General features: G+C 51.2%; 1 protein-coding gene across 1 annotated transcript; it reads left to right on the forward strand.

Moving 5' to 3' along the window:
- The first annotated feature begins 765 nt into the window (after window positions 1-765).
- On the forward strand, window positions 766-94728 carry LOC148218045 (uncharacterized). Its single transcript, XM_088158039.1, has 8 exons — window positions 766-844; window positions 3616-4795; window positions 21628-22129; window positions 28893-29392; window positions 30440-30448; window positions 36129-36623; window positions 65228-65236; window positions 94139-94728. Exons 2-8 carry the CDS (start codon window positions 3643-3645, stop codon window positions 94726-94728), a joined length of 3258 nt encoding a protein of 1085 aa, XP_088014165.1. The 5' UTR covers window positions 766-844; window positions 3616-3642.
- The last annotated feature ends 48094 nt before the right edge of the window (window positions 94729-142822 follow it).

Raw genomic sequence — 142822 nt, forward strand, 5'->3', positions numbered from 1 at the left:
TGTGTCAATGACACTGCACGTATTCGTGTGCACGAGCTCTCTAAGGACAACAGGTCTTGTGCTTGTGGGCAGGTGAGCATTAGTGGAGACTGTGCCTGGGTGGGTGTGTGTCTGTGTGTCTGTGTGTCTGTGTGTGTCTGTGTGTCTGTGTGTGCCCGTCTGTAAGAGCCAAAACGAGCTATGTGGGGCTCCAGACGGCTCTTTAAAATGCTGTTTTTTGTATCCAGATGATACCGCAATTCACAGGTCGTGGAGCCTTTTCAGCCACAGCTGTAGGTTCGTCTGAAGCTTCTCTAGTTCTGGTTACACTGCATTCTATACTTTCCATTACAGAGCATCCTTTACTGTTACCTATAGCCAATCCTTACTACTAACATTACCATATTCATGTTACTATTGTCCAATCACCAAAGGTTAGTATGACACACTTTAAGCTCGAAGTACTTTTTCAGTTTTCTTGCATTGGAAAATTCTGAGATCTTTTCTCTACTTGCCACGCCAGCTTTCTTGTTTGTCTGTGAAAACCTTTTTGCTTGTTAAGAACATCTTTTGTTTGAGATGGATTTATCCTTTGCTCCAAGTCATACAAGCCCCGTCCCCCTCGCTCGCTCTTTGTCTCCTGGTGGCGGCGGCCCCGGGGCCGGGCTCTCCCCGGCTGTGCCCAATCAGCGCGCGAATTCGAGGAGTGACAGCGGAACCAGCCAATCGCCGCGAGGGGCGGGCTCTGCACGCGGCACGGACTCTGCTCCCTTTGCCCGAGCTCCGCCATTTCTCGGAAACCTCGCTTGAGGAGCGGGCAGGAGGCCAAGGAACCGCTGCTGCCCTGAACCGCCGGGAGCTCGGGGTGAGCGGGAGCTGAGGGCGCTGGGAGCTGGGGGTGAGTCCGGGATGGAGCCCAGACCCACCTGCAGCCTCGGCAGGAGCCGGTGCCGGAGCAGCGCTGGCTCGTCCCGGTTGCTGTGGGTAGCACAGAGGTAGCTGCCCTTGTCTCTGGGGCTCTACGGGATAATTCACGTGGCGAGAGGTTTGTGTGCACAAAAGAGACAGAGGAGTCCTGTAAAAGTCACTTTATTCATGAACAAGGGGAGAGGCCATGCGGCATTTGCCATGCGGTCTCTAAAACGCAGCCGCCTTTTTATCCTCATTTTCCCGGCCGGATCTCCCTCTCCCTTTCCCCACTGCCTGAGGTACTTGGAGGGTTCAGACTTCGCGATCCGCCTACTTCATGCCCTCGTTAATATGCACCCCTCCTTTTGTATAACATCCGATATTCCCGGCTCTGTTAAGTGTTTCTCCTTCTCGAAGTTCAGGAATTGAGAAGGATCTTGGCTGAGCAGTTGTCCGTGCCAATTAATTTTCTGAAAATGATGGTTTGTCTTGTTACTTCCTTTTGTACAAATTCCTGGCCCTGTCTCCAGGCACATTCATCTTACTCTGTTCAAACCCTCTTCTCATTTTCTCAATAATTATCTTTACTAACTTTATTACCATTGACTTAGTCTCGTTTCCTGGATCCTCTTTGATTTTGGGATTATTCTGAGTGACCTCATTCCCTGTCCTTTTGTAGCCGTTTCTGGATCAGGAGGCCTGGCTGCCACCTGCGTCCCCTTGCTCACCTGCTGAATGAGCTGCACTCAGTGCATGGTAAAAAGATGAGAGTTGCTGCAGCACATCAGAGGAGGAACAGCATTCGTTTAACCCATGGTCTGCCAGGGAACCACGAAAACGTGTCCCGTTCCCATCCTTTCTACATTTGGATTGGAATATGAGCTGTTTTCTTCTTTCCTTTGTTATCTGTTTCACCACTTTTTGGTTATCATCTGTTTGCAAATAGCAGTTTCAATCATTTAATTTTCCACAAACTCCTCTCCTTCTTTTAATAGATAATCTGATTCTATCCCATGGTGACATGTCTCATTCTTCATTTCCTTGGATTGGTGGGCAGTAAAGTCAGGAGCTGGAGCTGTCTGTTTAGTTATTATTTCGAGGACAGTTTTTAACCTAATTATGCCACTCAAATTATGGATGGATTTTTTTTGTCTCCTGGTACGAAATCATTAGGGCTTGCAGGGGCTGGTCCGTGGTGTTGTAGGATTTGTTCTGGTGGCCGTTCATCTTTTTCCCATTTTTGGGTGCTCCCTCCAGCCAGGGCTGCATCAATTGACCACTTTTCTCTAAATAATCATCAAATACTTGGATTCCCAACTGATTTCTCTGAACAGTGACAGCATATGTTGGACTGGGGAGAGGGATTATTCCCCCCTCCCACATTTTTCATGAAGTTTTCACAACGTTTTCCTTTGCTGTTTCTCTTTGCGGCTTAACCAATTTCTGTTGCAGTCAGATATCCTCACTATGGGCTCTGCCTTTAGTTGTGCAAATTCCATCTGTGCAAGCAGGCAGAGCTTGGGGTGAGGGGCAGAGGAAATCAGCGAAATTCCTCTCCCAGGGAACAAGACCCTGGTACATGGTGCACAATTTCCCCTATCAGTGTTAATTTGCATTTCTAAAGCTCCTCTCCTGGCTGTGCCTGGATCCAATGCTTCTATTCCAGAGCAGTCATTGGGTGATCCACAAGTGCACCCCCCACAATCTGCATTATTTTTTGCCATTTTTTTTTCCTTTTTAACAATATTTCTTAAATGTTTATGCATTGAAGCATCACCTTTAAAGCTTTTCTGGTATTGCAAAATCCACCCTAAACATGAACATGGAAAAACCCATATGGAAATGTTGCCATCATTAAGAGCCATTCAAAAATATACACAAAAATTTCCAATGCAATCAAGATTTTCCTACTTCTTCTCCAAGGAGTAAAAATTGCTTGTCACATCCTTGGCCCAAACCTAACTGACAACACAAAAGTAGGATTATTCTCCACTAGATGGAGAATTACCAGGGTAAAAAATTTCACACACCAATTCCAAGGGAGATAATGGAATATCTGCCCTGGATCTGGCACTTTTTCTGGCCAAAGCCAATGGCAAAAGCCGTAGCCATGGCATCTTGGCTTCTATCACCAGCTTCCAAAGGTGTTTCTTTATTTCCTGTTTGTTCTTTCAACCTGACCTGAGCTCTGGGGGTGCAAGGGCTTGTGAAGGTCCCATTGTATTCCTAAAGCAGCCATGGATGCACGTGGGAGGAGCAGGTGGGATTGTGCAGGAGAAAGAGGAATAATAGGAGGAAGAGTAGGGACACAGGAGTAGGAAGAGAAGAAACAGGGAGGAGCACAGGGTTCCCCCCTCCCTGTATCTGCAGCCTCTCCCCAGGCCTCAGGAGCGTTGTCCCCATCGCATGCAGCAGGTGACCGGAGAGGGGGATCCATGATTTTCACATGGGTTAATCTTGGTATTTCTGAGCTTTATTTGGCTAAATGTTGGTGCTTTGGTTTTTTGCAGCAGTTGAATCTTTCTATTTTGGAGAGGGTTTTGGCTAAATCTTGGTGTTTGTGGGGGTTTTGATCTGCGTCATGATGTTTGGAGGATTTTTGGTTTGAATCTTGGTGTTTTGGAGGTTCTTACAGACACAAGATGCCCAATGAGTTCCTGAGTTGCACTTGGACAAGGAGGAACACCCAGCCCAACACACTCTTCTCTTGTTTTTTCCCCAAACCAGGATTTGTCATTCCCAAGGCATTGGCAGATGGAGGAGGAAAAGCCCCGGAGATCCCTCTTGAGGAGGGGCTGCAAACCCAGCCCAGGGAGCTGTGAGGAGGAAAGACCCTCCCTGAGCCAGGAAGGCGGCCGGAGATCCAGGCAGAGCTCAGAGCTGGTGGAGAAGCCTCCTGGAGGGGAGAAGCCTCACGAGTGCTCTGAATGTGGGAAGGGTTTCAGGTACAGCTCCCAGCTGATCCAGCACCAGAGGATCCACACTGGCGAAAAGCCCTATGAGTGTGGGGAATGTGGGAAGGGATTCATCAACAGCTCCAGCCTGATCCGGCACCAGAGAGTCCACACTGGGGAAAAGCCCTATGAGTGTGGGGATTGTGGGAAGAGCTTCAGGAACAGCTCCAACCTGCGCCAGCACCAGATGATCCACACTGGGGAAAAGCCTTACGAGTGTGGGGAATGTGGGAAGGGATTCAGAGACAGCTTCTGCCTGATCCGGCACCAGATGATCCACACAGAGGAAGGGCCCTACGAGTGTGGGGAATGTGGGAAGAGCTTCACCGACAGCTCCAGCCTGATCCGGCACCAGGTGATCCACACTGGGGAAAAGCCCTACCAGTGTGGGCAATGTGGGAAGAGTTTCAACTACAGCTCCAGCCTGATCCGGCACCAGGTGATCCACACAGGGGAAGGGCCCTACAGCTGCTTGGAATGTGGGAAGAGCTTTGGGTGGAGCTCCAGCCTGATAAACCACCGGCGCACCCACACTGGGGAGAGGCCCTACGAGTGTCTCAAGTGTGGGAAGAGGTTTCAGAGAAGCTCCACTCTCGTCAGACATGAGCGGATTCACACAGATGAGAGGCCCTTCCGCTGCCCCGACTGCGGAAAGAGATTCAACCGCAACTCCACCCTCACTCTCCACCGGCGCATCCACACTGGGGAGAGGCCCTACAAGTGTCCCAAGTGTGGGAAGAGGTTTCAGACCACCTTTAATCTCCTCGTACATGAGCGGATTCACACAGAGGAGAGGCCATTCTCCTGCCCTGACTGCGGGAAGGGATTCAAGCAGAACTCCACCCTCACTGTCCACCGGCGCATCCACACTGGGGAGAGGCCCTACGAGTGTCCTGAGTGTGGGAAAAGCTTCTCCAGGAGCTCAACCTTGACCCAACACCAACGGAGTCACCACTAAGGGAAGCCCTGTGAGTGCCCCGAGTGTGGGAAGAGCTTCGTGCTCTGCTCCAGCTCCATCCCCCATGGGAGGATCGGTGTTGGATGATCCCCAGTGACCCCCGTTGGGCAGAGCTCTGGTGATCCCTGTTGGATAGGGGAAAGGGGTTGGAGAGATTTCTTTCCCTTCTCCTTGTGCTGCTGTGATTTGGTTATAATAAATTCCCTCGCTGTGCCCAGGCTGGCTCTGTTGTTCCCCTGCCGGTGCTCGGGGCGGGATCTCTCCTGTTCCTTCTCTCAACTCCCGGGGCTGTCCTCAGCCAATCAGAGAATGCGATGAAGAAGATTCAGCCAATGAGAGAGAGCAGCTGTGATGACTCACCGGTTGCCGGGCAGACTCACAGCACCCAGTGTTCCCCACCTGGGCAGGTGTAAGGGTCGGTCCGAAATTCCCCTCGATTTTGCCTCCCGACCGTCGCAAGGAGACCTCGAGGACCCCACCCAGGCTGACTCCCAACAATGGTTTACTGGCCGGGCCAGGTGGATGCTCATGACTGTGTGCTGGTGTATTGTGTTCACTGGACTGTGCTGTTGTGGCACCAACCAGAGACTGTGTTGTACCAACTGAGGACTGCTTGTCCGTACTTGTCTCCTGCAGCACCACACAATGGTCCATAAAACTTCCCACCTCTTGGCCAGAGGCCACTCGCTTTGGAGAAGGACTATAAAAGAGCGACCCTCTGGGAAAGACCCTTTGAGATCTCTCCACTGATGAAGACCCCCTGGAGAAGACCCCTGAGATCTCCCCACGGACGAAGACTCGTCTATCGGATGACCCGTGAGGACGCCCGTCTCATCTGTTGGTAGCTATTCTCCCATCCCTTCCTTTCCTTCCCCTTTCCCTATACTTTGTTTCCTATACCTCTCCCCTTTACCGTAACTGAATTGTTGGCATTTGATGAAATGCATTGCTGTTGTTGAATAAACTGATTTTCTGCTGTTGAATAAACTGATTTTGTCCCCTGCATTTTGCCTGTTTGCACCTTTGAGATCAAAAGAACCATCACGACCCCCACTCTGCATTAATAGCGGATGGTGACAGCAGGGTCTGCAGCGGCTGCTGGGACAGGAGCTTTGTGGGCAGAGAAAAGGGGGTAACACTGAGCCAGGGTTCCCCAGGGGGAGCACACAGGCTCTGGAGGAGGGGGCCCACGACTCGTTAGGACCCCCTCTCACCTTCTTGCACAGGTAGAAGCCGAACTCCAGTGCCAGGAAGATGAAGCCCACCACGGAGTCCCCAATCCCAATCAGCACCTTGGTGTCGACGGTGTCTGGCAACATCTCTGGGGGTTCACAAGGGTCAGAACCCCCCCAGACCTGTCACAGATACCCGAAACCCCTCTAAGCACCCTCCCAATTGCCTCCAGCCCACGTAGGACCCCTTAAAATCTCCTCCCAGTCTCTTTCCAGCACGACCAACCTCATTCCAACCCCTGCTTTTCCATTCCTGATCTTCCATCCCCTCCAGGCTCACTCAAATCCCTCCCAGTTACACCCAGCATCCCCAGACTCCCTCCCAGTGCCCACCAGGACCCCCGGAACCCCATCCCACCCTCCCCAACATCCTTCAGACTCCTCAGCCATTCTAGAACCCCCAGCCTTACTCCCAGTTTAAACCAGGCTATCTTAAACTCTCTCCCAGTTACTCCCAGCACACCTCAATTCCCCTACCAGTCCCCCCAATACCTCCCTCACTCCCCCCCGCTGTGGGGTCCGGGCCGTGCCCCAGTGCCGGCTCAGGGGGTGCTCCAGGCTGACGTGCTCCACCTGGAGCTGGAGCTGACCCCGTGCCGGGGGGGGTTTCCAGCAGCACCAGGAGCTGGTAGAAATCCAGTCTCTGTTGGGGACCAGGTCGGTGGCCACCACGTGTCCCGAGAGCTCCTGCTGGTCCTGGAACCAGCTCAGCTGGATGTCGGCAGGGTAGAAATCCATCAGGGAGCAGAGCAGGCAGCCGGGGCCAGCGACCCCATCCCCAACAAAGCTCCCACTCCAGCTCTGTCCCTGCCTGGGACTTGCCCACAGCTCCCCAAGGCCCTTGTCCCCATACAGGGTCTCTGCAATGCCCTGGCCTTTGCCCAAGCCAGCACTGGCCCTGAGCAGGATGTGCCCATCCCAAGGAATATGGGGAAGTTGGCACTTCTCCTAGAGCAGCCATTGGGATCTAATTGGACAAACAGAGGTGCCCAGTCAGGGGAGGGATGTTGGTCCTGTCAGAATCTCTGATAAGCCCTGTTTACCCAGGGCCTGAAGCACCAGGAAGACATTCAGACATCTTGGGCATCCAAGAAGTGAAAATCCCCTGAGAAGTGGTTCCTGAGAGCTGTCCATGGCTGTGATTCCCCCGCTGCCTGTTTTCTCCCAGAGCTTTCCCCGTGGGACAGCCCAGAGCTGTGGAAATAATGGGTGGTGTGGATGTGGGAAGTGCCACACCTGAGCAATTCCTCAAGCTTCAGCCTTGTCTTGAGGTGATCATTTCCCAGTTCTCTCCAGTGTCTCCAGTGCCTGGAGATTCAAATCACCTGGCTATTTCCCAGGTTCATGACACCTCTGTCCTATCATATCCCAATTTTCCAATATTCCGGAGTCTCGTTGTCCCAAGAAGAGGGGGTCAGTCCATCTCCTGTTTCTCCGTGGGGCAGGAGGATGAACAGTGGCAATTCTGCTCAGACCCACTGGGTGAGTGGCTGGGGTCAGCTCTGGGGTGTCTGGAAGGAAAAACCCTTGGAGGGGAGGGGTACCGGGAGATGGGGGGTGTGGGGCTGGGGGCTGTTGGAGGATGGATTGTGTTGGAGTGGGGGTGTCTCCACAGGGTCCCCAGCTGCCTTTGGATCCCTGCCTGCCCCCCTCGGCCCCCCGGGTGCCCGGTCCCCTCCAGGGGCAGCTGCCCCGTGCAGGAAGCTGCAGGGATGCGGGGAGCGGGGCTGGATCCGTGCCACAGCCGGGATGGACTCTGTGCCAGGGCTGGGCTTGTGGCCAGGGCTGGGGGCTGTGCCAAGCCGGGCTTTGGCCTGGGGGCTGTCAGGGAGGGCGCAGGGAGGAGTCCCGGCAGGGATAAAGGTGCTCCTGCCCTGCTGCAGCCTCAGCCAGCGCTGCCCAGTGCGAGAGGAAGATGAAGGTGGCTGTGCTCAGCGTGGCCCTGCTCTTCTCCATCCTGCTGTGCCCCCCGGCACAGGCCAAGGTGAGGCACCAGACAAACGCTGTCCCCACACCCTGCCCTTTGTCCCCTCCCATCCCACCCTTTCGGTTTCTTCAGGAATTCCGTCCCTGCTTCCTCCTCTGTGTCCTCTCCAGGGTCCCCAAACGCCTCCCACTGACCATTCCCGAGGCCTTTCCTTCCATGTCTCCTCCCGTGAATCCTTTGCCTTTCTTCCTGCTCACTGCAGCGGGGTCCCCTTCAACAGTTCCCCGAGTCACCCCCCACCCTTCCCAAATCCTCACTCGGTCCTGTCGCTTTTGTCCCCACCCATCCTCGTTCTTCTGTCCCCACCCAGCCCCTCCCTTGCATTCCCATGTCCCTACCCTGCAATTCCTTTCTCCTCCCCTGTACCTCACACCGAGCCCCTTCCCCAGACCCAGCCCAGTCCCTTGATCCCTCCATTGACCCCAGTTCAGTGTCTTTGGGTCTCCCCCCACCTCAAACAGATCTCCTTGGAGGCCCTGAATTCCCACCCCATCACCTCCACCCTGCTCCCTGTCCCCCCACAGCCCCACTGGATCTAATCCAGGTTAAACTTTTGTTCTTGATTCCCAGGCGCTCCTGGAAGGAACCCAAGATGATCTGCGGGAGGTGAGTGGGGTGCTGGGATTGGAGGGCATTCCCTCTGGGAATTTGGGGACAGTTGTGTCCCCCCATCCTTTGCTGGCACCGGGTCCATCCCAGTGCCCAGCGAGGTCTCCTGGTCTCTCTGCAGATTGATGTAGACGATGTCGCGATCCTGGAGACGCCTCTGGTGGGTACCACGAGTTCTGGCAGTATCAGACCCTCCCCTTGCATGGCCACCACACCCCAGACCATCCCAGTTTGTCCCAGCACAGCCCAGTGAACCCCTACTGACATCCCAGACAACTCCCCTGCTCCACAGATCCCCCCCAGAGCGCCCCTTTCCCAGGCCCCCATTGCATTCCCATCCCTGTTCCCCCAGCACCCCCCTGGGTGACCCAGGACGCAGCCCCTGCCCCAGCTGTGCCTCTTGCAGGACCCCAGGGCTTCTGGGCAGGAGCACAGCAGCTCCTGCCCCCCATTTCCCCCCACAGGCCCCTTCCCCAATGACCCCTGTTCTTTTCCCCACCTCCCAGTGCAGCCCAGTGTCCCCAGTGTGTCTCTAATGCTGTGTTTGTCCCCAGCCCCCTCTTGTTGAGAAGCTGGAGGCTGTTCTGCGGCAGAAGCGCCTGGCTGCCTCTCTGGGTGTCTAGGTGAGCCGTGCCTGCAGGGAGAGGGGTGGGGACAGGGCCCCTCTCATTTCCCAGTGGGCACCAGAGGTCACCTTCTGGGTTTTGATTTTTAGGACTGCAAGCTGTGGGGACACCATTGTTCTGATCCCCTCTGGTGGCATGAGGAGATGATCATCCCTGGAGGAACCCCCTGACCCCTTTGAGCCCTGGGCCATTTCCCCTGAATAATCAATAAACCCTTTGAGCAAAGCTTTGCTCTGTGTCCGTGTGTATTTTACAAACAAAAACCGCCCAAATCTCCAAGAGGTTTCCCCCAGAGGTGTTGTCTTGTCCCTGTGTCCATCTGCACATCCTGTCACTCTGTCACTGTCACCTCCCCACATCTCTGACCCTGCTGGCACCTCCCAGATTGGCACTGAACTCCTCCCTCCCACTCCCCACCATCAGGAATGACCATGGGAGGGAGCTCAGACCAGGAGCACCCAGGCCAGGCATGGATAAGGAGCACCTGGCAGAGGCAGGGAGAATCCCCCATTCCAGGGGGTTGTGGGGTGCAAGGGGGGCACCTGTGTCCCCTCCCAGCCCCAGGGCTACAAACCAGGGAGGAGATGCCTCTGCTGCCTCAGCTCAATCACTTCCCTCTGGCCAAGTCTCCAGCTGCAGCACAACCTCTAGAGGAGACTTTCCACAAGGAAGACAGAAGGAAGGAATTGTTTCTTCCCTCTCCCTCATCCCTCCCCCTCGTGCTGATTTTCTTGTCATCTCTTATCAAACCCAACAGAAAAACGTCTGCAATGAGGTGTTTCTGAAGGTTGGTTCATAAACAAGGCCAAAGGAAGGATTTCAGCCAGGGCAAAAGCGAGAAATGTAGGATTTGGTCAGGTAATTTCTAAACACTGGAAATCCAGAGGCTGCTAATGCAGAATATGCAGTAGGAATGGTCCATTATCCATTATCCTCCCTCTTTCCACTGCTCATTTGTCACATCCCAACTCCCGAGGAGCAGATTATGGAAAGCAGACCTGCAGGGAGTGGTGGAGGCTAAAACCTAGAGAGAGAGTGAAACCCGGAGAGAAAATAATTCCAGTTGTTTTCTTGATCATAACTGTTGGAACCCTGGACACCGAGAGTTTTAGACTTTCTGTGCTGACAGATACTGACCCACAAGAAAATACAGTTTTGACCTGAGGCTGTGGAGAAGGATTCCAAAATTGAATGATAGAACTGGGATCACTGGTGTGTAGTTTGAATAGAAGTGTGTAATATCACATGGTGGAAATTTTGGAATTTAGGGTTTTAGAATATAGTCATATGTAGAAGGCAAGAGGGAGGTTTTAGGGAGGAGGTTTCTTTCTTCTTCACCTTCTTTTTCATGGGTCTAGGTGGGATCTTGTTTAATTGGATAGGAAATTCCGCATTGCAGGTCACAGGTGATTGGTTATTGGGTTAAAAGTAAAAATAATTTAGATGTTTGTTCTTAATTGGACAGTTAGGCCTTGAAAGACCTTGTAATGACTGATACATCACCATTTTTAGCTTGTTAGCTAGACGTGCTGTAGAACTCGCTGTAATTTAGACAAGAATTAATAAACATTTCAGTCCAAACACAACATACCGTCTCTTGAGCTTTTAATTCTAACTCTGGTAGAGGAGAAAAAAGAAGACGAAACCTAATATTAACAACCACAAATAGCTCTGTACTCTGTGTGCAATATCCAGATGATGAGGCACGTTGCTAATTTTTAATGCCAAATGTCAGTACTTAGGAATTTTTTCCTGCATTAGAACAAACCACAGACCAATAGCTAACCCAGTTTGGCTCCTATATCAGAAATCATTAAACCAAGATGTGTTTCCCTGCAGTAGAGAAGGCCGTTTGATTCCTTTTTTTCTCAGTTTGTCCTGAGTTCATGACTTCAGATGAACTGGAAGGGTCCTGGCACCACAGAATGTGGCTGCAGTGACAAGACTCAAACCCCCAAGTCACCATTAAATGCACTCGATCCGCACCTCCCATGGCCCAGCAGCAATTCCTGCCTCTGCCCCCTGCTCTGGGTCAGCCTGACGGGCTCGGCTCTGGTGTGCAGGGCTGGCTCCTGCAGGACACAGCGCTCGGAGCCGCTCTGTGTCCCGCAGCTTCGGCATCTCCGGCGCCGCTCCATTCCCGCTCCGCCGCCGTTCCCTTCGGCATCTCCAGCACTGCTCCCAGAACAGCTGCCAGGCCTGTTCCACTCTTTATCCACCCATTTGCCATTGATGCTCCATTGAATCACGGAATCACACAATTGGGGTTGGAAAAGACCTTTGAGATCATCCAGTCCAACCAATGACCCAACACCACCTTGTCACCAGCCCATGGCACTGAGTGCCACATCCAGTCTTTCCTTAAACACTTCCAGGGATGGTGACTGTTGGATCCCAGAGACCTGGGACTTTTGAACTTTCTGTGCTTTCTGATACTGACCCTCAGGAGAACACTGCTTTTGACTTGAGGCCTTGGAGAAGGCTTCCAAATTTGAATAATAGAGTTGGAGTCACGAGTTTGTTATTGGGATTAAAGTGTGGTGTTTCACATGGTGAAGGGTTTGGAATTTGAGATTTTTAGAATATAGTAAGAAGTATGGAACAAAGATGGAAGATTTTAAGTGTTGTCTCTGTCTTCTTCATCCTTCTTCTTCATGGTTTCAGGTAGTAGTTTCTGGTTGGACAGTTAATGCTGCACAGTGGGTCACAGGAGGTTGGTTATTTAATGAAAAGCATAAATAATACAGGTGTTAGTTCTTTATTGAACTTTTTAACTTTAAAAAACCTTGTAACTAGCTCTGTACGCCTCCATTTTGCTGGCTTTTAGCTGGTGGCTAGACTTGTTGCAGAACTCTCTGTACTTTAATTAAGATTTATTAAACTACCAAGACCAAACTCGAGAAAATTCACCTCCTTTGTGTTTTTAATGCTGTCTTTGACTAAAAACAAAAGAAAATGAAGACAAGGCACTAATTAGGTGGTGCAGTTACCCCATTTACAAGTGACTCCATCACTTCCCTGGGCAGCCCATTCCAATGCCCAATCACTCTGTGAATAAATTTTTTCTAATGTTCAGGATAAACCTTCCTTTGGTGCAGTTAAGGCTGTGTCCTCTTGTCCTGTCCCTGTTCCCTAAGAGAAGAGCTCAACCCCCACCAGGCTGCACCCTCCTGTCAGGGAGTTGTAGAGAGTGATGAGGTCTCCCCTGAGCCTCCTCTTCCCCAGGATAAACATTCCCAGCTCCCTCAGCTGCTCCTCACAGGACTTGTGTTCCACAGCTTCTCCCCTGTTGTTCCACAGCCACTGCTCCTGTTCCAGTGCAGCTGCAACCCCTCCAGTGGTGCTGCTCCCACTCCAGTGCTGCTTGTCTGTGACAATGAGGGGACAGATGGAACTGTGGGGCCATTGTGACACTGAGGGGACAAATGGAACCCTGGGGCCATTGTGACACTGAGGGCACACATGACACTTTGGGGCCATTGTGACATTGAGGGGACATATGGAGCCCTGATGCCATTGTGACATGAGGGGACATGGAACACTGAGGCCACTGTGCCACTGCAGAGCCTCCTGGAAGCGTGGGGCCATTGTGACACTGAGGGGACATGTGGAACTGTGTGGATATTGTGTCACTGTGGGGACACATGAAAGCCTGGGACCATTGTGACATGAGGGGAAACATGGAACCGTTGGGCCATTGTGACATGGCAGGGTCTCTTGGAGCCATGGGACCATGGTGACACTGAGAGGACACATGGAACTGTGGGGACACTGTAATGCTGAGGGGATTCACGGAACCCTGGGGCCATTGTGACATTGAGGAGACACATAGAACTGTGGGAACATTGTGACATTGGGGGGACGCAGGAAACTCTGGGGCCATTGTGACACAGAGGGGGCACATGGAACAATGAGACAATTGTGACATTGAGGGGACTCATGGATCCCTGGGGCCACTGTGACACTTTAAGGGATGCATGGAACCATGGGGCCATTGTGACATTGAGGGGACATATGGGACTGTGGGGCCATTGTGACACTCAGGGGTCCCATGGAACCGTAGGGCCATGGTGACACTCCAGTGTCCTGTGGAATCCAGAGGCCCCTGTGATTCTGCAGGGCCTCATGGAACCAAGGATCCATTGTGATCTCACAAGACCTTGTCATTCTCCGCAACTTCATGGAACTGAGGGGACACTGTGACACTGTGGGGTCTCTTGAATCCAAGAATTGTGACACTTTTGAGATTTGGGGAAAGAAAGTGACTCTGTGACACTTTGGAGTCTTGTGGAATCCAGAGGCCCCTATGGTTCTGCGGGGATTTTTGGAACCAAGGGGCCATTGTGATGCCTCAGGGCCTTATGGTGTCCAGAGATCATTATGACATTGTGGGGGCTCCTGGAATGAGGCATCCATTTTGACTTTTCAGGGTCGCATGGAGCCAAGAGTGACAACATGAGACCTCACAACAGAAAGGGGGGACCCTCTGTGCTGGTTTTGCACATTTGACATTTTGTGAGGAGGGAAGAAGTCACCGCAGAAATGACTTTTTTTGACAGAAGCTGCTAAGAGCTTCCTCCATGTCTGACAGAATCTAATCAGTGATTAGTTTTGAGAACTGACAACCTGTTAAATCACTGAAAAAGCTGTGCAGCCAGAGCAGCCACACTGTCCTGGCTGGGCCCCTTAAAAATTCTGGCACAGCCCTTCAGAATTCTCCACTGTAAACAGCTCTGGCCACCACCAGCAGGGATCATATGATTATCTGCAGGCCTTGGAACAAGATATCATCTCTTTCACTGTACAGATGAGACTTGGAGACCTTCAATTCTCTCTCGAGTGAGAGAACAGGACAGAGTGAAGACATCTGGAGGAACAACATGTGGACCCCAAGGTTAGAGAAGTAGAATTCAGGTCCCAGATGGGAGGGATTGAGGAGATGCCTCACTCTTGGGCTGAAATCCTCTTGTAAGTCTATGGGAAAGATAAAGTTGATATGTCAGACTCTATTTCCCTGTAACTTTTTGAAAAGCACGTGGAGGATGAAGTGTTCAAACTGTAGACATGAGCAAAAGCATCCATGCTGAACAAGCAGATATTGAAGTAGCTTGAACAGAGAGAGATGAGAGTGATGAAGACCCTTTACCCCAGGGAAGAAGAAGAGAATCTCTGTTCCCAGAGATGAAGATGATCTCAGAGACAGATGAAGAGAACCTTTGCTTCTGAACAGCTCATCCTTAAAAGTGTACCCCATTAGCCAAAGATTGAGCCCTCAAAAACAATTGTGGGGAAAGCTGTAGGTCGAGGGGAGGGACTTTTACACAGTGATGAGATTTCCATTCTCCTGGGCAGCTGATGCACTGTGACTTTGAAGCCACGAGAGAATTGTCTCTCGTGGAGAAGTCTCCATAGCATGACAAGAGAGACTCCTCTCCCTAAGTGAACTGGAAAAAAAATATTTTAGAGATGGTAAACTGGCTGAATTGTTCCTGTACGTTGTCAGTGGGAAAGAAAAGAAGGTGTGGGGGGGAGGAGAAGTGTTCTGAAGGTTTTATTCTGATTCTTATAATTCTTTTAGTTCTGTTAATAAAGTTCTTTTATTATACCCTTTAAGGTTTGAGCCGGCTTTGCCTTCCTCCTAATCCTATCTCACAGCAGGAAATGAGTAAATAATTCTAGTGGAAGATTTGGCCAGCACTAAACCTGTAGTAGCTAACAGCTGGCCTGGAGGCCTTACAGTTATAACTAATCCCAATTGTAATTTTATAATGTAAATAATTCTGTAACTACTGTAATGATATAACTTGAGCAGTCTGGGCTGTTGGGGAGCAGGTCTAGGCCATCTGGGACATGGGCAGCCATTGGCCAGTTAGCCAGGTGGCAACTAATTTAGCCAAGCAGAGCTAACCCTGCAGACTTCAAAGGCTGCATAGGGAGAACAGCCCTCAATAAAAGTTGGTTTTTGTTGCAGGAACATGGAGTTTTTTGTCATCACTTCTGTCTCAACTGCAATGAGTGGTGACCCCGATGTGATAGGCAATAGCCCGGCTGTGGGGATAGTGGTGGAGTTGGAACCCCAGTGGGGGAAGGTGACTGGGAAGAGCTGCCAGCAGTCGAGAGCTGTGGAGGTCCAGACCTTGTAAATAGAAGAACCTGCTGGGGACCCTTGTAAATAGAAGATTCTTACAAAAAGAAGAAGGAGATGGAGATACAGGAATGTGATTTTCCAGAGAAGAAAGAGAAGGGGCTCAGAGCCATGGACTGGACACAGCTGCAAGAGCTGCAGCAGAGATGCCATGGGCAACGCCCACTGGGGAAGTGGTAGGTTATAACTGGGTGTTTCTGCCATTCCTTCCCAGTCAGGCTCACCTCAGCCTCCAGCAGAGTCAATTCCTGCAATCCTCCCATCACCCCAGCAATGGAAACAGGATCTGTCCCTACATATCCCAATGGCATTAGGGTACATTTTGAACCAGGATCAACTAACACTCTATATTTCTGTGGCTCTGATGTTCCAGGTCATCAGATCCACACCATCCAAAAGACCCAGTTTTCCTGTGCCTCTCCCTGGCTAGAGGTAAGGCCTCTCTAGCCCTGGTTATTTTTTCCTTCCTGGGCATACATACCAGAGGTTCCATCAAGTAGATCTGACAGATCATCCTCCCTTCTGTAATACCCAACAGCTCGGTCATGGGAGGTTGAAGCATCCTTCACTTTAGTGGAGCTCCCTCAGTTAGTGTTTCCCTCCTTGAGTTGACACACCCGTGCTGCCAGGACAGAAGTGGGTTTCCCATCCCACCTTCTCATGTCTTCCCCATGGCCACGCAGAGAGAACCACAGGCAGCTTGTGGGGTGTACCCTCTCTCTAGCTGGGGGATGTTGGGTTCTGACTTTGGGGTCTGTGACTTACACAAATGCCATTTGGGAAACTGTTCCTCCTCACCTCTTCCCTCATCTCCTCTTGGAGGCTCTTAATCACAGCAGAGACATGAGCCTGCATCAGGCCATTGATCATACTCTTGTAGTTCCTAAGCTTGTTGGTGACAGAATCCACTGTTTCTCGGCTGTTACCAGCATTAATTGTTGCAATGAAGGTGCTATATTGAAATGGCTCTAGGCTTGCCAGATTCCACAACATCTGCCCTGTGCACCTGGCCTTGTCAGGGTCATTGTCATGCTGTCCATCCCTCCCAAAGAGCATCTCCAGCACTGCCACTTCTCTCAGCTGTTGGATCCCTTCCTCAAGGGTGCTCCTGCATTCTCTCTCTGTGGAAAAACATCTCTCTTACGCTCATTAAAAGTCGCTCCCAGAGGGAAAGAGATCTGAGTCCTGGGTCAAAGGTCCCAAATTCCTTGCCTCAGTACCATCCAGTTGCACACCTGCACCCATAGGGCCTCAGACCCAAAGTAACCAGGTTGTATAAGCCTCCCAACCTTCCCCTGTTCAGTTGTGTAGACTGTTAGTAGCAAGTTCTCAGATCTCGTTGTTCCTATTGCTTACTTTTCGCTGCAGGAATTATAATATTGCTAACTGCTCTTTCCCATTGGATCTCTCCCTCAGACCCTGCCTTAATCCCTCCCTGCACCCCAGTGTATAAATATCCCTACCCTACCCTGGACCCTGCTTTTTTCCAGTTCATTCCCAGTACAGTGCACGCCTTCCTGTTTGTTGTTTTCACCTCATTAAAATTCTTTTTCCAAACAATTGGATCAAAACTGTCTCTCTCCATAAAAGTCGTTAGATCCATTTCCCGGGGAAACCACCGGTCAGACTATCCAGGCTTGGACCGGGGGGTTTCGAGCCGAGCAAAAACCCACGGTGCACGGAGAGAGCCGCAGAAAACCCGAGCAGCGAGGCTTCAAAACGCCCGCGGAATGAACAAGGAGCCTCTCCCCGCCCTGGCCCCGCACACATCCCCTCCCGGGCTGCCGGGGTTTAGATACAATAACCATTCTTTGGGCACAAAGCAGAGGATCATGGAATTACCATCACAATAACTCACTGCAAGAGAATCGTGTACGCACTAATCACATGTAAATATCTATCTATAAAAGCATGTACTGAACTCTGGATCCAGCAATGTGCTCTAGGACAGGAGTGGAGAGGCTGAACGGAAACCAGGAGAGATGGGGAATATACGGACACAGCAAACCCTCCAAGGGCTTTAAACTCATTCCCAGCTTTTCCATGTTTCAAGGGCATTGATTGCTGGATTTGAATAAACTGAGATGTCACTGTGAAAAGCAGAGCAGTCTGGAACCAGACACTGCTGCTGGAGTCAAAGTCTGGTCTTGTCACATCTCAGATTTGAAACGATATTGAATAAAAAATTCCATTTCCCACGACCTTTCCCTGCACATACCTCTTCGCACATTACAAAATACAACGGAATTATTTCTATAGGGTAAAAAATAAAGTAAAATGAGCATTGAAAATATTCCCTGATAAAAAGTGACGTTGAGAAAATACAAAATAATGAAGTGTGTCTAGAAAAGCCGGCTGTGATTTCTCAGGTATTTGGCTCAGTGTCAGCCCAGAGCCGGGCTCTGTCTCCCAGGTGCCCAAGTGCCCGGGCCAGCTCTGAGCAGCCTCTCCCGGCTCTCCAGCCCGGCTTTGCCCCGGCTCTGCCCCGGGCAGGCACTCGGTGTTTCCGTGGTGCCCCTGCCCCGCTCAGCTCCCCGTGCCCTGCAAAGGCGCCGAGGCTGCGCTCGGTGCCCCTGGGTGTCACTGAGCGAGGCACTGACGAGCCCCGGTGCCCGGGCACAGCCCTGAGGGACACCCCTCGTCCCCGGCCTCCCGCGGGACACGGAGCCACTGCCCACAAGGCCCTGGCACGTCCGGCCCGGCCAATTCCTCCTGCCCCGGCCAGCCCGGGCTGCAGCCCCAGGGCTCTGCAGGCCGGGGCTGGGGCTGCCGGCTCCCACCGTGGCCAAAGCCTCCCAGGGCTCTGGCCACGCCAGGGGCTACAAGGCCACGAGGCCGGGGCTGCTCCGGGCCGCTTCCAGGCTGTCCCTCTGCTCTTGGGTGCCGGGGGTGGCCCTTTGTGACACGGGCGTGTGTCAGGGCCCTCGGTGATGCGGGACATTGTGGTGCTGTCATGAATGAGATTGAAATCCATTGAAATCCATTTATCCACTCATCATCAATGAGAGTATTTAAGATTGCTTAAAAATTGGTGACAAGGGCATGAACAAAAGTCAGATTTAATATTAAGCGACAAAACACAAATTTGTTGGCAAGATTCACTCTACTGCCTACAGGACAGCTGAGGCACAACAAGGGAAAGCAAGCAACAACAAAACCAAAAAAATCCAGGTAATCAAAACAGAAATGAACTGAGAACTCCCTAGGGGAGTGTGAGTGGGTGTGTGCTGTGTTCAGGTGCATGGGACAAAAGAGAGTGCAGGCAAGGATTAAAAGGAACATGGCCTAAAAACTAATCAATGCTAAGCAGTACTTTAACTGCTTCCTTAATTTGTCACTTAACTTATAGCTTAGCCCCAGCAATTCAACAGAGGTACAACAATGAACTAATACCTAACTTAACTTATAACTTAACAATTCAACAGAGCAGTAACACTTAACAGCATTTAACCAAAGGTATAGCTATAACTTCCATGTTGTACTTAGTAATTTAATGGAAAATCAACACGTAGCTTATGACTTCGATTTAAAAACTTAGCAAAACATTTAACACTTAAGCATTTAAGTAAGTTCATAACTATAACTGAACCTTGCTAAGAGGCCTAACTTAGATATCCACAGTACTTCCACATCTAGGAAAGGTGTATTTCTCCCAGATTTGCTATAGCATATGTGCAGGGGCACACACAAAGACAGAACAGTCAGTGTAGGCAAGGTACCTGTGAAAAATTCCCCTCAGAGCTCAGTGAAATCCTCCCTTCAGATGTTTTTGCATCTCCCACTGGCCGAAGGATGGGGCCTTGAGCAGCGAGGGTATGGGCCCAGGACACGTCGTGTTTCAGTGATCCTCCAGGCACAGCAAAGCCGAGGGTTTGCTGGCTCTGAGAGGCCCCTCAGACAAGTAAGGCTTGTGAACGAGTGAGCGCTTCCACTAAATTAAAAACCTGATGTGCTTGAACGCCGACCTTCTGTTCTCTCAGGCTTCCTCACCTCTGTAGATGAGGTGACTTCCAGGTGTTGGTGTGTGGGTGTTAAGACGTCTGTGTTAGAGATGAGTAAGTGTTCAACTCGTTCAAACGAGCTGCCCAAAGCAGTGATTTTGGTCTCTCTTTGCCTGGGGAGCAGGACTGGCGTTGTTGAACGCAGGCAGCAGCACGAGCAGGGCTCCTCCAGCAGCAGGGACACGCCAGGAGCCAGAGGGGACCGTGGCACCAGAGGGGACCGTGGCACCAGAGGGGACCGTGGCACCAGCCGTGTCCGAGGCCTGAACAGGCTGCCAAAGTCAGGTGGTGCTGACAGGCTGCGTTAACAGCCCAGGTAAGGCGTGGTGAGGAGCCAGGGCTGGGGGCCACCCAAGGAGTCCTGTCAAGAGCAAATCGTTCTAATATTCTCTCTAGGATAAAAAAGGAGCAAACCAGTCCAGCTGATATGAGCGGAAAAAGAATTCAAGTTCATTTAAAACGCTGCTTAATACAGAGTTGGGTTTCTTTTGGGTGAACTGATGCTAATAAATATTTGCTCCCATATGATGGGGTTTCTCTGCAAATAGGCCTTGATGGGAAATTTCTGACCACCTTTGGTTTTGCTCTTTCTTAAGTTGAGCACCTGAGTAGCTTTGTTGAGGAATGGAGAATTGTTTGTAGCTCAGTATTTTCTCAGGAGGAGCCTTAAATTTTATCACAGGAGGAAGGACAGGCAAAGGTTTGAAAGCCTTCCCGTGCTGAAGTGACACACTTTGAGAGGAGTCTGTGAGGAGAAGTCCCCTCAGGCACTGCCAGGGCTGTTTGCCTCCTCTGCAGGCTCAGTATTCTGGGAGTTCCAGAAGCCTCAGCTGCCACTGTATTTTCCTCTGAATATTTCTTGTGCAGTACACAGGGAGATTGATAGTAAGGAAAAGGCAAGAGGTACCATGGAATATTAATTGTTCAAAATGTGAGTGGCCAACCACACAAAAATTAAGTCTGAACTGAATAATATTATTTTCTTCTAGATACATAGGGTAAAACAAGCAGTGTTAAAAATGTTCTTTGAAGAGATTCAGCCAGCACCCAGGTGTATGAAAATCAAAAGAGCAAAGGATGAGACAGGGCATGGGAAGAATCTTCAGCCCTTCCTGTTGAAGGCACAACAGTATGAAAACTGCCTCTGGATGTTATCCATAGATACCATGTGTTATTTGTAGAAAAAAGCAGATGCCCCAAGCTGTTGGTGGCCCTGACGAGCAGGGGATGTGTCTTAGGTCACAGGATGTGACCAAAAGTACAAATTCTATCACCATCTGTGGGACAGTGATCCTTATCTCTGTGGGAGATATCCTCTGCTAATGGGCCATCTGTTAAAACCAGGTGGGGCAGTGTTCTTTATCTTTTCCACAACCCATCCTTCCTCCAGGAAGATATCTTCTGTTAATGGGCCATTGAGTCCCATTGCATGATTGATAAAATTCCATCATTCCATTGGGAGATGCTCCAGCCAGGGGGAGGAGCCAAGCCTTGCCAACCTAGATAAAATCTGAGATTTGGAACACCAAGGCACCTTTTTCCACTGGATTTCTGCATCATCACTGAACCTTTGGAGCAAAACTTCACCCGTCTACAGGAGCACTGCTTCACCTGAACCACATCTGTCACTCCAGGAGGACTGCAGCCACCATTTAATGGGACTGCTACCAACACCCTGACTGACAGAGTGTCAGGTTGTATTCTGACTCAGTCAGTGTTTTGGGTTTGTTCTTTGTAATTCTGTAGTTCCATTTTAATTTTTCCTCGTAAAGAACTGTAATTTCTATTCCCATATCTTTCCCTGAGAGCCCCTTAATTTCAAAATTAAAATAACTTGGAGGGAGGGGGTTTACATTCACCATTGTAAAGAGAGGTTCCTTAACCTTTCTTAACAGACCCCTATCTTTCAAACAAAGACAGGAGGTTTTTGGTTCTGAATCCTGGTGCTTGGGAGGTTCTTACAGACATGACATGCCCAGTCCTCCTGAATTCTGGAGATGAACTTGGGCAAGGAGTTTATGGAGCTCTCTTCCTGTTTTTTCCCCAAACCAAGATTTTTCATTCCCAAGGCGTGGGGGGATGGAGGATGGTGAAAAGCCCAATAGATCCCTCATGAGGAGGGGCTGCAAACCCAGCCCAGGGAGCTGCGAGGAGGAAAGACCCTCCCTGAGCCGGGAAGGTGGCCAGAGATCCAGACAGAGCTCAGAGCTGGTGGAGAAGCCTCCTGGAGGGGAGAAGCCCCACGAGTGCTCGGAATGTGGGATGGGTTTCAGCTACAAGTGCAGGCTGATCCAGCATCAGATGATCCACACTGGGGAAAAGCCCTATGAGTGTGGGGAATGCAGGAAGAGCTTCAGCAACAGCTCCACCCTGATCCAGCACCAGGTGATCCACACAGGGGAACGGCCCTACACCTGCTTGGAATGTGGGAAGAGTTTTGGGTGGATGTCCTCCCTGAGATACCACCAGCGCATCCACAGTGGGGAGAGGCCCTACGAGTGTCCCAAGTGTGGGAAGAGGTTTCAGAGAAGCTCCAATCTCCTCCTACACGAGTGGATTCACACAGAGGAGAGGCCCTTCCGCTGCCCTGACTGCGGGAAGGGCTTCAAGCAACATGGCAACCTCACTGTCCACCGGCGCATCCACACTGGGGAGAGGCCCTACGAGTGTCCTGAGTGTGGGAAGAGCTTCTCACAGAGCTCTAACTTGACCCGACACCAACGGAGTCACCACTAAGGGAAGCCCTGTGAGTGCCCCGAGTGTGGGAAGAGCTTCGTGCTCTGCTCCAGCTCCATCCCCCATGGGAGGATCGGTGTTGGATGATCCCCAGTGACCCCCGTTGGGCAGAGCCCTGGTGATCTGTGGTCCTGGTGAACCCCATTGGGTGGGGGGAAGTTGTTGGAGAGATTTCTCTCACTTTTCCTTCTGTTGCTATGATTTGATTGGTAATAAATTCCCTCGCTGTGCCCAGGCTGTGTCTGTGACGCCCGTTTTGCTGTTTTGTGTGTTTGCTCGTCCTGTCTTAATCTGATCCTGGAGTTCCTGGTTAAACTTTCTCTTCCCTTGCAGCTGGAGGAGCAGGATCAGAGTGGCTTTGGTGGGTGCCTGGCATCGGGCCAGCGTCACCCAGGCCATGGGCACCCCTGAGATCCCAGTGTGGGGATGCATTCCCCCACTCCTAGAGAAACTCCCACCCAAACTGAGGCCAGGATGAAACATTGTTATGACTGGATCCCACTCTCTATCAACAGAAATCCAAAAGGAGACCTTTGAGCTCTCCTGGGCCACCGTGGGCTGTGACCAGCAGTCTCCCTCTGAGGGGCCTCTCAGAGCCAGCAAACCCTCGGCTTTGCTGTGCCTGGAGGATTGCTGAAACACGACGTGTCCTGGGCCCATACCCTCACTGCTCAAGGCCCCATCCTTCGGCCAGTGGGAGATGCAAAAACATCTGAAGGGAGGATTTCACTGAGCTCTGAGGTGAATTGCCTACATTGACTATTCCTGTCTGTGTGTGCCCCTGCACATATGCTATAGCAAATCTGGGAGAAATACAGCTTTCCTAGATGTGGAAGTACCTTGGATATCTAAGTTAGGCCTGTAAGCAAGGTTCAGTTATAGTTATGAACATACTTAAATGCTGTTAAATGCTAAATGTTTTGCTACGTTCTTAAATGTAAGTCATAAGTGGGTTTTTTGTATTAAGTTGCTAAGTACAACTTGGAAGTTATAGCTGTAAGTTAGGTTAAATGCTACTAAGTGTTATTGCTCTGTGGAATTGTTAAGTTATAAGTTAAGCTAGGTATTAGTTCAGTGTTGTACCTCTGTTGGATTGCTGGGGCTAAGGTATAAGTTAAGTGACAAATTAAGGGAGAAGTTAAAGTGTTGTTTAGAGTTGTAAAATTTTTAAGCCGTGTTCCTTTTAATCCCTGCATGCACCTAAACACAGCACACACCCACCCACACTCCCCTAGAGAGTTCCCAGTTAATTTCTGTTCTGATTGCATGGATTTTATTTGGTGTTGTTCTTGCCTTCTTGTGCCTCACCTGTCCTGTAGGCAGTGGAGTGAATCTTGCCAACAAACTTATTGTAATTTGTTGCTTAATATTAAATCTCACTTTTGCTCATGCATTTGTCACCGATTTTTAAGCGATCTCAAACGCTCTCATTCATGACAGCACCACAATGTCCTGCATCACCGAGGGCCCTGACACACGCCCGTGTCACAAAGGGCCACCCCCGGCACCCAAGAGCAGAGGGACAGCCTGGAAGCGGCCCGGAGCAGCCCCGGCCTCGTGGCCTTGTAGCCCCTGGCGTGGCCAGAGCTCGGGGAGGCTTTGGGGCCCCCACTTTGGTGTCCCAGGGGTTCCCCGTCTCCAGGCTCATCCCTTCTCCAGGCTCCCCTCACTCCCGGCTCTCGGGGTCCCCCCTCTCCAGGCCCCCATTTCAGGCTCCGGCACTCCCGGGGCTCTCCCCTTTTCGCTTTCCCCCCTCAAGGCTGCTCCCCTCGCCCTGCCAGTCCCGGGCGATCGCCACGGGGCTCCGGGGACCTCCATCCCCCACCCACCGCCGGGGCTCTGTCTGCAGCCACCACCCAGACATCCCCAAAAAAACCACCCGGGGACCCAAAAGGGGATTTCGGGACAGCTTTGGAGCCCTGCAAGATGCAAACATCGCTCCGCCCGCCGCCTCCCGAAAAAAAGAAACAGGGAGACCCAAAGATACTTCGGGTGAGCTCCAAATATCCCTCCCCCTTTCAAAAAAACCCTGCCAGGACCGCCCAAGATATTCGGGGCGAGATCCCCCTCCCCGGTCACCTACACAATACGGGGGGGCCGATACTGCGGGCGCGAAGGGGCTGCAGATCCAGAGAGGGATGGACGCACGGGCTGCCTCCTCTCGCTGCTCCTCCTCCTCTTCTTGCTCCTCCTCTACCCCTCCTCTTCCTCCTGATCCTCCTTCTCCTGCTCCTTCTCCTCCATCTCTCGGCTGCCGGCGAGGAGCTCTCTCGGGTGAGCGGGGCGGGAACGGGAGCGGTGGGAAAGGGGTGGGAGAGGGGGTATAAAGGGAGATGGGAGAGCGGGAAGAGGGTTCCCAGGGAGGGTGTCCACGTTAAGCCCAGGACCCCCAATCCCCTCCGTGTCCTGCCAGCCCCTCCCGGCGCTGTGGGGTCCGGGCCGTGCCCCAGTGCCGGCTCAGGGGGTGCTCCAGGCTGACGTGCTCCACCTGGAGCTGGAGCTGGCCCCGTGCCGGGGGGGTTTCCAGCAGCACCAGGAGCTGGTAGAAATCCAGTCCCCATTGGGGACCAGGTCGGTGGCCAGCACGTGTCCCGAGAGCTCCTGCTGGCCCTGGAACCAGCTCAGCTGGATGTGGGCAGGGTAGAAATCCATCAGGGAGCAGAGCAGGCAGCCGGGGCCGGGCTGGGAGCTCGAGGGAAGCAGCGAGATGGACACACTGGGATGGGCAGGGGGCCCCTCCAGTGCGGATCTGCCCCCCCATCCAAGCCGCAGATAATCGCTCCAGGGATCGAGTGCTAAGGGACAGGGAACCACCTTTCTTCCATCCCAACTCCACCTTTCCCTCCCCTCTCCCCCCCTTTCTCATCATTCCCCAAATCTACTGACCCCTCACGACTCAATGTGGGTTTCCCAGCCCCCTCCCCCAATCTTTGGGCGTCCCAGCTCCCTCTTTTCCCCCATTCTTTGGCCCATTCCCAATCATCACTCCAACATCAAACTCCCTGCCCCGTGCTTGCTTTTGGGGGTTCCAGGCCTCTCCTGCTCAATTTCGGGTTCCCAACCCCCGCTTTCACTCCTTTTGGACAGCTCCTGGCAGCTTTTTCCTGGGAGGAATCCCTGATTTTCAGTATTTTTGGGGTGTAGCTTCAAAGAGGACAGCTCCAGGTCCCTCCTGCTACCTCTGGGGATCCAACCCCCTTTTCCCCAATTCAAGCACCTCTTGAAAGCCCATCAGGTGACTCACATATTCTCTCCTTCCTCTCTCTCCTCCCCGCTCCCGCTGCTTTTCTTTTTTATTCTCTTTTTAAAACAATATTCTATTAAATTATACAGGGCTTTTGGTTTTGCCAAATGCAGCCTAAAGGTGAACAGTGAACATTACAAATTCCATACCAAAATTTTGCCATCACTAACAGCCACTCATAAACATACCCAAAAAATCCCCAAAGGAATAAAGATTTTTTCTGCTTATTCCCCTAACACTGAAATGTGGTTCTCACAACCTTGGCCCAATCTTAATGGAAAATATAAAAGTATGATTATTAAGAAAAAAACATTCTAATGATGTAATCTTGTCACCAAAACTGCGGGAGGACCCAAAACTCTTCAACACCATTTCTACTGTTAGAGAATCAAGGCATTACTTGATTCTGGCCAGGATGTGCAACAGAAATAATTTCGGCCATACATAGGCCGGGTGTGCAGAGAAAATCATTCCATGATATGTGAGTTTTACTAGATTTTCCCTTAACTTTTTACAGTCCAAAACCTATAGAAATCCATTGGTTTTGTGTTCATTGCTTCCAAGTTGTACAATTTTAAGTATTCAATTTCCTATCGCCCCGGATTTCTTCCCCTCTATATTAATTAAGTCCGCACTTCTGGATTTCCTTCTCAGCCTTTTGCAGACCAGGCATCTCCAACTATGCCAGGGGCAGTGTCTGGGGTGGGTGTTCCTTGATGTTTGCTGATGGGCCTTAATGGTCGTTATCTTTGTGAGTATCTTTTGGGCTATTCCCAGTCTATTGAGATGTTAAACTCATCTCTGTTGAGTGCAGGAATATTCCTTAGAAATCTCTTTCAAATTCCTTTCCCCAATGCAAAGGCACATGAAGCCTGAGTAGAGAAAAGAGATTTTTTAATAATTTTAACTTGCTATATTTTCCGACCATGGAATCCCCGTCAGCCCAGTGTGTGAGTGTAACTGAGGGGCAGAGTGGAATTGTGCCGTTGTCTTCCCCAGCAGCTGTGGCAGTGCAGGCACAGAAAGCAGCGAAGCTCCAGCAGTGCCAGCAAGGATTGGCCCCAGTGTGTGGAGATGCCAAAGGAGGGTGCCCAGGCAGAGGATTTCAGCAGAGGATCTGTGGGCAGGCCCAGGGGCTTGGCCCGATGTGGAGCCCTGGCTGCTGCTGCGTTGCCTTCAGTGCAGGGTCAGTGGTGCCCTCCCATGCTGCTCCTGCAGCCGGGAAGTCCAAATTCCTTTGGCATGGCCCTATTTAACATCCACATCCCATTCCAATTTCTTTTCTGACTCTGGCAGAGCCATGGCAGGGATTCAATCACTTTGGATTTTTTCATTTTCTCAAGTTTTGTACTTTTTCTTATGTCCATACCATAATATTAAGGCTATCTGGGGTTAAAAAGTCATACAATAGTCAGGCTGGAACAGAGAATCCTCAATGCAGGTCCTGCAATTCACTCTTAATCCCCTGAATTGTCCCAGCTCCATTTTAGTGCTGGGTAATGTTAGTTCTGAGGTTGCCTGGTCCCTCCCTGGGTCAATGCACCACAAAACTTCAGTTAAAATATGTCCCAAATATTTAACCTTTTTCTCCAGCATTTGCACTTTTTTTTTCAAATAATCAAAGATGCTTTTTAGCCTGAACATTCAGCCAATTCACAGAGGCTTCTTCAGCCACTTCTTGTCCTCCTGATTGCAGCAAGTCATCCACATCCTGCATTAACCCAATCAATGGGGGTGGGGTAAATTCTTGTGATATTTTCTGCAAGGCTTGCCCCAATAAGGCTGGTGCTTCCCTGCATCCCTGCTGAAGGACCGTCCATGTCTTTTCCATTTTCCCTGGAAAAACAGTGACCCCATGGGCACAGGAGCTGTAGGAATTCTGCCATGGCCTTTGCCTTCCCCTTGGCCTTTTCCTCATCCCTTCTTGCATTCCCCTGCTGTGCCTTTGTGACCAAGTGCTCCAGGGGCTTCTTCTGCCCCTCCTGCAGCCCCCTCAGTGCCTGGGGGTGCTCATCCTCTGACAGCTGCTGAGCTTTCTGCTAAATCATTCCTTTCTGCACTGACCCAAGGAAAATGCTTAAAAGCTAATCTGGGTGCTTGCACGTCCAATGCCCATTTCCCAGCTGTTCCTTTGTCCTGCTGCTCCTTATGCTGTGGCTGCCGTGGCCAGCCCGTATCCCAGAGCCGGTGCCTGTCCTGCCGCAGTGTCCAAACGCGGCCCCCCCGGCGGGCAGGGCCGGCAGCTCCACGGGGCCGGGCAGCGGCCGGGGCGTCCCGCAGCCTCCTGGGGGCCGGGGGCCACTGCCGGGCCTGCAATTGCCGGGGGGTGCTGGGCTCAGGCAGCGCCTGGCACTGTGTGGAACAGGCAGAGCAGTGAAGGGCAGCATGGACCAGTTGTTCTGGCAGGTCTGACGAGGTCTGGTTTGATACAGCACTCACAGAACTCTGCTCCACCTGTGACACTTCCACTTGCAGTAGATGACTGTTCCTCTTCACAATATCCAGCAAGGCAGGTCAAAGACACTTTTACCATTTTCATCTTCAAAAGGGAGAGGAAATCAGTAGCAAACATGAAGTCACCAGTCAGAGGTCCAGGGAAGAAACAAAAGAATAAAGAGTGGTGGAAAAAACCAGGTGGAGCAGTGATCCTTATCTCTGTGGGAGATATCCTCTGCTAATGGGCCATCTGTTAAAACCAGGTGGGGCAGTGTTCTTTATCTTTTCCACAACCCATCCTTCCTCCAGGAAGATATCTTCTGTTAATGGGCCATTGAGTGCCACTGCATGACTGATAAAATTCCATCATCCCATTGGGAGATGATCCAGCCAGGGGGAGGAGCCAAGCCTTTCCTACCTAGATAAAATCTGAGATTTGGAACACCAAGGCAGCCCTTACCCACTGGTTTCCAGAGGACAAGAGCTACCAGATCTTTCTACAGCATCACTACTACAACAAGACCACTTCATCTGGATTGCTACCACCACCCTAACTAGCGGGGAGTCAGGTTGTATTCTGATTCTGTCAGTTGTTTTCTTTTGTACTATTGCATGTATTTTATTTCTCTTTTCTTTTTTCCTATTAAATTGTATTTCTGACTTGGAGTCTCTCACTGGTTTTGCTTTTGAATCAGCACAATTTTGGAGTGGATTTTGGCTGAAGATTGATATTTGGGGAGGTTTTGATCTGTGTCTCAAAGTCTGGAGGATTTTGGGTGGGAATCTTGGTGTTTGGGAGGTTATTACAGACACAAGATGCTCAATGACTACCAGAGATGAACTTGGGCAAGGAGGAACACCCAGTTTATGGAGCTCTCTTCTTGTTATTTCCCCCTAAACCAGGAATTTTCATTCCCCAGGTGTGCGGGGATGGAGGAGGCAGAAAAGCCCCAGAGATCTCTCACGAGGAGGGGCTGCAAACCCAGCCCAGGGAGCTGCGAGGAGGAAAGACCCTCCCTGAGCCGGGAAGGCGGCCGGAGATCCAGGCAGAGCTCAGAGCTGGTGGAGAAGCCTCCTGGAGGGGAGAAGCCCCACAAGTGCTTGAAATGTGGGAAGGGTTTCAACTACAGCTCCCAGCTGATCCGACACCAGAGGGTCCACACAGGGGAAAAGCCCTATGAGTGTGGAAAATGCAGGAAAAACTTCAGCACTATTTCTTATCTGATGAAGCACCAGGTGATCCACACAGGGGAACGGCCCTACACCTGCTTGGAATGTGGGAAGAGCTTTCAGTGGAGCTCCAACCTGAGAATCCACCGACGTATCCACACTGGGGAGAGGCCCTACCAGTGTCCCAAGTGTGGGAAGAGGTTTCACACCAGCTCCAATTGCCTCCTACACGAGTGGATTCACACAGAGGAGAGGCCCTTCCGCTGCCCCGACTGCAGGAAGGGATTCAAGCACAACTCCACCCTCACTGTCCACCGGCGCATCCACACTGGGGAGAGGCCCTACGAGTGTCCTGAGTGTGGGAAGAGCTTCTCACACAGCTCAACCTTGACCAAACACCAACGGAGTCACCACTAAGGGAATCCCTGTGAATGCCCCAAGTGTGGGAAGAGCTTCGTGCTCTGCTCCAGCTCCATCCCCCATGGGAGGATCGGTGTTGGATGATCCCCAGTGACCCCCATTTGGTGAGGGGGAAGGGGTTTGAGAGATTTCTTTCCCTTCTTCTTGTCCTGCTGTGATTTGGTTGGTAATAAATTTCCTCTCTGTGCCCAGGCTGGGTCTGTGATGCACATTTTGCTCTTTGGTATGGCATGTTTCCCCTTTTTACACCATCCCAGGAACTCTGGGTTAAACTTTTTCTCCCCTGTTGCAGCTGGAGAGGCAGGGTCAATGGCTTTGGTGGGTGCCTGGCATCGGGCCAGCATCACCCAGGCCATGGGCACCCCTGAGATCCCAGTGTGGGGATGCATTCCCCCACTCCTAGAGAAAGTGCCAACCCAAACTGAGGCCAGGATGAAACATGGTTATGACTGGAGCCCACTCTCTTGTGACCCTGTCAGCAGAAATCCAAAAGGAGACCTTTGAGCTCTCCTGGGCCACCGTGGGCTGTGACCAGCAGTCTCCCTCTGAGGGGCCTCTCAGAGCCAGCAAACCCTCGGCTTTGCTGTGCCTGGAGGATTGCTGAAACACGACGTGTCCTGGGCCCATACCCTCACTGCTCAAGGCCCCATCCTTCGGCCAGTGGGAGATGCAAAAACATCTGAAGGGAGGATTTCACTGAGCTCTGGGGGGAATTGCCTGCACTGACTGTTCTGTCTGTGTGTGTGCCCCTGCACATATGCTATAGCACATCTGGGAGAAATACAGCTTTCCTAGATGTGGAAGCACCTTGGATATCTAAGTTAGGCCTGTAAGCAAGGTTCAGTTATAGTTATGAACATACTTAAATGCTGTTAAATGCTAAGTGTTTTGCTAAGTTCTTAAATGTAAGTCATAAGTGTTGTTTTTGTATTAAGTTGCTAAGTCGGAAGTTATAGCTGTAAGTTAGGTTAAATGCTGTTAAGTGTCATTGTGTAATTGTTAATGTTAAGTTATAAGTTAAGTTAGGTACAAGTTCACTGTAGTTCGTCTGTTGAATTGCTAGGCCTAAGGTATAGGTTAAGTTACAAATTAAGGTAGAAGTTAAAGAGTTGTTTAGAGTTGTTAAGTTTTCAGGCCATGTTCTTTTAATCCCTGCATGCACCTAAACACAGCACACACCCACCCACACTCCCCTAGAGTGTTCACACTTAATTTCTGTTCTGATTGCATGGATTTTATTTCGTGTTATTCTTGCCTTGTTGTGCCTCACCTGTCCTGTAGGCAGTAGAGTGAATCTTGCCAACAAACTTATTGTACTTTGTTGCTTAATATTAAATCTGACTTTTGCTCATGCCCTTGTCACCGTTTTTTAAGCGATCTCAAACGCTCTCATTCATGACAGCACCACAATGTCCCGCATCACCGAGGGCCCTGACACACGCCCGTGTCACAAAGGGCCACCCCCGGCACCCAAGAGCAGAGGGACAGCCTGGAAGCGGCCCGGAGCAGCCCCGGCCTCGTGGCCTTGTAGCCCCTGGCGTGGCCAGAGCCCTGGGAGGCTTTGGGGTCCCCACGTCGGTGTCCCAGGGGTTCCCCGTCTCCAGGCTCATCCCTTCTCCAGGCTCCCCTCACTCCCGGCTCTCGGGGTCCCCCCTCTCCAGGCCCCCATTCCAGGCTCCGGCACTCCCAGGGCTCTCCCCTTTTCGCTTTCCCCCCCTCAAGGCTGCTCCCCTCGCCCTGCCAGTCCCGGGCGATCGCCACGGGGCTCCGGGGACCTCCATCCCCCACCCACCGCCGGGGCTCTGTCTGCAGCCACCACCCAGACATCCCCAAAAAAACCACCCGGGGACCCAAAAGGGGATTTCGGGACAGCTTTGGAGCCCTGCAAGATGCAAACATCGCTCCGCCCGCCGCCTCCCGAAAAAAAGAAACAGGGAGACCCAAAGATACTTCGGGTGAGCTCCAAATATCCCTCCCCCTTTCAAAAAAACCCTGCCAGGACCGCCCAAGATATTCGGGGCGAGATCCCCCTCCCCGGTCACCTACACAATACGGGGGGGCCGATACTGCGGGCGCGAAGGGGCTGCAGATCCAGAGAGGGATGGACGCACGGGCTGCCTCCTCTCGCTGCTCCTCCTCCTCTTCTTGCTCCTCCTCTACCCCTCCTCTTCCTCCTGATCCTCCTTCTCCTGCTCCTTCTCCTCCATCTCTCGGCTGCCGGCGAGGAGCTCTCTCGGGTGAGCGGGGCGGGAACGGGAGCGGTGGGAAAGGGGTGGGAGAGGGGGTATAAAGGGAGATGGGAGAGCGGGAAGAGGGTTCCCAGGGAGGGTGTCCACGTTAAGCCCAGGACCCCCAATCCCCTCCGTGTCCTGCCAGCCCCTCCCGGCGCTGTGGGGTCCGGGCCGTGCCCCAGTGCCGGCTCAGGGGGTGCTCCAGGCTGACGTGCTCCACCTGGAGCTGGAGCTGGCCCCGTGCCGGGGGGGTTTCCAGCAGCACCAGGAGCTGGTAGAAATCCAGTCCCCATTGGGGACCAGGTCGGTGGCCAGCACGTGTCCCGAGAGCTCCTGCTGGCCCTGGAACCAGCTCAGCTGGATGTGGGCAGGGTAGAAATCCATCAGGGAGCAGAGCAGGCAGCCGGGGCCGGGCTGGGAGCTCGAGGGAAGCAGCGAGATGGACACACTGGGATGGGCAGGGGGCCCCTCCAGTGCGGATCTGCCCCCCCATCCAAGCCGCAGATAATCGCTCCAGGGATCGAGTGCTAAGGGACAGGGAACCACCTTTCTTCCATCCCAACTCCACCTTTCCCTCCCCTCTCCCCCCCTTTCTCATCATTCCCCAAATCTACTGACCCCTCACGACTCAATGTGGGTTTCCCAGCCCCCTCCCCCAATCTTTGGGCGTCCCAGCTCCCTCTTTTCCCCCATTCTTTGGCCCATTCCCAATCATCACTCCAACATCAAACTCCCTGCCCCGTGCTTGCTTTTGGGGGTTCCAGGCCTCTCCTGCTCAATTTCGGGTTCCCAACCCCCGCTTTCACTCCTTTTGGACAGCTCCTGGCAGCTTTTTCCTGGGAGGAATCCCTGATTTTCAGTATTTTTGGGGTGTAGCTTCAAAGAGGACAGCTCCAGGTCCCTCCTGCTACCTCTGGGGATCCAACCCCCTTTTCCCCAATTCAAGCACCTCTTGAAAGCCCATCAGGTGACTCACATATTCTCTCCTTCCTCTCTCTCCTCCCCGCTCCCGCTGCTTTTCTTTTTTATTCTCTTTTTAAAACAATATTCTATTAAATTATACAGGGCTTTTGGTTTTGCCAAATGCAGCCTAAAGGTGAACAGTGAACATTACAAATTCCATACCAAAATTTTGCCATCACTAACAGCCACTCATAAACATACCCAAAAAATCCCCAAAGGAATAAAGATTTTTTCTGCTTATTCCCCTAACACTGAAATGTGGTTCTCACAACCTTGGCCCAATCTTAATGGAAAATATAAAAGTATGATTATTAAGAAAAAAACATTCTAATGATGTAATCTTGTCACCAAAACTGCGGGAGGACCCAAAACTCTTCAACACCATTTCTACTGTTAGAGAATCAAGGCATTACTTGATTCTGGCCAGGATGTGCAACAGAAATAATTTCGGCCATACATAGGCCGGGTGTGCAGAGAAAATCATTCCATGATATGTGAGTTTTACTAGATTTTCCCTTAACTTTTTACAGTCCAAAACCTATAGAAATCCATTGGTTTTGTGTTCATTGCTTCCAAGTTGTACAATTTTAAGTATTCAATTTCCTATCGCCCCGGATTTCTTCCCCTCTATATTAATTAAGTCCGCACTTCTGGATTTCCTTCTCAGCCTTTTGCAGACCAGGCATCTCCAACTATGCCAGGGGCAGTGTCTGGGGTGGGTGTTCCTTGATGTTTGCTGATGGGCCTTAATGGTCGTTATCTTTGTGAGTATCTTTTGGGCTATTCCCAGTCTATTGAGATGTTAAACTCATCTCTGTTGAGTGCAGGAATATTCCTTAGAAATCTCTTTCAAATTCCTTTCCCCAATGCAAAGGCACATGAAGCCTGAGTAGAGAAAAGAGATTTTTTAATAATTTTAACTTGCTATATTTTCCGACCATGGAATCCCCGTCAGCCCAGTGTGTGAGTGTAACTGAGGGGCAGAGTGGAATTGTGCCGTTGTCTTCCCCAGCAGCTGTGGCAGTGCAGGCACAGAAAGCAGCGAAGCTCCAGCAGTGCCAGCAAGGATTGGCCCCAGTGTGTGGAGATGCCAAAGGAGGGTGCCCAGGCAGAGGATTTCAGCAGAGGATCTGTGGGCAGGCCCAGGGGCTTGGCCCGATGTGGAGCCCTGGCTGCTGCTGCGTTGCCTTCAGTGCAGGGTCAGTGGTGCCCTCCCATGCTGCTCCTGCAGCCGGGAAGTCCAAATTCCTTTGGCATGGCCCTATTTAACATCCACATCCCATTCCAATTTCTTTTCTGACTCTGGCAGAGCCATGGCAGGGATTCAATCACTTTGGATTTTTTCATTTTCTCAAGTTTTGTACTTTTTCTTATGTCCATACCATAATATTAAGGCTATCTGGGGTTAAAAAGTCATACAATAGTCAGGCTGGAACAGAGAATCCTCAATGCAGGTCCTGCAATTCACTCTTAATCCCCTGAATTGTCCCAGCTCCATTTTAGTGCTGGGTAATGTTAGTTCTGAGGTTGCCTGGTCCCTCCCTGGGTCAATGCACCACAAAACTTCAGTTAAAATATGTCCCAAATATTTAACCTTTTTCTCCAGCATTTGCACTTTTTTTTTCAAATAATCAAAGATGCTTTTTAGCCTGAACATTCAGCCAATTCACAGAGGCTTCTTCAGCCACTTCTTGTCCTCCTGATTGCAGCAAGTCATCCACATCCTGCATTAACCCAATCAATGGGGGTGGGGTAAATTCTTGTGATATTTTCTGCAAGGCTTGCCCCAATAAGGCTGGTGCTTCCCTGCATCCCTGCTGAAGGACCGTCCATGTCTTTTCCATTTTCCCTGGAAAAACAGTGACCCCATGGGCACAGGAGCTGTAGGAATTCTGCCATGGCCTTTGCCTTCCCCTTGGCCTTTTCCTCATCCCTTCTTGCATTCCCCTGCTGTGCCTTTGTGACCAAGTGCTCCAGGGGCTTCTTCTGCCCCTCCTGCAGCCCCCTCAGTGCCTGGGGGTGCTCATCCTCTGACAGCTGCTGAGCTTTCTGCTAAATCATTCCTTTCTGCACTGACCCAAGGAAAATGCTTAAAAGCTAATCTGGGTGCTTGCACGTCCAATGCCCATTTCCCAGCTGTTCCTTTGTCCTGCTGCTCCTTATGCTGTGGCTGCCGTGGCCAGCCCGTATCCCAGAGCCGGTGCCTGTCCTGCCGCAGTGTCCAAACGCGGCCCCCCCGGCGGGCAGGGCCGGCAGCTCCACGGGGCCGGGCAGCGGCCGGGGCGTCCCGCAGCCTCCTGGGGGCCGGGGGCCACTGCCGGGCCTGCAATTGCCGGGGGGTGCTGGGCTCAGGCAGCGCCTGGCACTGTGTGGAACAGGCAGAGCAGTGAAGGGCAGCATGGACCAGTTGTTCTGGCAGGTCTGACGAGGTCTGGTTTGATACAGCACTCACAGAACTCTGCTCCACCTGTGACACTTCCACTTGCAGTAGATGACTGTTCCTCTTCACAATATCCAGCAAGGCAGGTCAAAGACACTTTTACCATTTTCATCTTCAAAAGGGAGAGGAAATCAGTAGCAAACATGAAGTCACCAGTCAGAGGTCCAGGGAAGAAACAAAAGAATAAAGAGTGGTGGAAAAAACCAGGTGGAGCAGTGATCCTTATCTCTGTGGGAGATATCCTCTGCTAATGGGCCATCTGTTAAAACCAGGTGGGGCAGTGTTCTTTATCTTTTCCACAACCCATCCTTCCTCCAGGAAGATATCTTCTGTTAATGGGCCATTGAGTGCCACTGCATGACTGATAAAATTCCATCATCCCATTGGGAGATGATCCAGCCAGGGGGAGGAGCCAAGCCTTTCCTACCTAGATAAAATCTGAGATTTGGAACACCAAGGCAGCCCTTACCCACTGGTTTCCAGAGGACAAGAGCTACCAGATCTTTCTACAGCATCACTACTACAACAAGACCACTTCATCTGGATTGCTACCACCACCCTAACTAGCGGGGAGTCAGGTTGTATTCTGATTCTGTCAGTTGTTTTCTTTTGTACTATTGCATGTATTTTTTTTCTCTTCTCTTTTTTCCTATAGAATTGTATTTCTGACTGATTCTCTCATTGGTTTTGCTTTCAAACCAGCACATGTCTGGAGGGGATTTTGGCTGAAGCTTGTTATTTGGGGAGTTTTTGATCCGTGTGTTAAAGTTTGGAGGATTTGAAGCAGGAATCTTGGTGTTTGGGAGGTTATTACAGACACAAGATGCTCAATGACTTCCAGAGATGAACTTGGGCAAGGAGGAACACCCAGTTTATGGAGCTCTCTTCTTGTTATTTCCCCCTAATCCAGGAATTTTCATTCCTCAGGTGTGCGGGGATGGAGGAGGCAGAAAAGCCCCAGAGATCTCTCACGAGGAGGGGCTGCAAACCCAGCCCAGGGAGCTGCGAGGAGGAAAGACCCTCCCTGAGCCGGGAAAGCGGCCGGAGATCCAGGCAGAGCTCAGAGCTGGTGGAGAAGTCTCCTGGAGGGGAGAAGCCCCACAAGTGCTTGGAATGTGGGAAGGGTTTCAACTACAGGTCCCAGCTGATCCTACACCAGAGGATCCACACTGGGGAGAAGCCCTATGAGTGTGGGGAATGTGGGAAGGGCTTCAGCAACAGCTCCAACCTGATCCAGCACCAGGTGATCCACACAGGGGAACGGCCCTACACCTGCTCGGAATGTGGGAAGAGCTTTGCATGGAGCTCTGACCTGAGAAAACACCAGCGCATCCACACTGGGGAGAGGCCCTATGAGTGTCCTAAGTGTGGGAAGAGGTTTCAGACCAGCTCCAATCTCCTCCTACATGAGCGGATTCACACAGAGGAGAGGCCCTTCCGCTGCCCCGACTGCGGGAAGGGATTCAACCGCAACTACAACCTCATCAGGCACCGGCGCATCCACACTGGGGAGAGGCCCTACGAGTGTCCTGAGTGTGGGAAGAGCTTCTCACAGAGCTCTAACTTGACCCGACACCAACGGAGTCACCACTAAGGGAAGCCCTGTGAGTGCCCCGAGTGTGGGAAGAGCTTCGTGCTCTGCTCCAGCTCCATCCCCAATGGGAGGATTTGTGTTGGATGATCCCCAGTGACCCCCGTTGGGCAGAGCCCTGGTGATCTTTGGTCCTGGTGATCCGTGTTGGGAAGACACCTGGCTGAGGGGTTTCTGCATCATCCTGTCTTCCTGTGGGCACCTGGATGAACACAGGGGCAGGAACGTCCATCAGGGCCCAAACTGACATTGGGAATTCTTTGAGGAGAGCAGATTTGTTGATTTTCAAGCTCAGAAAATATTCTGTGTTCAATCCTATCTCCTGGTGGTATCCAGGAATATCCAGGAATGGTCTTGGAGATCTTTTCCAACCTCACTAATTCCCGGATTTTCATTTCCTGTTGCCCAAGGTTGTCTTCCGCAGCCACATGGTGATGAACTGAGGCAATGACCAAGATTTTGGATGCAGTGGGGTACAAAGTCCTCCAAAAAATGTTTTTCCCTCCCACTCAAGCACATTGGTGCTCAGGTCACACAGACACTGAAATCTTTTTCTTTTAGCCTCGATTCGCTTTTCATTTCTCTTCATCCTTTTAAAACAACCAACACGGGTGAAAATAAAGACACTGAACTGAGACATGGGTGGGGATATGGAGGGACAAAGACATGGTGGGGCACAGACATGGAGAGTTGAATCATGGTTTTAAAGAGTTAAGATTTTTGCTAAGGGTAGAAGGAGTTTCCATGGCCAAGATGTAAGTTAGGTAGGTAATTACTTGATGCTTAGGGAAGAGCTAATTGGTATAATTATCTGCTATTATGAACTTATGTATAGAAGAACATAAAACAATAAACCGTTAATCATGAAGCACGAGGCCTTGGATTGTGCCAGAGGATCACAGAGATCTGATGAAGACTCTCCTGACTTCATCCTTTGAGACCACTGACCCATTTCGAGACCACCGACCCAATTCAAGAGAAGAACTGCGCACACGTGAAGGACGAATGGGCTCATTTTAATATGGGATGGGGATGGGAGGTGCTGGGGTTATGCACATGTATTGTATGTAAGATCTTGGGCAATAAATAGAGGGCAAAGAACCTTGTTCGGGGCGGTCACGCCTTTGGGAGGTGACTCCCGTGCCGGTGAATAAACACACCACTTTGTAACTTTAATTAGTTACAGCGCCTTTGTCCGTGATTATACCGGTTTTTAATGATTCAAGGGGACAAACTGTGGTCACGTGGGGACACTGCAGGGTCATCTTAGTGACCCAAAACAGGACAGGTGACTTCAGGGTGGCCCCGATGTCCCCAAGGCAAAGGCACCAAGGTCCCCAGTGTCCCTCGGGGTGACAGTGCCGCCCCCATGTCCCCACCCTGTCCCTGCATCCCGGGCTGCCTCCAGCTTTCACATCACTTCCTTGTGTCCCTCCACCGAGGTTCCCAAGGCCACCACGATGTCCCCGAGGGCCTGGGCAGCTCTGGGGAACCCCTGTTGCCATGTCCCACATGTGTCACTATCATGTCCCTGTTAACAGCGTCTACCAAGTACCCCAGGTGCCATGTCACCGTGTCCAGCTGCCCCTGGACATCTGCAGTGTCCTTGCTGGTGGCCGCGGTGGCCTCGGCGCTGGCCCTGGCGGTCGCCACCCCCTGGGCACAGTCACGCAGGTGCTGGGCCATGGCCCAGTGCTCACAGGCGATGGTGGCCAGGTGTCACCACGATGTCACCGAGGCCTGCAGGGTCACCTGGCAGGACACGGCCACTGTGCCCAGAGCCAGCAGCAGGTGACTGTCTTTGGTCACCCCCAGGGCAGAGTGTGCCAAGTCCAGAGACACTGCGGGGACATGGGGACACCGCACAGGTGGCACCGGGGACACGGCAGCAGGGCAACCAGCACAGTGGCACCTGAGCAGTGGCACCAAGAACACCCCAGAGCCACCAGCCCAGGGCTGCCCCAGTGTCAGCATCCCAGTGCCACCCGTTCAGTCTCAGTGTCACCAGCCCAGTGTCCCCAGTTCAATCCCAGTGTCCCCAGTTCAACCCCAGCGCCACCAGAGCTGCCCCAGTGTCCCCAGTCCTGTCCCAGTGTCACCAGCTCAGTGTTCCCAGTTCCTTCCCAGCCCAGTGTCACTGCCCCATTGCCACCATACCAATTTCACCATCCCAGTGCTCCCAGTTCCCTCCCAGTGTCTCCAGTCCATCCCAGTGTCCAGTGTCTCCAGTCCATCTCAGTGTCCCCCATCCTGTCACAGTGTCCCTGTCCCAGTGCTCCTAGTTGTGTCCCAGTGTCACCATCCCAGTGCTCCCAGTTCAATCTGTGTCTCCAGTTCCCTCCCAGTGCCACCACCCTATTCTCCCCATACCAAAGTCACCATCTCAATGTCACCAAAACAGTTCCCTCCCAGTGCTCCCAGTGCCAGCCCAGTGTCCCCCATCCTGTCCCAGTGCTCTTGTCCCAGTGCTCCCAGTTGTGTCCCAGTGCCACCAGTTCCCTCTCAGTGTCACCATCCCAGTGCTCCCAGTCCCATCCCAGTGCTACCCCCCCATTGTCACCATACCAGTGTCACCAACCCAGTGCCACCAGTTCTGTCACCCCCAAGTGCCACCAGCCTGGTGTCACTAACCCAGTTCCAGCCCAGTGTCCCCAGTCCTATCCCAGTGCCACCAGTCCTGTCCCAGTACCACATCCCCAGTGTCCCCCATCCTGTCCCAGTGTTCTTGTCCCAGTTCTCCCAGTTGTGTCCCTGTGCCAGCCCAGTGCCACCCCGTCATTGACCCATACCAGTGTCACCAGCCCAGTGCCACCGGTCCTGTCCCAGTGCCACTAGCCCAGTGCTCCCAGTGCCAGCCCAGTGCTCCCAGTGCCAGCTCAGTGTCACCAACCCAGTGTCCCCAGTTCCATCCCAGTGCCACCAGTTCTGTCCCAGTGTCACCAATCCAGTGTCACTGGTCCTGTCCCAGTGTCCCCAGTGCCATCTCAGCATCACCAGTGCCACCCATGGCACCACCCCAGTGTCCCCAGTTCAGTCTCAGTGTCCTCAGTCCTGTCCCAGTGCCACCAGCCCAATGCTCCCAGTTCCATTCCAGTGTCCCTGTCCCATCCCAGTATCCCCCATCCTGTTCCAGTGTCCCTGTCCCAGTGCTCCCAGTTATGTCCCACTGCCACCTGTTCCATCCCAGTCCCATCCCATTGTCACCAACTCATTTTCCCCATACCAATGTCACCATCTCAATGTCACCAAACCAGTTCCTTCCCAGTGCTCCCAGTGCCAGCCCAGTGTCCCCATCCTGGGACAGGGTGGGTCTCTACTGGTCCATACTGGTCTGTACAGGTCTGTACTGGCCCATACTGGTCTATACTGATTTATACTGGTTTATACTGGTTTATACTCCTACAAAGCACCATCAGCCCCACGGCCGGCCCATGCCCAGCCTGGAGCCCAGCTCACCCAAACTGGTCTGTACTGCTCTATACTGGTCCATACTGATTTATACTGGTCCACACTGGTTTTTACTCACACACAGCAGCACACAGCACCATCAGCCCCATGGCCAGCCTGTGCCCAGCCCATAGCCAGCTCTGGCACTGCTGTGCCCCTTCCTCCTCCCGCTCCAGCATCATCATCACTGCTGCCTCAGCCAGGACCGCTTGGAGCCCCGCAGCTCCTGCATGTCCTCGTCCCCCAGGGTCCCCCGGGCCACCGCCGGGGCCACCTCGGCCTTTCTGGCCTCCTTCAGCTCTTCCAGGGCCACTTGGGCCTGATACAGCGTGACCTTGGCTTCAGCCAGTGCCGTGGGGACGGTGCTTGGTGTCCTCAAGGCCTCGGCCAGGGCCACCAGGGCCACCAGGGCTCAGTGCCACGCGGTGTCCACCTGGGCCAGCTCGGGGGGGAGGGCAGGGGGGGACAGCTGGGGACAGTAAATGGGGGTTAGGGGGCGGGGGAGGGGTTGGGGAGTTCTGGGGAGGGTTTGGGTGGGGTTTGGGTGGTTCCAAGTGAGAATTCTCAAGGATTTGGGGTTTCCCAGATGAGGCTGCAGGAGGTTTTGGAGTTCCCAGGTACCCAGATTAGATTTTTGGGGAGGATCCCAGGTGAGCATTCCCAAGGATTTGGGGTTTCCCAGGTGAGGGTCCAGGGGGAGTTTTGGGGTTCTCAGTATGATAATTGATAAAAGATTCGTGTTAATCACAAAAGCATTGGGGTTTATATAAACCAGAATACTAAGCTCTGAAGTGAAGCATGGACACTAGATAATGGAAATTATATGATAAAATAATTCTGTTTAAAATCACTTTGTTATATTACGTTGTATTATGTTACATTATAATATGTTATGTTATGTTTTCCAAATAAGTTGTATTGGCTACCAGCTTGCAAAATCAGACTTCCCAGAAAGCCCTTCCTGCCTTTGTCTGATCAATGCTGCCTATCTCAAGGACCAGACTTCCAGAACTTCTCTGGTGGATATCTACAAGGACCAGATGGCTATCTGTGACTGATTATCACCCAAAGGCTTTGTGAATTTGTGTAAGGATGTTTATTCAACCACCACTACTTATGACAACAAAAAACCAAAAATTATTGATTACAACGAGAACCCACAGTATAAGAAGAGGCTGCAAACCAAGGTTGGGTGGAGCGTGGAGTGGGCGGTGACCCCTCACGTTCCCCAGCGCCCTGCTTGCTCTTTCTATATCAAATAAAGCAATCTAAATTTTGCTGAATATCGAGACTTTTGTCTCTCATTTATAACAGTAACAACTGTAGTACTCTTTCTAACAGTTCACATCACACATTTTGCTCAAGTCCCTTGGGTTCATGGAGCTTGAGCAGGTAAAACTATCTTGTCAAATACCAGCAATAGTCCACTGACAATTTTAAGTGCCAAAATCATCAACCAGTACTTTTCCATTGATGATGTGGTGCCTACCAGATCAACAGTGTTACTAATTATAAGAAATACAAATGCTATAACTTATTCTAAAAGATGATGTAGATTGCTTTCTGGTTTTGTTTGAACTGAACACGTGAGGAAGGTGAGAGCCTTTATGTCCACCTTTGCTCTGGCTACACAATGGTTATTAAATACTCTAAGAACAGACATAGTATAACTTCAGAGGATTCCATGGTGTGCATGTATTCCAAGGAAGACCTTCCCAGCAGGGGTGACAGCACCTTCTTGTACACCTCCCACATAGGCAGGGAGAAGTTTATGGCACAAGTCAGGCATGGACACATACAAAACCACCGAGAAAAGAGACTGTATTCACAGTAAATGCATATAAGACAAAACCCCTCAAAACACTATCCCTTACATACATATACCAAATATTACTATTAAGTTTCTGTTAAGTATTGGGTAAGCCAATTCGGCAGTATACAGATGTAGTGATTCTAGACTACTAATACATCTAACCTGTCACACAGCTCTAAAAATGGATTGCATGTAAGGTTGTCACCCTTTTTTGGTGGGGAGGCAGGACAGTTGGTAATTAGATTCGGCTCCTTGTCCTATTATTTTGATCTTGTGTATTAATATAAAACAAATGGGTACTGTTGTATATAGTTGGTTTTTCTAAAAGAACTCATTAAGGAATACGTCACACAAGCAATATTTGACTACATTCCCTACATATTTAATTTCTAAGTACATAAGCTTCATTTGGATTCCAAAATGCCTTGGAAAGTGTGAAACACCAAAGAGTAAATGCCAGTGCATCATCCACCACCTTTTGTGCAAAAGGATTCATTCAACAGCTGTGTGGGAAACCAGACACTGCATCCGGATCATAAATCAATAATGTACCTGAAAAGTGACACAAAGAGAATAAATATATGCCAGCAGCCATGGAGGTCAGCATGGGAGTCCTGTGTCCAGATGTCAAACAGATGCAAGTACAGATGTGGATCAGTCAGAGAGCGCTGTTACTGGGCACAGGACGCGAGACCACGCCGCGAGGGGCACTCGTTATGGGCCACTCACCGGGGCCACTCCTTCGCCAGAGGCCACTAAGTTCCTCGCCGGGGACCGATCCCTCTCCCACCGGGAGTCGGTTTCTCTCCCACCGGGGGTCGGTCCCTTCCCCACCGCACTCCGCTCCCCCACGCCGCCCCGGCCGCCGCCGCTCCCACTCTGCCGCACCAACGGCCCCTCAGCCGGGCCCCGCCCCCGCCCACCGGCCCCAGCCAATCCCCGCCCGCCCCGCCCGTCCCACGGCTCCCCATTGGTGGCCGAGCAGCGCGAGGGGCGCAGGCCCCGCCCCCGTGGCGGTGCTCGCGCCCAGGGTTCGGCCGTCACCGGGGCAGCGGCGGAGCGGGGCCCGCGCGCAGCGGCCGTTCCTGCAGGGCTGCGCTGCGAGCTCCGACAGCAACAACAGCGGGGGCAGGAGGCGCTTCGGCCAGCGGGCACGAGGGATCCATAAATAAACCCCAACGTTCTGCAAGAGTGGGAACGGGTGTCCAAAGAAATAGCTTACACCTGCACTTGGGTTACAACATCCCCCTGTAGGGCTACGGGCTGGTGACTTCAGGCGGCCACAGAGCTCTTAAGGGGAACTGGGCTGACTTGACTTGTTACCAAAGTGGCCAAAGAGTCCCGAAATCAGACTGGGCCCCTTGGAGTTGTTACTGAACTGTCCACATTCCACTGATCATTCCCTGCAATTTCCAAGCATCCCACAGAAAAAGACCTCGAGGTGCTGGCCCAGAGCTGCCGAATATGAGCCCAGGTGTGCCCAGGTGGCCAAGAAGGACAATGGCATCCTGGCCAGTGTCAGCAATAGTGTGGCCAGCATGACCAGGGCAGTGACGGTCCCCCTGTTCTGGCCACTGCTGAGGTCTCACCTTAATCCTGGGGTCAGCTTTGTATTCCTCACTACAAGAAAGACTTTGAGGTGCTCGAGTGTGTGCAGAGAATTGAGCTGGGGCAGGCTTTGGAGCACAAGTCAGATGAGAAGCGGCTGAGGGAGATGGGGGCTCAGCCTGCAGGAAAGGAGGCTCAGGGAGGACCTTCTCTCTTTCTCTACAACTCTCTGGAAGGATGCTGGCTTAGGAGGGATTCCTAGAGATAAAGTATCTGTCCCATGACCCTTTGTGCCAAAAAGATGGTCGCTGTGTCTTTAGGATTTGACAGCCAGGAAGCCTTGAGTAGGATAGAGGGGTTTGCTTTAGGGCACGAGTTTTTAAAGGCTGCCTAGGCAGTTTCACATTGTGCTAAAGGTGTACGCTCTACACGAGACTTTGTCGGGGTTGGGTCCTGCCTGTCAGAGTCTGGAAAAGGTAATCTTTTTTGAGACATCCTGAGGGGCTGGGAATGTGTGCTAGGAGTAGATCAGATCTCTGGGAAAGTAGTGCTCTGCTCCACGATGTCTGTCAGTCATGGCACGCTGGAGGCACCCAAGTGGCCAAGAGACCAGAAATCCCTCCTGGGAGGAAGGCCCAGGATGGGCTGAAAAGGTTTGGGGCCACCATAGGAAAGAAGGATCCCCATAAGGCAAGCACATGATCCTTTAGCCCTACCTTCATCTTGGAGTTTTACATCACTGGAACCCAGGACTCCATAGACAGATGTCTGTTTTTCTATATCTTTCCTGTCTTTCTGGTTCCCTCTTTCTTCTCTCTCACGGAAGGTAACATCAAATGAGTGTAAAGATTTTCTATGTTTGGTGAGCTAAGTCTATGCTGTGATAAGTGGTGTTGTGTTTACTCTTTTGACAATGTTCCTTAATTTTCTCTGGTTTGCCTGTAAACGTTTTTGCCAGTTTGCTAGTAAACTGTGTGCTTTTAACCTCTTGAGAATATCTGGTTGGGAATTATCCTTTGCGCCTACCTAGAGCAAAAGAATGTTGGTTTAATCCTGGAATTCAGTGACTGGGGTGCAACCCTGGCTGCTTCCCTTCCATCAGTGGATCAGGGCAGTCGGTTGCATGGTTGCTGCGGGAGCTTTTGTGCATTCGGCTTCGGGACTTTGCTACGCTGCCATTCGGCAATGGGATCCAATGTGCCTGCTTTCCCTGCCTCCCTGCTGCTCGGGAATGCAGAGCCGGAGCGCGGTGCGCCGCCTGGAGCCGGGGCAGTGTCCGCCGTCACCCGAGTGCCCGGGGGAATCGCTGCCTTCGCTGCCTTTTGTCCGAGCGGCCGCTGCCCCTCCGTGAGGGCCCGAGCGAGCACCGGAGCGCCCCCTGCTGGCCGTGACTGACCCTGGCCCCGCCCCCTGCTGGCCGTGACTGACCCTGGCCCCGCCCCCTGCTGGCCGTGACTGACCCTGGCCCCGCCCCTGCCCCGCAGCCTCTCCCAGCGCCCCCTGCCGGGTGTGGTCATAACTGCACCAAAGGGCAAACAGCGCTCAGCAGGGGCAAACTCCTGTGTTTGTGCTGTTTGTTCTGTTCTGATCTGTACATGTTTCATACTAAAGAATTGTCACTCCTTTTCCTGCACTTTTACTTGGAAGCTCCATAACTTTAGAAGTTATAAGGATTTGGAGGGACGGGTCTTCTTTCCATTCCAGAAAGTTTCTCACCTTTCTTAGCAGACATCTTTCCTTTTAAAACAAGAGAGTTTGCTAAAATACCCAAACCGGGGAAAATGTAATGATTTCATGTTCTTCATAAATTCACATACAAGGAAACTGGGCTATCTTTCCATTTTGGTGATATTTTCGCAAAGGTAAGTACATTAAGATTTGAATTCTACCCTTTTCTTCTCAAGCAGTGCATTCCTTCAAGTACAAAAGCAACAAAGTCATTATAGGTAACTGCGGCAGAATATGCTGTTGCTGTTACTGTTACAGGGACTCCCAGCTCACTTCACTCCTCTCTGTTATTGCTCCCCAGTGAAGAAGAGTCACATTTTCTTTGTCTGGCAGTCGAATATCGTATCCTGCTTCTACCAGTTCTTTGCATCGCTCTGGCATTCCACACCCTAAATGAGACAAAACTGATTTACTTATCATTTTGTTCAATATCCTCCAGTTTGGAGACAGTTGCATCCAACAGAAAAAATCCATCTCAGGAAGCATCACCCAGCATTTCCTACTTGAGCAAATTCCACGTTGCATTCAAAGGAAGCCTTGTAAAAAGGGTGAGGCTGTGCCCTGAGGAGTAGATGTTTCAATTTAACAAACCTGCCTGAAACGCTTTTGATTTATTTACAATAGTAGCCGTGACTTTTCTTCTTCCACTCCAGGGAGAAAATGAAACTGAAAATGCTTCCTTTGTAAAAATGGAAGCTTTGTAACAATGGACATCACACTCCTGGTGAAAATGTGTCACTGCCCTTGGAGAATTGGCAGTCACCGCTCACAGGACATTAGAAAAGGGATAATTATCACTCCCAGCTCAGCCTCCAGAGCCGGGCTGACACACAGAGCTCTTGCCACCCCCTCACGGTGGGGTCCTGGCTGTAAGGATCACAGCTTGGGTCAGGCCTTTGGGTAGAGACTTGGAGAGACATTCAGGGTACAAAAGGGTTGGCAGCTCTCAGGAAAGAAAAGAAAAATTAAAGAGCATGTGCATTTATTTTAAAAAGTAAAAAATCCCAAGCCCTGTTTTGGTAGGTCAGGGCAGTAGACAGAAGGTGGCACAGATTTGTAGCTGGTGCATTCCTGCAACTCGACCTGTTACTGTGCTTTCCATCTCTGTCAGTTGTTTATAGGGTAAAGGAAGATATTTGGGGCAGTGCAATGGGCCCAACACCATGGGAGCAAGTTCAGGATCTCAACAGCGTTCAGTTATGAATGATCAGGAAACCCGAGAGACAAAGTCAGGGTTTTTTTCTTATCCTGAACGTGGAGAAGGGGAAATTCAGAGCTGACAAAAATATACCGTATTGGGGTGATCAACTGCAGGGAGAACTCTCCCTTGCTGGTCAGGAGGTGTGTCTTGGTTTGAAAGTCTGCTAGGGAAAGCAGGGCCCTCTCTTGAAATGGAGAAAATAAAACCATTCCCTTTGAATTAGTATAATTTTGAAATTAAGGGGCTCTCAGGCAAAGATATGGAGATAGGAATAACAACAACTCTGGAATTAACAACAAACAGAACAGGAGCCCAGTTCCAGTCTCTGGGCCACGGGCACTTTCCCCTTTGGTGCAGTTGCTGTCACAGCTGGCAGTGAGCTCTGGCAGGCTCCTGATGGGCAGGTGCGACGATCCCCGTGCGGCTGCAGGGGCACTGGGGTGATGGCAGCTGTGTCCCAGATGGGAAGGGATGGAGGAGAGGCAGGATGCTGGGAAAACAGCAAGCTGAAGCAGGAGGGCGTCCAAGCAGGGCTGCGGGGTCCAAAACAGAGAGGCAGCTCCCGGCATTGGGATGGTGGGGGGGTAGCAATGACCTTTCTGCTCCGAGAGCCAAAAGCGAGCGAGAGCCAGCAACTGCCCCCCACCCTCCTTTACCTGCTTCTAATCTCACCGTGTTCCCCCTTTCCCTCCCCCCACCCTCCGAGAGAAACTCCCAAAAAAACAGGGAACCTCTCCCTGGTGCTGGGACCTAACCATCAGTGCTTCTTAGCATGTCAATGGGAAAAAAATTCCACAGGCAGAGAGGAAAGGAAAAAACAACCCCCAACAGACGCTCATCCAGTTCTTCACTGATTTGAGGTTTATCAGCTGTTGCAGACACTGGGATGATGGTACAATGTTTTAATGCTTGTTAATCATCTAATTTCACAAGTGTTATTAATTATATCTGTTATCGGAAATGTTTTGGATTGTTATATCAGAATTATTCCCAGTTACTGTAAGTTTTTGGCTTTACTACATGTATTGTTTTGTTTTGAACTTCCCTTCATGGCAAGAGTCATGCATGCTGTTTTTAAAACAAGGAAGGGAGAGTTAGCTCCTAAATATTTATATATTTGTAAAAAAAATTTGCAATATTTATACAAAAAAAAATTAAAATATTTTTATGTAAGGCTCTTCAATTGAATGTACAATGAAAAAGTCTAATTAATTCATTAACTTAAGGAGAAGGTATGCATGTGTTTTTGTCATCAACAAGTTCAAAGCAGTCACCTGTTCATTCAGCCAAACATCAATTGCCTCCAAGAAAATGAAGCCCAGTGAGAAGAAAAAGAATCTAATCACCATGCAGCCTTCGTGGCCAGAATAAAACCAGAAGCAGGACTGCCAAGACATGGCTGTGTCTGGAAATTTACAGGCAAACTGCCAACAAAAGCCTTGTGTCATCATCATGGTATAGAGTTCCTACTAACCTTCTTCAGTTATTCCCTGTTCCAGGATCCAAGAGCACATTCAGTGATGTCAAAGATCAACATTTCCAGCTAATGGACTATTTGGACTTTAAAACAACGGTAATTTATTCCCATTTGCCTCCGACACACTGGACATTATTCTTTTGTTTTCTCATGCTGTGAAACCCTGTGTCAATGACATGATAGAATTTGCTAAGTTTTGTTGATTGTAATCTGTCTTTTATGTATCTTATCCCATATCTAACAGATAACCAGTGATAACCTTAATGAGATAACACCCTCACAAGAGAGAGCTATTTTATCATCAGAACATATGAGCCTTCTTTGAACTAATGAAAAAGGGTGAGATATTGCAGTCAGGTAGACAAATTATAAAAGGCTTCATAAAATCAGGTCTTGCTCTCTGCTAAATTAATAGCTAGCCTGTCACTTCTTCTATGTGCAGCTAAGTTACTTGCTTGTTCCCATGTGAAAACAATCTTCAGCATAGCAACAATTAACACAACAAGCTATTCTGGTAAGAGAACCATTTGCACCTGCAAGAAATAAGAAATCTGTCCTGCTGGGGACAAGGACGTTCATTCCCTTCCAGGAGCCCAATGCCCAGCTGGGGCTCCAGGGCAGGGGGTCCTTGAGCAGCTGCCCCAGAACCTCCGCCAGGGTCTCCCAGCGCAGCCGGAGCCGCTCGGCCTGGGGTCCCCAAAGGCCTCAGCGAGCCCCAAGTCCCTGCCAGGAACCCTCAACTCCCTCCAAGCCAGCATCCCCCACAGCCCCTGCAAGTTCCCCCCATGGCACCGGCCGTGGCCGTGTCCCCACATGTCACTGGCCATGTCCCACCATGTCCTCACCCATGGCTGTGTCCCCACCATGTTTCCATCCCTGTCACTGTCCCCCACATCTCCATCCATGCCTGTGTCCCCCCACGTCCCCAGGAATGGCCACATCCCCCTCCATGTCCATGTGTCCCCATGTCACTCTCCATGTCTGTGTCCCCACCATGTCATTGTCCCCCCATGTCCCCACCCATGTCTCAGTTCAGTGTCTTTATTTTTACCCCGTGTTGGATGTTTTAAAGGGATGAAGAGAAATGAAAAGCAAATCAAGGCCAAAATAAAAGAATTTCTGTGTCTGTGCCAGCTGAGGATCCACGTGCTTGGGAGGGAGGGAGGGAAGAACATTTTTGGAGGAGTTTCCTCCCCACTGTCTCCAAAATCTTGGTCTTTGCCCCAGTCCATCACCATTTGGCTGCAGAAGACACCCTAGAGTAATAGGAAATCAAAATCCTGGAATCACTGAGGTTAAATGTAGTAGTTTTGGTTTATTAATTTGAATTTTTTTGTTGTGAGAGAGGATTAAGAAGTAGACAAAAAACAGCTTTTACTTTAAATGGTATAAAGATAAATTTTATTACTAGAAACCATATGAAAAAAACCCTTAGAAGAAAACTTTAGTCTACTGCTTTTTCTTCCATACATTTTTTTTAATACTAAAAACGTACAAAAACAACTCAGTCTACCATCTCTAAAATAGTTTTTTACTCATTTACTTGAAAGAGGAGACTTTTTTTCAGTCTATGGAGATTCCTCCACAAGAAAACGGATTCTTTTTGTTTTGATGTTACAGTGATTAGCTTCCCAGGAGAATGGAAATCTGATTACTATCTAAAAATCCTTTATACAGACTAACAGTTTTTCTCATAACTTTTCTTGAGGACTACATTAACTTCTGATGCACAGTTTAAGGATTATAACAGTTGAAAAAAAACTTACTTTATTTTTTAAAATAGAGTTTTTTCCTTTTTCTTTTTTTGGGGGGGAGAGCAGGGGTTTTCTATTACTAAAACCTAGGAGATTACTGCAATTTTTACATTTGTTTACTTTAATATTAATGCTTTTCTTTATATGTACAGTTAGAACAGTCATATTCACTCCAAAATACTTTTACATGTTTTAGAGGAAACAAGGGTTTTTTCTCCATAGTTTAAAAAGAGAGAAATGTTAGTTCATGACTTTTCTCCTTTCTTTATTTTGAATTTAACGTTTCTTTTTGTTTGATTTCAGTGTTTTTGTATTGTTTCTGTGTGTATCACTATTAGGGTGGGGTTTTTTTGTTTGTTTCATTGGGTTTTTTGTTTGTTTGTTTTCTTTTGATTTGTTGGGTTTATTTTTGTTTGTTTTTTGGGTTTTTCTGTTTGTTTCGGTTTTGTGTTTTTGGGTTTTTTTCGATCATCCAACACCGATCCTCCCATGGGGGATGGAGCTGGAGCAGAGCACGAAGCTCTTCCCACACTCGGGGCACTCACAGGGCTTCCCTTAGTGGTGACTCCGTTGGTGTCGGGTCAAGGTTGAGCTCTGTGAGAAGCTCTTCCCACACTCAGGACACTCGTAGGGCCTCTCCCCAGTGTGGATGCGCCGGTGGACAGTGAGGGTGGAGTTATCCTTGAATCCCTTCCTGCAGTCGGGGCAGCGGAAGGGCCTCTCCTCTGTGTGAATCCGCTCATGTCTGAGGACATGGGAGCTGGTCTGAAACCTCTTCCCACACTTGGGACACTCGTAGGGCCTCTCCCCAGTGTGGATGTGCTGGTGGCTTCTCAGGGCAGAGATCCACCCAAAGCTCTTCCCACATTCCAAGCAGGTGTAGGGCCGTTCCCCTGTGTGGATCACCTGGTGCTTCATCAGATCAGAAATAGTCCTGAAGCTCTTCCTGCATTTCCCACACTCGTAGGGCTTCTCCCCAGTGTGGATCATCTGGTGCTGGATCAGCCTGCACCTGTAGTTGAAACCCTTCCCACATTCCAAGCACTTGTGGGGCTTCTCCCCTCCAGGAGGCTTCTCCACCAGCTCTGAGCTCTGCCTGGATCTCCGGCCGCCTTCCCGGCTCAGGGAGGGTCTTTCCTCCTCGCAGCTCCCTGGGCTGGGTTTGCAGCCCCTCTTCCTGTGGGATCCCTGGGACTTTTCCTCCTCCTCCATCCACCCACGCCTTGGGAATGACAAATCCTGGTTTGGAGGAAAACACAAAAGAGCACCTTGGGCTTTCAAAGTGCAACACAGGAAGACATTGGGCATCTTGTGTCTATAAGAACCTCCAAAACACAACGATTCAGCACAAAAATTATCCAAACATCAAGACACAGATAAAAAACTCCCCAGAAAGTAAGTTTCAGGCAAAATTCCTTCCAAAAGATAAGGATTGAGCCCCTGCAAAAAATCAAAGCACCAACATTTAGGCCAATAAAGCTCACAAACACCAAGATTCAGTCATGTGAAAATCATGGATGGTCCTCTTCTGTCACCTGCTGCATGTTGGGGGAGGAACGCTGCTGGGGTTGGGGCAGAGGCTGCAGATACAGGGACGAGTGGAACATTGTGCTGCTTCCCATTTCTGCTCCTCCTCTGGTGTCCCTACACTTCCTCACACTCCTCTTCCTCCCATTATTCCTCTTTCTCCTGCACAATCCCACCTGCTCCTCCCACGTGCAGCATTTGACCATTTTGTTCAACCCTGCTTCTCCTTCCCTTCTCCTGCTGCCCCCAGGCCCAGCACCCACTGCCGGCTCCCTCTTCCCCCCAAACCCACAGCATCCCAGCGCAGGGGCAGCCATGGAGCTGGGGCAGCTCGGGCTGGGGCAGCGCTGGGCTCTCGGCCGCTCCCGCCCGCACTCGCTCCCCACTGCAGCCGCTGCCGCCACCACAGCGCGGGGGGGCCCGGCCTTGGCGCTCCCCCCCTCCCACCTCCCCAAATTCCCCTGCCGGGGGGCGCTGGGGCCAGGAGACAGACGAGTGACAGATCAGGGGGGCTGGGAAGAGTCGGCAGCCAGAGAGCACTGAAAATCTCAGCAGTGACTACAGTGGGATCTTCGGGGACTAAACATGGCAGGGCACCCGTGAATGGTAGAAAGGGAAAGCAAGGAAGGGCTCCTGGCCAAAGGGATGATGATCCCAAAATATCTCTGAAGGGTCCCTTGGCAGCATGTTGAGGGAGTTTGCACATTCTCCCAGAGGTAATCACGGACATGGACACCCAGGGGGGCAATAAGGGAAGTCGAGAAGGGATTTAGACAACAGGGGATGGATGCTGTTGGTGTGCTGGGAAGGGATTGGGTGAAGAGAAGTGTGCAGGAATATGGTTCAGGCAAGATGCAGCAGGAGCACTCTATCTGGGAAAAAAAAAATGAAGGACGGTAAAGAGGAGGAAGAGAAAAATTCTGAGGACGGGGATGTTTTTCAGCACACACATCCTCAAAAGTTGCCAGCTGCTGCAGATCCTTTGTATCCCCGGTTGCCAGGACAGGCACACAAGGAGGTCAGGATTGCAGGGGGTTTCTCTGTGCTGGGCAGCGGCAGGAGCGGGCGCAGAGGGGCGGCACCGGGAGCACGGGCTGGGGGCCTGTGGGGAGCTGCGGGGCCGGGCCGGGGCTGTGGGGCAGCCGGGGCTCAGCGCCGGGCGCTGCCTGTGCCCAGCACCCCCCGGCAATTGCAGGCCCGGCAGTGGCCCCCGGCCCCCAGGAGGCTGCGGGACGCCCCGGCCGCTGCCCGGCCCCGTGGAGCTGCCGGCCCTGCCCGCCGGGGGGGCCGCGTTTGGACACTGCGGCAGGACAGGCACCGGCTCTGGGATACGGGCTGGCCACGGCAGCCACAGCACAAGGAGCAGCAGGACAAAGGAACAGCTGGGAAATGGGCATTGGACGTGCAAGCATCCAGATTAGCTTTTAAGCATTTTCCTTGGGTCACTGCAGAAAGGAATGATTTAGCAGAAAGCTCAGCAGCTGTCAGAGGATGAGCACCCCCAGGCACTGAGGGGGCTGCAGGAGGGGCAGAAGAAGCCCCTGGAGCACTTGGTCACAAAGGCACAGCAGGGGAATGCAAGAAGGGAGGAGGAAAAGGCCAAGGGGAAGGCAAAGGCCATGGCAGAGTTTCTACAGCCCCTGAGGGATGAACCCCAGGGCCCAAGGCAGCCCCAGCACCCAGGGGCTCTCACATCCTTACACCATCTTCAACCAGGTGCCCTCCTCACACTGACACCATTCAGTCCTTGATGGCAAAGATGCTTTCTGGGGATGCCCACTTACACAGGATGGTAAACTGGATTTTGCCTTTGAGTGGGAACAAGAGGTAGAAGGGAAAATGGAAAAGACATGGACCGTCCTTCTGCAGGGATGCAGGGAAGCACCAGCCTTATTGGGACAAATCTTGCAGAAAATATCACAAGAATTTACCCCACCCCCAGGGACTGGGTTAATGCAGGATGTGGATGACTTGCTGCAATCAGGAGGACAAGAAGTGGTAGAAGAAGCCTCTGTGAAATGGCTGAATGTTCAGGCTAAAAAGCATCTTTGATTATTTGAAAAAACAGCGCAAATGGTGGAGAAAAAAGTAAAAGATTTGGGACATATTTTGACTCAAGGTTTGTGGTCTATTAACCCAGGGAGGGACCAGGGAATCTCAGAAGCAGTATTACCCAGCACTAAAATGGAACTGGGACAATTCTGAGGATTAACAGGGATTTGCAGAACCTGCACTGAGGATTCTCTGTTCCAGCAAGAATATTGTACGACTTTTTAACCCCAGACAGCCCTAGTATTATGGTATGGACATAAGAAAAAGAACAAAACTTGAGAAAATGAAAAAACAAAGTTATTGACGCCCCTGCCATGGCTCTACCCGAGTCAGAAAAGAAATTGGAATGGGATGTGGATGTTAAACAGGGCCATGCCAAAGGAATTTGGAATTCCCGGCTGCAGGAGCAGCATGGGAGGGCACCACTGACCCTGCACTGAAGGCAACGCAGCAGCAGCCAGGGCTCCACATCGGGCCAAGCCCCTGGGCCTGCCCACAGATCCTCTGCTGAAATCCTCTGCCTGGGCATCCTCCTTTGGCATCTCCACACACTGGGGCCAATCCTTGCTGCCACTGCTGGAGCTTCGCTGCTTTCTGTGCCTGCACTGCCACAGCTGCTGGGGAAGACAACGGCACAATTCCACTCTGCCCCTCAGTTACACTCACACACTGGGCTGCCGGGGATTCCATGGTCAGAAAATATACCAAGCTAAAATTATTAAAAATCTATTTCTATACTCAGGCTTCATGTGCTTTGCATTGGGGAAACGAATTTGAAAGAGATTTCTAAGGAATGTTCCTCCACTCAACAGAGATGAGTTTAACATCTCAATAGACTGGGAATAGCCCAAAAGATACTCACAAAGATAACGACCATTAAGGCCCATCAGCAAACATCAAGGAACACCCACCCCAGACACTGCCCCGGCATAGTTGGAGATGCCTGGTCTGCAAAAGGCTGAGAAGGAAATCCAGGAGTGCGGACCTCATTAATATAGAGGGGAAGAAATCCAGGGCCGATAGGAAATTAAATACTCAGAACTACACAACTTGGAAGCAATGAACATAAAACCAATGGATTTCTATAGGTTTTGGTCTGTGAAAAGTTAAGGGAAAATCCTGTAAAACTCACATCTCATGGAATGATTTCCTCTGCACAGCCGGGCTATGTGTGGCTGAAATTATTTCCGTTGCACATCCTGGCCAGAATCAAGTAATGCCTTGATTCTCTAACAGTAGAAATGGTGTTGAAGAGTTTTGGGTCCTCCTGCAGTTTTGGTGACAAGATTACACCATTAGAATGTTTTTTCTTAATAATCCTACTTTTATATTTTCAGTTAAGATTGGGCCAAGGGTGTGAGAACCACATTTCAGTGTTAGGGGAATAAGCAGAAAAAATCTTTATTCCTTTGGGGATTTTTTGTGTATGTTTATGAGTGGCTGTTAGTGATGGCAAAATTTTGGTATGGAATTTGTAATGTTCACTGTTCACCTTTAGGCTGCATTTGGCAAAACCAGAAGCCCTGTAATATTTAATAGAATATTGTTCTAAAAAGAGACCAAAAAAGAAAAGCAGCGGGAGGGGGGAGGGGAGAGAGGAAGGAGAGAATATGTGAGTCACCTGATGGGCTGTGATGAAAAGAAGATTCATTCCAGGCAGAGCCAGGAGAGGAACTTTAGAAATGCAAACGAACTCTGCTGAGACAAAGTGCAGACAATTTACCAAACTCTTCATGCCTGGGGGAGGAATTGGGCTGGTTCCCTCTGTCCCTCACCCCCAGCTCTGCCTGCTTGCACAGATGGAATTTGCACAACTAAAGGCAGAGCCCACAGTGAGGATATCTGACTGCAACAGAAATTGGTTAAGCTGAAAAGGGAAACAGCAAACGCAGAATGTTGGGAAAACTTCATGAAAAACAGCGGGGGGGAAATCATCCCTCTCCTCACTCCAACCTGTGCTGTCACTGTCCAGGTTATATAGGGTGTATTGGGGCACTGGGGTGTTTTTGCTGCCACAAGTTCAAGGAAATGAGTTGGAAATCCAGGTATGTGGGGATTTAATTAGAGAAAAGTGGCCAATTGATGCAGCCCTGGCTGCAGGGAGCACACCAAAAATGGAGAAAAGATGAACAGACACCAGAACAAATCCTACACCACCATGGACCAGCCCCAGGTAGCCCTAACGAATTCATATCAGGAGACAGAGAAGTCATTTATCATTTCAATGGCATAATTAGATTACACAATGTCCTCGAAATAACACTCAACCAGACAGCTCCAGCTCCTCACCTTCTTCCCGACCAATCCACTCAGATGAGGAATGCAACGTTTCCCCATGGGATGGAATCAGATTATCCACTAACAGAAAGAGGAGGAATTTGTGAAAAATCAAATTACTCAAACTGCTGTTAGCAAACAGATCACAAAGGAAAAGTGGTGAAACACAAAACAAAGAACATGAGAAAGTAGCTCATATTCCGGTCCAAATGTGCAAAGGATGGGAATGGGACACGTTTTCGTGGTTCCCTGGCAGACCACGGGTTAAACAAATGTTGTTTGTCCTTGTATGAGCTACAGCAACTCTCATCTTTTTACCATGGGCCGTGGGGGGACACAGGCATGGACGGAGATGTGGGGGACAGTGACAGGAATAGAAACAGGAAGGGGTGCCCAGCACCCAGGGGACTGGGTTTGAAATGCAGGAATTCCTATGTGTTCCTAAATGTGATTGCAATTTACTGGGAAGGTTATTGATGTCTTAATTTGGAATGCCAATTAATATTGGAAAAGGTGACAGAGGCTAGTTCTGTTGCACCTTTGTGTCAAATGTCTGGCAAGGCCTATGCTGAAGTGAGCCCAGAAGTGTGGGCAGCTCCAGAAAAAATAGGGCAAGGGAGATAAGGAGCCTCTCCAAAGTACTTTGAAGCAAATTGTACAAGTGGTGTCTAAAAGCAATACCCTGTTCCAAGGGAGGGAAGGCAGAGCTTTCAGCCTCTTATTGAGTCCCTGCTAAAGGCAGGGCTTTTGAAAACAGGGATCTCTCCCTGTAATGTTCCTATCCTGCCAGTCAAAAAATCAAAGTGAATCAACAGAATGGTGCAGGACATAAGAATAAAAAATGAAATTACTAAACCGAGGCACCCCACAGTCTCACATCCTTACACCATCCTGGACCAGGTGCCCTCCTCACACTGACACCATTCAGTCCTTGATGGCAAAGATGCTTTCTGGGGATGCCCACTTACACAGGATGGTAAACTGGATTTTGCCTTTGAGCGGGAACAAGAGGTAGAAGGGAAAATGAGAAAGACATGGACGGTCCTTCTGCAGGGATGCACGGAAGCACCAGCCTTATTGGGGCAAGCCTTGCAGAAAATATCACAAGAATTTACCCCATCCCCAGGGATTGGGTTAATGCAGGATGGGGATGACTTGCTGCAATCAGGAGGACAAGAAGTGGCAGAAGAAGCCTCTGTGAAATGGCTGAATGTTCAGGCTAAACAGCATCTTTGAGTATTTGAAATATAAGAGCAAATGCTTGAGAAAATAGTTAGACATATTTTGTCTGAAGGTTTGTGGTGTATTGACCCAGAGAGGGTCTGGAGAAGCTCAGAAGTAATCCAGGACTGAAAAGGAGGTGCAAAAATTCTGAGCATTAATAGGAAACTGCAGGACCTGAATTGAGAGTTCTCTGTTCTACCCATAACATTGTATCACTTTCTAAACCCCAATAGCCTCAATGTTGTGGTATGGACAGAAGAAAAGCAACAAATAAAATGAAAATGAAATATAACAAAATGATTGGTGCCACAGCTATGGCTCTTCCATACTAAGAAAAGAAATTGAATCCTAGTTGTGTTATAAGTACATGTTATATTATTGACTTTTTGCAAATACTACAATGAGTGCTCTCTGTTGGAAAACTTTTCTGTATGAACATAGTTTATTTTAGCTCTGCAATTAACAGAACTTAGAAATAGTTGCGGTAAATATAATTTTTGGAAGTACAACATTTTGACGTAAAAAGCTTTTGTTCATATAAATAACTCAGAGAATGGTAAAAAAGATAATCAGGAAATTCTTCACATTCCTGGATTATGGAACACCAGAACCCCAGGGAAGGCAAAAATAGTGATTTACAGATTGAGGGAGAATGATTCAGAATAATGCATGAAGGTCTATGAATATGCAACATGTTGCTGCATTTAGGAAGTGTTTTCTGAGTCAGTGTGTGCCCTTGGCTGAAGGCCAAGCATCCGGCCATTATAACCTTTGGCCAGAGCCAGGGCAGATATTCAATTATCTCCCTTGGAATTGATCTTCAGAATTCCTTACCCTGGGAATTCTCCACCTAGTGCGGGCTGGAGATAAGGGATGTATATTTCAAGCAGTCTGTGGCCAGAATCCTGTCTCTTGTGAAATCTCTGCCACAGGAAGCTGGGCTGGCACAGAGCCTGCCTTGGCACTTTGCTGTTCACAGCATCCACCCAGGACTCTGCCTCTCAATTACACTCACACACTGGGCTGCCTGCGATTCCATTGCTGGAAAATATACCAAATTTAAATTTTTTTCATATTTAATTTTACTAGTCAGGCTCGGTTTGCCTTTCTCTCAGGAAAGAAATTTTAAAAGGTTTTTTTTAAGAGATGTTGCAGCACTCAACAGAGATGAGTTTAACATCTCAACAGACTGGGAATAGCCCAAAAGATTCCCACAAAGATAACAACATTCAACAAAACATCAATGAAACATCAGCAAACATCAAGGAACACCCACCCCAGACACTGCCCCGGCATAGATGGAGACACCTGGTCTGGAAAAAGCTGAGAAGGAAATCCAGGAATGCGGATCTAATTAACATCAAAAGAGGAGAAATCCATTTGCAATAGGAAACCAGACACTAAGAACTACACAACCTGGAAGCAATAAACACTAAACCAATGGATTTCAATGTGTTCAGACTGTAAAATTTCAGGAAAAATCTAGTAAAATTCACATCTCATGGAATGATTTTCTCTGCACACCCGGGCTATGTGTGGATGAAATTATTTCTGTTGCACATCCTGACCAGGATCAAGTAATGCCTTAACTCTCTAACACTAAAGATATTGTTGGAGAGTTTTTTATTGTCCCTGCAGTTTCAGTGACAAGATTACACCATGAGAAAAATTTTTCACATTAATCCTACTTTTAGATTGTCAGTTAGGTTTGGGCCAGGGGTGTGACAAACAATTTTTACTCCTAGGAGAAGAGGCAGAAAAGACTTGATTGCATTGGAATATTTTTCTATATATTTGTGGTGGCTCTTAATGACGGCAGAATTTTGGAATGGATCTTTAGAAGCTCACCTTTAAGTTGCATTTTGCAAACCTAGATGAGTATTAATGGTGAGGCTTTAACGCATAAAGTGTTAATTAAAAATCGTTAAAAAAAATACAAAAGAAAAATAAAGCAGATTGTGAGGGTGGACGTGTGAATCACCTAAAGGCTGCTCTGGAAGAAAATCCTAGTTCCAGGCAGCCAGGAGAGGAGTTTTAGAAATGCAAATTAACATTGCTCTGGAGAAGTGTGGACAATGCCCAAGGGCCTTCTTGCCAGGGGGAGGAATTTCCCTGAGTCCATCTGCCCCTCACCCCCAGCTCTGCCTGCTTGCACAGATGGAATTTGCACAACTAAAGGCAGAGCCCATAGTGAGGATATCTGACTGCAACAGAAACTGGTTAAGCTGCAAAGGGAAACAGCAAACGGAGAATATTGAGCAAATTTCATGAAAAAAAGTGTGTGTGGGGGGGATCATCCCTCTCCCCAAAGCAATGAGGTGTTTTTGCTAGTCCAGAGAAATCACTTGGGAATCCAAACAATTTATCATTTCATAAGATAAAAGTGGTCAATTGATGCAGCCGTGGCAGGAGGGAGCACCCAAAAAAGGGAAAAAGATGAACGGCCACCAGAACAAATGCTACAACACCATGGACCTGCCCCTGGGATCCCGAACGAATTCATATCAGGACACAGAAAACCCATTCATAATTTGAGTGGCATAATTAGGTTAAAAAGTATCCCTGAAATAATAACCAAGCAGACAGCTCCAGCTCCTGACCTTCCTGCTGACCAAGCCGCTGAAATGAGGAACGAGACATTTCACCATGGGATGGAATCAGATTATCTACTTACAGAAGAAGGAGGAGTTTGTGGAAAATTAAATGACGCAAACGGCTGTTTGCAAACAGATGATAACCGAAAAGTGGTTAAACAGATAGCAAAGGAAATATGAAAATATCTCGTATTCCGGAGAAAGGATGGGAATGGGACACGTTTCCGTGGTTCCCTGGCAGACCATGGCTTAAACGAATGCTGCTGCTCTTCTGACGTGCTGCAGCAACTCTCAGCTTTTTACCATGCAAGACACCTTGCACCAAAGAGGATGCGGGAAAAGAGATTGAGTCAATGGAAATTAAAAGTTTGTAAAGGCAATTCTTGAGAAAATGAGAAAAGGAAGGATTGAAAGCAGTAAGATTAATATCGTAGGAGGAGTGAATATTAAGAGGGACATGCAGTAGGCGGATCGGGAAGTCTGAACCTTCCAAGTATCTCAGGCAGTGGGGAAAGGGACAGGGAGACGCAGACGGGAAAATGAGGATAAAAAGGAGGCGGCGCTTTAGAGACCGCATGGCAAATGCCGCATGGCCTCTCTCTTTGTTCATCAATAAAGTCACTTTTACAGGACTCCTCTGTCTCCTGCGGGCACACAAACCTCTGGCCACGGGAATTTTCCCGCACAGCCCCGGGCACAGGGCAGACACCTCTGTGCCACCCACAGCAACCGGGACGAGCCAGCGCTGCTCCGGCACCGGCTCCTGCCGAGGCCCCAGCGGGAAGGAGACCGCGGGCAGCCGCTCCCGCAGCGCCCTCAGCCCAGCGCCAACACGGGCCGGCACCGGCACAACCAACCCGCCAGAGCCCCCTGCCGCCCCCTCGGCCCGCAGCGAGCCCCGAGCCCCCGCACAACCGAGCGCGGCTCCCACCTGCGCTGGGGCCGCCTCCGAGCTCCGCCGCCGCCTGTGGCTGAGGAATTCGATGGGATGTGTTGCCTTAACCTTTCTGACCACTCCCAGCCCATCTATGCCAGCATTCAAGCCCTGAAAGAAGGTGTCAATAAACTTCGGGTAGATAATGGGTACGACTGGCTGAACTGGCTCTTAGGGCACTGGGGACTCACTGGCTGGGTTAGGAATTTAGTTAAAATAGGTTTGTATGTATTAGGCATCATATTATGCATTGTAGTATTTATTCCTTGTATTTTACAATGTGTTAAGAATTTAATCGACAAATCGCTTAAGAGTGTATTTTTAGTTAAAAGAAACGGGGGAGGTGTGGATATGGGTAATGCAAATGAGACTTATAGTACTGCAGATTTAATCAGCAAATGCAGCCTGACAACGAGGATGCCTGGCAAGAGCAAACAGAGACCTGACTGCAAGAGGACTGGATCAAGTCTGGGTTATGGGAAATAAGATTTTACTAAGCCCAAATGTAAAGTTTGTTTATGTGAGAGTTTGTCTATGTAAAGTTTGTCTATGTGATTGCAGGAAAATATTACCAGCCTTCCTGTAAATGGTATATAAGCAAATGTAGTGCTCAGTAAAAATTGGATTTTGATCACCATTCAGTGTCCCCGTCTCTCTCTCATCGTCGATAGTTCAAGTACTCCCAGTGGGGTCCTGGAAAGAGAATGGTGGCAACATCTACTGCCTGCTACCCCCCTCTAGGCAATATTCAACTATTTAGTTCACAGACTCATCTTCCAGCACTCTTAGTGGGGTCAGCAGAGCCACTTCCCACTGGTGGGGGCAAAGAGCACCCTCTGTGCCTTTGTGGTGGGAGCAGACAGTGTTGTCTCAAAGGAAAGGTCAGAGAGAGACCAAGCTGGACCTCTGCCTCCTGCCCCTCACCCCACAAGGGCAGGAGGGCACAAAACTCAACACATTTTTTTTGGACCCATCTTTTCCAGGAGCTTGACCAGTTTGAAAGAGAGGACTCATAGGATTTCTTGAGGATCACTGCCAGTGCACAGCACACATGGCATCCCTCACCCCTTACATCATCCTGGGATGGAGGGGTAGGAACCAACAACAGCCCTACCCCACTGCTCCCGAAGCCAAAATCCCCATGCAAGCATTTAGTTATGGCCTTCTTAGAGAACCACATTCCCACGTGAGAGCCCTCCCGCACAGCCGGGCTGGTTCTCCACCCTCGGCCGCGCTGTCCGCGCCACCTCTGGGCTGGCGAACGCCGGGAGTTGCTGGGCTGGGTTTGATGGCCCCGCTCAGCGCTTTCGGCCGCTGCTCACGCCGCACCCTCGCGATTTTCGCTGGCAATCAATGCAGATTGGCCAGGAAAATCCAGAAAGCAAAAATAGAGACCAAGGGCGTTCTAGAAGGGGTTTCCTGCAGCCAGACACACAGCAGCAGTTTCCAGGAACTGTCACTTGCTAGTCCACAGCTTTAAGGATGCTGTGGTGGTGCCACAGGAGAAGACCCTTGGTGTTGTGCTGAAAAGGTTCCTGCAGAAGAAAAGGTGATGTTCCTATGTGCAGGGAACTCTGTGGTATCAGCAGTGGAGGAGCAGGGTGAGGAAGATCTCCAGCCTTGGGATATTTCTGCAAGAGCCTTCACCCCTGCCAGAGCCTGGGTGAGAGCTGCCAGAGTGCAGAGGGAGGCAGCCCTTTGGACAGGCGTCCCTGCTCCGTCAGAGCCACGGCTGTGAGACAAACAGCCTCATCCCTGAGGATGCAGATGGGCAGAAAATGCCCGGAAGTAAAAAGGGGAGCCCAGCCATCTCCAAGAAGCTGTTCCCAGAGGCAAGTGTCCCGGCAGGAAGTGTCCTGGAGCCACTTGTGTTCAGCCTACAGTCAGTTCCCAGAACGCTGTCCCTGTTCCAGTGGGGAACCCCCCACGCTTTGCAGTGGGAAAGATTCACATGAAACCAAGGAGGCTCTTGCATCTGCAGGAAGCTTCTCCCCTCTACTAGTGAGATGGCCTCTGACTACCAGGAATGTGTTTACAGATTAAGATCTGATCTTCTTCGGAGCATTAGTGTAAAATACGTTAGGATTTCTCGGAGACCTGTCAGAATGTTCCCACTGTTTTGGATTTCACTGGTGTGATAATTGATAAAAGATTCGTGTTAATCACAAAAGCATTGAGGTTTGTATAAACCAGTATACTAAGCTCTGAAGTGAAGCATGGACACTAGATAATGGAAATTATGATAAAATAATTCTGTTTAAAATCACCTTGTTATGTTATATTATGTTGTATTATCTTACATTATATAATATGTTATGTTATGTTATGTTTTCCAAATCAGTTGTATCAGCTACCAGCTTGCAAAATCAGACTTCCCAAAAAGCCCTTCCTGCCTTTGTCTAATCAATACTGCTTATCTCAAGCACCAGACTCCCAGAACTTCCCTGGTGGTTATCTACAAGGACCAGATGGCTATCTGTGACTGATTATCACCCGAAGGCTTTGTGTAAGGATGTTTATTCAACCACCACTGCTTATGACAACAAAAAATCCAAAAAATTGACTACAATGAGAACCCACAGTATAAGAAGAGGCTGCAAACCAAGGTTGGGTGGAGCGTGGAGTGGGCGGTGACCCCTCGCGTTCCCCAGCGCGCTGCTTGCTCTTTCTATATCAAATAAAGCAATCTAAATTTTGCTGAATATCGAGACTTCTGTCTCTCATTTATAACAATTTGGTGCCGATACCCGGGACGTCCTTGGAGCCCTGAGAGGCACTGCGATTTCGGGGAGGCGCCCACTGCTGTGGCCCCGGTTCGTCAGTGATTCTCGGGACCCATCGACGTCCCGCACCATAGAGACTGAGCAAGGAAAATCTCCCCGGAAGACCGCGGCAAAATCACCTGTAATTCTTGTGCACGAAGAGCCAGACAGGAGCATCGGACTGTGAGTATCTGTGTGGTTTGGTGGGGATGACTGTGTGCTTGCCTGAATGAGACGTGGCCTTTGCTGCGAAGCGAGAGTGGAGTCCTCCTATCCGCGTTTCCAGCATCCCGCGAGGGACCTGGCCGGTGACCGGACGAAGCGAGTGAGCACAAAGGGAGAGACTGCTTTTCTTGTCCTAGCCCAGGTAGAGGCTGGGTCCTTCCCATCCTAGCCCAGGAAAAGGCAGGACCCGGGAAGGGGGAAGGGGGAGGAAAAGAAAAGCAGATGGCAACACACCAGTCACGGAGGGAGAAGGGAAAAGCTGCTTTTCCCATCCCAGCCCAGGTAGAGGCGGGTTCCAGTCCATCCTGACCCAAGGAGAGACAGGGGTTCGGACAGAACACATTGGGGAGTGCAAACACCTCAAGACAGTCCCTTGAGGTAAAAATGGGACAAAGAGGGAGGAAGATTCTGAGTCCCAAGGACCCACGAAGAGGTTCAAGTTCATTTGGTCCACAAAGGGACCGGGAAAATAAAGACAAGACAAGTAGGTTGCCAGAAATACCACCAGGCAGCCCTTTGGGAGTAATATTAAAATGTTGGGACACAGGGGTGGTATACAGAGGAAGAAGTAAAGAAAAATTGATTCAATATTGCATGGTGGAATGGACCAAAGAAATTATCCATAAAGATAACCTATACTGGCCCATGTTCGGATCATTTGAGGGTTGGATTTGTCGGGCATTAAACACATATGTGGCTCATAAAGAACCATTTAACAGAGAGGAATGTGAGTATGCTGCCCTGTGGGCAAAACAGTCCAAGCCATCCTTGATATGTACTTTAAAAGAAAAAGAGGATGAAAATAAAAAAAAGGTTACCTGGGAACCCCTCGATAATCTCCCACCTCCGTATAATACAGAAAATACAGGAGACCCCCCCCACGCACCCACTTCTCCTCCTGGTACTCCCATAGCTCTAAGAACTCGCTCCAGTCAAAGGAATACCAGGAGAGATGGTATCACCAGAGAGGAGGGAGATAACGACACAAAGGCTCGCCTTTACCCCCTGAGGGAAGTGCCATTAGCAGGACAACAGGCTGGATTAATTGGATTTGTAAATGTTCCCTTGAACACAGGGGAAGTGAGAAACTTTAAAAAAGAAATGGGAAAACTATTAGAAGATCCTATAGGGGTATCAGAGAGACTAGATCAATTCCTCGGACCAAGTATGTATACTTGGATGGAATTACAATCTATATTAAGTATCCTATTCACCACGGAGGAACGGGAAATGATCAGACAGGCTGGAATGAGGGTATGGGACCAGGAGCATCAGATTGGACCTAGGGGAGACCAGAAATGGCCATTAAATAATCCTAACTGGGATAATAAAAATGATGTCCATCGCCAGAATATGATGGACTTAAGATGGATACTCGTTAAAGGTGTCCGAGAATCAGTTCCTAAAGGACAAAATATTAATAAAGCCTTTAGTGAACAAAAACAAAAAAAAAAGGACGAATCCCCAACTGAGTGGTTGGAGCGGCTGAGGAAAGATCTCCAAATGTACTCCGGGATAGACCCTGACACACAAGTGGGTCAGGCACTCCTCAAAACCCAAATTATTGCTCGATCATGGGGAGATATTAGAAAGAAATTAGAAAAGTTAGACAATTGGCAAGATCGGGGGTTACAAGAATTGCTAAGAGAAGCAGAAAGCAAAAGCTAAAATCTTTATAGCTGCAGTTCGTGAAACACAGAAAGAAACCCAGCAGAAAGGGGGAGGGAAACCACGAAAACCCCCACCAAAACAAGGAAATGAAGCAGGAAATAATTCACCAAGGCGAACCTGCTTTTACTGTAACAAGAAAGGTCAAATAAGGAAAAATTGTAAGGAACAGATACAGGATGAAAAAAAAAAGTTACAGGAAGATGAATAGGGGTGTCAGGGGCTGTATGTACTGGGGACCATACCATCTAAAGAGCCCTTGATAAAATTAAGGATCGGTCCCCAGGGAGAGGAGGTGGAATTTTAGTAGATACAGAAACCGAAAAATCCACAATTAAACACCTACCAAAAGGCTGTAAACCTAGTAGAGAGTGGTTGGAGCAAAAGATGAACCATTTCGGGTCCCTATTATTAAAAATGTGCAAATTGAGACCCAAATCAAAATTGAATTAAAAGATCTGCTGTTACAGCCAGAGGCAGAAAATAATTTATTGGGGAGGGATTTAATAATAGCATAGTATTTGAAAATTGAAGTATCCCAAGGGCAGCTTAAAATTTTTGCTTTAACCCAAAAGGACGAGGAGCAAATATGTCCTGAGGTGTGGTACACCCCTGGAGAAATAGGGAAGTTAAAAATGAAACCTATCAAAGTGAAAATCACTGATCCCGATTTGCCAATCCGAGTTCATCAATATCCAATATCTCTGGAAGGGAGACGGGGCCTTAAGCCTCTCATAGAAAACCTTTTTCAACAGGGGGCTTTGGAACCATGTATGTCCCCACATAATACTCCTATTCTGCCTGTCAGAAAGACAGACGGGAATTACAGATTGGTACAGGATTTGAGGGCTATAAATCAGCGAACTGTCATCAAATTTCCTGTAGCAGCAAACCCTTACACTCTCTTAAACCAGTTGTCCCCTGACTACACTTGGTATAGTGTAATAGATCTAAAAGATGCCTTCTGGGCATGCCCGTTAGAGGAAAGTAGCAGAGATTGCTTTGCCTTTGAATGGGAAGATCCTGATAAGGGCAGGAAACAACAACTGCGTTGGACACTATTGCCTCAGGGCTTTACAGAATCCCCTAATCTCTTTGGACAAGCCCTAAAAGAATTAATGCAATCTTTTGAGTCACCAGACCTTACAATATTGTTACAATATGTAGATGATCTATTAATAGCAGGAAAAGACGAGAAATCTACTAGAAATGGGACTATAAAACTTTTAAACTTTTTGGGACAATAGGGATTGAAGGTATCCAAAGCCAAATTACAGTTCACAGAACCAGAAGTAAAATATTTGGGACATTGGCTAAGTAAAGGGAAAAAGAAATTGGATCCTAATAGAATCTCTGGAATATTAAGTCTGGGACCTCCAAAAACTAAAAAAGAAGTGAGGAAAATTTTGGGATTGCTGGGATATTGTCGCCAATGGATAAAGGATTTAGTGAGAAAGTAAAATTTCTATATGAAAAACTTACCACTAATCGCCTAAAATGGACAGAAGAGGATGATAAGAGTTTTGAAAAGGTCAAACCTGCTTTAATTCAAGCCCCTGTACTCAGTCTCCCAGACTTGGAGAGACCATTTCAGTTATTTGTAAACACCTCTGATCAAACAGCATATGGGGTGCTCACCCAGGAATGGGCAGGCAGTCGAAAGCCAGTGGGATTTTATTCTAAACTGCTCGACCCTGTCAGTCGGGGTTGGCCCACATGCCTCCAGGCCCCAGTGGCCACAGCACTTTTAATTGAAGAAGCCCGAAAAATTACCTTTGGGGCACCCCTAGTGGTCCACACCCCTCATAACGTAAGGGGAATTCTGAATCAAAAAGCTGAGAAATGGTTAACTGATGCCCGAATATTAAAATATGAAGCTATTCTAATCACTTCCCCAGATTTGGAGCTAAAAACAACAACTCCTCAATTCCTGTACTGGGAACCAGGAGAAAATTTAGAATGTGATTGTGAAGACATTAGTCCTCAGGAAAAACAAACAATAAAGAAATTAAGGGCAGAACAGCATGAGAATTAATAGGTTTTACCAAATGGCAGGGAAATTTTACTCAAAACCCAGGCCAGTCAAATTATTGAGCAATTACATCAACGAATTCATTGGGGAGCCATGGTGCTAGCAGACACATTTTTAAAATCTTTTGGATGCATTAACATTTTTGATATTGCAAAGCAGAGCAGCCAGAGTTGTTTGACTTGTCAGAAAAGTAATAAAAAAGGTATGTGACAAGGTCCGTCAGGAGGACAGAAATCTGCTTACAGACCCCTTGAAAGAACAGAAATAGATTTTACAGAATTCCCAAAAATAGGAAGGTGGAAATATTTACTAGTAATAGTAGACCAATTAACCCACTGGGTAGAGGCACACCCTGCAGCTAGAGCCACATCACAAGTGGTAGCCAAAATATTGTTGGAACACATAATCCCAAGGTATGGCCTGGTTCGAGCAATAGACTCAGAGCAGGGGACGCACTTTACATCAAAGGTGCTGCAGTCACTGACCCCGGCACTGGGCATCAGCTGGGAGTATCACACACCTTGGCACCCTCAGAGTTCTGGGAGGGTTGAAAGGATGAATCAAACATTAAAACAACAGCTGTCAAAATTAATGATTGAGACTAAAATGCCATGGACAAAGTGCCTCCCACTAGCCCTGTCTAATATAGGAACAATGCCAAATTCAAGAACAGGGATTTCACCATATGAAATGCTGTATGGTATGCCTGACCCTAAAGGAGTACGCCTTGATCCGACCTTAGTTCAGGACCCTTCTCTTCAGAATTACATAACAACAATCAGCAAAAGCTTGGAAGAATTAAGAGAGAAGGGGATTTTAGCTCAAACTGTCGCTCTAGGATTTGCCATACATAAAATTAAGCCAGGACAACATGTGTTAATTAAAGTATGGAAAGAAGAAAATCTAGCTCCAAAATGGGAAGGACCGTATTTAGTTCTGTTAACGACTGAAACAGCTGTGAGGACAGCTGGAAAGGGATGGACACATGTGAGTAGAGTCTGCAGGTTGGGCAGTGACATCTGAGCCTGGAGACCTCAAAGGGCGAATTCAGAGCTCTCGATGTCGGCACCGGATCAATTTGTCTCGAAGGTCTCCCAGTCAGGACTGAAAGTCACCTGTCCTGAAGCCAGGTGTGATTGTAACCTGTTCACCAAAAAGAGGTGTCCATATTGTACTGAGCTGTGGTGGTCTCATCCCTATGGTGGGTATCCCCTATTAACATTATGTGTCATATGTAGAAGAAAGGAACAGAAGAAAACTGTTAAGGTGCTAAATACCCTATCAGCACGTGGAGAAATCGAAATTGATGATCATAACTGGTGGGAGTTATTTGAGAATGGAACAAGAGGAAAAAAGAAAGCCAGAGCAGAGGTATTGGCAAAAGAGTGTCAGAAGGGTTGTGTATACCGAGCTGTTACTGCTGTACCTTGTACTGGAATGTTAAAGCTAAAAGCTGGGACAAAATTAAGAAACACTACCAAAAGAGAAAGACAAAGTGGGAGAGCCCAGGACATATTCCCTGCTGCCGAGAAGATGAAACAAACCTCGGCTACTGGCAGCAACCCCGTAGGCCTTGAGGGAGGCAGAGGGATGAAAATGGTCATGGGAGTCATCCTATTGCTAATGATGATAAAAGGAAATAATGCTGATGCTTGTTCCAAGTGTTACCAGACAATTGGGTACGGGGATGCACGGTATCCACCCTTGCCTTCCACACACACATCAATTCGGCCTGCTGTAATAAACACATTATGCACTATTATGGAAAGAAGTGGCCACCAATTTGGGAAAAGGAGGGTGGGCTCCATCAGCATACCAAAGTTGCCCAGTAGGAGAGACACAGCTCTGCTTCACAAAAGAAGGTATGTGGGGATATTCAGATCAGTGAGGAGTGCAAGATCACTACAAGGAGGAATTGATTAAAAAAAAAAATAACTAAAATGTTCAAGGGAAAAAGGACAAACCATGGGGGAAGTTTTAACTTGTATAAGAAAATAAAACAACAACTCAGCAAACGGGACTTACCCACCTTGGGAAAAAATTTATTTGTAGAATTAATGAAAGAAATTACTACTGAACTTAACTCACTGTTGGATCTGTAGAGGAATGCAGATGACTGAACAATGGCCATGGAGGGGGGGAAGGATTAAGGCCAAAACAGTTGTTACAGTGGAATGAAACAGAAATATCGAGGGGGAGTGTGTGGGAAGTTTAATAATTCTGAATGCTGCTTAGAAATTGATGATAATGGTGAAGCAATTACTAAAATTACAGAAAAAAATAAAACGAATAGCCCATGTACCTGTACAAACCTGGAACTCTATGCTTAATAATAATTGGTGAAATAACCTGTTGGGGGGAGCTTGGTGGAAAAAATTAAGGTTTATATTAACATGTGCATTATTAGGACTACTGTTCATCCCTTGTCTTGTTCCATGCTTCATTCGACTAATCCAGTCAGTGGTTCAAGGAATGCAAGTTGCTACAATACCAATAGACCCTGAGAAGGCAACGAAATTAATGGCAGTAGATGTATTAAATCTAGTACAAGAAGTACTGACAAAATTTGAAACCAGAACGCGAATCAATGGGATAAAAAAAGAGAAGTGGGGAAATTGTGACAATTGATAAAAGATTCGTGTTAATCACAAAAGCATTGGGGTTTGTATAAACCAGAATACTAAGCTCTGAAATGAAGCATGGACACTAGATAAAGGAAATTATATGATAAAATAATTCTGTTTAAAATCACCTTGTTGTTATATTATGTTGTATTATCTTACATCACAATATGTCATGTTATGTTTTTCAAATAAGTTGTATCGGCTACCAGGTTGCAAAATCGGACTTCCCAAAAAGCCCTTCCTGCCTTTGTCTAATCAATACTGCCTATCCCAAAAACCGGACTCCCAGAACTTCTCTGGTGCTTATCTACAAGGACCGGATGGCTATCTGTGACTGATTATCACCCAAAGGCTTTGTGAATTTGTGTACAACGAGAACCCACAGTATAAGAAGAGGCTGCAAACCAAGGTTGGGTGGAGCGTGGAGTGGGCGGTGACCCCTCACGTTCCCCAGCGCTGCTTGCTCTTTCTATATCAAATAAAGCAATCTAAATTTTGCTGAATATCGAGACTTTTGTCTCTCATTTATAACAGGGTTCACCTTTTCCTCCTCCATGTGTAACGTCGTCTAGAGCACAGAGATCCCAGGAGCTGCTTCCTCCTGAGCCAGTGGCACTCCTGGCACTGGGCAGCGCAGGGCCCTGTGCCCCGTATATACCCCTGCAGGGCGGGGCTGTGCCATGTCACCAGGACAACAGAATGGCCAACAGCACCCAGGAACCCGATAGAACGGCCCTGTGTCACAAAGGGCCCAGCCCAGCAGCCCTTCAGCAGCCCAAGCCCCTGGAAGTGTCATGGAGCAGGTGCCCAGCAGGTGCTGGCTTTGCAGGCTGGGCTGTGCGGGGCCAGAGGAATTGGCCGGATGGACGCAGGCAGGGAGTTGTGGTCAGCGGCTCCATGGGCGGCTGCAGGCCGGGGATGAGGGGTGTCCCTCAGGGAGGGCTCTGCCTCGGCCCCGGGGGGGCCCAATGCGAGGGCGAGGGGCTGGGGGGGCCATGGGGGCGTTCGATCAATGGGGAGGGCCCGGGGAGTGCTGAGAAGGGGGTGGTGAGTGGGGGGGAGGGAGGGGTCCCATGGATTTGGGGGGAGTCTTGATGAGTGTGGGGGGAGTCCCATGGATTTTGGGGTCCTGGTGACGGGGGGACAGCGGTGAGTGGGGGGGTCCCATGGATGGGGGAGGGGCGGTGAGTGAGGGGGGGTCCTGGCGCCCTGGGGTGGTCCCAAGTATCCGGGGGGGTCCCAGCGCTTTGGGGCAGTCGGTGAAGGGGGGGCAGTGAATAGGGGGAGCCCCGGTAAATTGGGGGGGTCCCTGGTGATAACCGGAGGAGGAAGTGGGGGGAAAGGAGCGAGCCCCAAGGGACTCCCCCCGGTGCTGGGGACACCCCGGTGCCCCCCCCAGCGCACGGCCCCCCCCCATTCCCGTTCCTGTTCCCGGGAGAAGTCAAAGGGGAGGGGCGGAATCCCCGGGATGGGCAGGGGGGGCACAAAGGGGGGTCCGGGCCCTGTGCACCGGAGGGTGGTCGGTACACGAGGGGGGGGGGTCCAGTCCCGGTGCCCGAGGGGGCGTCCCGGTGCCCGGTGATTCGTGAGGGGGTGTCCGGTGATTCCTGGGGAGGTCTCCGGTGGTCCTGGTGCATGACGGGGGGGTCCCGGTGACTCATGGAGGGGTCTCCGGTGATCTCGGTGCCCGAGGCTGGCGATGTTTGAGCGGGGGTCCGGCGGTCCCGGTGCACGATGAGGGGGTGTCACTGCTCGATGGTGGGGGGGAGTCCCGGTGCACGGTGACGGTGCTGATTGATGGGGGAGTTCCTCTGGTGGTCCCGGTGCCCGGTGATTGATGGAGGGGGTCTCCGGCGATTCCTCGGGAAAGGGGGGGCGGTCCGGTGATGCCGGTGCACGAGGAGGGGAGAGAGGAAACTCGAGGGTCCTGAGGGGGTCCCGGTGCACGAGGACGGTTAAATTCGGGGGTCCTGGTGCTCGGAGGGGGGGTCGGTTCCTGGTGTGTGACACAGAGAGAGACCCCGGTGACACTGGGGACCCTGGCACGGGGCTGGTGACACTCAGGGGCTCCGGGTGGCACAGAGACTCTCCCCAAATTCTCTGGCACGAGGTCCTGGTGGCACGAGGGGCTATCGGTGATACGAGGAGCTGGTGGCACTCCAGGGGCTCCTGATGGCATAAGGAGCTGGGGGCACTTGAGGGGCTCTTGGTGACACAGGGCTCTCAGTGTCACTCGCAGGGCTCTCAGTAACACGAGGAGCCCCAAAATTCCTCTGGATGACACAAAGAGCCCCCCAAACTGGTCTGGGTGACACGAAGAGGCGGTGGCACGAGTGGAGCCCTTTGCAGGAGGATCTGTGGCACGAGGACCCCCAAAATTCCTCGAGCGAACCCCCCCGAAATCCTCACGAGGGACCCCCCACTCAGCGCGAGCTAAACCCCCCCCCCCTCCCCTCCTGCTCCTCACTCCGGGGGTCTCCGGGTGATCCCGCCCCAGATCCTCCCCTTTCCCCCTTTTCCCCCAGGACTGGGAAGGTCGGAGGGACTGAAGGGGGGGTGCAGGTGCGGGTTTTTTCAGGGGGGTCCCGGCGGCCCCCGGGGCGGGGTCAGTGCTCAGCAGCGGGGCCGCGCCGCTCGCACCCGTTGGCCGAGATCGGGGGGGGCGGGGGCGGCCCGGGGACCCCCCTGAACCCCCAAATCACACCCGGGTCTGCTGCTTTAATCCTGTACTCCCAGCGCTGATTTTTCTCCTTATTCAGTCTTTTGGCGTATTTTTATGCTAAAGTTTAATAAACCTATGAGACTTTAAAAAACCCCAAAAACAACAGCGTCGTTTGTCATAATGCTTTATTATATTTTGTTAAGGTTTCAGAAACCATTAACATTTTAAAAAGTGAGCGTCGTTTCTGCACTGCCGGGGTAGGAGGGGCAGAGGGAAGGAGGGAGGGGTAGCGGAAAGCTGGTTTAAAGGGTCTTCATTTGTTCTCGTTACACTCCTCTGAGTTTTTCGAGTTTTCTGCCAGAAATCTCTCCCCTCCTCCCGCACTCATCCCCAGGGGTTTGGAGAAGTTTTCCCATTCTGGAGGAAATCAAAGCCATGCATTGATATTCCTAATTACGGTTAGGAGAAGTGAGACTCCAGGGCTTCCCGCTGAGCCACAGCCACCGAACACGCAGGGCTGGGAAAGGCGTTATCAGAGGCCAGTATCAGAGATGCTGGCTGGGGACCAAGATCCCTCCCCTGACTGGGCTCCTCTGTTTGCCCAATTAGCTCCCAGTGGTGTCTGGGGACAAACACCCACTCCCCATATCCCTGGGGATGGGCACATCCTGCTCTGGGCCACTGCTGGCCTTGGATCAGGGCATTGCAGAGACCCTGTGTGGGGACAAGGACCTTGGGGAGCTGCAGCCAAGTCCCAGTGAGGGACAGAGCTGGAATGGGAGCCTGGTTGGGATGGGGTCCCTGGCACTCCCCGTGTGTGGCAGCTGTGCAGAGCAGGACCCAGGTGCTCTGGGTGGGACAGGCTCAGCCCCAGGGCAGGGGACATTCCTGTCTGGACTCTGCTCTGGGGCTGGAAATGGGACTGGTTTGGGGTATGCAGGAAAAGGGAAATGGAGTGGTCTGGCTGTGGGAACAAGCACACCTGAGGCATTGCCCAAGCCTCAGCCTTGTCTTCAGGTGATCAGCATTGCCCAGTGTTCCCAGGGTCTCCAGTGACTGCAGATCCCAATCACCCGCCAACCCTTGACTTCAAGTTTTCCCACATTCCTGTTTTCCCCAATTCCTGATGTCCCAGGAAGAGGAGTCAGTGCCCACTGCTGTTTCCTCAAAGTGCCACAGCAGGAATAGGGGCAATTCTGCTCGGATCCAGCAGGTTTTGGGATGGGGTCAGCTCTGGGCTGTCCCACGGGGAAAGCTCTGGGAGCAAACAGGCAGCGGGGGAATCACAGCCATGGACAGGCTCAGGAACCACTTCTCAGGGGATTTTCACTTCTTGGATGCCCAAGATGTCTGAATGTCTTCCTGGTGCTTCAGGCCCTGGGTAAACAGGGCTTATCAGAGATTCTGACAGGACCAACATCCCTCCCCTGACTGGGCCCCTCTGTTTGCCCAATTAGCTCCCAATGGCTGCTCTAGGAGAAGTGCCAACTTCCCCATGTTCCTTGGGATGGGCACATCCTGCTCAGGGCCAGTGCTGGCCTGGGCACAAGGCCAGGGCATTGCAGAGACCCTGTATGGGGACAAGGGCCTTGGGGAGCTGTGGGCAAGTCCCAGGCAGGGACAGAGCTGGAGTGGGAGCCTTGTTGGGGATGGGGTCGCTGGCACCCCCCATGAGTGGCAGCTGTGCAGAGCAGGAACAAGGAGCTCTGGGAGGGTTTATTGGCTGCAGGTGTGACAGGATGAGGATCTTCCCCAGAGCAGGGGATATTCCCACCTGGGCTCCACCCTGGGGCTGAAGATGGGACCAGTTTGGGTCATGCAGGGAAAGGGTAATAATGGGGTGGTGTGGATGTGGGAAGTGCCACACCTGAGCAATTCCTCAAGCTTCAGCCTTGTCTTGAGGTGATCATCATTTCCCAGTTCTCTCCAGTGTCTCCAGTGCCTGGAGATCCAAATCACCTGGCTATTTCCCAGGTTCATGACACCTCTGTCCTATCATATCCCAATTTTCCAATATTCCGGAGTCTCGTTGTCCCCAGAAGAGGGGGTCAGTCCATCTCCTGTTTCCCCGTGGGGCAGGAGGATGAACAGTGACGATTCTGCTCAGACCCACAGGGTGAGTGCCTGGGGTCAGCTCTGGGGTGTCTGGAAGGAAAAACCCTTGGAGAGGAGGGGTACCGGGAGATGGGGGGTGTGGGGCTGGGGGCTGTTGGAGGATGGATTGTGTTGGAGTGGGGGTGTCCCCACAGGGTCCCCAGCTGCCTTTGGATCCCTGCCTGCCCCCCTCGGCCCCCCGGGTGCCCGGTCCCCTCCAGGGGCAGCTGCCCCGTGCAGGAAGCTGCAGGGATGCGGGGAGCGGGGCTGGATCCGTGCCACAGCCGGGATGGACTCTGTGCCAGGGCTGGGCTTGTGGCCAGGGCTGGGGGCTGTGCCAAGCCGGGCTTTGGCCTGGGGGCTGTCAGGGAGGGCGCAGGGAGGAGTCCCGGCAGGGATAAAGGTGCTCCTGCCCTGCTGCAGCCTCAGCCAGCGCTGCCCAGGGCGAGAGGAAGATGAAGGTGGCTGTGCTCAGCGTGGCCCTGCTCTTCTCCATCCTGCTGTGCCCCCCGGCACAGGCCAAGGTGAGGCACCAGCCAAACCTGCCCTTTGTCCCCTCCCGTCCCACCCTTTGGGTTTCTTCAGGAATTCCGTCCCTGCTCCCTCCTCTGTGTCCTCTCCAGGGTCCTCAAACGCCTCCCACTGACCATTCCCGAGGCCTTTCCTTCCATGTCCTCCCCGCCTCCCCAATCCTTTGCTTTTCTTCCTGGCCACTGCAGCGGGGTCCCCTTCAAGAATTCCCTGACTCCCTCCCCCCTTCCCAAATCCTCTCTCGGTCCTGTCGCTTTTGTCCCCACCCATCCTCGTTCTTCTGTCCCCACCCAGCCCCTCCCTTGCATTCCCATGTCCCTACCCTGCAATTCCTTTCTCCTCCCCTGTACCTCACACCGAGCCCCTTCCCCAGACCCAGCCCAGTCCCTTGGGCCCTCCATTGACCCCAGTTCAGTGTCTTTGGCTCTCCCCCCACCTCAAACAGATCTCCTTGGAAGCCCTGAATTCCCACCCCATCACCTCCATCCTGCTCCCTGTCCCCCCACAGCCCCACTGGATCTAATCCAGGCCAAACTTTTGTTCTTGATTCCCAGGCGCTCCTGGAAGGAACCCAAGATGATCTGCGGGAGGTGAGTGGGGTGCTGGGATTGGAGGGCATTCCCTCTGGGAATTTGGGGACAGTTGTGTCCCCCCATCCTTTGCTGGCACCGGGGCCATCCCAGTTCCCAGCGAGGTCTCCTGGTCTCTCTGCAGATTGATGTAGACGATGTCGTGATCCTGGAGACGCCTCTGGTGGGTACCACGAGTTCTGGCAGTGTCAGACCCTCCCCTTGCATGGCCACCACACCCCAGACCATCCCAGTTTGTCCCAGCACAGCCCAGTGAACCCCTACTGACACCCCAGACAACTCCCCTGCCCCACAGATCCCCCCCAGAGCACCCCTTTCCCAGGCCCCATTGCATTCCCATCCCTGTTCCCCCAGCACCCCCCTGGGTGACCCAGGACGCAGCCCCTGCCCCAGCTGTGCCTCTTGGCAGGACCCCAGGGCTTCTGGGCAGGAGCACAACAATTTCTGCCCCCCATTTCCCCCCACAGGCCCCTTCCCCAATGACCCCTGTGCTTTCCCCCACCTCCCAGTGCAGCCCAGTGTCCCCAGTGTGTCTCTAATGCTGTGTTTGTCCCCAGCCCCCTCTTGTTGAGAAGCTGGAGGCTGTTCTGCGGCAGAAGCGCCTGGCTGCCTCTCTGGGTGCCTAGGTGAGCCGTGCCTGCAGGGAGAGGGGTGGGGACAGGGCCCCTCTCATTTCCCAGTGGGCACCAGAGGTCACCTTCTGGGTTTTGATTTTTAGGATTGCAAGCTGTGGGGACACCATTGTCCTGATCCCCTCTGGTGGCATGAGGAGATGATCATCCCTGGAGGAACCCCCTGAACCCTTTGAGCCCAGGGCCATTCCCCCTGAATAATCAATAAACACTTTGAGCAAAGCTTTGCTCTGTGTCCGTGTGTATTTTACAAACAAAAACCGCCCAAATCTCCAAGAGGTTTCCCCCAGAGGTGTTGTCTTGTCCATGTGTCCATCTGCACATCCTGTCACTCTGTCACTGTCACCTCCCCACATCTCTGACCCTGCTGGCACCTCCCAGATTGGCACTGAACTCCTCCCTCCCACTCCCCACCATCAGGAATGACCACGGGAGGGAGCTCAGACCAGGAGCACCCAGGCCAGGCATGGATAAGGAGCACCTGGCAGAGGCAGGGAGAATCCCCCATTCCAGGGGGTTGTGGAGTGCAAGGGGGGCACCTGTGTCCCCTCCCAGCCCCAGGGCTACAAACCAGGGAGGAGATTCCTCTGCTGTCTCAGCTCAATCCCTTCCCTCTGGCCAAGTCTCCAGCTGCAGCACAACCTCTAGAGGAGACTTTCCACAAGGAAGACAGAAGGAAGGAATTGTTTTTTCCCTCTCCCTCATCCCTCCCCCTCGTGCTGATTTTCTTGTCATCTCTTATCAAAACCAACAGAAAAGCGTCTGCAATGAGGTGTTTCTGAGGGTGAGTTCCTAAACAAGGCCAAAGGAAGGATTTCAGCCAGGGCAAAAGTGAGAAACGTGGGATTTGGTCAGGTAGTTTAAAACATGACAATTTCTAAACACTGGAAATCCAGAGGCTACTAAAGCAGAGTTTGCAGTTGGAATGGTCCATTATCCATTATCCTCCCTCTTTCCACTGCTCATTTGTCACATCCCAACTCCAGAGGAGCAGATTACGGAAAGCAGACCTGCAGGGAGTGGAGGAGGCTTAAACCCAGAGAGAGGAAGAAAGGGTGAAACCAGGAGAGAAAATAATTCCAGTTGTTTCCTTGATCATAACTGTTGGAATCCTGGACACCGAGAGTTTTAGACTTTCTTTGCTGACAGATACTGACCCACAAGAAAATACAGGTTTTGATCTGAGGCTTTGGAGAAGGCTTCCGAAATTGAATGATAGAACTGGCATCACTGGTATGAAGTTTAAATAAAAGTGTCTAATATCACATGGTGGAAATTTTTGAATTTTGGGTTTTAGAATATAGTAATATGTAGAAGGCAAGATGGAGGTTTTAGGGAGGAGGTTTCTTTCTTCTTCACCTTCTTCTCATGGGTCTAGGTGGGATCTTGTTTAATTGGATTGGAAATTCCGCATTGCAGGTCACAGGTGATTGGTTATTGGGTTAAAAGTAAAAATAATTTAGATGTGTGTTCTAACTGGACAGTTAGGCATTAAAAGGCCTTATAAAGATAGAGATACATCACCATTTTTAGCTTGTTAGCTAGGAGTGCTGTAGAACTCACTGTAATATAGATAAGAACAAACATCGGAGTCAAAACACGAAATACTGTCTCTCAAGCTTTTAATCCTGACTCTGGCAGAGGAGAAAAAAGAAGAGAAAACACGATAATAACAACCAGAAATAGCTCTGCACTCTGTGTGCAATATTCAGATGATGAGGCACGTTGTTAATTTTTAATGCCAAATGTCAGTACTTAGGAATTTTTTCCTGGATTAGAACAAACCACAGGCCAATAGCTAACCCAGTTTGGCTCCTGTATCAGAAATCATTAAACCAAGATGTGTTTCCCTGCAGTAGAGAAGGCCGTTTGATTCCTTTTGTTCTGCTTTTGTCCTGATTTCATGACTTCAGATGAACTGGAAGGGTCCTGGCACCACAGAATGTGGCTGCAGTGACAAGAATCAAAGCCCCAAGTCACCATTAAATGCACTCGATCCACAGCTCCCATGGCCCAGCAGCAATTCCTGCCTCTGCCCCCTGCTCTGGGTCAGCCTGACGGGCTCGGCTCTGGTGTGCAGGGCTGGCTCCTGCAGGACACAGCGCTCGGAGCCGCTCTGTGTCCCGCAGCTTCGGCATCTCCGGCGCCGCTCCATTCCCGCTCCGCCGCCGTTCCCTTCGGCATCTCCAGCACTGCTCCCAGAACAGCTGCCAGGCCTGTTCCACTCTTTATCCACCCATTTGCCATTGATGCTCCATTGAATCACGGAATCACAGAATTGAGGTTGGAAAAGACCTTTGAGATCATCCAGTCCAACCAATGACCCAACACCACCTTGTCACCAGCCCATGGCACTGAGTGCCACATCCAGTCTTTCCTTAAACACTTCCAGGGATGGTGACTGTTGGATCCCAGAAACCTGGGACTTTTGAACTTTTTGTACTTTCTGATACTGACCCTCAGGAAAACACTGCTTTTGACTTGAGGCCTTGGAGAAGGCTTCCAAATTTGAATGATAGAGTTGGAGTCATGGGTTTGCTATTGGAATGAAAGTGTGTGATTCCACTTGGTGAAGGGTTTGGAATTTGGGGTTTTTAGAATATAGTAAGGAGTATGGAACAAAGATGGAAGGTTTTAAGTGTTGTCTCTTTCTGTCTTCTTCTTCCTTCTTCTTCATGGTTTCAGGTTGTACTTTCTGTTTGGACAGTTAATGCTGCACAGTGGGTCACAGGAGTTTGGTTATTGAGTGAAAAGTATAAATAACATAGGTGTTAGTTCTTTATTGAACTTTTTAAATTTGAAAAACCTTGTAACTAGCTTGATACGCCTCCATTTTGCTGGCTTTTAGCTGGTGGCTAGACATGTTGCAGAACTCTCTGTACTTTAAATAAATTTATTAAACAACCAAGCCCAAACTCGAGAAAATTCACCTCCTTCGTGTTTTTAATCCTGACTCTGAGTAAAAACAAAAGAAAATGAAGACAAGGCACTAATTAGGTGGTGCAGTTACCCCATTTACAAGTGACTCCATCACTTCCCTGGGCAGCCCATTCCAATGCCCATCATCTTTTCTGTGAATAAATTCTTTCTAATGTTCAGGATAAACCTTCCTTTGGTGCAGTTAAGGCTGTGTCCTCTTGTCCTGTCCCTGTTCCCTACGAGAAGACCCCGACCCCCACCAGGCTGCACCCTCCTGTCAGGGAGTTGTAGAGAGTGATGAGGTCTCCCCTGAGCCTCCTCTTCCCCAGGATAAACATTCCCAGCTCCCTCAGCTGCTCCTCACAGGACTTGTGTTCCACAGCTTCTCCCCTGTTGTTCCACAGCCACTGCTCCTGTTCCAGTGCAGCTGCAACCCCTCCAGTGGTGCTGCTCCCACTCCAGTGCTGCTCGTCTGTGACAATGAGGGGACAGGTGGAACTGTGGGACCATTGTGTCACTGATGAGACAAACGGAATCCTGGGGCCATTGTGACATTGAGGACACACATGACACTTTGGGGCCATTGTGACATTGAGGGGACATATGGAACCCTGATGCCATTGTGACATGAGGGGACATGGAACTCTGGGGCCACTGTGCCACGGCAGAGCCTCCTGGAAGAGTGGGGCCATTGCAACACTGAGGGGACACGTGGTACTGTGTGGATATTGTGTCACTGTGAGGACACATGAAAGCCTGGGGCCGTTGTGTCACTGAGGGGAAACATGGAACCATGATGCCATTGTGACACATGAAAACCTGAGGCCATTGTGACATGAGGGGAAACATGGAACTGTTGGGCCATTGTGACATGGCAGGGTCTCTTGGAGCATGGGACCATGGTGACACTGAGAGGACACATGGAACTGTGGGGACACTGTAATTCTGAGGGGATTCATGGAACCCTTGAGCCATTGTGACATTGAGGAGATACATGGAACTGTGGGGACATTGTGACATTAGGGGGACACCGGGAACTCTGGGGCCATTGTGACACAGAGGGGACATATGGAACCGTCGGGTCACTGCGACACCTCAGGGCCTCCTGGAACCGTGGGGCCATTGTGACACTGCAGGGACTCTTGGAACTGTGGGGCCATTGGGACACTCAGGAGACACATGGAACCGTGGGGCTATTGTGACATTGAGGGCACACATGGAACCCTGGGGCCAATTTGACACTCAGGGACACATGAAACCGTGCGGATATTGTGACACTGAGGGGACACATGAAAGCCTGGGGCCATTGTGTCACTGAGGGGAAACATGGAACCCTGAGGCCATTGTGACATGAGGGGACACATACAACCATTTGACCATTGTGATACAGGAGGGGCTCTTGGAACTGTTGGACCATGATGACACTGAGGGGACACATGGAACCGTGGGGCCATTGTGAAACTGCAGGACCTCCCAGATCCGTGGGGCCATTGTGACACTGGTGGACACATGAAAGCCTGGGACCATTGTGTCACTGAGGGGGAACATGGAATCCTGAGGCCAGTGTCATACTCAGGAAACAAATGGAACCCTGAGGCCATTGTGACAGGAGGGATCACGTGGAACCATTGGGCCATTGTGACATGGCAGGGTCTCTTTGAACCGTGGGACCATGGTGATACTGAGCGGATACATGGAACCCTGGGCCATTGTGACACTAATGGGACACGTGGAACTGTGGGGCCCTTGTGACGCTGAGGGGAGACATGGAACCATGGGGCCATTATGATATACAGGGTACACATGGAACTGTGAGATATTGTGATACCTCAGGGCCTTTTGGAAGTGTGGGACCATTGTGCCACTGAGGAGACACATGGGACAATGAGGCAATTGTGACATTGAGGGGACTTATGGATCCCTGAGGCCACTGTGACACTTAAGGGACACATGGAACCGTGTGGACTTTGTGACATTGAGGGGACACATGGAACCCTGGAGCCATTATGACATTGAGGGGACACATGGAACCCTGGGGCCATTGTGACACTCAGGAGACATATGGAACTGTGTGGACACTGTGACACTCCAGTGTCTTGTGGAATCCAGAGGCCCCTGTGATTCTGCGGGTCCTCATGGAACCAAGGATCCATTGTGATCCCACAAGGCCTTGTCATTCTCTGTGACTTCATGGAACTGAGGGGACGCTGTGACACTGTGGAGTCTCTTGAATCCAAGAATCCACTGTGACACTTTCAGGATTTGGGGAAATAAAGTGACTCTGACACTTTGGAGTCTTTTGGAATCCAGAGGCCCTTCTAATTCTGCGGGGCCTCATGGGACCAAGAATCCTTTGTGATATTTTGTGGCTTCAGGGAAAGAAAGGGATCCTGTGACATTGTGGGGTCTCATGGAATCCAGAGGCCCCTGTGGTTCTGCGGGGATTTTTGGAACCAAGGGGCCATTGTGATGCCTCAGGGCCTTATGGCGTCCAGAGATTATCGTGACATTTTGGGGTCTCCTGGAATGAAGGATCCATTTTGACTTTACAGGGCCTCATGGAGCCAAGGGTGACAACACGAGACCTCACAACAGAAAGGGGGTCCCTCTGTGCTGGTTTTGCACATTTGACATTTTGTGAGGAGGGAAGAAGTCACCACAGAAATGATTTTTTTTGACAGAAGCTGCTAAGAGCTTCCTCCATGTCTGACAAAATCTAATCAGTGATTAGTTTTGAGAACTGACAACCTGTTAAACCACTGAAAAAGCTGTGCTGCCAGAGCAGCCACACTGTCCTGGCTGGGCCCCTTAAAAATTCTGGCACAGCCCCTCAGAATTCTCCACTGTAAACAGCTCTGGCCACCACCTAGCAGGGATCATATGATTATCTGCAGGCCTTGGAACAAGATATTATCTCTTTCACTGTACAGGTGAGTCTTGCAGACCTTCAATTCTCTCTCGAGTGAGACAACAGGCCAGAGTGAAGACACGTAGAGGAACAACATGTGGACCCCAAGGTTAGAGAAGTAGAATTCAGGTCCCAGATGGGAGGGATTGAGGAGATGCCTCACTCTTGGGCTGAAATCCTCTTGTAAGTCTATGGGGAAGATACATCAGACTCTATTTCCCTGTAACTTTTTGAAAAGCACGTGGAGGATGAAGTGTTCAAATTGTAGGCATGAGCAAAAGCATCCATGCTGAACAAGCAGATATTGAAGTAACTTGAACAGAGAGAGATGAGAGTGATGAAGACCCTTTACCCCAGGGAAGAAGAAGAGAAACTCTGTTCCCAGAGATGAAGATGATCTCAGAGACAGATGAAGAGAACCTTTGCTTCTGAACAGCTCATCCTTAAAAGTGTGCCCTATTAGCCAAAGATTGAGCCCTCAAAAACAATTGTGGGGAAAGCTGTAGGTCGAGGGGAGGGACTTTTACACAGGGATGAGATTTCCATTCTCCTGGGCAGCTGATGCACTGTGACTTTGAAGCCACGAGAGAATTGTCTCTTGTGGAGAAGTCTCCATAGCATGACAAAAGAGAGACTCCTCTCCCTAAGTGAACTGGAAAAAGACCATTTTAGAGATGGTAAACTGGCTGAATTGTTCCTGCAGGTTGTCAGTGTAAAGAAAAGAGGGTGTGGAGGGAGGAGTGTTCTGAAGGTTTTATTCTGATTCTTATAATTCTTTTAGTTCTGTTAATAAAGTTCTTTCTTTTATACCCTTTAAAGTTTGAGCCTGCTTTGCCTTCCTCCTAATCTTATCTCACAGCAGGAAATGAGTAAATAATTCTAGTGGAAGATTTGGCCAGCACTAAACCTGTAGTAGCTAACAGCTGGCCTGGAGGCCTTACAGTTATAACTAATCCGAATTATAATTTTATAATGTAAATAATTCTATAACTACTGTAATGATATAACTTGAGCAGTCTGGGCTGTTGGGGAGCAGGTCTAGGCCATCTGGGACACGGGCAGCCATTGGCCATTTAGCCAGGTGGCAACTAATTTAGCCAAGCAGAGCTAACCATGCAGACTTCAAAGGCTATATAGGGAGAACAGCCCTCAATAAAAGTTGGTTTTTGTTGCACAAGCACAGAGGTTTTTGTCATTGCTTCTGTCTCAACTGCAATGAGTGGTGACCCCGATGTGATAGGCAATAGCCCGGCTGTGGGGATAGTGGTGGAGTTGGAACCCCAGTGGGGGAAGGTGACTGGGAAGAGCTGCCAGCAGTCGAGAGCTGTGGAGGTCCAGACCTTGTAAATAGAAGAACGTGCTGGGGACCCTTGTAAATAGAAGATTCTTACAAAAAGAAGAAGCAGATGGAGATATAGGAATGTGATTTTCCAGAGAAGAAATAGAAGGGGATCAGAGCCATGGACTGGACACAGCTGCAAGAGCCGCAGCAGAGACACCTTGGGCAACGTCCACCGGTGAAGTGGCCAGTCAAAATTGGATGTTTCTGCCACTCCTTCCCAGTCAGCCTCATCTCAGCCTCCAGCAGAGTCAATTCCTGCAATCCTCCCATCACCCTGGCAATGGACTCAGCATCTGTCCCCACATGTCCCAATGGCATTAGGGTACACTGTGCACCAGGATCAACTAACACTCTATATTTCTGTAGCTCTGATGTGCCAGGACATCAGATCCACACCACTCAAAAGACCCAGTTTTCCTGTGCCTCTCCCTGGCTAGAGGCAAGGCCCCTCTAGCCCTGGTTATTATTTCCTTCCTGGGCATACATACCAGAGGTTCCATCAAGCGGATCCGACAGATCATCCTCCCTTCTGTATTACCCAACACCTCGGTCATGGGAGGTTGAGACTACCTTCACTTTAGTGGAGCTCCCTCAGTTAGTGTTTTCCTCCTTGAGTTGACACACCTGTGCTGCCAAGACAGAAGTGGGTTTCCCATCCCACCTTCTCATGTCTTCCCCATGGCCACGCAGAAAGAACCGCAGGCAGCTCATGGGGTGTATACTCTCTCTAGCTGGGGGATGTTGGGTTCTGACTTTGGGGTCTGTGACTTGCACAAGTGCCATATGGGAAACTGTTCCTCCTCACCTCTTCCCTCATCTCCTCCTGGAGGCTCTTAATCACAGCACAGACATGAGCCTTCATCAGGCCATTGATCATACTCTTGTAGTTCCTAAGCTTGTTGGCAACAGAATCCACTGTTTCTCGGCTGTTACCAGTATTAATTGTTGCAATCAAGGTGGTGTATTGAGATGGCCCCAGGTTTGCCAGATTCCACAGCATCTGCCCTGTGCACCTGGCCTTGTCAGGGTCATTGTCATGCTGTCCATCCCTCCCAAAGAGCACCTCCAGCACTGCCACTTCTCTCAGCTGTTGGATCCCTTCCTCAAGGGTGCTCCAGCACATTCTCTCTCTGTGGACAAACATCGCTCTTACACTCATTAAAAGTCACTCCAGAGGGAAAGGGATCTGAGTCCTGGGTCAAAGGTCCCAAATTCCTTGCCTCAGTACCATCCAGTTGCACACCTGCACCCATAGGGCCTCAGACCCAAAGTAACCAGGTTGTATAAGCCTCCCAACCTTCCCCTGTTCAGTTGTGTAGACTGTTAGTAGCAAGTTCTCAGATCTCGTTGTTCCTATTGCTTACTTTTCGCTGCAGGAATTATAGTACTGTTAATTGCTCTTTCCCATTGGATCTCTCCCTCAGACCCTGCCTTAATCCCTCCCTGCACCCCAGTGTATAAATATCCCTACCCTACCCTGGACCCTGCTTTTTTCCAGTTCATTCCCAGTACAGTGCACGCCTTCCTGTTTGTTGTTTTCACCTCATTAAAATTCTTTTTCCAGACAATTGGATCAAAACTGTCTCTCTCCATAAAAGTCGTTAGATCCATTTCCCGGGGAAACCACCGGTCAGACTGTACGGGCTTGGACCGGGGGGTTTCGAGCCGAGCAAAAACCCCACGGTGCACAGAGAGAGCCGCGGAAAACCCGAGCAGCGAGGCTTCAAAACGCCCGCGGAATGAACAAGGAGCCTCTCCCCGCCCCGGCCCCGCACACATCCCCTCCCGGGCTGCCGGGGTTTAGATACAATAACCATTCTTTGGGCACAAAGCAGAGGATCATGGAATTACCATCACAATAACTCACTGCAAGAGAATCGTGTACGCACTAATCACATGTAAATATCTATCTATAAAAGCATGTACTGAACTCTGAATACAGCAAGGTGCTCTAGGACAGGAGTGGAGAGGCTGAACGGAAACCAGGAGAGATGGGGAATATACGGACACAGCAAACCCTCCAAGGGCTTTAAACTCATTCCCAGCTTTTCCATGTTTCAAGGGCATTGATTGCTGGATTTGAATAAACTGAGATGTCACTGTGAAAAGCAGAGTAGTCTGGAACCAGACACTGCTGCTGGAGTCAAAGCCTGGACTTGTCACATCTCAGATTTGAAAAGATATTGAATAAAAAATTCCATTTCCCACGACCTTTCCCGGCACATACCTCTTCGCACATTACAAAATACAACTGAATTATTTCTATAGGGTAAAAAATAAAGTAAAATGAGCATTGAAAATATTCCCTGATAAAAAGTGACGTTGAGAAAATACAAAATAATGAAGTGTGTCTAGAAAAGCCGGCTGTGATTTCTCAGGTATTGGGCTCAGGGTCAGCCCAGAGCCGGGCTCTGTCTCCCAGGTGCCCAAGTGCCCGGGCCAGCTCTGAGCAGCCTCTCCCGGCTCTCCAGCCCGGCTTTGCCCCGGCTCTGCCCCGGGCAGGCACTCGGTGTTTCCGTGGTGCCCCTGCCCCGCTCAGCTCCCCGTGCCCTGCAAAGGCGCCGAGGCTGCGCTCGGTGCCCCTGGGTGTCACTGAGCGAGGCACTGACGAGCCCCGGTGCCCGGGCACAGCCCTGAGGGACACCCCTCGTCCCCGGCCTCCCGCGGGACACGGAGCCACTGCCCACAAGGCCCTGGCACGTCCGGCCCGGCCAATTCCTCCTGCCCCGGCCAGCCCGGGCTGCAGCCCCAGGGCTCTGCAGGCCGGGGCTGGGGCTGCCGGCTCCCACCGTGGCCAAAGCCTCCCAGGGCTCTGGCCACGCCAGGGGCTACAAGGCCACGAGGCCGGGGCTGCTCCGGGCCGCTTCCAGGCTGTCCCTCTGCTCTTGGGTGCCAGGGGTGGCCCTTTGTGACACGGGCGTGTGTCAGGGCCCTCGGTGATGCGGGACATTGTGGTGCTGTCATGAATGAGATTGAAATCCATTGAAATCCATTTATCCACTCATCATCAATGAGAGTATTTAAGATCGCTTAAAAATCGGTGACAAGGGCATGAACAAAAGTCAGATTTAATACTGAGCGACAAAATACAACAAGTTCGTTGGCAAGATTTACTCTACTGCCTACAGAACAGCTAAGGCACAACAAGGGAAAACAAGCAACAACCAAACCAAACAAAAACCAGTCAACCAAAACAGAAATGAACTGAGAACTCCCTAGGGGAGTGTGGGTGGGTGTGTGCTGTGTTGAGGTGCATGGGACAAAAGAGAGTGCAGGGAAGGATTAAAAATAGCATGGCGTAAAAATTTTACAACTCTAAAGAACACTTTAACTTCTCCCTTAATTTGTCACTTAACTTACACCTTAGCCCCTGCAATGCAACAGAGGTACAATACTAAACTAATACCTAACTTAACTTATAACTTAACGTTAAGAATTCCACGGAGGAATAACACTTAACAGCATTTAACCTAACTTATAGCTATAACTTGCAAGTTGTACTTAGCAACTTAATAGAAAAACACCACTTAGCTTATGACTTACATTTAACAATCTAGCAATAGAATAATAGAAGTATTTAAGAAAGTTCATAACTATAACTAAACCTTGCATACAGACCTTAGGTATCCAAGGTACTTTCACATCTAGGAAAGTAAGATTTCTCCCAGATTTGCTGTAGCATATGTGCAGGGGCACACACACAGACAGTACACTCAGTGCAAGCAAGGTACCTGGGAAAAATTCCTCTCAGAGCTCAGTGAAATCCTCCCTTCAGATGTTTTTGCCTCTCCCACTGGCCGAAGGATGGGGCCTTGAGCAGTGAGGGTATGGGCCCAGGACACGTCGTGTTTCAGCGATCCTCCAGGCACAGCAAAGCCGAGGGTTTGCTGGCTCTGAGAGGCCCCTCAGAGGGAGACTGCTGGTCACAGCCCACGGTGGCCCAGGAGAGCTCAAAGGTCTCCTTTTGGATTTCTGTTGAGAGGGTCACAAGAGAGTGGGCTCCAGTCATAACCATGTTTCATCCTGGCCTCAGTTTGGGTTGGCACTTTCTCTAGGAGTGGGGGAATGCATCACCACACTGGGATCTCAGGGGTGCCCATGGCCTGGGTGACACTGGCCCAATGCCAGGCACCCACCAAAGCCACTCTGACCCTGCCCCACCCAGCTGCAACAGGGGAGAAAAGGTTTAACCCAGAGTTCCTGGGTTGGTGTAAAAAGGAGAAACATCCCATACGAAACAGCAAAATGTGCATCACAGACCCAGCCTGGGCATGGAGAGGAAATTTATTACCAACCAAATCACGGCAGGACAAGAAGAAGGGAAAGAAATCTCTCAAACCCCTTCCCCCTCACCCAATGGGGGTCACTGGGGATGATCCAACACCGATCCTCCCATGGGAGATGGAGCTGGAGCACAGCACGAAGCTCTTCCCACACTTGGGCACTTACAGGACTTCCCTTAGTGCTGGGTCCTTTGGTGTTGGGTCAAGTGAGAGCTCTGTGAGAAGCTCTTCCCACACTCAGGACACTCGTAGGGCCTCTCCCCAGTGTGGATGCGCCGGTGCCTGATGAGGGTGGAGTTGAGATTGAATCCCTTCCCGCAGTCGGGGCAGCGGAAGGGCCTCTCCTCTGTGTGAATCCGCTCATGTAAAAGGACATGGGAGCTGCTCTGAAACCTCTTCCCACACTTGGGACACTCGTAGGGCCTCTCCCCAGTGTGGATGCGCTGGTGTTTTCTCAGGTTGGAGCTCCATCCAAAGCTCTTCCCACATTCCAAGCAGGTGTAGGGCCGTTCCCCTGTGTGAACCACCTGGTGTGGCAACAGGTCATAGATGTCTCTGAAGCTCTTCCCACATTCCCCACACTCATAGGGCTTTTCCCCAGTGTGGGTCACCTGTTGCCGGATCAGCTGGGAGCTGTAGCTGAAACCCTTCCCACATTCCAAGCACTTGTGGGGCTTCTTCCCTCCAGGAGGCTTCTTCATCAGCTCTGAGCTCTGCCTGGATCTCCGGCCGCCTTCCCGGCTCAGGGAGGGTCTTTCCTCCTCGCAGCTCCCTGGGCTGGGTTTGCAGCCCCTCCTCGAGAGAGATCTCCGGGGCTTTTCTGCCTCCTCCATCCCCGCACACCTGAGGAATGCAAATTCCTGGTTTAGGGGGAAATAACAAGAACAGAGCTCCATAAACTGGGTGTTCCTCCTTGCCCAAGTTCATCTCTGGAAGTCATTGAGCATCTTGTGTCTCTAATAACCTCCCAAACACCAAGATTCCCACCCAAAATCCTCCAAACTTTAAGACACAGATCAAAACCTCCCCAAATATCAAGCTTCAGCCAAAATCCCCCCCAAAATTGTGCTGATTCGAAAGCAAAACCAGTGAAAGACTCCAAGTCAGAAATACAGTTTTATAGGAAAAGAGATAAATTCATGCAATAGTAAAAAAGAAAACAACTGACAGAATCAGAATACAACCTGACACCCCGCTAGTTAGGGTGGTGGTAGCAGTCCCGATGAAGTGGTCTTGTTGTAGTAGTGATGCTGTAGAAAGGTCTGGTAGCTCTTGTCCTCTGGAAACCAGTGGGTAAGGGCTGCCTTGGTGTTCCCAATCTCACATTTTATCTAGGTAGGAAAGGCTTGGCTCCTCCCCCTGGCTGGAACATCTCCCAATGGGATGATGGAATTTTATCAGTCATGCAGTGGCACTCAATGGCCCATTAACAGAAGATATCTTCCTGGAGGAAGGATGGGTTGTGGAAATGATAAAGAACACTGCCCCACCTGGTTTTAACAGATGGCCCATTAGCAGAGGATATCTCCCACAGAGATAAGGATCCCTGCTCCACCTGTTTTTTACCACCACTCTTTGTTCTTTTGTTTCTTCTTGGGACCTCTGACTGGTTACTTCATGTTTGCTGCTGATTTCTTCTCCCTTTTGAGGATGAAAATGGTAAAAGTGTCTTTGACCTGCCTTGCTGGATATTGTGAAGATGAAGAGTCATCTACTGCAAGTGGAAGTGTCACAGGTGGAGCAGAGTTCTGTGAGTGCTGTATCAAACCAGACCTCGTCAGACTTGCCAGAACAACTGGTCCATGCTGCCCTTCACTGCTCTGCCTGTTCCCCACTGTTTCATGCCAGAGTAATTTAACTGCTGTTAATTGGGTGTGTGTTTCACTCGAGCCAGTCCAGCAGAACCAGCAGAAAGCAGCCCCAGAATGAATGGGGCTCTGCAGAGGAGCCCCAGACTATTCATCAGCCTGCCCGCAGAACTGGCTCCAACTCTGAACCCTTGTGACCACACTCTGAAGAAGACACAATTCTGATATTTCTGAGGCACTTATGACTGAGGCACTGCATGTGCTTGTGCAGGTAACAATCCCAAAGTTCTTTCTGTCAGGAAAATTAATCCACAAATACCAGAGGTTTATGTCCAAAAAGGAGACAGAGGAGTCCTTTTTGCTTTATTCCAATAAAGGGAGAGGCCATGGGACATTCCCCTGGGATCTCTCAAATTTTTGGAGGACGCAGCCTCCTTTTTATCCTATTTTCCCGGCCGCATTTCCCTCTCTCTTTCCCCATTGGCTGAGGTACTTGAGAGGCGCAGACTTCCCGGAACGCCTGATACCTGAAATTCCCCTCTATTGTATAACCCTCCCTTTTCATTTGTATTTTTTATATAATTCATAGTTCCCCCCTCCCCTTGCTTCTTTCATCTTTTGATATCCAACTTGATTTATCAGCAGCCCTACAGTTTGTTTGTAAAGGCAAACATCTTTTTCCATTCATCAATCGGTGGAATCCATCCCATTGTTTCTTTTATCTCTCAGTGCTAGCCTTATCTATAGGCTGATCCAGAGCTCATTTGTAAAGACAAATTCAACATTCCTCTCAGCCCAGAGGAGGATCTAGCACAAAATATTCTCCCTGTGTACTGCACGACAAAAAATATTCAGGGGAAAATACAGTGGCATCTGAGGCTTGTGGAATTCCCAGAATACTGAGCCTGCAGAGGAGGCAAACAGCCCTGGCAGTGCCTGAGGGGACTTCTCCTCACAGACTCCTCTCAAAGTGTGTCACTTCAGCACGGGAAGGCTTTCAAACCTTTGCCTTTCCTTCCTCCTGTGCTAAAATTTAAGGCTCCTCCTGAGAAAATACTGAGCTACAAAGAGTTCTCCATTCCTCAACAAAGCTACTCAGGTGCTCAACTTAAGAAAGAGCAAAACAAAAGGTATTCAGTAATTTCCCATCAAGGCCTATTTGCAGAGAAACCCCATCATATGGGACCGAATATTTATTAACACCAGTTCACTCAAAAGAAACCCAACCCTGTATTAAGCAGCGTTTTAAACGAACTTGAATTCTTTTTCCTCACATATCAGCTGGACTGGTTTGTTCCTTTTTTGTCCTAGAGAGAATATTAGAACGATTTGCTCTTGACAGGACTCCTTGGGTGGCCCCCAGCCCTGGCTCCTCACCACGCCTTGCCTGGGCTGTTAACGCAGCCTGTCAGCACCGCCTGACTTTGGCAGCCTGTTCAGACCTCGGGCACGGCTGGTGCCACGGTCTCCTCTGGTGCCACGGTCCCCTCTGGTGCCACGGTCCCCTCTGGCTCCTGGCATATCCCTGCTGCTGGAGGAGCCCTGCTCGTGCTGCTGCCTGCGTTCAACAACCCCGGTCCTGCTCCCCAGGCAAAGAGAGACCAAAATCACTGCTTTGGGCAGCTCGTTTGAACGAGTTGAACACTTACTCATCTCTAACACAGACGTCTTAACACCCACACACCAACACCTGGAAGTCACCTCATCTATAGAGGTGAGGAAGCCTGAGCGAACAGAAGGTCGACGTTCAAGCACATTTGTGGGACACATATTGAGAAAGTAAGAAAATTACAGCCTGAATAATATTCCAGGCTGGAGCTTTTCAGCTCTGTTCCCAGCCGATAAGCTGGTCCAGCTCAAGGCTAGGGAGAATTTCTCCCAGGCTGATAATTTGGTCAAAATAAAAAGGAATTAGTAACAAAGATAGAACAGCTGTTGTGATGTGTGACCAGGCCCTGGGAATGGGGTGTCTTCTCTCTGAACCAATCACCTTTTCTCTACTCTGGGAATTACGAGTCATGCTATAAACCAAGTGTATTTCTGAATAAACTTGTCTCTTTCTTCCTGTCATGAAAGATGACCATGTAGCTGTGCATCTTATTTCCGCCGCACTTAAAGGGTTAAAACCCGATTCCACGCCTACACACATTGGGTTTTTAATTTAGTGGAAGCGCCTTACTTGTCAAACTGGATTGTGCGATGCTATTGTCTTGCTTGTGTTAGAGAGAAACCAGGGAGAAATTAGCTAAGAAATAAGAACCACACTTGGGGCTCGGGCTTGTCAGACAAAGGGAGCAGGGCGGCACCTGCCCGCTTTGCCCGAGTCCCTGCTCCTGCCGGACAAAGGCGGACGCGGCTCCGTGCGGGGCGAGCCGGGCGCTCCGTGCCGGGGCCGAAGCCGAGCGCTCGGGCGGGCGGCGCTCAGGATGCTCGGGCAGCGCCGCGGGCCGGGCGGGCGCGATGGAGCCGCCTGAGGGCTGGGACCCCTCCGGGCGGCCGGCCCGGCGCACGCAGTGGCTGCTCAGCGCCCTCGCCCACCGCTACGGGCTGGAGCGCGGCGTGGAGAACGAGATGGTCGTGCTGGCCAGCGGCCCGGAGCAGTCCCTGCAGGAGATCTTCCAGCAGCGGGACTGCGCCGGGCCGGGCCGCATCCCCGGCGAGGAGTCCCGCACGCTGTGCCGGGCGCTGGCGCCGGAGGAGGCGGCGGAGCCCGAGGAGTGCGCGGGGCTGTAGGACGGGCTCTGGGCCGAGCTCACCTTCCGCCAGCTCCACGCGCGGCTCTGCGGCCACTTCAGCACCCGCGCGGGGCCGCGGCTGCCGCTGGGCCGGGAGGGCGAGCACATCGAGAGCCACATCCGCCCGCGCAGCCCCCGCCGAGCCCGAGCGGCGGCCGCCGGGGCCCTGCTCCCGAGAGCGCTGCGAGGAGATGGGGGCGCTGGAGCGGGCCGAGGAGCGCATGGCCGAGCTGCAGCAGGAGAAGGGCAGCCTGCGGCAGCTGCTGGAGGACGTGCGGGCCGCCCTGCAGAGCAGCGATGCGCGGTGCCCGGCGCTGCGGCTGAGTCCGGGCCGGCTTCTGCACCGCGCTCCCGGCGGCGCCTCGGGTGGCCCCGAGCGCTTCAGGAGAGATGCTGCTCTCGGAAAGTCAGTGTTTAGAACACCTCCACCTCCGTACTGAGACCGAAGTTGCTCGTTCATCCTCGGCATTAACTTTCCAGCAAAGTTTAGTTACAAGGGTGGCTTTCAGGAGAAATGTATGGCATCGGTGTGCCATTAAATATGTTTGTGATGAGCACTGTTCAAAGTGTAGGGGAGTTCAGCTTAACAAACCCACGTGTACAATGCTGCTGCTGCTTCTCCTGCACGTGCAGCCAGGATGTGCTGATAGCAGATGCTGGGTATGCACTGCTGCAGTTTTTTCCTGAAGTAAGAAAGAACTTTGGAATTCTTCCCTGCACAAGCACGTGCCTCAGTCATAAGTGCCTCAGAAATAGCAGAAGTTTGTCTTCTTCAGAGTGTGGTCACAAGGGTTCAGAGTTGGAGCCAGTTCTGTGGGCAGGCTGATGAATAGTCTGGGGCTCCTCTGCAGAGCCCCATTCATTCTGGGGCTGCTTTCTGCTGGTTCTGCTGGACTGGCTCGAGTGAAACACACACCCAATTAACAGCAGTTAAATTACTCTGGCATGAAACAGTGGGGAACAGGCAGAGCAGTGAAGGGCAGCATGGACCAGTTGTTCTGGCAGGTCTGACGAGGTCTGGTTTGATACAGCACTCACAGAACTCTGCTCCACCTGTGACACTTCCACTTGCAGTAGATGACTGTTCCTCTTCACTATATCCAGCAAGGCAGGTCAAAGACACTTTTACCATTTTCATCTTCAAAAGGGAGAAGAAATCAGCAGCAAACATGAAGTAACCGGTCAGAGGTCCAGGGAATAAACAAAAGAACAAAGAGTAGTGGAAAAAAACAGGTGGAACAGTGATCCTTATCTCTGTGGGAGAGATCCTCTGCTAATGGGCCATCTGGTAAAACCAGGTAGGGCAGTGTTCTTTATCTTTTCCACAACCCATCCTTCCTCCAGGAAGATATCTTCTGTTAATGGGTCATTGAGTGCCACTGCATGACTGATAAAATTCCATCATCCCATTGGGAGATGCTCCAGCCAGGGGGAGGAGCCAAGCCTTTCCTACCTAGATAAAATCTGAGATTTGGAGCACCAAGGCAGCCCTTCCCCACTGGTTTCCAGAGGACAAGAGCTACCAGACCTTTCTACAGCATCACTACTACAACAAGACCACTTCATTGGGACTGCTACCACCACCCTAACTAGCGGGGAGTCAGGTTGTATTCTGATTCTGTCAATTGTTTTCTTTTGTACTATTGCATGTATTTTATTTCTCTTCTCTTTTTCCCTCTAAAATTGTATTTCAGATTTGGAGTCTCTCACTGGTTTTGCTTTCAAACCAGAACAGTTTTGGAGGGGATTTTGGCTGAAGCTTGATATTTGGGGAGTTTTTGATCCGTGTGTTAAAGTTTGGAGGATTTTGGGTGGGAGTCTTGGTGTTTGGGAGGTTATTAGGGACACAAGATGCTCAATGACTTCCAGAGATGAACTTGGGCAAGGAGGAACACCCAGTTTATGGAGCTCTCTTCTTGTTATTTCCCTCTAAACCAGGAATTTTCATTCCCCAGGTGTGCGGGGATGGAGGAGGCAGAAAAGCCCTGGAGATCTCTCAGGAGGAGGGGCTGCAAACCCAGCCCAGGGAGCTGCGAGGAGTAAAGGCCCTCCCTGAGACAGGAAGGCGGCCGGAGATCCAGGCAGAGCTCAGAGCTGGTGGAGAAGCCTTCTGGAGGGGAGAAGCCCCACAAGTGCTTGCAATGTGAGAAGAGTTTCAGGTGGAGCTCTGATCTGATCCAGCACCAGAGGATGCACACTGTGGAGAAGCCCTACGAGTGTGGGGAATGTGGGAAGAGCTTCAGAGACAGGTCCCGTCTTATCCGGCACCAGAGGATCCACACTGGGGAAAAGCCCTACGAGTGTGGGAAATGTGGGAAGGGCTTCACAAGGATCTCTCACCTGATGTGGCACCAGGTGATCCACACAGGGGAACGGCCCTACACCTGCTTGGAATGTGGGATGAGCTTTGGCTGGAGCTCTGCCCTGAGAAAACACCAGCGCATCCACACCGGGGAGAGGCCCTACGAGTGTCCCAAATGTGGGAAGAGGTTTCAGACCAGCTCCAATCTCCTCCTACACGAGTGGATTCACACAGAGGAGAGGCCCTTCCGCTGCCCCGACTGCGGGAAGGGATTCAATCTCAACTCCACCCTCATCAAGCACCGGCGCATCCACACTGGGGAGAGGCCCTACGAGTGTCCTGAGTGTGGGAAGAGCTTCTCACAGAGCTCTCACTTGACCCGACACCAACGGAGTCACCACTAATGGAAGCCCTGTGAGTGCCCCGAGTGTGGGAAGAGCTTCGTGCTGTGCTCCAGCTCCATCCCCCATGGGAGGATCGGTGTTGGATGATCCCCAGTGACCCCCATTGGGCAGAACCCTGGTGATCCGTGGTCCTGGTGATCCCCATTGGGTGGGGGAAGAGGTTGGAGATATTCCTTTCCCTTCTCCTTGTGCTGCTGTGATTTGATTGTAATAAATTCCGTTGCTGTGCCCAGGCTGGGTCTGTTGTTCCCATGCAGGTGCTCGGGGTGGGATCTCTCCCATTGCTTCTCTCAACTCCCAGGCTTCTCATCAGCCAATCAGAGAAAGCGCCAAAATAATTGAGCCAATCAGAGCGCGCGGCGCTGATGACTCCTCAGGCAGTCCCAGAGCGCCCAGAGCTCCTCACCTGGACTCCACCCGCGCCCCGCCCCCAGCGCCCCCCGCCAGGAGAATTTGGGGAAGGGGAGGTGTCAGACCCTGCCCGGCGCTGGCCATGGGGCGTGTGGGGCAGCTGGGGCCCTACTGGTGCCACTGGGAGCCCCCCGGGCTGGGGGCGCAGAGCTCTCGGGTGAGCGGGAGGGCCGGGAAGGTGTCCCGATCCGCTGTTAATCGAGGCGGGAGTCGTGATGATTCGTTTTGATCTGAGTTACAAAAGACAACAACAGAAGGACAAATCAGTTTGCTCAAAAAATATTACACTGTATTGAGGGCCAACAACTCAGTTTTGTGATAGAAGGAGAGTTAAAGAGAGAGAGAAAGGGGTGAATCATGGTTTTAAAAAGTTAGGATTTTTGCTAAGGGTAAAAGTAGTTTCCATGACCAAGATGTAAGTTAGGTAGGTAAATGGTAAGTTAATAATTACTAGATGCTTAGGCAAGAGCTAATTGGTATAATTATCTGCTATTATGAATTTATGTATAGAAGAACATAAAATAATAAACTGTTAATCACAAAGCACAAGGCCTTGGATTGTTCCAGGGGGTCACAGAGACTTGATGAAGACTCTCCTGACTTCATCCTTTGAGACCACCGACCCAATTCAAGAGAAGAACTGCGCACGCGTGAAGGACGAATGGGCTCATTTTAATATGGGATGGGGATGGGAGGTGCTGGGGTTATGCACATGTATTGTATGTAAGATCTTGGGCAATAAATAGAGGGCAAAGAACCTTGTTCGGGGCGGTCACGCCTTTGGGAGGTGACTCCCGTGCCGGTGAATAAACACACCACTTTGTAACTTTAATTAGTCAGAGGGTCTCTCTCCGTGATTATTCCGGTTTTTAAGGATTCAGGCCCCGGCTCAGGGGGTATCACAGCCCCCCCGTTCCCCGCTGTGGCGCTTTCCCACCCTCCTTTCGGGTGGCTGCAGCCCCCGCTGCTCAGCGCCGCCGGCTCAGGCTCCCGTTCTCCCCGCGGGGCCCGGAGCTTCCCCCCCGCCGTCTGCTGCCCGACTTGGGAGCTGCCTCTGCACTGCAGCCACAGGCGGCTGTGCGCTCATTTCGTCCCGAATCATTTTCCACTTCTTCACTGATTTGAGGCTTATCAGCTGTTGCAGACACTGGGATGATGGTACAATGTTGTAGTGCTTGGTAATCCTGTAATTTCAGATGTGTTATTAATTATATCTGTTATCAGAAATGTTTTGTATTGTTGTATCTGAATTATTCCCGATTGCTGTAAGTGTTTGGTTTTACTATATATATTGTTTTGTTTTGATGTTCCCTTCATGTTCAGTGCAAGAGTCACGCATGCTGTTTTTAAAACAAAGAAGGGGAAATTAACTCCTAAGGAAATATGAATAATGCAATATTTATACAAAAAAAAAAAGAAAATATTTTTAGGTAAACCTCATTAATTGAATTTACAAAGACTAATTAAGTCATTAACTTAAGGAGAAGGTATGCATGTGTTTTTGTCATCAACAAGTTCAAAGCAGTCACCTGTTTATTCAGCCAAACATCAGTTGCCTCCAAGAAAATGCAGCCCAGTGAGAAGAAAAAGAACCTAATCACCATGCAGCCTTCGTGGCCAGAACAAAACCAGAAGCAGGACTGCCAAGACATGGCTGTGTCTGGAAATTTACAGGAAAATTGCCAACAAAAGCCTTGTGTCAACATCATGGTATAGTGTTCCTACTAACCTTCCTCAGTTATTCCCTGTTCCAGGATCCAAGAGCACTTGGATTCAGTGATGTCAAAGATTAACATTTCCAGCTAATGGACTATTTGGACTTTAAAACAATGGTCATTTATTCCCATTTCCCTAGGAGACACTGGACATTATTCTTTTGTTTTCTCATGCTGTGAAACCCTGTGTCAATGACATGATAGAATTTGCTAAGTTTTGTTGATTGTAATCGGTCTTTTGTGTATCTTATCCCATATCTAAGAGATAACCAGTGATAAACTTAATGAGATAACACCCTCACAAGAGAGAGCTATTTTATCATCAGAACATATGAGCCTTCCTTGAATTAATGAAAAAGGGTGAGATATTGCAGTCAGGTAGACAAATTATAAAAGGCTTCATAAAATCAGGTCTTGCTCTCTGCTAAATTAATAGCTAGCCTGTCATTTCTATGTGCAGCTAAGTTACTTGCTTGTTCCCAGTTGAAAACAATCTTAAGCATGAAAACAATTAACACAACAAGCTATTCTGGTAAGAGAACCGTTTGCACCTGCAAGAAATAAGAAATCTGTCGTGCTGGGGCCAAGGACGTTCATTCCCTTCCAGGAGCCCAATGCCCGGCTGGGGCTCCAGGGCAGGGGGTCCTTGAGCAGCTGCCCCAGAACCTCCGCCAGGGTCTCCCAGCGCAGCCGGAGCCGCTCGGCCTGGGGTCCCCAAAGGCCTCAGCGAGCCCCAAGTCCCTGCCAGGAACCCTCAACTCCCTCCAAGCCAGCATCCCCCACAGCCCCTGCAAGTTCCCCCCATGGCACCGGCCGTGGCCGTGTCCCCACATGTCACTGGCCATGTCCCACCATGTCCTCACCCATGGCTGTGTCCCCACCATGTTTCCATCCCTGTCACTGTCCCCCACATCTCCATCCATGCCTGTGTCCCCCCATGTCCCCACGAATGGCCACATCCCCCTCCGTGTCCATGTGTCCCCATGTCACTCTCCATGTCTGTGTCCCCACCATGTCATTGTCCCCCCATGTCCCCACCCATGTCTCAGTTCAGTGTCTTTATTTTTACCCCAGTGTTGGATGTTTTAAAGGGATGAAGAGAAATGAAAAGCAAATCAAGGCCAAAATAAAAGAATTTCTGTGTCTGTGCCAGCTGAGGATCCACGTGCTTGGGAGGGAGGGAAGAACATTTTTGGAGGAGTTTCCACCCCACTGTCTCCAAAATCTTGGTCTTTGCCCCTGTCCATCACCATTTGGCTGCAGAAGACACCCTAGAGTAATAGGAAATCAAAATCCTGGAATCACTGAGGTTAAATGTAGTAGTTTGGGTTTATTAATTTGAATTTTTTTGTTGTGAGAGAGGATTAAGAAGTAGACAAAAAACAGCTTTTACTTTAAATGGTATAAAGATAAATTTTATTACTAGAAACCATATGAAAAAAACCCTTAGAAGAAAACTTTAGTCTACTGCTTTTTCTTCCATACATTTTTTTTAATACTAAAAACGTACAAAAACAACTCAGTCTACTATCTCTAAAATAGCTTTTTACTCATTTACTTGAAAGAGGAGACTTTTTTTCAGTCTATGGAGATTCCTCCACAAGAAAACGGATTCTTTTTGTTTTGATGTTACAGTGATTAGCTTCCCAGGAGAATGGAAATCTGATTACTATCTAAAAATCCTTTATACAGACTAACAGTTTTTCTCATAACTTTTCTTGAGGACTATATTAACTTCTGATGCACAGTTTAAGGATTATAACAGTTGAAAAAAAACTTACTTTATTTTTTAAAATAGAGTTTTTTCCTTTTTCTTTTTTTGGGGGGGAGAGCAGGGGTTTTCTATTACTAAAACCTAGGAGATTACTGCAATTTTTACATTTGTTTACTTTAATATTAATGCTTTTCTTTATATGTACAGTTAGAACAGTCATATTCACTTCAAAATACTTTTACATGTTTTAGAGGAAACAAGGGTTTTTTCTCCATAGTTTAAAAAGAGAGAAATGTTAGTTCATGACTTTTCTCCTTTCTTTATTTTGAATTTAACGTTTCTTTTTGTTTGATTTCAGTGTTTTTGTATTGTTTCTGTGTGTATCACTATTAGGGTGGGGTTTTTTTGTTTGTTTCATTGGGTTTTTTGTTTGTTTGTTTTCTTTTGATTTGTTGGGTTTATTTTTGTTTGTTTTTTGGGTTTTTCTGTTTGTTTCGGTTTTGTGTTTTTGGGTTTTTTTCGATCATCCAACACCGATCCTCCCATGGGGGATGGAGCTGGAGCAGAGCACGAAGCTCTTCCCACACTCGGGGCACTCACAGGGCTTCCCTTAGTGGTGCCTCCGTTGGTGTCGGGTCAAGTGAGAGCTCTGTGAGAAGCTCTTCCCACACTCAGGACACTCGTAGGGCCTCTCCCCAGTGTGGATGCGCCGGTGGACAGTGAGGGTGGAGTTGTGCTTGAATCCCTTCCCGCAGTCGGGGCAGCGGAAGGGCCTCTCCACTGTGTGAATCCGCTCATGTCTGAGGACATGGGAGCTGGTCTGAAACCTCTTCCCACACTTGGGACACTCGTAGGGCCTCTCCCCGGTGTGGATGTGCTGGTGGCTTCTCAGGGCAGAGATCCACCCAAAGCTCTTCCCACATTCCAAGCAGGTGTAGGGCCGTTCCCCTGTGTGGATCACCTGGTGCTGCATCAGAGTTGAAATAGTCCTGAAGCTCTTCCTGCATTTCCCACACTCATAGGGCTTCTCCCCAGTGTGGATCATCTGGTGCTGGATCAGCCTGCACCTGTAGTTGAAACCCTTCCCACATTCCAAGCACTCGTGAGGCTTCTCCTCTCCAAGAGTCTTCTCCACCAGCTCTGAGCTCTGCCTGCATCTCCGGCCGCCTTCCCGGCTCAGGGAGGGTCTTTCCTCCTCGCAGCTCCCTGGGCTGGGTTTGCAGCCCCTCTTCCTGTGGGATCCCTGGGACTTTTCCTCCTCCTCCATCCACCCACGCCTTGGGAATGACAAATTCTGGTTTGGAGGAAAACACAAGAGAGCACCTTGGGCTTTCAAAGTGCAACACAGGAAGACATTGGGCATCTTGTGTCTATAAGAACCTCCAAAACACAACGATTCAGCACAAAAATTATCCAAACATCAAGACACAGATAAAAAACTCCCCAGAAAGTAAGTTTCAGGCAAAATTCCTTCCAAAAGATAAGGATTGAGCCCCTGCAAAAAATCAAAGCACCAACATTTAGGCCAATAAAGCTCACAAACACCAAGATTCAGTCATGTGAAAATCATGGACGGTCCTCTTCTGTGACCTGCTGCATGTTGGGGGAGGAACGCTGCTGGGGTTGGGGCAGAGGCTGCAGATACAGGGACGAGTGGAACATTGTGCTGCTTCCCATTTCTGCTCCTCCTCTGGTGTCCCTACACTTCCTCACACTCCTCTTCCTCCCATTAGTCCTCTTTCTCCTGCACAATCCCACCTGCTCCTCCCACGTGCAGCGTTTGACCATTTGGTTCTTCAACTCTGCTTGTCCTTTCCTTCTCCTGCTGCCCCCAGGCCCAGCACCCACTGCCGGCTCCCTCTTCCCCCCAAACCCACAGCATCCCAGCGCAGGGGCAGCGATGGAGCTGGGGCAGCTCGGGCTGGGGCAGCGCTGGGCTCTCGGCCGCTCCCGCCCGCACTCGCTCCCCACTGCAGCCGCTGCCGCCACCACAGCGCGGGGGGGCCCGGCCTTGGCGCTCCCCCCCTCCCACCTCCCCAAATTCCCCTGCCGGGGGGCGCTGGGGCCAGGAGACAGACGAGTGACAGATCAGGGGGGCTGGGAAGAGTCGGCAGCCAGAGAGCACTGAAAATCTCAGCAGGGACTACAGTGGCATCTTCGGGGACTAAACATGGCAGGGCACCCATGCAGGGTAGAAAGGGAAAGCCAGGAAGGGCTCCTGGCCAAAGGGATGATGATTCCAAAATATCTCTGTAGGGGCCCTGGAGAGCATGTTGAGGGAGTTTGCACATTCTCCCAGAGGTAATCAAGGACAGGGACATTCACGGGGGCAATCAGGGACGTCCAGAAGAGATTGGTACAACATGAGTGTGGATGCTGTTGGTTTTCTGGGAAAGGACTGGGTGAAAGACAGTGTGCAGGAATATGGTTCAGGAAAGAAGAAGCAGGAGCAATCTATGTGGGGAAAAAAAAATGAAGGATGGTAAAGAGAAGGAAGAGAAAAATACTGAGGATGGGGATGTTTTTCAGCAGGCTCTCATCCTCAGAAGTTGCCAGCTGATGCAGATCCTTTGTATCCCCGGTTGCCAGGACAGGCACACAAGGAGGTCAGGATTGCAGGGGGTTTCTCTGTGCTGGGCAGCGGCAGGAGCGGGCGCAGAGGGGCGGCACCGGGAGCACGGGCTGGGGGCCTGTGGGGAGCTGCGGAGCCGGGCCGGGGCTGTGGGGCAGCCGGGGCTCAGCGCCGGGCGCTGCCTGAGCCCAGCACCCCCCGGCAATTGCAGGCCCGGCAGTGGCCCCCGGCCCCCAGGAGGCTGCGGGACGCCCCGGCCGCTGCCCGGCCCCGTGGAGCTGCCGGCCCTGCCCGCCGGGGGGGCCGCGTTTGGACACTGCGGCAGGACAGGCACCGGCTCTGGGATACGGGCTGGCCACGGCAGCCACAGCACAAGGAGCAGCACGAAGGAACAGCTGGGAAATGGGCATTGGACGTGCAAGCATCCAGATTAGCTTTTAAGCATTTTCCTTGGGTCACTGCAGAAAGGAATGATTTAGCAGAAAGCTCAGCAGCTGTCAGAGGATGAGCACCCCCAGGCACTGAGGGGGCTGCAGGAGGGGCAGAAGAAGCCCCTGGAGCACTTGGTCACAAAGGCACAGCAGGGGAATGCAAGAAGGGAGGAGGAAAAGGCCAAGGGGAAGGCAAAGGCCATGGCAGAGTTTCTACAGCCCCTGAGGGATGAACCCCAGGGCCCAAGGGGGCCCCAGCACCCAGGGGCTCTCACATCCTTACACCATCTTCAACCAGGTGCCCTCCTCACACTGACACCATTCAGTCCTTGATGGCAAAGATGCTTTCTGGGGATGCCCAATTACACAGGATGGTAAATTGTATTTTGCCTTTGAGTGGGAACAAGAGGTAGAAGGGAAATTGGGAAAGACATGGACGGTCCTTCTGCAGGGATGCACGGAAGCACCAGCCTTATTGGGGCAAATCTTGCAGAAAATATCATAAGAATTTATCCCACCCCCAGGGATTGGGTTAATGCAGGATGTGGATGACTTGCTGCAATCAGGAGGACAAGAAGTGGCAGAAGAAGCCTCTGTGAATTGGCTGAATGTTCAGGCTAAAAAGCATCTTTGAGTATTTGAAAAAAAACAGGAAATGGTGGAGAAAAGGGTTAAATATTTGGGACATATTTTGACTGAGGGTTTGTGGTGTATTGACCCAGAGAGGGACCAGGGAATCTCAGAAGTAATCCAGGACTAAAAAGCAGGTGCAAGAATTCTGAGGATTAATAGGAAATTGCAGGACCTGGATTGAAGATTCTCTGCTCTAGCCACAACATTTTATGACTTTTTAAACCCAATTATCCTCAGTGTTGTGGTATGGACAGGAGAAAAGGAAAAAAACCTGAGAAAATGAAAAATAACAAAATGATTGGATCACCAGCTACGTCTCCTCCAGACCGAGAAAAAGAAATTTGAATTCTATGTGTGTTATAAGTGTACATTATATAAGTGTACATTATATATAATATTATTATTATATATATATAATATGTATATTAATTCTTGAGTTTTTGCAAATATTAAAATGAATGCCATATGCTGGAAAATACTGTAGTATGAACATAGTTTCTCTTAGTTCTGCAATTAACAAAACTTATAAATACAAATAAATATACATAAATAAACAAGTTATAATTAGTTGTGTGATAAATATATTTTTGTTCCAGTATAATGTCATAATCTTATGTTCATGTAACAAACTTGGAGAATGGCAATAAAGATAATCAGGAAATTCTTCACATTCTTGGAATTATGGGACACCAAAACCCCAGGAAAGGAAAAAATAATGATTTACACGTTGGGGGAGAATGATTTTGAATAATGCATGAAGGTCTATGAATATGCAACATGTTGCTGCATTTAGGAAGTGTTTTCTGAGTCAGTGTGTGCCCTTGGCTGAAGGCCAAGCATCCGGCCATTATAACCTTTGGCCAGAGCCAGGGCAGATATTCAATTCTCTCCCTTGGAATGGATCTTTGCAATTCCTTACCCTGGGAATTCTCCACCTAGTGCGGGCTGGAGATAAGGGATGTATATTTCAAGCAGTCTGTGGCCAGAATCCTGTCTCTTGTGAAATCTCTGCCACAGGAAGCTGGGCTGGCACAGAGCCTGCCTTGGCACTTTGCTGTTCACAGCATCCACCCAGGACTCTGCCTCTCAATTACACTCACACACTGGGCTGCCTGCGAGTCCACTGTTGGAAAGTATACCAAATTTAAATTTTTTTCACATTTCATTTTACTAGTCAGGCTCGGTTTGCCTTTCTCTCAGGAAAGAAATTTTAAAAGGTTTTTTTTAAGGGATGTTGCACCACTCAACAGAGATGAGTTTAACATCTCAACAGACTGGGAATAGCCCAAAAGATACCAACAAAGATAACAACATTCAACAAAACATCAAGGAAATATCAGCAAACATCAAGGAACACCCACCCCAGACACAGCCCCAACATAGATGGAGACACCTAGTCTGGAAAAGGCTGAGAAGGAAATCCAGGAATGTGGATCTAATTAACATCAGAAGAGGAGAAATCTGAGTGCAATAGGAAACCAAACACTAAGAACTACACAACCTGGAAGCAATAAACACTAAACCAATGGATTTCAATGGGTTCAGACTGTAAAATTTCAGGAAAAATCTAGTAAAATTCACATCTCATGGAATGATTTTCTCTGCACACCCGGGCTATGTGTGGATGAAATTATTTCTGTTGCACATCCTGACCAGGATCAAGTAATGCCTTAACTCTCTAATACTAAAGATATTGTTGGAGAGTTTTTTATTGTCCCTGCAGTTTCAGTGACAAGATTACACCATGAGAAAAATTTTTCACATTAATCCTACTTTTAGATTGTCAGTTAGGTTTGGGCCAGGGGTGTGACAACCAATTTTTACTCCTAGGAGAAGAGGCAGAAAAGACTTGATTGCATTGGAATATTTTTCTATATATTTGTGGTGGCTCTTAATGACGGGAGAATATCGGAATGGATCTTTAGAAGCTCAGCTTTAAGTTGCATTTTGCAAACCTAGAAGAGTATTAATGGTGAGGCTTTAACGCATAAACTGTTAATAAAAAATCGTTAAAAAAATAAAAAAGAAAAATAAAGCAGATTGTGAGGGTGGACGTGTGAATCACCTAAAGGCTGCTCTGGAAGAAAATCCTAGTTCCAGGCAGCCAGGAGAGGAGTTTTAGAAATGCAAATTAACATTGCTCTGGAAAAGTGTGGACAATGCCCAAGGGCCTTCTTGCCAGGGGGAGGAATTTCCCTGAGTCCATCTGCCCCTCACCCCCAGCTCTGCCTGCTTGCACAGATGGAATTTGCACAACTAAAGGCAGAGCCCAGAGTGAGGATATCTGACTGCAACAGAAACTGGTTAAGCTGCAAAGGGAAACAGCAAATGGAGAATATTGAGCAAATTTCATGAAAAAAGTGTGTGTGGGGGGGATCATCCCTCTCCCCAAAGCAATGAGGTGTTTTTGCTAGTCCAGAGAAATCACTTGGGAATCCAAACATTTTATCATTTCATAAGATAAAAGTGGTCAATTGATGCAGCCGTGGCAGGAGGGAGCACCCAAAAAAGGGAAAAAGATGAACAGCCACCAGAACAAATCCTACAACACCATGGACCTGCCCCTGGGATCCCTAACGAATTCATATCAGGACACAGAAAACCCATCCATAATTTGAGTGGCATACTTAGGTTAAAAAGTATCCCTGAAATAATAACCAAGCAGACAGCTCCAGCCTCTGACCTTCCTACTGACCAAGCCGCTGAAATGAGGAACGAGACATTTCACCATGGGATGGGATCAGATTATCTACTTACAGAAGAAGGAGGAGTTTGTGGAAAATTAAATGACTCAAACGGCGGTTTGCAAACAGATGATAACCGAAAAGTGGTGAAACAGATAGCAAAGGAAATATGAAAATATCTCGTATTCTGGAGAAAGGATGGGAATGGGACACGTTTTCGTGGTTCCCTGGCAGACCATGGCTTAAACGAATGCTGCTCCTCCTCTGACGTGCTGCAGCAACTCTCAGCTTTTTACCATGCACGACACCTTTCTCCAAAGAGGACGCAGGAAAAGAGATTGAGTCAATGGAAATTAAAAGTTTGTAAAGGCAATTCTTGAGAAAATGAGAAAAGGAAGGATTGAAATCAGTAAGATTAATATCGTAGTGGGGGTGCATATTAACGAAGACATGCAGTAGGCGGATCGGGAAGTCTGAACCTTCCAAGTATCTCAGCCAGAGGGGAATGGGAGAGGAGATGCAGACCGAAAATGAGGATAAAAAAGGAGGACGCGTCTTAGAGACCGCATGGCCAATGCCGCATGGCCTCTCTCTTTGTTCATCAATAAAGTCACTTTTACAGGACTCCTCTGTCTCCTTCGGGCACACAAACCTCTGGCCACGGAAATTTTCCCGCACAGCCCCGGGCACAGGGCAGACACCTCTGTCCCACCCACAGCAACCGGGACGAGCCAGCGCTGCTCCGGCACCGGCTCCTGCCGAGGCCCCAGCGGGAAGGAGACCGCGGGCAGCCGCTCCCGCAGCGCCCTCAGCCCAGCGCCAACACGGGCCGGCACCGGCACAACCAACCCGCCAGAGCCCCCTGCCGCCCCCTCGGCCCGCAGCGAGCCCCGAGCCCCCGCACAACCGAGCGCGGCTCCCACCTGCGCTGGGGCCGCCTCCGAGCTCCGCCGCCGCCTGTGGCTGAGGAATTCGATGGGATGTGTTGCCTTAACCTTTCTGACCACTCCCAGCCCATCTATGCCAGCATTCAAGCCCTGAAAGAAGGTGTGAATTAACTTCGGGTAGATAATGGGTACGACTGGCTGAACTGGCTCTTAGGGCACTGGGGACTCACTGGCTGGGTTAGGAATTTAGTTCAAATAGGTTTGTATGTATTAGGCATCATATTATGCATTGTAGTAGTTATTCCTTGTATTTTACAGGGTGTTAAGAATTTAATTGACAAATCGCTGAAGAGTGTATTTTTAGTTAAAAGAAACGGGGGAGGTGTGGATATGGGTAATGCAAATGAGCCTGATAGTACTGCAGATTTAATCAGCAAATGCAGCCTGACAACGAGGATGCCTGGCAAGAGCAAACAGAGATCTGACTGCAAGAGGACTGGATCAAGTCTGGGTTATGGGAAATAAGATTTTACTGAGTCCAAATGTAAAGTTTGTCTATGTGAGAGTTTTCTATGTAAGGTTTGTCTATGTGATTGCAGTAAAATATTGCCAGCCTTCCTGTAAATGGTATATAAGCACATGTAGTGCTCATTAAAAATTGGATTTTGATCACCATTCAGTGTCCCCGTCTCTCTCTCATCGTCGATAGTTCAAGTACTCCCAGTGGGGTCCTGGAAAGAGAATGGTGGCACATCTACTGCCTGCTACCCCCCTCTAGGCAATATTCAACTATTTCGTTCACAGACTAATCTTCTAGCACTCTTAGTGGGGTCAGCAGAGCCACTTCCCACTGGTGGGGGCAAAGAGCACCCTCTGTGCCTTTGTGGTGGGAGCAGACAGTGTTGTCTCAAAGGAAAGGTCAGAGAGAGACCAAGCTGGACCTCTGCCTCCTGTCCCTCACCCCACAAGGGCAGGAGGACACAAAACTGAGAATGCTTTTTTCTTTTCGGTCCTATCTTTCCCAGGAGCTTGACTAGTTTGAAGGAGAGGATTAGAAGGATTTCTTGAGGATCACTGCCAGTGCACAGCACACATGGCATCCCTCACCCCTTACATCATCCTGGGATGGAGGGGTAGGAACCAACAACAGCCCTACCCCACTGCTCCAGAAGCCAAAATCCCCATGCAAGCATTTAGTTATGGCCTTCTTAGAGAACCACATTCCCACCCAAATCTTCCCCTCTGCAGCAGCTCATTCCCACAGGAACTGGCAGAGCAGATGGGGTTTGGACATTGGCTGGCTTCCATTGCACTCCTTGCCCTGGAGCTGGCACGGCAGGAGAAGGGCTCTGGTGAACCTTCTCCTCCTCCCATGTAGGCTCTAACCCAGCTGCCAGAACTTCAAGTTCTCAGAGCACTTCTGGGCTCTGAGCAGCAGCCACGGGAGGAGAAGATGCAACTCCAAAGGCAGCAGTTCCCAGGCCCAGCTCCTGCCATCCCAGTGGGGCTGTTCGGTGGTTCAGGAGAGGAAGGGAAGGGCAAGTGCAGGTGGCAGTAGCTCACTTTGGACTGAAAGAGGGAAAGGTAATTTATTCACTTTGAAATCCCTGCATTCAAGCTCTGATTTCAACATGAAAGAGAAGTAGCACCTTCTTGTGTTTAATTTGGGTGAAGAACAACTGTTACATTTGATGTGGTAAGCAGTTCAATTATCTGAGGGAAAGTGTACAGCAAAATTAGTGTTCACAGAGAGAGAGAAAAGTCAGGACGTAGCAAAAGAGAAGAGGAAAAGAAAGCACACCCCAAGCCAGTGTTTTTCCCAAATCCAGGATTTTCTGTTTGTAGGGAATGGGGTGCAGAGTAGCTTTCCCTTGAGATTCAGGACTGAGAGGCCAGAGCTAGAAAGGTTTTTCAGTGAGAAATCCCCTCTCCCACATCTGTACAAGAGCTGTTCTTTAGCTTTTACATGGATGTTTAAAACCTGACATATCCTTTGCTCATGTGACTCATCCCTCGACCAGTAAACATATTTGGACTTAATTACTCTCTTAGTCTATTCTATTACACAACTCTATATCATCTTAAGTTCTTTGGTGTTGGAGTCATATTTCCACCCGGCTAGTTTTCTTCCCGGGGGGCTATTTAAGGGTCTATCTGTTGACATATTTCCATTTCTTTTTCCCCTAGTGAATTCCTTCCTTGCTCTTAGTCCCATTCTTCCCGCCAATCACCGGTTCTCACAACAAAAGCCGCCTTCCCGACAGACAATTACAGGTCCTTGAAAGCAAAGCTGGACTACCAGGAATGTTTTTACAGATCAAGATCTGATTTCTTAGGAACATTAGTGTTAAATAAATGAGGATTTTCTCAAGAACTGTCTGAAAGTTCCCACTGTTCTGGATTTGACTGGGCTTCATTTCTTCCCAGAAAGTGGCACAGGGATGGGACTGGATGCAGGATGGGAATGCTGTGTATGACAGGGAGAGAATTTGGTTGTTGCTCAGCAAGGCTTGCCCTCCTCAAGGACTCTGCAGGGTCCTAGAAGCCACTCAATATCCCATGCTCTGCCATCGAGGAGGTGACAAAGAGCCCGGAGGGAGCCTGTCCAGGACAGCCCAAGGGACTGGACAGAGGGATATTCTCGGTGCTGGGAGCACCTGGATGTTGGACCAGCCAGCTCCTGCTGCCTTTTGGTGGTGCCTGAGCAGGGCTGTGATGATGCCAGGGACATCCTGCAGTGACATCTCCCCTGTCCGTCTGGGCGTGCGCTCGGTCCCAAAGCTCACCCTGATCCTGATCTCAATCTCACTCCATGTTGAGACACACTCACTCTCCTGGATTTAATCTCATCCCAGTGCCAGACTCGTGCAGCCCCAGAGCCAATCTCAAGGCCAGGCCTAAGGCAAATGGCACATTTAGCCTTAACCCCAATTCCAGCTCTAATCTAAAACCCATCTCTAACTGCAAAGCCCAGCCCCAATTCCAGACCCTACCACATGCTCAGCCCTAAACCAAATGCCACGTTTAGCCCTATGCCCAAAGCCAGCCCCAATTGCAACTCTAAGCCCAATCCCAATGGCAGTCTCAAGCCCTAAGTGCAGCTTTGAGTGCCAGCCCACACTCCAATGCCAGCTTTAGCTTGAATTCCCAAGCTCAGCCCCAATTCCTGCCCTAAGGCCAACACTGTTCTTAGTCCTAAGCCCAATGGCAGCCCCAGTCACACTCCCTAGCCCAATCCTGGCTCTGAACTCAAGATCACTGTGATAAATATATTATACTGTCGGCTTTAGCAATTGTTAGAGTGAATACTATGTGTTTCATAAGGTTGACTTCCGTAAAAGAAGTTTTCCTAAAGTTTAGAGATCTTTTAATGCAAATGTTGTGTTGTGAATGTTGCTGAGGAGTTGTTGTAATGTTAACATTTAACCAATGAAGGAATTCACACCTGTTGAATGTATTGAAAAGTAACAAATGATGAGGACTGGGAAAACTGCACATGCTTGAAAAAGGTAGGATAGGGGAGAAACTCAGTTTAAGTGTTGGAATATGTATAGCCTTTTGTAAATATGTATTAGGCTGATGCAATACCCAGGTGGGCAGGGGGTAGTCTCTGCCCTCACCGATTCGGGGGGACTGGCACTGGCTCCATCCCCCTCTGATCTAGGGGGGCCAGTGCAGTCGCTGTTGTTACAGATGAGCAATGTGGTGGTTGGCTCTCACAATTAAAGGATGAACAGTATGTGTATGTTAAGATAAGTTTTGTGGATGTATAATGATGTTATTGTAATATATCCTCCCATAGTCCTCTTTCCCCTCTCCCTTGCATTGTTGTCACAACATGGCTCAGGTACTGGGGGCATTTGGGGAGGGCCGGCTTGTTCCTACACCTGACCTCCAGTGCAGATGTAAGAAAGGAGTCTCCAGCAATGGATGGCAGAGAAGGAATTCGGCGACAAGACTTTGGGAGGGCCCAGGGGCATAAAAGGCAGAACATCCATTCTGTAGGTGAGCACGTGGGGGTTTAGTCCTGTACTTCCAGTGCTGATTTTTCTCCTTTCTCAGTCTCTTGTTGTATTTTCATGCTAAGATTTAATAAACCTCATAAAATGTTAAAAAGTGAGCGTTGTTTGTCCCACCCTGCACTGCCGAGGTAAGAGGTGCAGCTGGAAGGAGGGAGGGGTGAGGGAAAGCTGGTTTGAAGGGTCTTCATTTACTTCTCATTGTCCTGCTTTGAGTTTCTGGAGTTTTTGCCAGCAATCTCTCTCCTCCACTCATCCACAGGGGTTTGGAGCAGTTTTCCCATTGTGGGGAAATCAAAGCCATGCACTGACGCTCCTAATTAGGGGTAGGAGAAGTGAGACTCCAGGGCTGCCCGCTGAGCCGGAGCCAGCGAACACGCAGGGCTGGGAAAGGCGTGCCGGGAGCTGCGGAGAACTTTGTTTGTGTTTCCAGGCCAATGGCGGCTCGGGCCCGGGCCCGTTCCAGGGCTGTTCCTCATCTCCGCCTTTGCCCTCACACAGCCCGGGGGGCCCTGAGAGCGCGGGCCGAGGCTGGGCCGTGTGCAGAGCCCGGCCCTCGCTGCCATTGGCTGATTGTGCCAATGGCACTCCTGGTTGTCGCGCGCTGATTGGGCAGAGCAGCAAAGGCGCCATTGTGGCAGCGTCTGTGCGGGCCCGGCAGCGGCGGCAGCGGCCGGAGCCCGGGGAGGCGGCGGCGGAGCTCGGAGGCGGCCCCAGCGCAGGTGGGAGCCGCGCTCGGTTGTGCGGGGGCTCGGGGCTCGCTGCGGGCCTCGGGGGCGGCAGGGGGCTCTGGCGGGTTGGTTGTGCCGGTGCCGGCCCGTGTTGGCGCTGGGCTGAGGGCGCTGCGGGAGCGGCTGCCCGCGGTCTCCTTCCCGCTGGGGCCTCGGCAGGAGCCGGTGCCGGAGCAGCGCTGGCTCGTCCCGGTTGCTGTGGGTGGCACAGAGGTGTCTGCCCTGTGGCCGGGGCTGTGCGGGAAAATTCCATGGCCAGAGGTTTGTGTGCCCTCAGGAGACGGAGGAGTCCTGTAAAAGTGACTTTATTCCTGAACAAAGAGAGAGGCCTTACTTTTGTTATATGTTTCACCACTTTTCGGTTTTCATCTAGTCGCTAACAGCAATTTGAGTAATTAATTTCCCACAAAGTCCGGCTCCCTCTTTTAATAGATAATCTGATCCCATCCCATGGTGAAATGTCTCATTCCTCATGTAAGTGGTTTGGTCGGCAGGAAGTTCAGGAGCTGGAGCTGTCTGCTTGGTTATTATTTCAAGGACAGTTTTTAAGCTAATTATGCCACTCAAATTATGGATGGATTTTCTGTGTCCTGATATGAATTCGTTAGGGTTTCCAAGGGCTACTCCATGGTGTTGTAGGATTTGTTCTGGTGTCTCTTCATCTTTTTCTTATTTTGGGTGCTCCCTCCAGCCGGGGAAGAATCAATTGACAACTTTTTTCTAATTAAATCCTCAAATACTTGGATACCAAACTGATTTCTCTGGGCAAGAAAATACATTTCTGATATGCCCTATATAGCCTGGACAGTGGCAGCACATGTTGGAGTGAGGAGAGGGATGATTTTCCCCCCGGTTTTTTTCATGAAGTTTTCCCAACATTCTGCGTTTGCCGTTTCCCTTTGCAGCTTAACCAATTTCTGTTGCAGTCAGATATCCTCACTATGGGCTCTGCCTTTAGTTGTGCAAATTCCATCTGTGCAAGCAGGCAGAGCTTGGGGTGAGGGGCAGAGAGAATCGGCCAAATTCCTCCCCCAGGCAAGAAGATCCTGGGGCATTGTCCACACTTTGCTTCAGGTAATTTGCATTTCTAAAGCTCCCCTCACGGCTGCCTCGAACCGATTCTTCTCTTCCAGAGCTGCCGTTTGGTGATTCACATGTGCACCCCCACAACCTGCTTGTTTTATTTTGTTTTGTTTTGCTTTGCTTTTTTTCTAAACGATTTTGTATTAACTGGTTATGCATTAAAGTCTCACCATTAATACTCTTCTAGTTTTGCCAGATGCAACCTAAAGATGTGCATCCAAAAATCCATTCCGACATTCTGCCATCATTAAGAGCCTCCTGCAAATATGTACAAAAATATTCCAATGCAATCAAGTTTTTTCTGCTTTTCCTGGGAGTAAAAATTGTCACAACCCTGGACCAATCCTAACTGATAATATAAATGTGGGATTATTATGAAATTTTTTTCTAATGGAGTAATCTTGTCAGTTAAACTGCAGGAAAAACAAAACTCTCCAATAGTATCTTTAGTGTTAGAGAGTCAAGGTTTTACTTGATTCTGGTCGGGGTGTGCAACAGAAATCATTTAATCCACACATAGCCCGGATGTGCCAAGAAAATGATACCATGACACGTGAGTTTTACTAGATTTTCATAAAGGTTTTACAGCCTGAACCCATAGAAATCCACTCGTCTATTCCTCATTACATCAAAGTTGTGTGGTTCTTAGTATTTTGTTTCTTAGCAGACCCGGATTTCTCCTCTTGTGATGTTAATTAGGTCCGAACTCCTGGATTTCCTTCTCAGCCTTTTCCAGACCAGGTGTCTCCATCTGTGCTCTATGCCGGGGGCAGTGTCTGGGGTGGGTGTTCTTTGATATTTGCTGATGTTTCGTTGAGGTTTTGTTGATGGGCATTCTCTTTGTGGATATCTTTTGGGCTTTTCCCAGTCTGTTGACATGTTAAACTCATCCCTATTGACTGGTGTAACACCCCTTAAAAAGTTCTTTAAAATTTCTTTCCCCTCTTTCCCCAGTGCAAAGGCAAAACAAGCCTGAGTTGAGAAATAACTTTTAAAAATTTAAACTAGGTATATTTTCCAACAATGGAATCCCCGCAAGGCCAGTGTGTGAGTGTAACTGAGAGGCAGAGTGGAATTCTGCCATTGTCTTCCCCAGCAGCTGTGGGAGTGCAGGCACTCTTTTGGTTATCAAAGCTTTAATTTGATGCAAGACTTGACCAACAGGAGATCCTCCTTCCAGCAGTTTTTGGGCCTCAGGTCCCATTAAAGCTGTGGCTGCACAATTCTGCAGACAATGAGGCCACTCTGGCCACTGGGTTAAACATTTTAGCATGAGAATTCCTTTGGCATGGCCCTGTTTAGCATTCTCATACAATTCAAATTCTTTTTCCCTTTGTGGTAGGGCCAGGGCAGGAGGTTCAGTTAATCTGCTTTTTAACACTTGAAAATTGTGCTTTCCTCCTGCTGTCCATCCCTCCAGTTTCTTGACTGGCAAGATAGGAATGTCTTAGGAATAAATCCCTGGCTCCAAAAGCCCTGCCTTTAGCAGGGACTCAGTAAGAGGCTCTAAGCCCTTGCTTCCCTCCCTTGGAATAGGGTATTGCTTTCAGACTCCAGTTGTCCTTGTTGCTTCAAAGTACTTTGGAGAGGCTCCATATCTAATTTCCCTATTTTCCTGGAGCTGCCCACACTTCTGGTTTCACTTCAGCATAGGCCTTGCCAGACATTGGACACAAAGGCACAACAAGCCTCTGTATCACCTTTTCCAATATCAATTTGCATTCCCAATTTAGCCATCAAATCCCTTCCCAGTAAATTACAATCACAATTAGGAGGAAATAAAAAATCCTAAATTACAAACCCATCCCCCACATCTGCTAACAGCGGTTGAATAAAACACACCAGCTCACCTTTCCCATTTATCCCCTGAATAATTTTTGGCGTTTTGTCACCTTAAATCTAAGATTGGGAGTGGATGGAGAGGTCTCTGTGTCCATCAGGAAAGGCCTCCTCTCGATCCAGATCCACCCTGAATGTTCTCAAGGGCCCCAATGCGGTGTGTCCCTGGTGTAATGGGAGCTGTGACACCCCTGACAATGAATGTCCATCAAGGGCTGGACTTGCTCCTCCTGAGGGTGCTCCTGTATCTGCTTCCAGTGTCCTTCTGCCCTGCAGATGGAACCCTGATTCCTTCCCAGGGACTGTTTGGGTTGGCTCTCCCCTGCCGGGGAGGGCAAGGCCTCTGCCAGGTCCTTGTGGCCGACCCCGTCCCCTGGGTGCTGGGGCCCCCTTGGGCCCTGGGGTTCATCCCTCAGGGGCTGTAGAAACTCTGCCATGGCCTTTGCCTTCCCCTTGGCCTTTTCCTCATCCCTTCTTGCATTCCCCTGCTGTGCCTTTGTGACCAAGTGCTCCAGGGGCTTCTTCTGCCCCTCCTGCAGCCCCCTCAGTGCCTGGGGGTGCTCATCCTCTGACAGCTGCTGAGCTTTCTGCTAAATCATTCCTTTCTGCACTGACCCAAAGGAAGTCCTTAAAAGCTAATCTGGATGCTTGCACCTCCAATGCCCATTTCCCAGCTCTTCCTTTGTCCTGCTGCTCCTTGTGCTGTGGCTGCCGTGGCCAGCCCGTATCCCAGAGCCGGTGCCTGTCCTGCCGCAGTGTCCAAACGCGGCCCCCCCGGCGGGCAGGGCCGGCAGCTCCACGGGGCCGGGCAGCGGCCGGGGCGTCCCGCAGCCTCCTGGGGGCCGGGGGCCACTGCCGGGCCTGCAATTGCCGGGGGGTGCTGGGCTCAGGCAGCGCCCGGCGCTGAGCCCCGGCTGCCCCACAGCCCCGGCCCGGCCCCGCAGCTCCCCACAGGCCCCCAGCCCGTGCTCCCGGTGCCGCCCCTCTGCGCCCGCTCCTGCCGCTGCCCAGCACAGAGAAACCCCCTGCAATCCTGACCTCCTTGTGTGCCTGTCCTGGCAACCGGGGATATAAAGGTGTCAGTCAGCTGGCAACTTTCCTGCTTCTTGCCTGAACCATATTCCTGCACAATCCCCTTCACCCAGTCCCTTCCCAGCACACCAACACCATCCATCCCCTGTTGTCTAAATCCCTTCTGGACTTCTCTTAATGCCTCCCTGGGTGTCCCTATCCTTGATGACCTCTGGGAGAATGTGCAAACTCCCTCCACATGCCCTCAAGGGACCCTTCATAGATATTTTGGGATCATCATCCCTTTTGCCGGGATCCCTTCGTGGCTTTCCCTTTCTACCCTCCATGGGTGCCCTGCCATGTTTAGTCCCCGAAGATGCCACTGTAGTCCCTGCTGAGATTTTCAGTGCTCTCTGGCTGCCGACTCTTCCCAGCCCCCCCTGATCTGTCACTCGTCTGTCTCCTGGCCCCAGCGCCCCCCTGGATGGGAATTTGGGGAGGTGGGAGGGGGGGAGCGCCAAGGCCGGGCCCCCCCGCGCTGTGGTGGCGGCAGCGGCTGCAGTGGGGAGCGAGTGCGGGCGGGAGCGGCCGAGAGCCCAGCGCTGCCCCAGCCCGAGCTGCCCCAGCTCCATCGCTGCCCCTGCGCTGGGATGCTGTGGGTTTGGGGGGAAGAGGGAGCCGGCAGTGGGTGCTGGGCCTGGGGGCAGCAGGAGAAGGGAAGGAGAAGCAGGGTTGAAGAACAAAATGGTCAAATAATGCGTATGGGAGGAGCAGGTGGGATTGTGCATGAGAAGGAGGAATAGTAGGAGGAAGAGAAATGTGAGGAAAAGCAGGGACACAGGAGAAGGAGGAGCAGAAAAGAGAAGCAAGACAAGTTTCCATCCCTCCCTCTATCTACAGCCTCACCCCTACAGCCCCAAGTTCATTGCTCCCCTCCAAATGCAGCAGGTGACCAGAGAGGGGGATCTATGATTTTCTGAAGGGTCAATCTTGGTGTTTGAAAGCTTTATTGGGGTAAAAGTTGGTGCTTTATTTCTTTTGCGGGGACTGAATCTTTGTATTTCAAGGGGATTTTGGCTGAATCTTGCTTTGTGGGGCGTTTTTGATGTGTATCTTGAGGTTTGGAGGATTTTGGGGCTGAATCTTGGTGTTTCAGAGGTTCTTACAGACACAATATGGCCAATAATTTTCTGGGATGAACTTGGGCAAGGGGGAACCGCCAGCTCAAGGCACTCTGCTCTTGTTTTTTCCCCAAACCAGAATTTTTCATTCCCAAGGTCTTGGCAGATGGAGGAGGAGGAAAAGCCCCGGAGATCTCTCACAAGGAGCGGCTGCAAACCCAGCCCAGGGAGCTGCGAGGAGGAAAGACCCTCCCTGAGCCGGGAAGGCGGCCGGAGATGCAGGCAGAGCTCAGAGCTGGTGGAGAAGCCTCCTGGAGGGGAGAAGCCCCACAAGTGCTTGGAATGTGGGAAGGGTTTCAGCCGGAGCTCCCATCTGATCCAGCACCAGAGGACCCACACTGGGGAGAAGCCCTATGAGTGTGGGAAATGTGGGAAAAGCTTCAGGGACAGCAACTACCTAATACATCACCAGCTGATCCACACAGGGGAACGGCCCTACACCTGCTTGGAATGTGGGAAGAGCTTTCAGTGGATCTGCAACCTGAGAAACCACCAGCGCATCCACACCGGGGAGAGGCCCTACGAGTGTCCCCAGTGTGGGAAGAGGTTTCAGAGCAGCTCCAATCTCCTCCTACACGAGCGGATTCACACAGAGGAGAGGCCCTTCCGCTGCCCCGACTGCGGGAAGGGATTCAAGCACAACTCCACCCTCATCAGGCACCGGCGCATCCACACTGGGGAGAGGCCCTACGAGTGTCCTGAGTGTGGGAAGAGCTTCTCACAGAGCTCAACCTTGACCAAACACCAACGGAGGCTCCACTAAGGGAAGCCCTGTGAGTTTCCTGTGTGTGGGAAGAGCTTCGTGCTCTGCTCCAGCTCCATCCCCCATGGGAGGATCGGTGTTGGATGATCCCCAGTGACCCCCGTTGGGCAGAGCCCTGGTGATCCATGGTCCTGGTTATCCCCGTTGGGTCGGGGGAAGGTGTTGGAGAGATTTCTCTCCCTTCTCCTTGTGCTGCTGTGATTTGGTTGGTAATAAATTCCCTCGCTGTGCCCAGGCTGGCTCTGTTGTTCCCGTGCCGGTGCTCGGGGCGGGATCTCTCCTGTTCCCTCTCTCAAGTCCTGGGCCTCTCCTCAGCCAATCAGAGAATGCGATGAAGAAGATTCAGCCAATCAGAGAGAGCAGCTGTGATGACTCACCGGTTGCCGGGCAGACCCGCAGCACCCAGTGTTCCCCACCTGGGCCCCACCCTCCCCGTCCAGTCACGATCCCCCCGCGGGGTTCCCCCAAGTCCTTTCCTAGTACCCCCCACTAAATGAACTGGGTGTAACTGGGAAGCTTTACTGGGAGGACTGGGAGCAGCTGGGCTTAGGCAGAGTTCCAGCAGGGCTGGGGGAGACCCACTACCCTCCCAAAATCAGTGTGGGGATGGAGCAGGGGGTCCTGGCCGGGCCTGAGGCCACGGGGAGGGGCTGCGGCCGCTGCCGGCTCAGGAACTCTGTGGGCAGAGAAAAGGGGGTGACTCCCGGCTGGAGGTCCCCAGGAGGAGCACACCTACTCTGGGGGCGGGGGAATATGAAGCCCGTGTCCCCCCCTCACCTTCTTGCACAGGTAGAAGCCGAGCCCCAGCGCCAGGAAGACGAAGCCCAACACGGAGCCACCAATCTCCGTCAGCACATTGCTGTGAGCGGCGTCTGGCGGCATCTCTGGGGGATCACAGGGGTCAGGGCCACCCAAAACCTCTCACGGACATTTCAAGCCTCTCCAAGAATCCTCCCAATCTCCCCCAGCCCACCTAGGGCTCCCTAAAACTTCTAATTCTTCTAATCTCTTCCTGGCTTCCTTGGGACCCACCAAAGCCCCTCCTGTCCCTTTCAAAATGCCATAACTCCCTCCCATTTGCCCCCCACTGCCCCAGGACCCCCACACCCCCTCCCAATCCCTTCCCAGCCACACTAGAACTCACCAAGATCCTCCCAGTCTCTTTCCAGCACAACCAACCTCATTCCAACCCCCTGCTTTCCAATCCCTGATCTTTTTCCAGCTCCTCCACGCTCACTCAAATCCTTCCCAGTTATACCCAGCACCCCCAGACACCCTCCCAGTGCTCTCCAGGACCCCTAGAACTGCATCCCACCCTCCCCAGCATCCTTCAAACTCATTCTCAGCCATCCTAGACCCCCGATCCCTTCTCCTATTTTAATCCAGGCTATCTCAAACTCCCTCCCAGTTACTCCCAGCACACGCCAATCCCTCTCCCAGCTCCCCCAGTGCCTCCCCCACGCCCCTCCCACTGTGAGGTCCGGGCCGTGCTCCAGGCTGATGTGCTCCACCTGGTAGCTGGAGCTGACCCCGTGCCGGGGGGGTTTCCAGCAGCACCAGGAGCTGGTAGAAATCCAGTCCCCATTAGGGACCAGATTGGTGGCCACCACATGCCCCGGAGCTTCTGCTGGCCCTGGAACCATCTCAGCTGGATCTCGGCAAGGCAGAAATCCATCACGGAGCAGAGCAGGCAGCCGGGTCCGGGCTGGGAGCTCGAGGGCCACAGTGAGATGGGCACTGGGGAGCGCTGGGAGAGAGCAGGGACACACTGGGATCAGCTGGGGTGGGGACTAGGAGAAATGGAAGAGGGCTGTTGTGGAAGTGAGAGGGACTGGGGATGAAACTGGAGAAAGTGGGGGAACACTGGGAGAGAGTGGAGTGGATTGGGGAACGGGAGAAAGAGTGGAGGTTTGGGATTGGACTGAAAAGGACTTTGAACAGATTTAGAGGGATTGGGAGTGCACTGGGAGAGAGGGTGGAGGTCTGGGAGTGGAATGCGAATGGAATGGCTGTGGACTGAGAGGAATTGGGAGGGACCGTGAGGACACTGGAAGAGACTGGGATGGACTGGGAGAGCCACCCGAGTCACTTGGGTTGAGGGGCAGGAGGCCCCGGGGATGGGCACAAGAAGGGCTGACGTGTCTCAGGTGATTCCCAGGGAGGTTTTGAGGGGCTCCAGGGTCATTCCCAGGGTAGGGCCCGAGGGGACACGCTCTGCCCCACGCTCACCTCTGCGCTCCACGAGGAACGGGCTGGACAACTCGTAGTTGTGCCGGCAGTGCCTGTCCACCGCAGCCCGTCTGTACTCCATCCATTGCGGGTCGCTGTTCCAGTGCCTGGCAGCCTTGTCCCCAAAGGAGGTGTCCCCACGTGCAGCCCCACATCGCTGCCCAAGTGCAGGAACTGCTCCCGGTTGGAGATGTTCCTCTCCACGAACCTCAGCCGGTCGGTGCCGTGAATGAAGTGACACTCGGACTAAACCATCTCCTGGAACAGCACTGTGTGTGCAGGACACAGGTCCGGGGGTGTCCCCCCAGCAGCCCCCCAGCAGCCCACAGTAGCCAAGAGCTCTGGGTCCCCGCCACACACCCCATGGCCAGCGCCGGGCAGGGTCTGACACCTCCCCCCTGCTGGAACCCTGGAAACTGAGGGGTTTGGGCTTTCTCTGCTGACAGGCACTGACCCCCAGGAAAACACTGCTTTTGACCTGAGGCCGTGAAGAAGCTTTCCAGAATTGTGTGATAGAACTGGGATCACTGGTGTGTAGTTTGAATAGAAGTGTGTAATGTCCCATGGTGGAAAATTTAGAATTTGTGGTTTTAGACTATATTAATACATATAAAAAAAGATGGAGGTTTTAGGGTGGAGTTTTCTTTCTTTTTCACCTTCTTCACGGGTCTTGCTGGTACTTTTGTAATTGGATAGAAAATTCCACAGTGCAGGTCACAGGTGATTGGTTGTTGGGTTAAAAGTAAAAAGAATTTAGCTGTCTGTTCTTAAGTGGACAGATTGGCCCTTAAAAGGCCTTGTAGAGAGAGAGAGTGTCCATTTTTAGCCTGTTAGCTAGAAGTGCTGTAGAACTCACTGTAATATCGAGAAGAATTAATAAATATCTGAGTCCGAACACGAAATTCCGTCTCTCGAGCATTTAATCCTGACTCTGGAACAACAAAAAAGAAGATAAAACGCGATACTCCCCTCCCCAAATTCTCCTGGCGGGGGGCGCTGGGGGCGGGGCGCGGGTGGAGTCCAGGTGAGGAGCTCTGGGCGCTCTGGGACTGCCTGAGGAGTCATCAGCGCCACGCGCTCTGATTGGCTCAATTATTTTGGTGCCTTCTCTGATTGGCTGAGGAGAGGCCCGGGAGTTGAGAGGAGGACCGGGAGAGATCCTGCCCCAGGCTAGCGGTGGAAGAACATCCAATTAACAAGGCATGCAGATCATTTCCCAGCGGTGCCCACACTCCTGTAGGAACTAAATGCACCGAGGATCTCACGAGGGTCACCAACTCTCTGGCGGCCAAATCCAGCCCTGCGCTCCCTGCGGGTGCGGGCACTCTGGGAAGGGCTCAGCTGCGGGTCAGATGGCCGGAGAGTGGCTTGGTGGTCACCTCGTGTGTGAGGCAGTGATGGGCTGGGGAGATGCGTGGACACTGCACATAATCACTTCCAAGCAAAAATCATTCCAGGAAGGAGTAACAGCTTCTGACAGAGACCAAGTGTTGCCACCAGGTGCTCCTGCCAACAGCCGCCTGCAGAAAGGAGCACACACACCAATGCACGTGGGCTTTGGCTGTCCTCTGGCAGAGAAGTCCCCAGGGGACACAGGTCTCTGTGGCAGGAGCAGGCACCAGCATTGGCAGGCCTTGGGGGCGGCAGGTCTCCTTTGGCAGGGACTCTGCCACACCTGCTGATTTCACTGCTCCCAGGACTCAGAGCAGCATTCGTGCCCTGGGCCATACGTCCCGTGTCTGTGTCACACTCCTGTGTGTGTGACGGCCACCCAGCACCGGGTCTTGTCCCAAAGAGGCCCCGGCAGCTGCTGTGGAAGGCCCCGATGCCCTTCCTGCTGCAGCTGCATCGGCAACCGTGGGGGCTCCTTCTGCTGCCCTGAGCAGGCAGAGCAGAGGAGCATCTGCTTGTTGTTTGAGCCATTCCTAAAATTCCTGTTGGGCTGTCCTCGAACCTTGGGGGAACGTCTTCCTTGCAAGCTGGGTCACTTTGGGGGGGGGGGGGGGGTGTCCCCAGGGCACGTGGAGGTGTGTCCTAGGGCTCTTTGTGACACAGTGCACCGTGCTCACCGTGCAATAGGAAAGGGACAGAGCGTACAAGGGTGACCCTTTGTGACACGTCGTGACATAGGTGCTGGCGGTGACACGGCCACACCACAGTGCTCGGTGCACTCGTCGGGACAGGACGGAGAGAGCGGTGCTGTGAGGAGCCCCCACACAGCCAGCTTGTTCCTTACTGACCCGGAGCTTTTCCAAAGCGTTTCCTCTGCAGGTGACCTCGAGGACAGACTGCAGGACACGGTGTCCTGTAGCCTTCCCAAGGCTTCTCTGTTGCAGCTGCCTACAAGGCACAACTGCAGCACTTGCTCATCTGGAGCTTTTCCAAGACATCTCTCCTGCAAGCAGTCCCAACTCCAAACAGTGACATGGAGCAGACACCACCCAGAGTGCCCAAGCTGGCCTGGGTGAAGGAGGAGGAGGAGGCTGCAGCTCCCTCAGCACAGCAGCCTGAAGAGCTGGAGCAGATCCAGCTGCTGCAGGAGGGTGAGTAGCAGAGCTGGGCCACAGAGCTGGTGCCTGCAGCCAGCTTAGCCCCATCCCATCCCATCCCATCCCATCCCATCCCATCCCATCCCATCCCATCCCATCCCATCCCATCCCATCCAACATGCCCATGGATAGGACAGAAGAGGAGCTGGGGCTGAACCCCCTGGCAGCCACTCCCCATCCCTGGAGCATCCCAGGGCTGTCCCTGCCTGGGAATGCAGGGCTGGCCTGTGTTCTCCAGCCTCTCCCACAGCCCCTCAGCCCTGGCTGCGCTCGCTCTTTGCCAGGTGCCGCCATGGACCCGACACAAGAGCAGGACCCTGCCCGTGGCCGCTTCCGCAGAACAGCGCAGGTACTGCAGCCATCCCCACCTGGGCTGGGCCTGCTGTCACTGCTCAGCCCAGCACCGTGCTTGGAGCACTCCATGGATTCTCCCTCTCTTCCTGCCCTTCTCCTGCAGATGATCTATGAATTCATCATGTGCATTTGGTGGGAAGAGACCACTGGTGTGGGCACTGGGCTCTTGGCAAACTTTCCCCTCTTCAGTGCTGAGACCGGGGCAGCCATGCTGGATTTGCTTGTGGAGAAGGGTGTCTCCAATCCAAAGCAAGTAAGCAGCCTGTGGCCAGGAATTGTGTGGCGCCTCAAGCCAGCTCTGCTGGGTTCCTTCAGTCTTTGAGGCCCAGCCCAATAGGGTGGGAAGGGCAGCACTTCTCAAGGGAAGCTGGGGAACCTGCTGCTCGGGCAGGTGTCCAAGTCTCCCCGGGCCTTCTGCAGGTGCCAGCCATGGTGAGGTACATCCACAAGTGGCTCACGGCCAATGAGTCTGCTGGGCACAGGCTGGACAAGGCCCTTCTGGAGCTGACCAGGGAATACCCCTGCGATGTGCTGATGACTCTCTTGCGCTGGGCCCCATCGGGTGACAGGTACGGCAGCCACACCTGCCTTGAGGGTTTAGGGTTCCCTGGCCCGTTACCCTGTAGAGCCTGTCCCTGGTGACTGCCAGACAGGGGGACAGTTCCAGGAGCCTCTGGCTCCTCCGTTTGCCAGTGCTGCCATGTCAGCCCCTGAGCGTGCTGCCACGCTCCCTCCCTGCCCCTCAAGATGCCTGCACCCCCGTGGGCTGGCTGGGTGCTGTCAGCGAGGGCCGGTGGGCAGAGGCAGGGCTGACGGCCAGCGCGGGCCCCTGCAGCAGCCCAGGCCACAGTGCTGTGGCCCAGACCCCCCTGACACAGAGCTCTGACCCTACAGAGCTGCTACGGCCATGTGGGGAGTGATCATGTCCTCCACTGGGACTGCGGAGCCGGCGCTGCAGATACTCCTCAATGTGCTGAACGCCTGGCCAGTGGACAGTGTGTACACCTCCGATGGGGACAGCACAGGAGTCTTTGCCCTGGCTGTGAGTTCCTGCAACTGACCTTGGCCTGCCCCTAGGCCACCTCTCCAGCAGCTAGCTCTCTGTCCTCCCCCCAGCTGCATCTCTCTGCCTCAGGCACTGCAATGAAACCTGACTTAGGGGCAAGGTTCAGGGGCACCAGGCTGGGTGACCCCGAGGTGTCTCCCCCGGCCTCTCCCTGGCATGCTCGGGCCCTGCCACACGGATGTCTTGGCACTGACTGTTGTCTCTCGGTGGTTCATTTTTTGCAGGCAACCGTGACCCTGTGGAGGGTCTTCAACCTGACCTGGTGCCCACCTATAGTGTTGGAGTATTTTCCCCGTCTCGTTCTGTGTCTGCTCTTCCAAGTTTACATCAGCGCACTGGATACGCCAGAGGAGGTTGATACCTTCTGGAAGGGGTGCCAGGAGCAACTGGGCCTTGCCACCAACCCCCAAAGGTGCTCCATCCCAGTCCTCCCAGTCTCCCCATCCCTTCCAAGGCAGGAGCCAGGGCTGCCAGCATCACCTGGGCTTTGCTCTGCACACAGGTTTGCAGTGCAGACCCTGAAGGTCCTGCTCTGCCGAGTGCAGTGTGAGCGTGTTGTGGTGGCCATGGAAGGCAAGGCTGGCTGGGACACGCTGCTCTGTACTGACACCCACCACTATGCAGTGGGACTCCTGGCCAGGTGAGACCCCCTTCTCCCTGCTGCCCCCGGCACTTGTGCCCAGGGTGCCCCACACAGTTCCCATGGGCATGGGTGAGAGGGCTTTGTCACAAAGAGACGGACGAGCAGACTGGAAAAGGCTGGCACAGGAGGGTGCCCGGGAACAGCCGCCTCCCAAAGCACCCACGGGGTGCTTGGGAAAAGACCAGAGCTCCGTGGGTCACTCCTGGGAGAGCTTTGCCCTCCCGGCTCAGGGGCAATGATGCCTTTTCCCCCCACCAGGGAGATGCGCTGTGTCTCCATGATCTGGTGTTGCAGCTTCATCTCCTGCCTCTTGGAGCTCCTCAGCCAAGACATTTCAGACTGGCAGCTGCCTGCCATGGCATTCCTTGTGGAGGTGAGCCCCATGGGCAGCACAACCTCGCCTCGCTGCCTCCCACCTCTCTGCCCTCTCACAGCCGCAGCTGCCTGGGACGGTGCCCGTGCCCTGTGCTGCTGCCTTGGCTCAGCCCTGTGCAGTTCTGAGCTCCTGCCAGCTGGGCACCCCGGTCACTGCTTTGTGCCTTTCAGGTCCTGGACCTCCTGGACATCAAAGAATGGGGTGACAGCGTCCTGGAGATCATGGCAAGGCGCCTGCAGAGCACGTCCAGGGAGATGCGTCGCCTGGTGCTCAGAGGCCTCGTGCAGCTCAGCAAGGACCCCTTGATGGTGAGAAGACAGCAGCGGCTGAAGCTGTGCTAGCAGCGTGGGGCTGGGGAAAGCTTGGGCTTGGCTGGGCTTTGGGAGCTGTGGCAGCTGCTCCCAGCTCTCCTGCGTTGCTGTTCAGTTGCCCGAGTGCTTCAGGACAGCCCTTCAGCCCCTGGGCTCCACGGCAGCAGCAGCGTGGGCTTGCCCTGCCTTGTCTTCCGTGCAGAACATTAGAATGTACAGCCTGACTGAAAGCCTTGTGGACCTGTTGTGGGATGCAGATGAAGACATCGTTGAGATGACCGTCACGGTGCTCAGCTTTCTGCTCTCGCACAGACACCTCGCAATACCCAGCCCCATCGCCCTGCGGCTGGCTGGCGCGCTCTGGCCACTGCTGGACAACGTAAGGCACTGTGCCCCCAGCCACGGCCACTGGGTGCTGTCCCCAAGTGTGGGGCCCCGTGGATTTTTGGGCCTGTGCACAGAGGGGCCTGGAGCAGCTGACGAGGAGGGCTTTTGCTTCCTTTCCAACAGGACAACCGCCATGTGCAGCTGCTCTCCATTCGCCTCTTCCAAGAGGTGATGAGGTTGGTAGCGGCCAAGGGTAAAAAGCCCCTCAAGATGCTTGTGAGCAAGAGCCTGCTGCCACTCTTCTTCAACTGCCACGATGAGAACATGCGTGTGGCAGAGGTGAGGACTCCTGGGCGCTGCTGTCCTCCTGGCAGGGGGCTCAGCTGTCTCCCTGCAGCCGGGCACCTCATGGGCTCCAGCCTCCTCCTGGCCTTGGCACAGGGAGGCAGGTCCTGTGCCCTGGGCTGCGGTGCCATCTCTGGGTCTCTGCTGCTCTGCAGGCCTCTTGTGAAACGCTGCTTTCTGCACTAAGCTTCCTGAAGAGGAGAGATCTTGAGCACCTGCTGATGGCGGATCAGATGTGGAGGTTTGGCGAGTGCTTGGTAAGAACGCTGCTCCCTTCCCTGGGCTGCCCACGCGGGCTCTTCTCCAGGCTCCTCTGGCCCCAGGGCCGGAGCTGATGGAGCCCCGAGCTCCATCAAGCCCGCGCCTTGCCGGGCCCTCTGCCCCGCTCAGGGCTGTGCGGGCAGGGCAGGCCGGGGCCAAGGGACAGAGCCCGCGCCAACCCTTCCCTCCGTGCCCTGCCGCTCTCTCCAGCTGGCACAGGACAGGAGCCGAGCGGCCGAGCTGCTGCGCCAGGCGCTGCCGTACCTGCGGAGCCCACAGGAGCCCCTGCGAGAGGCGGCCCTCAGGTTTCTTGGTGAGCCACAAGCCCGGCTCCCTCCCCGCCCCGCCGCAGCTCGGCCCCAGCCCCGCCTGCTGCCCCGGCAGCGCCATCCGGGCCGGGGCTCTGGAGCCCCGCCTGCCCTCGGCGCCGCTGCCGCCCTCTCGCAGCCGTGTCCTTGGGCGTCAGGATGCGGCGAGGACTGGGCCTGAGCCCTGCAGGGGAAGGCGCTGCTGTGGCCGCAGGGCTGGCAGCGCCGCTGCGGGGCAGCTGTGCGGCTGGGGCCGTGACAGGCTCTGTGTTGGCAGGGATGGCCGGGCGGTTCCTGAGAGAGCAGCAGCGAGAGTTGCAGCTCATGTGCAGGGGTGAGTGAGGCCAGCGGGCTGTCAGCGGGGGCTGGCGCTGGCAGCTGCGTTCCCTGCCCCGGCTGGGAGGGCTCTGCTCCCTGCGCGCACGAGGGGCGGCGTGGGCAGAGCACAGAGACCTTCCAGGGGCCTGCGGGAGGGACATTCGTGGCCAGCGCCTTCCAGCTGATCCTTGCTGTCTCCTGCTTCCTCCAGGCCATGGCAAGAGCTGCCGTGTGGGAGGGATGGGGCAGGAGGGTCTCCCCAGGTCCCTGCAGATGCAGGCTCTGACTGTGGCTCTGTTCCTCTCTCTTCCAGCCCTTCAGGACATGACAGATGACACCAGCCCTGCCATCTCATGCCTGGCTCTTCAGACTCTGTACATCAACAGAGTTGTACAGAGCATTCCCTCCTCCCGACTCCAGCAGATGCGAGATGGATTCCGCCGGCTCTGGAAGTCACGGCCTTCCCTGTGTCGCAGGGGCTGGTTGTCCTGTGTGAGCACCGTGGAGAACTGATCTGGGAGGCTGCGTCTGCTGGGGCCACCTGAGCCTGCAGGGAACACCTCTGCTCTGCAAGCACTTTCTTTCACTCCACTGTAGGATTAGTAAATTGCAGTTGTCATACACAGAGGTCCAGGAGCTTTCTTTTGGTGCCCAGAGTCTTCAGGCCAATGGGGAAGAGGGCAAAAAGGGTGCTTGTGCTCGCCAAGTTGGCCAAGCATGCGGTGTGGAAGGGAAAGTGGCCAAAAGGCCCTTGGCCTTTGGTGGTTCTGTGGAAGCCTTAAGGCTTCTGACAGAGCGGGCGGGCAGAGGCCGGAGCTGCGGCGGGGATCCCTGAGAGACCGGTCCCTGGAGATGGCCAGCACCCCTCTGCCAGCCTGGAAGCGCCATCTGTGTCCTGCCCGTGTGTTGCTGGCTGGATTGCTGAGGGCTCTGAGGTGCCTCTTGATGCGGCTCCTCTGGAGCTCCTTCAGCAGCCAGGCAGGCCTGGGGGAGGCGTGGAGGGCACGGGACAGTGGGAGGCCATGAAGGGCTGCGGTGCTGCCAAGGCCTGCCCGGAGAAGGCAGTGGGAAGGCGTGAGGGGGATGCGTGTGGCGCTGGGTGGTGGGAGGCTGTGATGGGCCAGGAGGACTTGTGTGGATGGGTTGGTGGGAAGCCCTGAGGAACTGGGTGGCAGAGGCCATAAGTAGCCCCCAGACAGCCACCTTCTTCCTGCCAGCCGGCTGCTCTGGCGCTTCCCCGACGCGTCTCTGGTGCCCGTGGCAGAAGCCCTCGAGGCCTGGCCTCAGCAGGACGGTGGGGACAGCCCCGAGGTGCCCAGTCTGGTTTGGCTAGGGACAATGAGGGACAGGGATTCCAACCATGCAGGACTACTTCTTCTTCTTCTTCTTCTTCTTCTTCTTCTTCTTCTTCTTCTTCTTCTTCTTCTTCTTCTTCTTCTTCTTCTTCTTCTTCTTCTTTTGTCTATACTTATAATGATTATGTCATTTACTGCTACCACTATTTCTTCTTCATCTTACTATTTTTATTATTCTTCTTCCAATTATTTTTCTCTGCTGTAATTATTTCTTCTTATGGGCTTCTTCTACCTGTTCTCTTCCTTCTACATCTACTTCTTATACTTTTTATTCTTATAGTCTTATAGTCTTATTCTTTTTGGGTTTTTTTCCTTATTCTTAATTCCTCTTCTTTTTCCTATTCATTTTCTAATTATTCTTATTATTCTTATCCTTTCTGTTTCTTTTTTCTTATTTTTGCTCCTTTGCCAGCCCTCCTGCTGAGGCAGTGGAGCCAGGCAGGGGCAGCGGCAGAGGCGGCGCAGCGCCCGCAGTGCCCGCCGCAGCCGGGATCGATGGTTATTGATGGGTGCAGGCGCTTCCACACGGGCAGGGCAGGCACAGCACGGGCCTGGGGAGCTCGGCTCAGCTGGTCCCGGCTCAACCCAGGCCTGGTGAGGGGCAGCCCAGGGGAACCCTCCTGCTGACAGACCTGCCCATCTGCGCTCTCTCTCTTCTTTGTCCTCACAGAACTCGAGGATGCTCACTCCATCCCCCTCATCCTCTTCTTATGGGGATAGCTTCTGCCCAATGCACGCTTCCTCACGGGACTCTTGATGGTACATGCTGGTTTCTGCTGGGGACAGCTCCTGCTCAATGCAGGCTTCCCCTTGGGATCCCTCATGGCAGCTGTTGCTAAGGTTGCTGCATGGTTGCAGGCCTGAGCTGTCGCCTGTCCCCAGCCACTGCCCGCTGAGGGCCTGCTCTTCCAGCCTGCTGGGCATGGGGCTGGCTGCTTTGGAGTTGGGCTTTACCTTTTCCTCCTCCATGTGCAACTGCCTGGAGCACAGAGATCCCGGGAGCTGCTTCCTCCTGAGCCAGTGGCACTCCTGGCACTGGGCAGCGCAGGGCCCTGTGCCCCGTATATACCCCTGCAGGGCGGGGCTGTGCCATGTCACCAGGACAACAGAATGGCCAACAGCACCCAGGAACCCGATAGAACGGCCCTGTGTCACAAAGGGCCCAGCCCAGCACCCCTTCAGCAGCCCAAGCCCCTGGAAGTGGCATGGAGCAGCAGCCAGCCTGGAGGGCTTCGAGCCCCTTGTTCTGATCCACTGATGAAAATGATCAGAAATGGCTCTGCCTCAATTGGGGTGCAAATGAGGGCATGTGCCAAAGTCAATAGTATGGATTTTATTGTAGAGTAAACAAGTGGCAGAGAGAATGAAAAAAAAAGAGAAAAATAGAAATGGAATAGGGGTTGGGGAGAGAAAGAGAGTGACAGATCCAGATTAAGTAGAAAACCTCACCACTCTGTGGATCCCAATGGAATTCTGCTCTCTGATGGAGGGCATCCACAGATCTCTTGGAGATGGATCCCAGTGGCATACTGTGGATGCTCTACATCTCCATTTTCTTGGTGCTGAGAGTCCCTCACAAACTCGGAGTTTAGGGGGTCAATACACACTAATCCATGATAAATGTATATTATAGTTAAAACTTTCACAAAATATTTAAGTAGAGGCTTTGTATTGTGCATTATAATATTAATATTTGCAGAAATAAATGTAGTTGTGAAATTATAAATAATACTTTTATTTTTATAACTAACTGACGATATTTAGAATAACTCAAATATATTTGTGAAATGGCTGTGTTGATTCCAAGTACTTATAATAAACTCACAGTAGTGGAAATAGCTGAAACCGTCTGCATGTTCAGACATCACTGAAAGAGCCATGCAGATAACATTGAGAGAACAGATGTAAGGAGGACTCTGCTGCTGACTGTCAATAACTGTCACTGAAATTACCAAACAGGGGACCCTTGTGAGCAAGTGACACAGGACCCTCTAAACTGCACAGAAGGGGGACAGGGGTCGAACCAAGCTAAAGAATTGCCAGATGTAAACGAATTCAAAGCAATGTTTGAATATGTATAATCCCTATAAATATGTATTTGACCAATGCAATGAAAAAGTTGTTATGGTTAACCAGTGTGCCTCTGGCTGTGGCTACACACCCAGCACTGTTATTGTCCCTTTTGTCTCTTATTAAACTTTTAAAAATTTTAAAGAGTGAGGCTGGTTCCTCACAAAACCCAAGGTGCTCACCACTTTCTTTCCCCCCCAAGCCAGGATCTGTCAATCCCAAACTTTGTTCAGATGCTGGAGGAGGAGGCTGCGAGGAAAAGGAAAATGCCCTGGGTAGGAGGCAGGTGAAGGGGCAGGTGCCCCTTTCCTCCTCTCCTCTGCTCCATCTCCCAGCCCAGCATCACCCCCGGCTGCAGGACAACCCCGCTGCCGACACCTCCTGCCAGGGACGGATTGGGGGGGATCTCCTTCCCCTTCCATCTGCAATGGAGGCAAATCCCATCCTCTCCTTGTCCACCTTCCTTCCTCTCCTCTTTCTGTCCTTCATCCATCCACGTTCCTTTCTTCTCCTTCCTCCCTTGCTCCTTCTTGTTCTCTCCTCTCCTGCCTTTTCCTTTTCCCTTCTCGCTGTCCCTTCCTCTCCATGTCATTCCTCCCCCAGACATTGAGCTGCAGACAGAGACCAGGGACAACAAATCCCTGGCACAGAACCTTGTGGAAGAGGCCGTTTTGAGTGGCTCCGTGGCACTGAAATACAACGGGAAGGAAAAGTCCCAGAGATCCCACACAAGGAGGGGCTGCAAACTGAGCCCAGGGAGCTGTGAGGAGGAAAGACCCTCCCTGTGCCAGGAAGGCAATGGGAGATCCGGCCAGATCTTGGAACTGGTGGAGAAGCCTCAGGCCATGGAGAAGCCCCACGGGTGCTTGGAATGTGGGAAGGCTTCAGGTGGAGCTACAAGCTGAGGAAAGATCAGAACATCCACACTGGGGATTGGCCCTACGAGTGTGGGGACTGTGAGAAGAGCTTCAGGCAGAGCTCAGCCTATTCCTGCTGCCTCCAAACACAGCAGTTCCAGATGCAGAGATCCCCCTGCAGGATCTGGAGATCCATGGGGATGTAGAGATCCCCCCACAGCCCCTGGAGGAGCCACGCAGGAGCGCGGGGATCCCTGAGAGGAGGCTGTGACCCCGCAGACAGAGGGGCCCCCGCTGGAGCAGCCTGTCCTTGAAGGACTGAGCCCGTGGCAGAGTGACCCACGCTGCAGCAGAGTGAAGGGGGCTGGTACCCATGGGATGGACTCAGGTTGGAGAAGTCCAGGAGAAGTCTCCTGTGGGAGAGACCCCAAGGTGCAGCAGGGGAACGACTCCTGTCCCTGAGCAGAGGGAGAAGCCACTGGGGATGAACTGACCATGGCCCCACTGAAGCGTGGAAAAACACTCAATAACCCACAAAATGAGTTATAAGAGTAGGTGTGTATTTATTCAGCGCTGAGGTGCATGGTGGATAGCTCTTCCAAAAACATGCACACCTTTGGCACCTGCCCTCTCCTTTTATTCTCTACAAACTAGGACTACACAATAGACCTAATACATATTCATTGCCTATCCCAGCTTCACATTGAAATTACTTTCACTCCTCTTTTCGACTGAGCATTTGTAGCCGTGGAAAGGGATTTTAACCCTTTAAGTGCATTGGAAATAAAATGCAAAGTTACATGGTCATCTTTCATGATAGGAAAGAAAGAGACAAGTTTATTCAGAAACATGCTTGTTTTTACAGCATGGCTCACAACTCCGAGAGTAAAAGAAGATGATTGGTTCAGAGAGAAGACACCCCATTCACAGGGCCTGGTCACGTACCACAGCAGGTGCTTTGTCTTTGTTATTAATTCCTTTTTATTTTGACCAAGTTATCACCCTTGGAGAAATTCTCCCTGACTTTCAGCTGGACCAGCTTATCGGCTGGGAACAGAGCCGAGAAGCTCCGGCCTGGAATATTTTCCAGGCTGTAATTTTCTTGCTTTGTCAATATGTGTCCCTACAGATCATTGTTCCTTTTAGGTTGCTCTGGTGGTCGTCTGGGACTCTTTGGGATGAGGTAAACACTCTTCCTCTCGGTTTGAACTTTTCACCTTTCCTTCTTGCACATGCTCTCTTTTTAGTCCTTTGATCATTCTCCAGACTTTGATATCAGTTTTCCAGGTCTCACGGGTCTGAGGACCCCCTTATCCTGTGATGTCTTTGTCCTTGCAGCCTGTTTGCACATTCTAGCCCTTGACCCCACCTTGTAGCCTTGCTCTCCTGTTCTTGTAAGCGCCGTAAATTATAGCAAACAATACAGTTTTGTCAGTCCCCTTTTAGTCAAAGCATTTCTTAATGCTTGATTCTTAAATTTCAATTTCTCTATTTCATGGCGACTCGCTGAATTGAAACATATTAGTCAGCGGAGAAAAAGAAACTAACGAAGACTCCTTTTAGTAACAGCGAGTGAAGAGGGAAAAGCCCAGCGCTGAATCCCCGCCCCGCGGTGGGGAGCGGGACATGTGCTGTACAGAAGCCCCCGTCCCCATGGGCGCTCTCGGGGGACCCAAGTCCTTGTGATCGAGGCCGCAGCCCGCGGACGGTGTGAGGCCGGTAGCGACTCCCGGCGCGCCGGGCCCGGGACTTCTCGGAGTCGGGTTGCTTGGGAATGCAGCCCAAAGCGGGTGGTAAACTCCATCTCGGGATAAATACCAGCACAAGACCGATAGCCACTGAGTGCCGTAAGGGAAAGTTGAAAAAAACTTTGAAGAGAGAGTTCAAGAGGGCGTGAAACCGTTAAAGGTAAACGGGTGGGGCTGCGCAGTCCGCCCGGAGGATTCAACCCGGCGAGTTGCGCTCGGCCGGCGCGGGTTCGGCGGATCCTCGCCTCCGTCTCCCCTCCATCCCCCGGGCACCCGCCGCGGGGGAAGGCCGAGGGGGCCGGGCCGGTGCGGGGACCCCTGCCCAGCCGGTGGCCGGCCCTGGCCAGGCGCATTTCCTCCGTGGCGATGCGCTGTGACCGGCTCCGGGTGGGCTGGGAAGGGTCCGGCGGGCAGGCGGCCCGGTGCCGTGCGAGCTGGGGCGGGTGTTACAGTCCCCGGGCAGCAGATTTCGGCCGAATCCCGGGGCCGAGGGAGAGAACCGCTGCCGAGCCCTCCTCCCCCCTGTCGGCGGCTCCGTGGCGGGGGCGTCGCTGCTCCGGGGGCGGCCGGTGGAGCGGAGGACCCGCCAGTCCCCGGTGCCGCTGTCATCCGGGGCGGACTGTCCTCTGTGCGCTGTGCCTTGTGTGGCTCCTTTGCCGGCCCCAGGCAGCCTGAGCTGCTCCCGCTGTCACTGTCACAGCCTGCAGAGCTGTTTCCCAGGCTGGCCTGGCTGCAGCTTCTCCCCAGCCTCTGCAGGAAGGACCTTTGGCATCATCTGACAGGGAGCCCAAAGAGACTCGGGGTCATGCACACCCTGAGATCCCCTGAAATTTCCTGATCTCCAGGTAGATCAGGAGGGGTGGTGGACAAGAGAGAGCCCTGTCCCAAGAGCCTGGGCCTTTTCCTGATCCTTATCCATGACTTAGACAAGCATTGCCTCCTGAACATGCCACCTCTCGAATGGTGAATGGTTCCATCTGATCCAGCTGTCCCTTTTCCTTTCTCAAGTGATGCAGCAAAAGTCTGTGCAGATGCTGGCGTATCCTAGAAGAAGCAATGGCTCTGTGCCAGCCCCTGATGAAGGAAAGGAGGAGAGACCAGGCACGGGCAGAGGCACAGGAGCTAATTGCTGAGCCAGGCTCAGCCCTGGGCAGGGCTGTGTGGCAGCAGCTCTTCCCCCAGGGCCTGCCCTTGCACGGCCCAGCAGCAGCCAAAGCTGGAGGTGACTTGGCTTTGAGGCCTCTGGGGCTCATTCCCAACCAGTGGGAAACGGGACTCGTGCGACCAGGTCCCTCCTGCTGCAGCTGCTCCCCGAGCTGCCCTGAGTGCCCAGAGGATCAATGCACAGGAGCAGCCCCGAGCGGGAGCCCGGCCACGAGCCCAGGGCCACAGCCAGCCCTGGCTTCTGACTGGGCAGGGGCTGCACTGGGACCTGACAGGGCCTGGCTCTGTCCCCTTGGGCTGGGGGAGCTGTCACGGGGCAGGGAGGGTCGGGGCTGGCAGTGGCTGCTCAGGGATGGGTTGGGCGCGGCTCCCTGGAAGCAGCGACTGCCCAAGCAGCTGCGCTGGCCCCGGGCTCTCCTCCCGGCCTCCTGGGCTTTGTTGGGTGGCACAGCCTGTGCCAAGGGGTGCCAAGGTGCCTGCAGGCCCCAGCTCTGGCAGAAACAGAGAACGTCCTGGCTGTATACAGTGAGCTGCCAGCTCAGCAGTGGAGCACAGCACGGGCTCACGCTCCCCATTGCTCCCACAGGTGCAGCCAGCACCTCAACACGTGTTCCTGATTGCCAGAAGGGCATTGGAAAGGGTTTCTGTCAGGGAACACGCTGGTTGATTGTGATAAGGGCAGGTTTGGCCATCTATTTCTGCCAGGAAACGAGCTCAACTGAACATTGACTGAGAGCCTCCAAAATCAGCTCTTCTGTTTCAATAAAGAGATGGAGCTGTCACCGCAGTGTCCGGGTGGTACCACCAGCACAGCCCAGACGGCACCAGCACTGGATGAGCTCCATGTCCAGAAGCAGCCATGGATGCCCACGGTGCGGGCAGGCAGGAGCCAGGCAGGAGCTGCTGTGACCAGCAACGGGGCCCCGAGGGGCTGGGGGAGCCCGTGCTGAGCATCCCTGGGCTGAGGACACATCTCCTTCAGTGCCATCATCTGGGCCTGGACCTCCTCCAATGGCAATCCCAGGAAAAAAAGGAGCCATTGAGAGCATCTCCAGAGACACAGCCTGACCAGCAATGTCAGCAGGCAAAACAAAGGTTTTGCTAAGCAATGGCCTTTGAGGGAGCAAAACATTTACAATCAGGGCAGTGCATTCGTGCAGATGGGGGTACACTCTGGGGGCACAGCTAAGGCCATGAGGTCACAGCAGGCTCTGGGGTCACAGCAGGCTGAGGTCACAGCAGGCTGTGAGGTCCCAGAGGTGCCAGAGCCCCGTGGTTGCACAGCACCACAGGCACCGAGCAGTCAGGCCTTGAGCACAACTGCTGCGGCAGCAGCGGCGGCGGCGGCAGTGGTGCTGACATTGGGACAGCGGTGTCAGGACAGCGGGGGCAGCAAGAGCTGCGGGACTGGCACAGGGCAAGGCACCATGGCCCTTGCTCTGCGCCTCTTCCTCCTGCTCCTCCTGGCACTGGCCCTGCCTGCCAGGGCTGCCCAGGCAGCTCCGTGGAGAGCACAGGGAGCAGGTGAGCTGGGGGCCTGGCTCCCCTTTCCTGGGACAGCGCTCCCTTCTCCCCAGGGAGCGTTGGGGATGGTTTTCCATAGGGCTTTAGGGAGGCTTTCCTCAGTGGGAGGCAGAGAGCCCACACGGGCCCTGGGCTGGCCTGGTTTCCCCTCCAGGGATGTTGAACAGGGCATGGAGAGAGTGTGCAGAGTGACCAGAGCTACCGTAGAGCCCCCCAGGCCCCTCTGCAGCTTTGGCCATGTCCATTCACATCTGGCTCCCACAGCCTCACTCTATGCATACACTTGAAGTGCAACTATTTTGCTCTAAGGTCTTCCAAAAGCCAAGAGCCAAGACACAGGAGACCAGAAATCTCTGGAGGCAGCCAAACATCTGGACCAGATGCTAAGTGATCTGGAGAGACACCGTGGTGGGTGCATTTCCCTTCCTTGCACTGCCCAGTTCCCTAAGGAAGAAGGGGATCCCAGCACACCATGGAAATGCTTCTGATCTGTGCTCCCTTCTAGGTGAGGTTCCTGGGAAGGCTTCTCAAGGAAGTTGGGTGGAAGATGATTTGGAACTCTTGGGAGCTTCTGCAGGTAAGTTCTTAACTTCCCCTCACAGCACAATCATTGACAACCTGGCAGAAAACAGGTGACAGAAGCTTGTGTGGCTGTTGAGTTACAGGTGTGTCTGCACGGAGCACTTTTCAAGCTCCAGGGCTGGATGCTGTGTCCAAATCCAATTCTCATAGCAGGAGTGAGTAGTGTGTACCTGCTGACCCCACAAGCTGAGCACTGCTTTTGTGGAATCCATCCACATGAAGTTGAATTACTTTGCTCTAAGATCCACCAACAGGCAAGGCCCAAGAAACAGGAAACAAGAAATCCCTGGAGGCAGCCAAAATGCTGGACCAGATGCTGAGTGATCTGCAGAGACGCCGTGGTGGGTGCATTTCCCTCAGCCTTCTCCTGACACTCAGCAGCCGGGGGCTTTCTCTGCACATCTGGACACGCCGTGCCCGGCACAGCGGGAAGGGATCCATGGCAGCCTCGCTGTCCCACTGCTGCTGTCACAGCCTGCAGGGCTGTTTCCCAGCCTGGCCTGGCTGCAACTTCTCCCGAGCCTCTGCAGGAAGGCTTTTGGCATCATCTGACAGCGAGCCCAAAGTGTCCCACAGGCCATGCACACCCTGAGATCCCTGAAATTTCCTGGTCTCAGGGTAGATCAGGAGGGGTGGCTGTTCGGAGGAGAGAGGACCCCGTGGCAACCCCAAGAGCCTCGGCTTTTTCCTGATCCATATCCATGTCTTTGACAAATATTACTTACTGAAGATGCCACCTCCCCAGTGGGGAATGGTTCCATCTGATCCAGCTGTGCCTCTTCCTTTCTCCAGAGGTGGACCAAAAGGCCTTGGTGAAGGCAGCGCTTCCTGGAGAAAGCAATGGCTCCGTGCCAGCCCCTGGTGCACAAAGGGAGGAGATGCCAGGCAGAGCCACAGAAGGTGATTGCTGTGCCAGGCTCAGCCAGGCTGAGCAATCCTGCTGGGATCCCTCCGTGGGAGACACCGCCCGAAACCTGGGAGGGGCTGCAAGGGGTGACCATGGTGGGGAAAGGGCAGAGGGGGAGAGCAGGGCTCCAGTGTGTCCTGACAGGGCCTGGCTCTGTCCCCTTGGGCTGGGGGAGCTGTCACGGGGCAGGGAGGGTCGGGGCTGGCAGTGGCTGCTCAGGGATGGGTTGGGCGCGGCTCCCTGGAAGCAGCGACTGCCCAAGCAGCTGCGCTGGCCCCGGGCTCTCCTCCCGGCCTCCTGGGCTTTGTTGGGTGGCACAGCCTGTGCCAAGGGGTGCCAAGGTGCCTGCAGGCCCCAGCTCTGGGGCAAACAGAGAACGTCCTGGCCGTATGCAGCGAGCTGCCAGCTCAGCAGTGGAGCCCAGCACGGGCTCACGCTCCCCATTGCTCCCACAGATGTTATCCCTGAAACAGGAATAGATGCTCAGGATCCAGAGCGCCTTCCAAGAATTGTCTGCCCCCAGGATGTGCGCAGGTCCTGCATGATCGGCACAGTAGTGACAATGTTCACTGTGCCACTTGTCCTGCTCTGCTGCTATTTTGGCATTCGGAAGCTCTATCAGATAGGACGGTAAGTTGCTGATTTTTCTCTGCAGTTTTATTAAAACTCTGCTCATTGCATTGGTAGCCTGGCTCATGGTCATGCTGCTGTGGAGCTGTGGCAAGTCCCTGTTGTCCCAATAACTCTGATAAGGGTTCTGCTGCTGCCCAGTGCTTTAATTGGCCTCTTAATTGCTGGGCCTTGTCCTGGGGAGCCCGCTGGGGCTGCAGCCAGTGCTGGCTCCCACCGAGGCTGCGTGGCCAAGAGCAGCCCCAGGAGCAGCGGCAGAGGCAGAGCAAGTTCACAACAATATTTGGGAATGCATTTCAGGATGGGAATGTGGTTATTTAGCAGCTCATGTAAAGTTTCATGGTAATAATGATGTTACAGGATGAGCAAATTTTCTACAATTCAGTGTTTAAACAAATCCAACCCGATGGAGGTTTGGCTTTGGTCTTGAGACTCTGCTCTGTGTGTGAGCCCTGTTCTCGACTGATATTGGATTCACTTTTGGGTGAAGGCTCATCCCAGCCCTGACCCTTGGCAGCTCTGGGCTCAAAGGGACAGCTGAGGCTGCACTGCACATGACTGAGGTGCAGGGCTCCATTATCAAAGGGCTTTGAGAAGTTTAAATTACTATATTTTTACTACATGGTTTTGTTTATGAAATTAATCCACTTTTGTTAAACCTAGCTTTAAAAAATTTCTTTTCTATTGCTTTTACCAGTTATTTGATCTAGTGAATTATGGCATAATTATCCCATGGCTGAATTAGAAGACTGTAAGTACTAGAAAATGAACTAACTTTTACACTCTTCTGTCTTTCACAGACTTATGCTGGTTTGATGTGACCAACAGAAGAGGTTTTTGCTTGCTTTGAATTCAAACAAGGAGCAAAGCTGGAACCTGTTGAAATGAGTCTCTTGACTTCACAGCTAAAGCAAACTGCCAGGGTTCTTTTTTTTCAGCTTTGGGTGGGGATATAAAAATATACCAGCAGCATATACTATAAATAAATATATACTAAATACATAGCAGCAAATAGTCCAGTAAAGGAACTGATCTAAATTAGGGATTTGGTGTGTTTGCTCACTAAGCCCTGAGCTCCTCAGAGCTGCAGCTCCCTGCTCTCTGTGCAGACAGAGGCTGGCTATGGGTGACAGTGCTGTGTCTGGCCTGGTGCACACCAGCTCCACACAGGAGCTAAGGGATTATCCTTGCACACTCCATCCTGGAAGAACCGAGTTCATTGATGAATCTGACACAATTTATGGCATGGCAGAAAAAAAAAAAAAAAGGTTAGAATTGATTCCATTCCAAACACTTTACATTTTGCTGTGTGTAATGCAGGTAGGAACTCCAAGTTTCCTATTCATGCACAATTTGCTGTCTGAGAGCCCACAGTCCTCAAAGTCACAGGGCCTTGTAGAGCTGTGTGTGAGATGACTTTAAAAACAAAAACAACCTTTATGTGCAACACCTGTCTTCAAAACTTGACAATCCAAATCACAAGCTGATTCCTACTGGTAACTGGAAAAAACCCCAACCAAATAACAAAACCAAAACTGTGACCCAACAAAACAGGCAAACCAAACAACCACCAAGAAAAAATCAAAACCCATACAAAAACCCCCACAAATCCAGAAAAATATAAAAATCAGGTGAAGGAGGCAGCGATCAAAGAGCAACAAATGGCCAGAGGAACTACAGAAAGGACAGATAATTAGAAAGGACAGGTAATCAGTGGCTATGGCACCAAACTAGCTAAGGGATCTGAGATACAGTTCCCACCCTTCTGAAAACAAAGTAAACAGAAAATAAATGATGATGATTGTGAAATGGGACTCTGCCTGTTTAGCTTTAATATATCCATTGTGTGTAAGTTCTATGTGCCTTGTTAAGTCACATCCTCTGGCAAAGGTGTTTTTCTGTTCAAAGAAAAACACTGCAGTGTTAGAGGAGGCCAGCTTGGAAAATATTAAAAGCAAGAGCTAAAAATAAAGTTTTTAATATGTTGTTTGGTTGGTTTCTGTTTGTTCATGGGGTTTTTGTCTGTCTTTGAAAGCAACCCCTCGGATGTTAATGCAAGTAACAAGTGCTTTTTAAAGGGCTGTCTTTGCAAAACATCTGCCAATTTTGTGATGCAAGACAGAAACAGCTTCCCTTGGGCTACAGCTGGAAGGGCTTGAAAATGTGTTCCAGGAACTCGTGATATGACAGAGTCTGATTAACACAGTTTAATGTATGAAGTGCAAGATGTAAGTTATCAATAAAATACTCAGAGTGTACTCTAACTTTGGGGTCTGTGACTCGCACTGGTGCTGCTTGGGAACTGTTCTTCCTCACCTCCTCCCTCATCTCCTCTTGGAGGCTCACAATTACAGCAGAGACATGAGCCTGCATCGAGCTTTGATCATACTCTCAAAATTTCTAAGCTTGTTTGTTGCTTATTAGCAACAGAACCCACTGTATCTTGGTTGTTATCAGCATTAATTGTTGCAATGAAGGTGGTGTATTGAGATGGCCCCAGGTTTGCCAGATTCCACAACATCTGCCCTGTGCACCTGACCTTGTCAGGGTCATTGTCATGCTGTCCATCCCTCCCAAAGAGCACCTCCAGCACTGCCACTTCTCTCAGCTCTTGCATCCCTTCCTCAAGGGTCTTCCAGCACATTCTATGGTGGTGCTCCTGCATTCTCTCTCTGTGGACAAACCTCTCTCTCACACTCATTAAAAGCCACTTCCAGAGGGAAAGGGACCCTGTCTCCCTTACAAATACCTGGTCCACACCTGAGTCCTGGGTCACGGGTCCCAAATTCCTTGCCTCAGGACCATCCAGTTGGACGCCTGTACCCATAAGGTCCCAGACCCAAAGTAACCAGGTTGTAAAAGCCTCGCTGCCCCATCATACAATGTCTTTTCACAGACTAGAGAGACTTTCATATGACAGGGACTCGGTGATGATCTCAACCTCTGTCTCCCCTGCTGCTTGTGAGGGCCCTCCTTTCTTATTATCTAGGTGCCTTGTTTTCATCTTAGACTTCTTTGTTTCCACAGGGCTGGCTATTGCTGGCTGTGATTGCCCTTGCAGTTCAGCTGGAACCTGGACAGATGTAATGTCTGTGGGTTCCACTGCTGCACCATCAGACTCTCCCTCTAAGGCAGGGGGAGTTTCTCACCAGCTGGGGAAAGGTACTCCTTCAGCATCTAGCTCATCTCACACATCTCCTTCACTAAAACACCCACCCACTCTGGGTGTTTCCTTTCTGAGGCAGGCTGTGGGGCAGGGTCAGTCTCTGCAGCAGCATCTCTATTTCCTGGGGTAGGTACCAGAGTGGTTATCCAAGCCAATATTCCCTTATCTCTGACTGCTAAATAGAACAGGCATATCAGCAACACCAGCCACTGTATGATATCATTAGCATTTAGAGGACATTTTATCCCTTCAGAAAATGGTGAGGTAGACCCAAAAAACTGGGTAAAGGGTTGGGAGAAAAGTCTTCCCTGGTGTCATTCCCTCACAGTAGGTACCATTGTTAAAGTAATCCCAATAACACATTTAGAGTGTGATAGTCCTGAATCCATGTACCCGCCTTCCAAAGAAGTTAAAAATCCATTAATTTCTCACCTTATTAACCCATAAAGCAAACTGGATAACAGCCACAGTAGCTTTAGTTATAGGGCCTGCAAATGGGAGGAATACAGCCATGACCACGTGCCACCTGAACCACAGTAAGCTAGACCACATGGTCCCACCCAATGAGGTTTCTATATCCAGCACACAAAAAACCAGGTTACCCAGGAGCTGTTATTCCTTCTTTCTCCCAATGCCCTCAGACCCCACGTTGGGCACCAAAATCTCTCTTGGTTTGAAAGAAGGTGTCTGCCAAGAAAGGCAGAAGCCTCTTTTTAAAATGGAGAATCTAAACTCCCACCCTCCAAATTATTATAATTTTGAAATTAAGAGGCTCTCTGGCAAAGGTATGGGAATAAGCATAACAGTTCTTTACTAGGAAAATTAAAATAGAAATACAGTATCAGAGAGTAAAAACCCAAAAATAACCCACTGACAGTCAGAATACACCTGACACCGTGTCAGTCAGGGTGCTGGTAGCAGTCTGATTGAATGGTGGCTGCAGTCCTCCTGGATGACAGATACGGTTCAGTTGAAGCAGTGCTCCTGTAGAAACGTGCAGTTCTCCTCTGAAGGTCCAGTATTGATGTCGAAAGATCCAATTTTCCACTGCGATCCAGTGGAGAAAGACTGCCTTGGTGTTTCAAATCTCAGTTTTCATCTAGCTAGGAAAGGCTTGGCTCCTCCCCCTGGCTGGAGCATCTCCCAATGCGATGATGGAATTTTATCATTCATTCATTGGGAACGGAAGGGATGATGTAATTTTATCAGTCATACAGTATAACTCAATAGCCCATTAACAGAAAATATCTTCCTGAAGGCAGGATGGGCTGTGGAAAAGATAAAGATGACTGCTCCACCTGATTTTAACAGATGGCCCATTAGCAGAGGATATCTCCCACAGAGATAAGGATCACTGCCCCAGCTGATTTCAACAGATGGTGATAGAATACATACTTTTTGTCCCATCCTGTATTGCAGCCTAAGACCAGGGGTCCTGGGGGGTCATGTGCCACTTCTCTTGGAGTGTGTGTGCTCCCCGTGGGGCCCCCACTCGGGTGTCACCTCCTTTTCTGTTCCCACAGAGCTGCTGAGCTGGCAGCAGCTGCAGCCCTGCCCCGTGTTATCAGGCTTGGGCAGGACCCCTGCTTTGTCCCCACACTAATTTTAGGGGGATCATGTGTTACCCCCAGCCCTGCTGCCACTCTGCCCCTCCCCAGCTGCTCCCAGTGTTCCCGATAAAGCTTACCAGTTCGACCCAGTCACGTTTATTGTGTGGAGGGACTGGGGAAGGACCTGTGTAAGTGCCACAGGGGGTTAGTGACTGGGTGGGGTCCAGGTGGGGAACACTGGGTGCTGTGGATCTGCCTGGACACTGCTGTGTCAACAGAGCTGCTCTCTCTGATTGGCTGAATCTAAATTACATTATTTGATTGGCTGAGGAAAGGCCCAGGAGTTGAGAGAATGAACAGGAGAGATCCCACCCTGAGCACCTGAAGGGGAACAACAGACTGAGCCTGGGCACAGCGAGGGAATTTATTCTCAACCAAATCACAGGAGAATAAGAAGGGAAAGAAATCTCTCCAACCCCTTCCCCCGACCCAACGAGGATAACCAGGACCACGGATCACCAGGGCTCTGCCCAACGGGGGTCACTGGGGATCATCAAACACCCATCCTCCCATGGGGGATGGAGCTGGAGCAGAGCACGAAGCTCTTCCCACACTCGGGACACTCACAGGACTTCCCTTAGTGGTGCCTCCGTTGGTGTCGGGTCAAGGTTGAGCTCTTTGAGAAGCTCTTCCCACACTCAGGACACTCGTAGGGCCTCTCCCCAGTGTGGATGCGCCGGTGGACAGTGAGGGTGGAGTTGAGATTGAAGCCCTTCCCACAGTCGGGGCAGCGGAAGGGCCTCTCCTCTGTGTGAATCCGCTCATGCATGAGGAGATTGGAGCTGGTCTGAAACCTCTTCCCACATTTGGGACACTCGTAGGGCCTCTCCCCGGTGTGGATGTGCTCGTGTTTTTTTAAGCTGGACATCCACGCAAAGCTCTTTCTACATTCCAAGCATGTGTAGGGCCTGTCCCCTGTATGGCTCAACTGATGCTGCAACAGGTAGGAACTGTTGCTGAAACCCTTACCACATTTCCCACACTCGTAGGGCTTTTGTCCAGTGTGGATCACCTGGTGCCGGATCAGATTGGAGCTGTAGCTGAAGTTCTTCCCACATTCCCCACACTCGTAGGGCTTTTCCCCAGTATGGATCATCTTGTGCCGGATCAGGTTGGAGCTGTTGCTGAAGCTCTTCCCACATTCTCCGCACTCATAGGGCTTTTCCCCAGTGTGGATCAGCTGGTGCCGGATGAGATGGAAGCTGACTCTGAATCCCTTCCCACATTCCCTACACTCATAGGGCTTCTCTCCAGTGTGGATCTGCTGGTGCCGGATCATGCTGGAGCGGTAGCTGAAACCCTTCCCACATTCCAAGCACTTGTGGGGCTTCTCCCCTCCAGGAGGCTTCTTCACCAGCTCTGAGCTCTGCCTGGATATCCGGCCGCCTTCCCGGCTCAGGGAGGGTCTTTCCTCCTTGCAGCTCCCTGTGCTTGGTTTGCAGCCCCTCCTCCTATGGGATCTCCGGGGCTTTTCTGCCTCCTCCATCTCCTCACGCCGTGGGAATGAAAAATCCTGGTTTGGGGAAAAAACAAGAGAGCTCCATAAACTGGGTGTTCCTCCTTGACCAAGTTCATCTGTGGAAGTCATTGAGCATCTTGTGTCTGTAATAACCTCCCAATCACCAAGATTCAGCCAAAATCCCCTCGAAAATTGGGCTGGTTTGAAAGCAAAACCTGTGAGAGACTCCAAGTCAGAAATAGAATTTTACAGAAAAAAACA

This window comes from Sturnus vulgaris, unplaced genomic scaffold (genome assembly GCF_052056855.1).
Source record: "Sturnus vulgaris isolate bStuVul1 unplaced genomic scaffold, bStuVul1.hap1 Scaffold_195, whole genome shotgun sequence".
NCBI lineage: Eukaryota > Metazoa > Chordata > Aves > Passeriformes > Sturnidae > Sturnus > Sturnus vulgaris.

What these genes read in the sequence shown, in the direction of transcription:
- LOC148218045 (XM_088158039.1), top strand. Translation starts at nt 3,643, where the DNA reads ATGGAGGAGGAAAAGCCCCGGAGATCCCTCTTGAGGAGGGGCTGCAAA. An exon ending in CCAACACCAACGGAGTCACC is followed by an intron (nt 4,796 to 21,627) that starts ACTAAGGGAAGC and finishes AGAAGCCTCCTG; the next exon opens with GAGGGGAGAAGCCCCACGAG. An exon ending in ACCCGACACCAACGGAGTCA is followed by an intron (nt 22,130 to 28,892) that starts CCACTAAGGGAA and finishes GGAGAAGCCTCC; the next exon opens with TGGAGGGGAGAAGCCCCACA.